Source organism: Sorex araneus, chromosome 2, assembly GCF_027595985.1.
Source record: "Sorex araneus isolate mSorAra2 chromosome 2, mSorAra2.pri, whole genome shotgun sequence".
NCBI classification, from domain to species: Eukaryota; Metazoa; Chordata; class Mammalia; order Eulipotyphla; family Soricidae; genus Sorex; species Sorex araneus.
In genome coordinates this window covers 56,917,021-57,061,199 of record NC_073303.1, presented here as the reverse complement: position 1 = coordinate 57,061,199, position 144,179 = coordinate 56,917,021, and the positions used below count along the sequence as shown (strand labels likewise).

The 144,179-nt window shown below is 43.9% G+C and overlaps 2 protein-coding genes and 1 pseudogene across 2 annotated transcripts; all 3 read right to left on the bottom strand.

Moving 5' to 3' along the window:
* Window positions 1-51,549: 51,549 nt before the first annotated feature.
* RAD54B (RAD54 homolog B) lies at window positions 51,550-142,131 on the bottom strand. Its single transcript, XM_055129535.1, has 14 exons — window positions 141,997-142,131; window positions 137,230-137,395; window positions 83,022-83,216; window positions 81,412-81,696; window positions 75,520-75,682; window positions 72,983-73,208; window positions 70,193-70,400; window positions 69,367-69,506; window positions 65,248-65,538; window positions 58,444-58,619; window positions 55,049-55,310; window positions 52,932-52,998; window positions 52,541-52,741; window positions 51,550-51,873 (listed from the first exon to the last, which is right to left on the bottom strand). Exons 1-14 carry the CDS (start codon window positions 142,129-142,131, stop codon window positions 51,653-51,655), a joined length of 2,736 nt encoding a protein of 911 aa, XP_054985510.1. The 3' UTR covers window positions 51,550-51,652.
* Window positions 53,498-54,190, bottom strand: LOC105943536 (ubiquitin-40S ribosomal protein S27a-like; annotated as a pseudogene).
* FSBP (fibrinogen silencer binding protein) lies at window positions 97,079-107,165 on the bottom strand. Its single transcript, XM_012935979.2, has 2 exons — window positions 106,740-107,165; window positions 97,079-99,930 (listed from the first exon to the last, which is right to left on the bottom strand). Exons 1-2 carry the CDS (start codon window positions 107,111-107,113, stop codon window positions 99,402-99,404), a joined length of 903 nt encoding a protein of 300 aa, XP_012791433.1. The 5' UTR covers window positions 107,114-107,165; the 3' UTR covers window positions 97,079-99,401.
* Window positions 142,132-144,179: the final 2,048 nt, after the last annotated feature.

The window sequence follows — 144,179 nt, the reverse complement described above, 5'->3', positions numbered from 1 at the left end:
GTGACAGAGACTGGGGGGGCGGGGGGCGCCAAGCCTGGGGATATCCCAGCTCGAGAAGGCCTGCGGGCAAGAGAGAGGAGCGTATCTCTCCCAGTGCCTCATGGGACGACCCCATCCAAGGCCCTGTCACTCCTTTATGAGTGAGATGAGAGAGTATAGATGTTGGCTGATATCCAGATTTCTAGAAATCCTTTCAGGAGCAAAAATGGTTTCAGCAGAGTCCATCACTATTAGTTAATGCAAAAAAAAAAAGGTTTTAATTAAAGTAAAATTTTAAAAATAGAAAAACTTCTTAAGTAGTCTTAGAGAAAGGGTGGGGGTCAGATCTTGAATGGATAATGCCAATGAAGACATAAAGCCTAAGATAATATGGATAGACAGTAAGAGCGGGAAAAACTGGATGAATACACAGCCTGTAGGAATTAGTTCCAGGGAAGAAGTTTGGGGGTGCTGGTCTCACTATCTTGGGGGGAAAACCGCAACCTCTATGATATGTCTGGGTCAAAGTAAAATGATACAACTCAATCATTTTAAAATCAGAGGATACCTGTAATAACAGATGCATCTTGGTGCATGTGGGCAGCTACTAAACAAATCATAACCAAGTGAAACCCTTAGGGTGCCACAAGTCCTCTGTGAGAGGCAGAGAAAGAGGTAGGAGACTGGGGTCACCTTCACTCAGCTCCTCTGAAAGTTCCTTATCAGGGACCAGAGAGCTGGCGTCAGACTTGGGGTTCAGTCCCAACTTTGCCACGTACTGGCTGAGTGAGTTGGGCCAGTTTGCTTTAAGTTTTCGTCCCTGTGAAACAGGGAAGGTAGATTCAGATAATGTCACGGCCTGTCGTGAGGATCAAGTAGAGGCCCAGAACATGGCATAAGGCATGACCAGGGTTCAATAAAAGACAATGGCTTTGAGAGATAGAGAAGCAAAGGCAGAGCCACGACAGGATCCTAAAGAAGCCAGAAGAAGCTAGGCCTAAGTTTCGGTTCCAGAATTCCTGGAATTGAGCACAGATACCTGGAATTGAGTCATGAGTTCCCCAAAATGAGATAGCCATGTGAGGTCATGGTGAGGTCAACTAAGAGTTACCAATCAGATGAAGGTAGGGAACTACCCCCATCCACCCACCATGCCACCCTATGTAACTCTTATGCAACCCTTATGTAACTCCAACTTATATATAACAAATCAGCTAAATACAAGTAGAGAAAAGCCCCTCAGACTGTGGCCAAAAGGGTGGTCCCTGGAAAGTCCCTGTTATATAATGTTATGGTATAAAGTATCCTCACTTTTGAGACTCGGAGCTGCTTGTTCCAAGAAGGCTAACGCTGTCTGTGAGCTGACGAGGGCCCTAGCTCGAGCAAGTCAATAAAGACCCTTCACTTATTGCATTGCAATTTGTCTTCATGTGACTCCTCTGGGGAGATCTTGGCCCAGTTTAACAGCTTTTATTATTATTATTTTGCTTTTGTTTGTTTACTTTTTCTTTGTTGTCTTATCCTTTATTTTGCTTGTATCTTTTGCTTTTTAACATACATTTCTTATTTATTCATTTTAACCTTTATTTAGAAGGTCCACATGGACCAACTGATAAATGCTCTAAGGTTACACCAAGCTCATCTTCTCTAGCCATCCATTTCACCAAACAGTATGAATGTCATCAACTGACAGCTACATAAATACAAGCTTGTCAGAGATGAGACAGAGGGGTAGAGGCGGAGTGCTGCTCTGAGCAGAGGAAGGCCAAGCTGCCACCTTGCCACCTTGATGCTGGTGAAGCCGCACACGCCAGGCTCCTACCTGAGGGCCACAGCCGAAGCTCCCAGATAGATAGGTAGATAATAGATAGATGATAGAAAGAGGCCAGAGAAAGAGAACACCAAGCAAAGGCTTCAGAGTAGAGGGAAGCTGTTTCCTTCCAACACCACTAGAGAATCAGTGGGTGCAATGAAGCGGCCTAGTGAAGTCCCTACTTCAAAGGCCTGGCAGGCTGAGCTGGTCCATTCACCATGGACAGCTGTGCTGTCTCTGCTCGTATCATCACCTGTGCCCAGAGATTCCAGAGGCCCCCGCCGTCACTCGAGTCTGCTGCTCTGTCTCTAGAACTGACTCCACATTTGCTCACCCACCCCCCAGAATGAACTCACACACACACACACACACACACACACACACACACACACACACACACCCCAAATGACTTCCCAGGACTGTGTTAAGTGGGTCTCTCTAGAGGCCTCTGCTGTGTTGGTCGGACCAGTGCATTCCCCGTCAATACAGGTAGGGCATTTGCATTGCACACAGCCAACCTGGGTTCGATTCCCAGCATCCCATTTGGTCCCCTGAGCACTGCCAGGAGTAATCCCTGAGTGTACAGCCAGGAGTAACCCCTGTGCATCGCTGGGTATGATCCAAAGAAAGCAAATAACAATAATAATAATAATAATAATAATAATAATAATAATAACAATAATAATAATAATCTCACTTTGCCCAAACTTTCTAGCTCAGGTCCCAGAAGTGCTGGGTTTGAGTACCTCCTTTCCCCTCAAGCACCACAACTAAAAGTATGTAGCCCCCGTGAGCGTATGCCATGTTTGTGAGCTCAACTCAGAGAATATGACCACCAAGGGGCACGTGTGTCAGAGTCTGGATCCAGACTGCAACTCCCAGTGAGCACTGCAGCTGGAGCACCCCATTCCCAAGAGTGCAGGGAGGGGCCAGAACAATACACATAAACTGGTAGGGTGTCGGCCTTGCACACAGCCGACCCAAGTTCAGTCCTCAGCAACCCAGAGGGTCTGTTGAGCCAGGAGTGGACCCTGGGTGTGGAGTCAGGAACAAATCCTGAGCACAGTCAGGTACGGTCCCAAAACAAGACCAAAACCAACCAACCCAGGGTGCAGAGGACCGAAGTCAATTCTGCCATCACAACCACAAACGAAAGAGAAAGCGAAAGTCATGGGTTTTTTTTTTAAGTTTTACTTCATAGAAACAGACAGTAGAATGGTATTAGTCAGTAGCTGGAAGGAGGAGAAATGGAGAGAAAAAAGTCAAAGGAAGCAAAATGTCTGTTTCTAGAATACATTATGGCGCTCTGTGACTATAGCCAATAAAGCTGCACACGGGGCTGGTCCGTGCTAGTCCATGGCTCCACCAATGGTGAACCTCCGCACGGAGCAAGGCTGAGCCCGGCACACAGCTGAATGTAAACCCCTGCTCCACCCCCCCCAATAAAGCCGCACTGATACTGGAAATTCAGTGGATTTTAAAATCTAGTAGAAAGTAGATGATTAGTATTCTCATGACCCATATGCACAATAAAAGAGCTGTGTGAGGTGGAATACTACCGTACATATGCACCTCCACTACTTGCAATCATGCTTCTACTACTCGTGAATAAAGCTCTCAAAATTAGAATTTGAACCAGGGAGAGAGGTATCATGCGACCAACCCAGATTGAATTCCCAGCACCACATATGGTCCCCCTGAGCACCACCAGAGTAATTCCTGATCACAGAGCCAGGAGTAAACTCTGAGCACCCAAAAAGCAAACAAAGCCAGACGAACACATTAAAACCTGTCTCCTAAAGAAACATCAGCTCCACCAAAGTGTTTAGCATTCAAGGCAACCCACGATGCCATCACGGCCTACGCCTCACTCATCCAGAGAAGGAAAACCAGGTCAAGGCCGATGTGCTCAAGTCACCGGGCCCTGAGGAACAGCCTGGGATGGAAACCAGAGCTGGGGTCAAGCCGCTGTGTGGTCTGAGTTTCCGCCTCTGAGTGCCCGCTTCTGGGTGGAGCCGCTTCTCGGGCTAAGCGAGAGAAGTGAGAAGAAGGACAAATGCCAGAAGGTCTCACTCACCCTTATGGCACCTAAGGGAACAAAGCGAGGGAACTGGACAAGGCCCGTGAGGGCAAGCCCTTGACCAGCTGCAGAGCTGATACTCCCAAGGTGGGGGGAGGGGTGGAGGGGACAAAGGGACAAGGTCAGGGCAGTGCTGGAGGGTGCTGGATAAGGGCGGCGGTGAGGTAGCACGATGAGATGACAGTGCCATTGTGCATGAACGCTACTGCAGACTGTGTGACCCCAACCATAAGTTTTTAAGCCTTTAATTAATATTAAAAATAGGCCTCCCTCTAGATGACAAAGGGAATAGGTCTAGTAGGGAATAGATCCTTAGTGAGTGACTCCTGCTGTGAGTGATGAGATTTTCCCGCCTGTCTCCAGAGCACACACTCCTCCCTCCGGGCTGCACTCTTGCTGCCATTTTATTTTGTTGTCTGCCTCCAAACAGACCCTTGTCAGCCCCTTTAAAAAAAAAATTTTTTTTAATGAATCATTGTAGATACAGTTTCAGATTTACAAGCTTTCGTGATTACATTTCAGTCATACAATGGTCTAGTATTCCTCCACCAGTGCCCATTCTCCACCACCAGTGCTCCCAGTATCCCTCCCATCCCCCATCCCACCTCTGTGGCAGGCACATTCCCTCTTACTCTCTTTCTCTCCTTTTGGATGTTGTGGTTTGCAATACAGGTACTAAATGGCCATCATGTATGGTCCATAGTCTAGTTTCAGCACGCATCTCCCATCCCGAGCGAGTCCTCCAAGCATCATTTACTTGGTGGTCCCTTGTCTATCCCAGCTGCCTTTTCCCCCAGCATGTGAGGCCGGCTTCCAAGCCGTGGAGCAATCCTCCTGGTTCCTATCGCTACTATTCTTGGGTGTTAGTTTCCCATTCTGTTGCTTTATATTCCACAAATGAGTGCAGTCATTCTCTGTCTGTCCCTCTCTCTCTGCCTTGTCAGTCCCTTTCAAAAAATTTTGGTCTTTACTTTTTATTATTGTACTCTAGGTGGGCCACAAGTATCCTTGCTTAGGGGAAGAAACAACTAAAATCTGTAAGTGGATGGATGGTCAGCACCTCCGAGATGCCCTTGAACATGAGCTAGGAAGAAGCAGCATCTTCCTCCTCAGAACCCCTGAGCTGAGCATCGTGGGCTCTGCGGGGGAAAGGAGCTGCCCACTTGGTGTGGTCTGATAAGGGGGAAACCAAGCAACCCCTCAAGAGATGCAGTTTGAAACAAGAAGCCTAGTGGGTGTATAAAACCCCAGAGCACCCATGGAAGGATAGTACACTGGCTAGGGTGTTCGCCTTGCTTGCAGCCAACCTGGGTTTGGTCCCTGTCATCCCCTATGGCCCGCCGAGCACTGCCAGGAATAATTCCTGGTGCAGATCCAGGAGTAAGCCCTGGGTATCACTGAGTGTGCTGGATACACCCCCCGCACCACCACCCCACTTAAAAAAAAAAAAGCACCTGACTTATATTAGAGATGCCAATAAAAGATGGAGGTGTACTTGAGACCCCCAAAAGACTCTCCCTCGCTCATGACGGCAGTGAGGGCTGCCAGTCCTGCCATCCCTGCGTCCTCAGTACCCGCAGGTGTCTCGTAGCTCAGAACTTTGCTGTCAGTGCCTGTATCCTCCATCACCAAACACAACGTCAAAGCAATTAATTTTCTCTCTGCCTGCAGGGAGCATGCCAAGAACTTCCTGTAGCTTATGAGTCACGATCTCGGCCCAGAACATCTCCCGGGGGAAGCTCTGCCCCAGGGTGTGCTGGCCGCTGAGCACCCAGCATGGCCCGGTTGGAAACGCTGGGCTGACCCACACAAGGCCACAGGGCCTCCCCGTGACGGGACCCAGGAGAACACAGAGCTTCGAGGACCCCGCAGCTGAGCCGGGGGTGAGCAGCTGCTGCTGTTTCCCAGATGCTGCTTTGCCAGTGAAGTGCGTCAAAGACAGTGCACAGGCCAGCAGACGGGAGGAAAGGGCCGACCTCACGACCAGGCTGGTACCCATACACACCTGCAAACAACAGGCAGACACCACAGCTGGTAAATTCTGCACATACTTCACCAGTTACTTTACCGTTTGAAGCAAACCTGCTCGAGTCGGTTTTGACAAATATTTACTTTTGGAGGCACATACATACACTGTGAGGCCAGACTGTGTTAGACAGGGTATACCAAAAGCTTTCTAGAATCCTCACCTCCCTTAAAACGGAAGTGACATATGGATGAGGGAAGGGTCAAAGACTCTTTGGCAGTGACGAAGTGCAGTATCTGTGTGCATTAGACCATAAACTTCAAACTATTGTAGCCCTATTACCTAAACTCTAATTTCTTTTAATTAACTCTAATTGTCCTTTGCCTAACACCAACACAGCCCCTTAATGTCCCCATCACACCTTCACCCAGAAAGGGAGGCAGAGACAGGGAATTTATTTGTTTCCAATGCTAATGTTGAGGTGGAGAGACGGTACAGCAGGTTAGGCTCTTGCCTTACGTGCAGCCAACCCGGATTTGATTCCCTGCACCATAGATGGTCCCCTGAGCCCCAACAGGAGTGATCCCTGAGCACCACGGGTTGAGGACAAAAACAAACAAAAAAAGGCTGTAGTTTTCTCAATTTCCCATGGACCGTTTTTTCTCTTTCTGTAGAATCTATTTTCTGTCACTTCTCTCGTTTCCTATTTCTCACACAAGGTACACATACACACAAACACACACACACACACACACACACTCACACGGCTCAAATGCTGACAATGATGACACACTTCACTCTGAGTTTTAGATTCCTTGAGTAATGGCTATTGAAGAATATGTGTTCTCAGGACCCTTCTCATATCTTTTCTGAAATCCTGAAGTTCAAGTAAAAGAAGCTCAGAACAGGGAGAAACACTCAGGTTATAGGCAAAGTAGAGAGCGGAGATGCTAAAATGATGGAAGTGCTGAGTTGTTCTGCTCCTGGTAAAAATTCTAAAAATTACAATAAATTCCATGTACAGTATAGACATGCCCATAACAAGAAAAAGACTATTTAGACTGGGGAGAGTAAAGAACTATTAAACCAGGAAAGGATGAGATTTCTCAGGTGGCTTAACAAGGCCTTAACAAGACGGCTGATTTTGATGGGAAATATCCAGTTTCCTGTACCCACAAGAGCTTGGGGTAGTAGAAAGCCAGGAGGGGTCATCAGACACAAAGGAAAAGGGTCATCATTAATACATCCTCTGAGTGGACGTCAATCAGCCCGGCAGCATTGATACTTAGCCTTTGATTTGCATTAAACGGCCAACTGATAGTACAGCGGGGAGGGCATTCGCCTTGCATTTGGCCAACCCAGGTTCCATCCCCTGCATCCCAGAGCATTACCAGGAGTAATTCCTGAGTGCAGAGCCAGGAGCAAACCCTGAGCATTGCTGATGTGACCCAAACAAAACAAAACTAACAAAAACCAAGAACTCTGGATCAAAGGACGTAAAAATTAACACCTTCCTGGAACAGAAGACAAGCGGGCCAAGAGGAAGCAGAGTCCGTGCATTTCCCTGTGGAGGTCAGAGCCGCCGCACTTGGCACGCCTGGAGATGTGACACAGGTGAGCAGTGAGACTTTGCTATGCATCTCTGGGTAATGTGATTCTTCTGGAAATGTCAGTAAAATTTCACTGAAAACGTAAACTTTAGAGGGTTTTCTTGATGTTTCTTTGAAGTCTATCATTTGCTTAACTCCTGGAAAACAGCGCTTGAACACCTTCTGGTGAACTTCAGGAAAACCAGAAGTGAACTCAGCTCTGCTATCAGCTGGGGTCATAGAATACTCAGGGAACCGGCCTTGGTTTCAAGGTCAAAAGATACTGTTTTCAACTACTAATTGCATGAAGGAGTTGTTTAGCCTCTCAGCATCTTCCTTGTAGAAAAGTCATAATTTCTAAACTGTTCTCATCTATAAATGGGGGTCCTCAACCAGTAGGTGACCGAATCCCCTGAGAATCTTTTTGAAATCACAGGTGCCCTTAAAAAGGAATCGAGTGTCACATGCTACCACCGTGATGAATCTCGACACGTTATGCTAAGTGAAAGAAGCCAGACAAGAGGAAACGGCCACGCATTGAATGTTTCCATTTAAATAAAAGGTCCAGAAAAGGCAAGTCTCTGAGACCGGAGATTAGTAGTTGGCTAGAGCTGGGAGTGAGGAATGAGGGAAACCCAGGGATAGGCTTCTTGAGGGGATTATGAAAATGATTTAAAAAAATAATTTAAAATAAAATTGTGGTGATGGTTGCATAACTAATCCTAATAAGCTTTGAGTTATACACTAAAATGGGTCATTTGGGGGACATGTGAATTATGTTTCAATAGTTTTTTAAAAATGAAGGTGCCTCTCCTTAACCCTAACTGGATGGTTCCTGAGGGTGGGGACAGGGGGGGAGAATGTGTATTCTGAAAGAATTATCTCCAGTGAGTCCTGCGTGCTCTTTCTCTGCCTCTGCAGAAGAATTGCTGGCACAGGCTTGGCTCCTCAAAGAGATGACCTTGGGGCAGCAGTACTGACCAGTCCCTGGAAGCCTGGTGGCTTAAGATTGAACCCCCACCCCAGAGCCACGACTGTGCTTTGGAAGCAAGCGGTGAGCATATCTGAGTTGAAGAAGCGCGTTCTAGTGCCTTCTAAGGTTTTGGTTCCTGGCCTGCCTTTATCCTTTAGGAACCAGCGTTTAATAGAAAAGTCGTATATATCTGAAACCACGCCTACCTTTCTAAGACCCGAGAATAGGGAAAACAAAACAAAAAACAGACCAGACACTTCTTATTTACTTACCCTATGTAGGCACTCTGATAGCAGTTGAGGCACAGTGTCCAGCTCCAATCTCACCAGCCCTCTGTCAGCATCTACCCATCCGTGTCCCCACTTTCCCCCACCCTCCACAGCCGCCTCCTCAGCAGACACGTCTTTGGGCTTCATCCTTCTAGTCCGAGCCCCCTGCTAACCTCATCTCCACACCACAGACATGTTAGTAGCCCTGCGTTGCTCCCAGTACACGCATACCTTCTTCTAAGACTGAGGTTTAAACAGGTGGGTTTTTTTGTTTGCTTTTTGTTTTTTTTTTCTTTTTGGTTTTTTTGGGTCACACCTGGTGATGCACAGGGGTTACTCCTGGCTCTGCACTCAGGAATTACTCCTGGAGGTGCTCAGGGGACCATATGGGATGCTGGGAATCAAACCCGGGTTGGCCACGTGCAAGGCAAACGCCCTACCCGCTGTGCTATGGCTCCAGCCCCTGAGGTTTAAACAGGTTTTTATATTACCCTATATTAATAAAGGGATTAAGAATTGAGGTTTATTGGCTATGAACAAACCTAGTCATACCATCTGCCATGTGCTGCCTTTCACGAGATGTTCCTATGAGGCTGCCCCCAGGAGCAAAATCCCCACGTCTGAAAAATGCAGCCCCGCACCTCTCTTTCCGGACAGACACTGGAGCATCTGCATGTCCCCTTACTGTCACCAGAGCCCGCCCTCCAGGCTGCCGTGTTGGTGAGCGGCCCACCTTGATGTTTCTCTCAGGAATGCCTCTGAACAGGGCCGTTAGCTGGCTGGCATGATGCAGCGGAGAGAAACCTAAGCTTGAGCAACACTTTAGTATTTGGATGCTGCTAAGCAGAGACCTGGTTTCAAATTTGTCTGCTCTTGGCCGGGACGCCACACAGAAACTGTGCTTTCAGAGAGCCAGCTGGAAGGGATCCAGACTGCTCTGGGGGCTGTTTGTGGCAGAATTTGAAGCCCGAACCCTCCCTGAAGAGGAACAGCCATTGCATATTCATTGAAGACATCTCCATAGTAGAAACCTTTCTTGTATTTTTGTCCTAAAGCCTGAGAGAATTTCTCTCAGAATATTGGGAATTTTTTTTTATCACCATGTCGAAAGTTACAAAGTTCTCAGGTTTATGTCTCAGTTATACCGTATTCAAACACCATCCCTTCACCAATGCCCATATTCCACCACCACCAAAATCCCCGGTATACCCCCCGACCCCATCCCAACTGTATAACTGATGAATTTCACTTCATTTTCTCTTCACCTTGACTACGTTCCATATTTCAACACAAAACTTACTATTGTTGTGGGAGTTATACTCCCAAACAAGATAGCCCTACTAAGGAAACATTTGATAATTAGTTTTCCATTAAAAGATTGTATGTTTTCAGGTTTTAGAAAAGGTCGCGCAGCTCAGATGTGTCCCAGTCCCGAATCCCGGAGCCGTGTTAGTTGCTGCTCAGTGTCGCCAGGGCTCCATCTGGAGAAGGTGTGCAGGCTGCACCTCCTCTGTCCGGCTCCCCGGTGTTGTTGGCCCCAATATTGGGAATTTTGACTATCACTGAGCAACAAGAGCTATTTAGAAAACACTTCCGTATTTGTTGTGATTCTTTTGATGGCCCACGCCCAGTGGTGTTCAGGCGTTAGTCCTGGCTCTGCACTCAAGAATCACTCCAGGTGATGCTCAGAGCACCAAAAGAGATGCCAGGGATCAAACCCAGGTCAGCTGCGTGCAAGGCAAGCACCCTGCCCTCTGTATTACCACCCTGGTCCCTTCGTGGTCTTCTTTAGGCCAGGTTGGCTGCGTCTCCTGCTGTTATTCATGGCACCCCCCAGCCCGCGCCTGCTCCGAAGAGCATCTTCCTCACAATCCTTTCCCTTCATCAATGCTGCTTCCAATTATCGAGAGAAAGAAAGGGTTGCTGAAATCAGACAGATCCTGGGCAACATTTCCACTCTTCACACAGTGCTCCTCACTCAGACATAGAAGCCAGAAGAGATGTAGATGATAAACTAACCTTCATTGTTTGGTTGTAAACACTGACACACGTGGGGACAGAGAGATGCAGCAGGGGAGGCACATGCCTGGCATGCAGCTGACTCTGCTTCATTCCCTGATGCCCCCGAGGGTCCCCCAGCCCTGACAGGAGTGATCCCTGAGCACAGTCAGGAGGGAGCCCTGAGCACCGTTGAGCACAACCCACAAACAAACAAAACAGCTGAGCACTTTAGATATTAATAGCAAAGAATATTAATTCACTCCTTCCAATAGTGAGAAGCATAAGTAAATTCCTAAATGCTTTACAACAACATTTAAAAGCTCTTTTTCATTCATTGCTTTATTTGTGGTTTATGTTGCGGAGAGAAAAAGAGTGGGTCATCACTTCAGAGACCCTTGTGTCAAAGACGTAAAGGAAAGTGGGAACGGGGAAGAACGGGAGGAGACGGTCTGGCCGTGTGAGGGCTGCCGGTGAGGCTGCTTCAGATACAGCATCACAGGGTCACACAGGGATTCAGGGCCCCTGTTACACCTTCCACACAGCACGAAAGCACACAGCATACTTCTCATGAACCCAATTTTTCCTTCAACTATTCGAAGAAATCACACTTGAGCTATATAGATGAATAGTGAACGAAGCCCAGATTACCTGGACTCGTTTCTAGCTAAAAATTCCGATACTACAGTCTTTATGGATAGCCACGCTGAACTATCAGAATCTTGTCCAGCTGCTACAGCAATGAACACTAACTTGGGGCTGGAGTGATAGCACAGCGGGTAGGGCGTTTTGCCTTGCATGGGGCCGACCCGGGTTCAAATCCCAGCATCCCATATGGTCCCCTGAGCACCGCCAGGAGTAATTCCTGAGTGCAGAACCAGGAGTAACTCCTGTGCATCGCCGGGTGTGACCCAAAAACAAAAACAAACAAAAAAAAAACACTAACTTTCCTATTTCTTAAAAAAAAAAATTGTTAATTGAGGAAACTCCCAATCAGTACTCAAAGGGTTGGGGGTCACTCCCAATGATACTTGGCCACTTGTGACTGGAGGGTCACTGCAAGGGCCCAAGGCTGCAGACACGCTCAGCCCTGTGGTCCTGGGGACCTCTAAGAGCATGCTGGCAGTGCTCCAGGGCTGTCAGGGCTGTGTCTAGTGATGCTCTGGGAGCCGTGAGGGGTCAGGCTTTAAACTCTGGTTCCCGTGTTTACCCCTGACCACTGCACTAGCTCCCCTTCCCTCAAATTTCTTTTTAAATTATTTTATTTTAGTCACTGTGATTTGCAATACTGCCAAAAATAGGGTTTCGTGCATACAATATTCCAACATCACACCTTGCACTAGAGTGTCAATTGCGCTGAGACACCTGTCTAAGGGGTTCCCCTCAAGCATCCTCCACCCCTCATCTGCCCAGCATGGGAAGCTTTGTTCTGGAAGTCAGCTCACAAATTCTGTTGCTTTGGGCCATCTGTTATTCCCTTACCATGCTTCTTTATAGCCCACATATGAGAAAGCTCATTCTGCACCCGTCCCTTCTCTTCTGACTGACTTCACTCAGTATGACCCTTCCAGGTCCACCATGTAGCAGCAAATTACATGACTTTACCTTTATTTTTTTGGGGGGGTGCTTGAGTGATAGCACAGTGGGTAGGGCATTTGCCTTGCACGTGGCCGACCCAGGTTCAATTCCTCCACCCCTCTCGAAGAGCCTGGCAAGCTACCAAGAGTATCCCGCCTGCACGGCAGAGCCTAGCAAGCTACCCATGGTGTATTCGATATGCCAAAAACAGTAACAACAAGTCTCACAATGGAGATGTTACTGGTGTCCGCTTGAGCAAATTGATGAACAACAGGACAACAATGCTACAGTGCTACCTTTTTTTAAAAAACATTTTTATTGAATCACTGTGAGATAGACTCTTACAAAGTCGTTCATGATTAGGTTTCAGTCATACAGTGTTACAACACCTATCCCCCCACCAGTATACATTTCATAGCACCAGTGTCCCCAGGTTCCCTCCCATCACCCCCCCACCTCCATTCCATGCCTGCCTCTATGGCCAGCCTCTCCCTCTCTCCTTCTCTCCCTCTTTCTCTCCCTCCCTCCCCCTCTCCAACCCTCCTTCCCTCCCTCCCTCTCTCTCTCTGTCTCTCCCTCCCTCTCGCTCCCTATCTATCTATCTATCTATCTATCTATCTATCTATCTATTTATCTCTCCATCCTTTTGGGCATTGTGTTTTGCAATATTGGACTTCATCTTCTTTTTAATACTCAGTAGCATTCCATTGTGCATATATGTCACAGTTTCCTTAGCCAGTCATCTGTTCTTGAACATTTAGGTTATTTCTAGATTTTGGCTATTATGAATAGCACTATAATGAACATAGGAGTGCAAGTGTATTTTCCAAATAGAGTCCCTGAATGCTTTGGGAAGATGCCAAGAAGTGAACTTTCTGGATCATATGGAAGCGCAATTCTTAGTTCCCTTAGAAGTGTCCATATTGTTTTCCAAATGGGTTAAACCAGTCAACATTCCCGTTGGCTGTACATGAAGCTTCCTTTCTCCACACCCATACCACTCCTGGTTGTTTTTGTTTTCTGACATGTGTGCCAGTCTCACGGGTCTGAGGTGATATCACATTATTTTTATTTGCATTTCCCTGATGATCAGTGATGCAGAGCATTTTTCATATATCTATTGACCATCTATATGTATTCTTTGAGGAAGTTTGTACTAAGATTTCTCCCCATTTTTGAATGGAGTTTATTGTTTTTTTCTGTTTGGTTGGTTGGTTGCCTTTGATTTGGGGGCCACATCCAGTGGTGCTCAGGACTTACTCCTGGCTCTGCGATCAGTCCTGGTGAGGACCCAGGGGATCATATGTGATACCATAAATCAAACGCAGGTGGGAGGTGTGCAAGACAAAAGTCTTAACCATCATGTTCTCTCTCTGGATCTAATTACTCTTAAGTTTATAAGGAGCTTCTATACCACAATAAAACAACAACCAGAATAAAAAGACTCTCCACCAACTGGGAGAAAATATTTGCCCACCACCCATCTGACAAGGGTTAATATTCAAGGCACATAGAGTTCTTATAAAATTAAATTGATTTTAATAATCAAAAAGAAAATAGTAACTGTCCTAAACTAGAATAACCTTGGGTGATTATTTTTTTAAAAAAGTTTAATCACGCAGCATCAAAATGTGCTTCTTTTGCAAATTTAGGTGATGCAGGACTCTTAATAAAAGATATTACAATCTGTGTCTGTCCAAAATCACACACCTAACAACAAAAACTCATGATCGTAAAGAAAAACAACAGCTTTAACTTTCACTGCCCACTATCGCTTCCCCAAGGTGAAGTGGATGTAGTCACATATCACAAGGCATAAAATGTTATGGGAAGACATTAGAATTCTCCAAACCAGGGGAAAGGAGGTGTTTATATCTGGTGCATTTAATTGGTGACTACACTGTTAATGTTATTCACTTTGTCATTGAAATCACCCTAGCAAGAAGGTAAAGGTCAGATTCTTCCAATTTGGCCCAGAAATTGTGTTTGGATTCCAGTTGGTGTGAAGCAGACACATCTGAAAGCCTTCGAACCAGACATAATGTAGGCAGGACTGCATCAGCCTCACTTGGCAATTATCGAGGCCTTTTTGGCAAGTCAAGAGTGTCTCCTCTAAGAATTCCATAAAAGAACTGAAGTCCTTTACACATTGTATTTAGTGGAGAGATAATAAATTAGATGTCAGATGATGGGATAAGAAACAAAAACCTTACAGAGGTAAATAGGTGCTGATTGTTGTTGGAGATCTGGGGAGAATGCATTGCATTTTGGCAGCAGAAAAAGAAGTGAGTGTATAAGTCAAGGTTAAAGAACAATCTCTTCTGTTTGAAGTGAGGAACATGCAATGGAAATGGAAGAAGAGATGGCATAATCTGGGAGGAGAGAGCAGGAGAACTTTATGAACAATATGAAATCCACTAGCAGGGAGCAAAATAAGTGATGTTTGATTCTGATTGAAGCAAGCTTAGCAAACATTGGAAATAATGATAAAGAGGCAAAATGAGATAGAACTAGGCTGATGCTGCGCACCCTGTCTCCCGAACCGGCTTATAACTGCGCACGCCCTTCAGGTACGAGGACCATCCCTCGGCCACGCCCTCCCGTCCCCCACATCAACAGGAAGACACTGGGGGAGTGGCCTGTGTCTTAGTGGGCGTTGTCTCAAAGTGGGCGTGGTCTACTTTCGGAGTGGCCAACGCTAACACGGCCGCAGTTATTCTTTGCTACCTCAGCTCAATCGGTACTGTGTATTCCTTTGAAAATTCACTTTTGCAATCTCAAACACTTACGCAAAATAGCCATTAGCTTAGGCTGACAGTATAAAAGCTATCAGTGAATAAGGGAAGTTTAGCACAATCGGAGCCCCTTCTTCCCACAAAAAGGAAGAGGAATAAATAACTACAAGGTTCCAACTCTATACTTCCGTGACAATATGAAGAAGCAGCGAAAATCCCTCCGCGAAGAGAGGGGGAAGAAAAGATACCAGAAACCTCAACAGGGGCTTCTCACATCTACGACCTCTCAGAACTAGGCTGATGCGGTTGTTTTTCATTACCTTCTTGTTATCGTGATGTAAAACTTTTTTATCTTCTAGATCAGCTTCGCAAAATGCAAAACAATTGCCTAGGACACTGTCTCAAGAATATTATTTTATTGGAATAAAGTCAGGTTCTCAGGGCACTGAAATAGAATTGAGAGACCAGAGATAAAACCTCATATTTATGGGCAGCTAATTATATGGCATTGGAGCTAGGTGCATGAAGTGGAGCAAGGAAAGTCTCTTCAACAGACGGCAGTGGAAAAACTGGATAGTCACATGCAAACAAAGAAAACATGATCCTTATTTTACACCATACTACACAAAAAGTTAATTCAAAGTGCACTCTGAAGATCCTGAAAATATACAAGAATCCATAGAATATTTTGAAGAAAACGTAGGCAGAACTCATAAAGATATGGGGTCTTCAATAATTTTACTCCAGTGACAGAAATAATGAAAGTAACTAAATGAAACTACATCAAATTAAAGACTTTTTCACAGCAAAAAAAAAATTTGTCTGAAATAAAAAGCATCCTACTCAATGAGCAAAAATATTCAAGATACATAAAGCGTTCACAATGCTCAAAGAAAAGGTAATTCTGTATCAAAAAGAATAGGAGGAGGATATAAACAGACACATTCCCCAAAGGAACACATAGTGGGTCAGTGGTCAGTTGAAAAGGTGTTCATGGTCACTTGTTATCAAGGAAATGCAGATCAAACGACAATGAGACATTATCTCACACCATTGAAAATGGTATACATTAAAAAGACTGAAAATGACCAGTTTTATTGAGAAATGTTGAAAAAGAACTGTCATTCACAGTAGGTGGGAATGTCATCTGGCTCAGCCTCTAGAGAAAATGCTGTAGAGATTTCTCAAAAATATTAAAAAACCAACTCCTATATAAACCAGTGGTTTCATTTCTACATTTTTATCCTAAGAACACAGACACATTAATGCAGAGAGATATATATATAGTTCACTGAAGCAGTAAGGATAGTAAACAGAATATGAATACAACCCAAACACCGAATGGCAGATGAATGGATAAAGAAGTCGTAGAATGAACATAATTGAGTATAATACAGCTATAATAATAGATAAAATCTTACAGTTTGCTGCAATTTGGGTCAAAATTGGAGTCACATTTTATACTAAAACATTAATATTATAAACCATGAGATCTCAACAAAATAGCTAATTAAAAAAATTAAGACTTTTTTTTCTCATTTACCATGTTTGTAAAATAAGCCAGAGGGTGAAGAACGAATACTGGATGACCTCATTCATCTGTTGTATACAGTGCGACAAAACAAGGGAATAAACAATACTGAATGAAGACAAATCCTTGGTCTCTGATTAAAGAACTGAGATGAACAAGTAGTGTATGTGAGGGGTGGGGATCAGGTGAGTGTTAGCAAGAGGAGGAGGTGGACTAGGCATGACCAAGGATAAAGAGGGTCTTAGACATTTGTAGTGATGAACTACACAGTAGTTTTAGCAAGTAACTTTATACATCAAAAACATAAGTAATAGAGGCCAAAGACGTGCAGTGGGTAGATTGCCGGCACCCCGCATGGTCCCCCTGTCTACCAGGAGTAATCCCTGAGTGCAAAGGCTGCAGTAAGCACCACATTCAGCTTCAGATGGCCCCCATCCCCCCAAACACCATTAAGCCATAATGCTACTATAACCACATTACTTAAATTACAATAAATTAAAAACAAATTTTAAACCCAAAGGGAAGGGGAAAAGGCAAAATTTTATGGGAGATAAAGAGACTTAATTTTTTTAATTAGCCACTTTTTTTGAGTTTACAATATTAACATTAATGTTTTTAGTATACAATGTGATTGAAAATTTGGGGTGTCTGAGTAAAGCACCATGCTTGGTTACTAATACCTGCCCTGGGAGTTGGGTCATGGTGTTGGGGTAGGGGGTGGGGCCTCTCTGGCAGCACGTTTTTCTTTTATTAGTACAACCAAGATGTGATTAAAGGAAGTTGACAGTCATCAACCCTGAAACAGCCCAGAGGCATGGAGACCACATCTCTTTGAGATCCAAATACTGAGCTCTTTGAAAATAAAGAAACTGAGGGATGACCAGAGAAGGGCCATCTCTCAAAAAAGAAGTTTCAAACTAAAGGTTATGACAAGATTAAGAAAAGAACAAGGATCTAAGCTTTTCTCTGTGACAAATGGACTCATACATTCTCCTCCCTCCCAGCTCCCCTGCCCTAACTTTAATCCTAGTGAAAAGAGCTCACCCATTCCACTAGGGGCCAAAGAGACAGTACAAAGGGTAAGGCGCTTGCCTTGCACATGGCTGACCTGGGTTCACTCCCCAGCGCCCCCTAATATCTTTTCTGACTTTAACCATTTTGTGTTTTCTCCTGCCCCCAGACACCAGAGTATGCTCCGTGTCTGCCTACTTAGCCCTCTGGTGAGAGGGGGACCCCGCAGAGGGGAAAGCCAAACGAAGTCTGTTCAACAAAGTTATGGTACTCAGATGGCACCCCTCTTACAGGAGATCATACCCACCTACGCTTAAAATTTTCAAATTTTAAACAGTGACCAAAATACAAAGACAATCTACAGAATGGGAAAGGATATTTACGCAGTACCCATCCGATAAAGGGTTGATAACAAGGATATACAATGCACTGGTTGAACTCCACAAGAAGAAAACTGCCAACCCGATCAAAAAATGGGGTGATGACATTCAAAATTGTGCCCCAGAAAATCAAATATCTTGGAATCAGCTTAACTAAAGAAGTAAAGGACCTCTACAAAGAAAACTATATAACTCTACTCCATGAAATAAAAGAGGACATGAGGAAATGGAAACATATCCCCTGCTCATGGATAGGGAGAATAAACATTGTCAAAATGGCAATACTCCCAAAAGCATTATACAGATTTAACGCGATCCCTATAGGGATACCCATGGCATTCTTCAAAGAAGCAGAGCAAGCAATCCTGAAATTTATATGGAACAATAAACGCCCACGGATAGCTAAAACAATTCTTGGGGAAAAGATGATGGGAGGCATCACCCTCCCCAACCTTAAACTCTACTACAAAGCGGTAACAATTAAAACAGCATGGTACTGGAACAAAGGCAGAGCTGCAGACAAATGGAACAGGGTGGAATATCCCCACACACAACCTCAAATGTATGATCATCTAATCTTTGATAAAGGAGCAAGAGATGTGAAGTGGAGCAAGGAAAGTCTCTTTAACAAATGGTGCTGGCACAACTGGACAATCACATGCAAAAAAATGGGCTTAGAACTCGACCTGACACCATGCACAAAAGTCAGATCAAAATGGATTAAAGACCTCAACATCAGACCACAAACCATAAGGTACATTGAAGACAAGGTCGGCAAAACCCTCCAGGATATTGAAGATAAAGGTATCTTCAAAGATGACACGGAACTAAGCAATCTAGTAAAAACAGAGATCAACAAATGGGACTACATTAAACTAAAAAGCTTCTGCACCGCAAAAGATACAGTGACCAGAATACAAAGACTACCTACAGAATGGGAAAGGATATTTACACAATACCCATCAGATAAGGGGTTGATATCAAGGGTATATAAAGCACTGGTTGAACTCTACAAGAAGAAAACATCCAACCCCATCAAAAAATGGGGCGAAGAAATGAACAGAAACTTTACCAAGGAAGAGATACGAATGGCCAAAAGGCACATGAAAAAGTGCTCTACATCACTAGTCGTCAGAGAGATGCAGATCAAAACAACCATGAGATACCACCTCACACCACAGAGACTAGCACACATCCAAAAGAACAAAGCAACCGCTGTTGGAGAGGATGTGGGGAGAAAGGGACCCTTCTACACTGCTGGTGGGAATGCCGGCTAGTTCAGCCCTTTTGGAAAACAGTATGGACGATTCTCAAAAAACTAGAGGTTGAGCTCCCATTTGACCCAGCAATACCACTGCTGGGAATATATCCCAGAAAAGCCAAAAAGTATAGTCGAAGTGACATATGCACTTATATGTTCACCGCTGCACTGTTTACAATAGCCAGAATCTGGAAAAAACCCGAGTGCCCTAGAACAGATGACTGGTTGAAGAAACTCTGGTACATCTATACAATGGAATACTATGCAGCTGTTAGAAAAAATGAGGTCATGACGTTTGCATATAAGTGGATCAACATGGAAAGTATCATGCTAAGTGAAATGAGTCAGAAAGAGAGAGACAGACATAGAAAGATTGCACTCATCTGTGGAATATAGAATAATAGACTATAAGACTAACGCCCAAGAATAGTAGAAATAAGTACCAGGAGAATGTTTCCATGGCTTGGAGGCTGGTCTCTCATTCTGGGTAACTCAGGGAAGGGACCACCAAGTAAAATGTGGTTGGAGGTCATGTGGGGGAAGGGTGAGGCGGATGGAATACAGACTAGAGACTGAACACAATGGACACTCAACACCTCTATTGCAAACCACAACACCTAATCAGAGAGAGAGAACAAAAGGGAATTCCCTGCCATAGTGGCAGGGTGGGGTGGGGGGAAACGGGTCTGGGGAGGGGGGGAGGGATGTTGGGTTTACGGGTGGTGGAGAATGGGCACTGGTGAAGGGATGGGTTATTGAACTTTGTATGGGGGAAGCATGAGCACAAAGATGTATGGATCTGTAACTGTACCCTCACGATGACTCTCTAATTAAAAATAAACTAATAAAAAAAAATGGGGTGATGAAATGAACAGAAACTTTTCCAAAGAAGAAATCCGAATGGCTGAGAGGCACATGAGAAAATGTTCAACATCACTAATCATCAGGGAGATGCAGATCAAAACAACAATGAGATATCATCTCACACCACAAAGACTGGCCCACATCCCAAATAACAAAAGCAACCGGTGTTGGCGTGGATGTGGGGAGAAAGGGACTCTCCTTCACTGCTGGTGGGAATGCCGACTCGTTCAGCCCTTTTGGAAAACAATATGGACGATTCTCAAAAAGTTAGAAATTGAGCTCCCATTTGACCCAGCAATACCACTCCTGGGAATACATCCCAGAGAGGCAAAAAGGTATAGTAGAGATGACATCTGCATTTCCATGTTCATTGCCACTCTGTTTACAATAGCCACAATATGGAAAAAACCATAGTGCCGGAAAACAGATGATTGGCTAAAGAAACTCTGGTATATTTACACAATGGAATACTACGTAGCTGTCAGAAAACATGAAGTCATGAAATTTGCATATAAGTAGATCAACATGGAAAGTATCATGCTGAGTGAAATGAGTCAGAAAGAAAGAGACAGACATAGAAAGATCGCACTCATATGTGGAATATAAAGCAGCTGAGAGATACAAGCTCACAATGTTGCGATTTCTGGCAGATATTTCTCTGGACTTAGTTACTAAAATACTAAAATACAGAAATCCAAAACTATGCTGCTGCTAGTGCGGCCTCCTGACCTCATATCTCTTCATTCTCAGCAATGGAAAACAAATTACCAAATGCTTTCTTTTCAGCAGGTCGACTTTAGTGGGGAGGAACTCCAAATCAATGATAGTGAATTTTTTGTTGAAATATTGAATGTAATCAAAGTAAAGTGAAAGTAAATTGAAATTTACCAGTTACACATGCGGGGTGGGGGGCTGGGGAGGTGGGGGGAAGGGGGGAGGTATACCGTGATTCTTGGTGGTGGAATATGTGCACTGGTGAAGGGATGGGTGTTTGAGCATTGTATAACTGAGACTTAAACCTGAAACTTTTGTAACTTTCCACAAGGTGATTCAATAAAAAAATAAAATAAATAAATAAAAAATAAAAAAAATAAAAGTAGGTTAAGGGATATACATGGTAAACTTACAGTACCTGTACTGTAAACCGTAATGACCACAATGGAGGAGAGAGAGAGACACAGAGAGAGATAGAGAAAGAGAGACAGAAAGATAGACAAAGAGAGAATAAGAGAGAGGAGAATGAGAAAGAGAAAGAGAAGAAGAAAAAGGAGAAAGAGAAGGAGAAGGAGAAAAAGAAGGAGAGGGAGAAGGACAAGGACAAGGAGAAGGAGAAGGAGAAAAAAAAATTTTCAAATCCTGTGGAATGTAAAGACAAATAGTATGGAAACAACAACCCCCCAAAGCAACAGGAATGGAGAACTGGACTTTAGTAGTGCTGCAGGCAGAGAGGGGAGGCGGATGCTGGGAGTGCACTTGGGGGAAATAGTAAAACTTAAGAAGGTGGGGCTGGAGCGATAGCACAGGGGGTAGGGTATTTGCCTTGCACGCAGCAGACCTGAGTTCGATTCCCAGCATCCCATATGGTCCCCTGAGCACCGCCAGGAGTAATTCATGAGTGCAGAGCCAGGAGTAACCCTTGTGCATCACCAGGTGTGATCAAAAAGCAAAAAAAAAAAAAAAAAAAAAAGCAAACTTAAGGAATCAAAGTAGCCCAAAGGAGGCTTGGAGACACGTACCTTTGAGATGAAAATCCAGAGGTCTTTAAAGATGGAATATCTGAGTCCCCATCCAGAGAAATATGGACCCCTCAGAAAAGAATTACAGAAGAATCAGCAGGTCTTGATGAGACTAAGAAGGGGCAACAACTGTGCAAAGGAGGAGATTATGGCAGACCATCAACAGTGCAAGGTTTTCCCTGTGTCCAAGTTCAGTTTAACTTTTATGTCTGCAGAAGCGAGGGAGATAGACACATCAACCGATCCCCAGAATTAAAGGGGAAACTAGAGTATAGAGAAGTAGGCTGAAAAAACATCCAAAAGCAATTTCTGGAATCTTTGAGCCTTGAATAGTCTTAGAGGAGTGGAGTGGGAAGGTCTTTGCATAAAGAGATTAATTGAAGAATCTTGGGAAAAAGAGATAGTCCTGGATTTTTCTGGATGGGCCTTAAGTGCACCACCTAATGAGCTAACCCCTTATAAAAGGAGGTGGGAGGAGTTGTGACACACAGAACAGAGACTGTGCCCGCCAGGCAGAGGAGAAGCAACACAAGTCAGGAACCAAGGAGCCATGCAGCCTGGAGAGAAGCTGGGCGTGGTGTGGAACGGGTCGGCTCTCGTGCAAACGGGTCGGCTCTCCTGCAAGCTCTTGCATTAGAGGTTCATTCAGGGTTCCTGCACTAAATTTGCAGAGTTGGGCAAAAACATTCCCTGGAAGGCCTTGGGGGGACCGGGGGACCTCTAATAGGAGACATAAGATCTAGCAGACAGCCCAGAAGATGGGAAGGACCCCAGAAGACTCCAAACACCAGCTGTGAGCATCAAGTCTCCTGGGAGCAACTGGCCTGCCACTGGAAATAAGAAATTCTTGTCATGTACCCCAAGCAGTGTTTGGGGTCCAGGAGACACTCCTGGAGATACTTGGGCAACCAAGCCAGTGTTCAGGGTAAGAGCCACGGTCCCTGTGTGGTGGGATTACCTCAGATCCCTGAGGAACCTGGGGGCCTCCAGCACCACACCCAAAGGAGCTCAGGAGATCACGTGTCTGGATCAAGCCCAAGTGGAGACAGGCCAGCTCTGCATCTTCACCCAGAGACTCTCTCCGGCCCTCTAATTATATCTTTTATCTTCGTGTTCATCACTCATGATCCCAAATTCCAGAAAACATGTTCTGAAAGTTTGTATTCTGTGGGGAAAAGAATGAAGGACACCACAAATACCACACATAAGGGGATTCTTCCCTTATTCACTGTGGGATTGGGGTGTTACCAACCACAAGCACCAACAGACACCCATGCCCGGAAACAATCTTTCTGAAGAAAAGCATGGTTCAAGCAGTAGGCAGCAGAAGTTAGACACACGCTCATAAATGCGAGACAAGTTGATATTTCAGCAAACTGACATATTCAGCGCTAAACTCATCAGCCACCTCTTCCATTTTTGTTTATCCTATCTCAATTATGCAAATCAAATGCAAATCATCATCCCGTTGATCATCAAATTTCTTGAGCGGGCTCAGCAACACCTCCATTCGTCCTATCCCTGAGATTTTATAAGCCTCTCTCCACTCGGCCTTTCCAACGATGCTACATTGGAGGCTCTTTCAGGGTCAGGGGAATGAGACCCAGCTTGTTACTGTCTTTGGCATATGAGTACACCACGGGAAGCTTTCTAAGCTCTCCATGAGGGCAGGAAACTCTCAGTAGCTTGCCAGTTTCTCCCAGTGGCAGAAGTAGGTTATAAGGTATCGCTTCTGGGAGCTTGCTTTTAAGTCTCTGGATGTTGGCCGTTGATGGGATACATCCAGTATCTCAATTATAAAGTGTGACCAAGTGCTTGGTTTCTTGAGAAAGAAACAAGAATACCAGGCTGAAACCAAAAGTTACTGCAGGGCGGGAGAGATAGTATAGTACAGTGGGTAGCATGCATGCCTTGCCTAGGGCCGGCCCTGCTTCTGTCCTCAACATCCCAGATAGCAACCTGAGCACCTTCAGGAGTGGTCCCCGAGGACTCCCCAGTGTGGCCAAAGAGCAAACAAAAAGAAGTTACCACATATAACCCTTATGGGCCGCACTGTCTGTGTCTACGAAGTGTCACCTTGGAATCCACCATATATCACAGGCATGAAGAGCAAACAGTGCCATCACAGCGACTAATGAAATGTGTACTGTGTTGCTTAGCAACCGGGCCTGTTTGTGTGACTAACTCCCTGCCTGGTCACATACGAGTATAACTTTGGTTCTCTGGAGAATGTAACTGAGTCACAATTCTACTTTTATGAGATCAGGGAAGAATAAAAACATTTACCTATTGATTGCCTGCAGCCTCTGAAATGCCAGGGAGCAGGCGGCTCAGACCTTCAGGTGAAATGAGTCAGAGGCTTCTGGGAGAACAATGAAGATGGGGGAGGGCAAGTTTCAGGAACAAGTTGGAAATAATTCTGAGACGAGCATTATCCTTCCAAAGAGGCAGAAGAGATCCAGCCTGGGGCTTCTGGCAGCTCAAGCTGCCCTGCTGGGCTGAGGGCATTGGTCGGGTCAGTAAAATGTATGCAAGACACAGCAGTCTCTTAATGTCCTCCTGACGTTGAATCTTGATACCCAGAAGCATCCAGGAGAAATGTACTTCACTGACTGTTTGATGAAGCACACTAGCTCTTTGCATATATTACATTGCTCTAAATAAGCCCATAGCCAAGCACTTCCTGTTCAGACTCAGAGTCTGAACTAAACCGTGTCCATCCATTTATAGGCAAATTTCATAACTTCATTTTTTCTCTTGCACCAGCTCTTTCTTCCATTATCAAGGGAAGCGCAGTAAAGGGAAGTGGTCAAATAACCATCCTTTCACTTGTTGGATGTACACCTACCATAGAACTTCTTAAGAATGCTAAAGAAAACACCATGGGCCGGGTGCAGAATGGCTAGCCAACTGATACTCAATTGTAGGGATAACTTTTCCACAACCACGCACCGTTCCTCCTTGCGGATGATGTGAATACTTGGATAGCTGAAACTAGTTGTTTCTTTCCTCTGAAAAGACACCTTTCTCTAAGCTAATAAGAGATTTTTCTTGTTGTCTGTTGTTATTGTTGTTTGGAAGCCCTGCTCAGTGGTGCTCAGGGCTTGCTCCTGGTTCTGCACACAGAGATCACTCCTGATAGGGCTCGGGGAACCATATGTGGTGTTATGAAGCAAACCTGCTGGCTGTATGCAAGGCAAGTGCCCTACCCACTGCGCTTTCGCCCTGCAGCCTCTGAAATGCCCCCATATTTTTAATAAAATATTTATATAAAAACTTAAGAATCCTTTATTTAATAGTTTGGAGTTTCCTGTGTTTAGTACATAATAGGTGTACAGTAAAATCAACAATTAAATTGAATTAAAACAAGAATTTTTCTATCACAGACTTTGTGCCCTGTATAACCTCCCAGTGACCAAACTCATCGAAGTTTAGCGAGAGTTCAAGATGCCGCTCTGTCTAACGTTCATCAACTTAAAGAAGGCCTTCAATTCTGTTGAGACTGAAGCGGTCATCGAAGCCTTAGCCAAACAGGGCGTTCAAACTCAGTATATCAAAATCCTCCGAGAGTTGTGGATTCACCACCAGGATCTCACCATTCTACAAGGAAGTGATCATTGATGTAAAGAGAGGGGTGCGGCAAGGTGATACCATTTCACCGAAACTCTTCAGTGCCACCCTCGAGAACATCATGAGACAACTGGAATGGGAAGGAATGGGAGTGAAGATAGACGGTTGGCAATTACACCACCTCCGCTTCGCTGATGACATTGTTCTCATAACGCCAAACATTAGCCAAGTGGCACAAATGCTGACCGACTTCGACCTCCAGTGTGTAAAGGTCGGATTGCAGCTGAATCTCAACAAGACGATGTTCATGAAAAATGAACTGGTCCCTGAAGCTCCATTTGCTCTCAATGAAACGAACATCTCCGAATGCAGCAGCTATGTGTACCTGGGTCGAGAAATCAACATGAGGAATGACTTGGTGCCAGAACTGCGCAGGAGGAAGAGAGCAGCGTGGAGTGCATTCAAGAGCATCGAAGAAGTGGTTAAGAGAACGAAGAACCTCGGACTCTGGGCACATCTTTTCGATTCCACCGTTCTTCCTGCACTAACATATGCCTCAGAGACCTGGGCCCTATGCACACAGGATGAGAATGCTATTCTATTAGGGTATCCCAAAGAGGAATCGAAAGAGCTATGCTGGGAATATCATGTCTCACTCAAGTGTGAGTGAGTGCTGACCTCCATTGACGGTCAAAAATCAGGGATGCTGTCTCGTTTGCCAAGGCATCAAAAATCAGATGGCCAGTCATGTAATGCGATTCAGGGACAACCGCTGGACTAGATCTGCTACTGACTGGATTCCACAGGACCTCAGAAGACCTCGTGGCCACCCACCAACTAGATGGTCAGATTTCTTCATCAAATCACTGAATGAATGATTTGAGGCTCTTCCTGTTCCTGGAGCAAGCAGATATCATTGGGCTGCACTAGCACGCAACAGGGACAAATGGAGATGTTACTAGCGCCCACTCAAATCGAAGATCAACGGGACCACAAGTGATACAAGTGATAACCTCCCAACAGGTCCCTACTCCACTTCACACTGTTTCTTGAGATCTTATTGATTTGATGAGAAGATGTGTTCAGAAATTTTAATAACAAAGATTAAGTTCTTAAAACTATAGATAGTTCTTTTCCTGTGGCTAGCATTGAGAATATTTTTGGTACCTCTTTCTTTAAGCCAATTAAGTGATTATTTAAACATTATTTGAAGCTGGTGGAGCTGGGAAGCAGAAGGAACAATTCATATGTCCCAAAAAGCACACAGAGATTTGGCAGGAAATACTAGAACTTAGTACATAGTAAGTGTATATGTATAAATGTGTACTGTATGTTGAGAGTGCCTATTAAAAAACCATTGTCGTCATACCTTACACAATCAAAAACATTTGAAGATCAACTATGTAGAATATAAACCAGATATTTACCATCCCTGCATTTTTAAATATCCAAACCTTTTAATGATATTTAATTGTATTGCCTTGGATATTATTCTTCTATTATACACATATCCTTATATACTACAAATGAATGCATCTGTCCCTCTCCCTCTACTTCATTTCACTCACCATGTCCATCCATTTATAGGCAAGTTTCATGACTTCATTTTTCCTGAGATCTGTGTAGTATTCCATTGTGTAGATGTGCCATAGCTTCTTTATCCATTCGTCTGTCCTCGTGCACTCAGGTTTTTTCCAGATTTTGGCTATGGTGAATAGTGCTGCAGTGAACATGGAAGTGCTGATGGCATTTCTGCTCTGTGCTTTTGTACTCCTCATCACTAATCATCAGGATTGACTCCTGAGCACAGAGTCAGGAGCAGTCCTGAGCACGACCAGGTGAGACGCTCCCAAATAAAATAAATATTGTGTTTGGATTTATTAATACTAAATCAATAAATCTAACAAATTCATTTGAATTCTTGTGCTATATTTTATCCCCTTGCTTTAAAATAACTTGTTTTTTATCAGCATATGAAAATTGGTTTCCAAATTTTCTCTATTGAAATCAAAGAAATGATAAAGATTCTTTGGTGATAGAGGAAGGTTGGGTTGTCCCCAGCTTTAATCAAAACTTACTCCTGGCTATGTGCTCAGGGATCATTCCTGATGGTGCTCGTGAATCAAAAATGGGTCAGTCACATGAAAGGCAAGCACCTTATCTTGTGTACTATTTCCCCAGCCCCCAATTGGACGTTCCTATGTAGGTCTCTTTGTGCTTATATGACGAATTACTCTAAGTATAAATAACCTAATGCAGTAGAAGATACTCCATGATCAAAGTAGTCAATAAGAAAAGCAAGTATTTTAGATACCCAGTATCATCCCCATTTTACAAATAAGAGCTCTGAGGTTCAGAGAACATAAATAACTGGTTTAAAATCACATAGCAAGTAAGTTACAGGACTAGGATTTAAATTGATCTTTACTAGAGTTCAATTTCTCACTATCTATACTATTTTGTATACTAGATCTTATGGATCTATATCAGTTGATTTAATTTCTCCAACAGGATTATAAATCCCTTGGGAGTTTATACTGCTAAAAATCACTCACGGTATTAGCTTCCACTATGCACAATCACATGTTGTGCATAAAATTTATAACACTGTAACTTTCACTTAATCCCCACACAACTGGATGATTGAACAATGCCGTTTCACAAATGAATAACTTGATACAAAGAACATAAGAGCTTATCCAGTGTCATAGAGATAGATAATGATCACAATAGAAATAGAAATACATACACAGTTCACAAGTTGGAAGCTCATGCAAGTTGAAAGACTTCTAAGGAAAACAGGTTCAAGTACACAAATACAAAATTAACTAGAAGGTGAAGAATCAGAGTAAAAATAAACCCCAGCAAGTGACTTGAGTCTTAGAGTCTTAGATATGCATGTCCCTTTCTTCAAAGGTGGCCTTTGGACTGCTTCCCTGAGGTGCACACGCTTCCTGATTGCTACCTGTATGCAGGCCAGGTGCTGATCCCAGGTGTGAAAAGGTTAAAGAATGCTTTTCCGGAACACTCTGGAACCCCCTTCACTCCTGGGATGGAGTATGCAAATAAGGGACAAGAAGGTCACTGCGGAAGGTGATTCCACTGCCGTCTAGGCTCTGTGCCTTGTCCGCTGCCCCCCTCAGGTGCTCTCTCTCTCTCTCTCTCTCTCTCTCTCTCTCTCTCTCTCTCTCTCTCTCTCTCTCTCTCTCATACACACACACACACACACAGTACAGTTTTCTTTATGTTGTCTATCAGTTTGACTATCATCTTATTTGTGTATTTATTATAATATATAATTATATGCAATTACCATGTGTGTGTGCTATTGTGTTTCTCCCACTAGAACATAAACTCCAGGAGATTCAAGACCTTGTTCCACGTGCTGTCGAATATCTGTGGAATAATTAAAGTCACAAATGTTGGTTGAATGAATGACAAATAATTTTGGAATAAGATATCCGAAGTTTAGAGAAATCGTATGGAAAATGTTTATAAAAGAGTTTGTAATCGTTGAGGGGCTGGAGAAATAGAAACAGTAAGTAAGGTCTTGCACCTAGCCTGCCAGAGTTCAGTCCCTGGTACCACCTGAGGGGTCAGTTCCCTGAGTCCCTTGATTAAGTCTTCCCTGAACTCAGAGCCAGGAGTGATCCCTGAGCATCCCTGAGCACAAAACAAAACAAAACAGAAAGAGTTTGCAGTGTTTGAAAACAATGAGTTCAAGTAACATTAAAAGCAACTTTATATTTTGTATAATCCATGCATTATATTAAGTTTATTTTACATCAAATTGTTCAACATTGCAAATATCAAGTTCATCCACAGATTTTGAACAAGAGTTATTCTTCCCCTATAGTTATATAATAAAGCTACAACATAAAATATCAAATTCCGATGTTTCCTTTATTACCTGATAATAAAAAAAGACTCACCACACAAAGTTTGAAAATCAACTGACAATAACTGTCCACTGTTGTCCCATTGTTCATCGATTTGCTCAAGCGGGCACCAGTAATGTCTCCATTTTGAGACTTTTTGTTACTGTTTTTGGCATATTGAATACACCACGGAGAGCTTGCCAGGCTCTGCTGTGCAGGCGAGATACTCTCGGTAGCTTGCCGGGCTCCTGCGAGAGGGACAGAGGAATCAAACCCGAGTCGTGCAAGGCAAAATGCTCTACCCACTGTGGCAATTTCTTTTTTCAGAAGAGAAATGTAAATTTTGTTCCTTCATGGATAATTTATCTTAACTTGACATCATTAAGAAATCAAAGAGGGGCCGGAGCGATAGCACAGCGGGTAGGGGGTAGGGAGGGCATTTGCCTTGCACGCGGCCGACCCGGGTTTGATCCCCGGCATCCCATATGGTCCCCCAAGCACTGCCAGGAGCAATTCCTGAGTGCAAAGCCAGGAGTAACCCCTGAGCATTGCTGGGTGTGACCCAAAAAGCAAAAAAAAAAAAAAAAGAAATCAATGAATGAAATGGTTTCTCCTAGGCTATAAACCATGTGAAATAATTCACTAACTCTTTATCTTTATCCTTATTTTATATTAAAGTAACATGACTAAAATTCAGAACTTCATTTTATCAGAATTATATATTTCCTATTGAGGGATAATATAAACAATATAAAGTTCTTGTCTAGGACAAATGGTTGAAGTTCAAATGGCTTTTCAATTCTTCCATTTAGTATGGCTAAAGAACAATCCACAAAATCGCCATCCTATTTGTCTTCTTTGGGAATGGTTTGCTCTCCATTGGCTTTGCGAGCTTCCCATAAGCCTCTGGCCTGTCTCTGTTTTTGATTAGTGGAGACTCCGACACACAGTACTCCTCCTGGGTCTGTGCTCAGAGGACTGCATGAACCTCTTTCTCCTTATTTTAGTTAGCAAGATTTCCAAATATTCATTCAACATGTTATGTCACTGTCACTGTCATCCTGTTGCTCATCGATTTGCTCGAGCGGGCACCAGTAATGTCTCCATTGTGAGACTTGTTGTTACTATTTTTGGCATATCGAATACGCCACAGGTAGCTTGCCAGGCTCTGCCGTGTGAGCGGGATACTCTCAGTAGCTTGCCAGGCTCAGGACGAGGGGGGAAAAAAATAGAAAAGTTATGCAACAAACAGCGGGACTTAATATCTCTACATTCTCAGCAATGGAGAGCCATCAAATGCTTCCTTGACAGTGGGACTGTCTTCTCTTTTTTGGGGGGAAACCCTAGCAACAATAGTGAATTATGTGTTGAAACATGGACTGTAACCAAGATAAAGCGTAAATGAAGTGAAACTTATCACAAGGGCGGGGACTGGGGGGGCGGGAGGGGGCGGGAGGTATAATGGGGTGGTTGGTGATGGAATATGGGCACGGGTGAAGGGAAGGGTGTTTGAGTACTGTATAACTGACATAATCCTGAGAACTTTGTAACCCTCCACATGGTGATTCAATAAAATTTAAATAAAAAAAAAACAGCAGAACTTAATATCTCTACATTCTCAGCAATGGAGAGCTATCAAATGCTTCCTTGACAGTAGGACTGTCTTTTCTTTTTGGGGGGAAAACCCTAGCAACAATAGTGAGTTATGTGTTGAAACATGGAATGTAACCAAGATAAAGCGTAAACGAAGTGAAATTTATCACTTTCAAGGGCGGGGACTGGGGAGGCGGGAGGGGGCGGGAGGTATAATGGGGTGGTTGGTGATGGAATATGGGCACTGGTGAAGGGAAGGGTGTTTGAGTGTTGTATAACTGACATAATCCTGAGAGAACTATGTAACCCTCCACATGGTGATTCAATAAAATTTATTAAAAAAAAAAGAAAAAGTTATCTACATCATTAATTATCAGAGAGACGCAAATCAAAACAGCACTGAAATATTATCTCATGCCAGAGAAATAAACCTTAAAAAATAAACTTACAACATATGGTGTTACAGCGATGGTATGGTAGGTAGATGATTTGCCCTGCATGCAATAGATACAGGTTCCATCCCTGGCATCCCATGTAGCGTCAGTTGGCAACGTTATTGGATATGCTCAATCCTTGAGCATATTGGGTATGGCCCCCCAAACAAACAAACAAACAATTAAAAAGAAAACAGAAAAGAACTCTAAAGCAAAACCAGCAAGGCATTATGATAATATATGATGAAGTAGTAATTGCGATATTATACCAAACACTTTTTATGTGTTTAAAGTATCTTATAATTTTCAAGAGATAAAAAAAAATCATACTCACAGCTGCTGAATACTGGTCTGATAATAGAGTAATGTTGGGGATGAAACCATTATGTGATTGTGTGAATGGACACGTGAAACAGGGAAGTGAGGGTGTTAGCCAGAGAGAGATAATGGTTCTTCCCCCAGCCCCCCAGTTTAGGGGTCATACCCATGATACTCAGGGATCACTCCAGCTCTGCACTCAGGGATTATTCCCGGTGGTGCTTGGCGTAAGAACACTGATTTTTTCTTTTGAATACAGGTTGATTTGTTTCAAGGGAGAAACCCCCATCTGAGGCACGCTCCTGAGCTAATCTGATGATCAGAGCACAGAGTTCTCAGTGGAATCAAGTGAAGTTCCCGAGTCCTGGCAGAGAATTCATCCCCAACAGTACATCCCCTCCAATTTTGAAGCCGGTGTCGTCTAGAAACATCTTGCCAGGACTTGTTGATGTTTCCAGTTTCCATGGATCTTATCCACATTATAAAGTGTTCTCCAAACATCAGTTGAAACTAAATTTTTACTTACTGTAGATAAACGATGCTAACCCAGACCTGTACTGAAAATCCCCGAACAATAAAAATAACCCCGTCAGCACTTTAACAAAGTAAGAAGTTTTAAGTATTTTTATCCTTTTTTTTTGTGAATTCAATTATGACTATCTAGTAAAGGGACAACAGAATTATTTATAGCATGTCAGAGTACAGAGACACTTAGCTGATGATCCAGAAATAACAAACTGCAAAGAATCTCAGACCACTGATATTACTTAACTCAGAATATGGAGAGGGGAAAAAACACAGGCCCAACATAGCAAAAGTAAGATCAAGTTGGCTCAGAGGAGCAAATACCAGACCATGGTTTCATCTACTAAGACTTGGGAGTAAAGATAATGTAGATCATTTTTAGAAAATCCATCTTTAGTTGCAAAGTGAAATTTTGGGGGTACAATTAAGAAGTCTCTTGCCCCTGTTCCTGGTTGTCTTCACCAAGATCCCTCAGAGAGGGTGGGTTGAGTTTCCCTCCCCACCCCGAGCAGAGCCCCAGTAGCCGAAGACCTCTGGAACCCAGCCACAGCCATGCTCAAGGCCCCTCTCCACACATTCAGACAAGCCTCACGCATGAAGGAACCGGCAGAGGAACCCAGGTGTGCGGGACCTGGGGCTGAGATCTCCAAGCCTGCTCGGATGGGGACTGGGCCTCTTCCAACCAGATTTCCCATTTTCCAGTGGCGAAGTGGTCACACCCAGGGACTGCCCCCGGCGCCACGTAATCCCACCAATGGCCAACATCCAGAGACTATAAAACCAAACTCCCAGAAGCGTGCAGCCACAAAGTGTCCGCATGACATCTCCCTCTTAGAGAACCTGGCAAGCTACCAAGAGTTTCCTGCCCACTTGGGAGAGCCTGGCAATCTCCTCGTGGCATATTTGATATGCCAAAACCAGTAACAATGATGGGTCTCATTCCCCTGACTCTGAAAGAGCCTCCAGTGTGGCACCATTGGGAAGGACGAGTAAAGAGAGGCTTCTAAAATCTCAGGGCTAGCACGAATGGAGAAGTTACTGAGACGGCTCGAGAAAATCAACAATCAACGGAATGATGATGATGATGATGATGATAATGATTATGATGATGATGATGATGATGATAAATTAAGAAGAACACTTGGTGAGACCAAGCCGTGATAAAATGCTCAGAGGTCGCGGGATGCAGGATGATGAAGAGGTAGGGGTCAGGGACAGAGTACAAGAAGGAGAGGGACACAGAGAAGAAGGTGTCCCAGCCAAAGGGAGATCGCCAAGCTTATAGCCAAAGAATTAAGATTTAGTGCAGGAAACAAAATCCAAGAAAACATACATTGGTTTTCTGAGATAAGAACTGCTCTACAGTTTGTTTTTTTTCTGAAAACATTTGTATTACTATTAAAGTGAACTGGAGGATGACTAACCCTCTAAGCAATGTAAATGGCTCTTTATAGCTTTAAAGGCTGGAACTAAAATTCATGGAAAAGAGCAAAAGATCAAGAACAAGTTAGTACAATTGTTAAGCCAAACGGGTAAAGCTTTCCATCCAAATGTCAAAACTTAGAAACAAAATTGTGTTAGGTAGGACAATGGGGAATTTCTTCAGGATTACACTAATAAACCTGCAGAAAACAAAAGGCAGAAATGATCCACTCAATTGTGAAAATTTGAACTATGACAGAGGTGACATTACATTCCAGCATGGAAAGGATGAAATTGTTGGACAAATGTTGTTAGGAGCATTAATTATGGAAGCAGAAAAGTCCCCACATAGATTCCTTTCTGAAGTCACTTGCAAAAATAACACTCATGTGAATTAAAGACCTAAACATAGAAGCATCAAACTTAAACCTTTTACTTTTTAAATTTTTAAATTTTTTTTTGCTTTTTGGGTCACACCCGGTGATGCACAGGGGTTATTCCTGGCTCTGCACTCAGGAATTACCCTGGTGGTGCTCAGGGGGTCATATGGGATGCTGGGAATCGAAGCCGGGTTGGCCGCATGCAAGGCAAATGCCCTACCTGCTGTGCCCTCACTCTAGAAAATTTTACCTACTAAAATATTAATACACTTTCTAAATCTATAATAATCAAAATGAACAGATGAATAGAAAACATAAAATGTCCAGACATAAAGCTACAGGATAGAGATGACAAATCACACCAATAGATAAAGAACGAATTAAGTGTTGTTAAAGTGAACAACTATTTTCTCAAATTCAGATCCTTCATGGGGGAGCAGGGCAAAGGGAAGCTTGAGCTGCCCCACTTCAAGCAGTGCTCGGGGGACACTGCAGAGGTGCGGTGCCCAGGGAGCGCCTACTACGCACGCAGCATGCACCCAGCCCAGTGAGCTGTCTCCCTGGCCCTGAAGTAGGCCTGTAACTCATACCTCACAACAAAATTACATAGGAGATAATACGCAAGATGAAATCAGCACCTCTGAACCTTGATATCTGACCTAGATAAAATCTGGAACAGTCTGATTCTCAAACAACGCGTGGCAACTGGATCAATAAGCAGTTGGATTCCTTACCTCCATCCCTCTCGGAGAGCCCGGCAAGCTACCGAGAGTATCCTGCCCGCACGGCGGAGCCTGGCAAGCTCCCCGTGGCGTATTCGATATGCCAAAAACAGTAACAACAAGTCTCACAAGGGAGACATTACTGGTGCCCTCTCGAGCAAATCCATGAACAACGGGACGACAGTGCTACAGTGCTACTACAAAAATGAAATCTTTATATTCTATGTTTTGCCGTACTCTCTCATTTCTTCAGTTGATTCATGTTTTGCACTAACGGTTAGTGCCATCAATATTTTAGCACATAGAAATGATTGAAGGCTCAACAGATAAATCCCATTTTTCTGGTAACTACTCCACCCAAGCCTGATTTGAAAGTGGGTCTCTGAGCAGGCCCAGGGCCGAGATGCCCTCTGAGTCCCATCCCTCGCCTGGACCAGGCCCTGGGCCAGGCCTGCAGGAGCAGACGGAGGAGCTGACCCTCGGCTTTGCTCTGTCTCTCCCTTTCCAGCCTCGAGCCTTCGCTTGCCCTCGCCTCCCTGACCTCCTTCTCCCAGCTGAGCTCCGGCGCCGGCCCCAGAAGGATGGGGAATCCTGGCCCAGCTCAGCGGCACCAGAAGCTTTGTGTGACCCGCAAACATCTCTTTATTAGTATTATTTTATTTTAATGAATCGCCATGAGATAGAATTACAGACTTGCAAACTTCATGATTGCGTTTCAGTCAAACAATGTTTGAGTACTCATCCCTCCACTAGTGCCCATTTTCCACCACCAGTGCTCCCAGTGTCCTCCCGCCACCCCTCCCACCTCACCCCCTGCCTCTGTGGCACGCACATTCTCTCTTTCTCTCTCCTTTTGGGTGTTATTTATGGGCAAATATCTCTTTAGATGTGCCCCCTACTCACACTCTCTAGATCTGTGAGTGGCTTCTGGGAAGGAAGGAAGGAAGGAAGGAAGGAAGGAAGGAAGGAAGGAAGGAAGGAAGGAAGGAAGGAAGGAAGGAAGGAAGGAAGGAAGGAAGGAAGGAAGGAAGGAAAGAAGAAGGGAGGGAGAGAGGGAGGGAGGGAGGGAGGGAGGGAGGGAGGGAGGGAGGGAGGAAAGAAGGGAGGGAAAGAAGGAAGAAAGGAAAAAAGGAAGAAAGGAAAGGAGGGAGAGAGGAAAGAAGGGAGGGAAGGAAGGAAGGAAGGAAGGAAGGAAGGAAGGAAGGAAGGAAGGAAGGAAGGAAGGAAGGAAGGAGGGAGGGAGGGAGGGAGGGAGGGAGGGAGGGAGGGAGGGAGGGAGGGAGGGAGGGAGGAAAGAAGGGAGGGAAAGAAGGAAGAAAGGAAGGAAGGAGGGAAGTAAAGAAGGAGGGAAGGAGGGAAGGAAGGAAAGAAAGAAGGAAGGAAGGGAGGGAGGAAGGAAGAAAGGAAGGAAGGGAGGGAGGAAGGAAGGAAGGAAGGAAGGAAGGAAGGAAGGAAGGAAGGAAGGAAGGAAGGAAGGAAGGAAGGAAGGAAGGAAGGAGTGAGGGAGGGAGGGAGGAAAGAAGGGAGGGAAAGAAGGAAGAAAGGAAGGAAGGAGGGAAGTAAAGAAGGAGGGAAGGAGGGAAGGAAGGAAAGAAAGAAGGAAGGAAGGGAGGGAGGAAGGAAGAAAGGAAGGAAGGAAGGAAGGAAGGAAGGAAGGAAGGAAGGAAGGAAGGAAGGAAGGAAGGAAGGAAGGAAGGAAGGAAGGAAGGAAGGAAGGAAGGAAGGAAGGAAGGGAGGGAGGGAGGGAGGAAGGAAGGGAGGGCAGGAGGGAGGGCGGGAGGGAGGGGAGTTACTTCCACCAGAGAAGCCTGGATGTGTTGTGCCGACGCATTCGAAAGGGACCTGTCTTCTGTCTCATCTTCCTTCAGCAGCACTTGAGAATCAGAAACCAGGTCCAGGGAAAGAGACGGCTCTCGAGCTCAGCGCACAGAGTCAAGTGTTGAGGAAAAGCCTGACAAGGCCCAAAGTCCTCACCAGGGAGTCCAGGTTCTTGACTTCGCCACAGGATGGAATTCAAGGGTGAGTCAGAAAAATAGAGCGAGCCCGTCTGCTGGGAGCCCAAGTGCAGACTCCAGGCCCGGATGTGGCTTGTTCCTGGCTCAGACAGTAAGAGCTGTTACACCCGGGCGCTGGGATTCCCGTTCGCAGGGAGACCAGTCCCACATGTGAGAACGCAAAAGCAAAGGACCTTTACTGCTAGCTCGAGCCAGGGTCCAAGCCTCACCCAACGCGGTGGGATCTTGACAAGGACCCCGATCCTAGCTCCAGGGACCGTTCTATGGCATATGGTTCCATAAGCAAAGTGGCACAGTTGTTGCTTATAGTTGGCAGTTTTCCCAAGAATTGCAACCATGCAGTCACAAGCCTGTGAGCTAATTGGTCATGCCCACGTGCTGTGCCCAGAGGTATCCGACTTGTCATAGGACTCGCTAGAGACCTCTAGGGGGGTTCCAGCTTTGGCCAAGGAAACAGTCTCAGGGAGTGTTTTGTGGGGAACCGGAAACAGACCTACTGCTTGTTTAGCTGACACGCAGCCTGTCATGGTGCGGATGAGATTCTCTCTTGGGCTCACAGTACGTTCCACTGAAGTAAATTCCTACCCAATTCGGAGCAGACTCTCGGAGCTAAAGGAGTGTAGCACCATCCCCACACGCATTTCTAGGTTATGGAGATGTGGAGAGGACAAGTTAGTGAGGGAAATATGTAGGAAATTTCAGAGCAGGTGGAGGGCTTTATTGTTTTGATTTTCACTAAGTCGATGATGGTTGGAGGAATCGTTTGGGATGGGAGATGTGTGCTGAAAGTAGATAAAGGACCAAACGTGATGGCCTCTCAGTATCTGTATTGCAAACCATACTGCCCAAATGTAGAGAGAGAGTTTGGGGGAAACTGTCTGCCATGGAGGCAGGGGGAGGGTTGGGAATGGGGGGATTCTGGGGACATTGGTGGCAGAGAATGTGCTCTGGTGGAGGGATGGGTGTTCAATCATTGTATGACTGAAACGCAAACATGAAAGCTTTGTAACTGAATCTCGTGGTGATTCAATTAAAAAAAAAAGTTGTGATTTTTTCAGAGTCCAAGTACCACAGATTCTAAACCTGTTTGGTTGCCATGGCAATTGAAAACTGTCACAGTGCACACGAATGTGATTTTTTACAATGCAAATGCTTTATAAATGTATGATGAAGTTTGGGGTCCTTTATCTCTCGGTTGGTCCTCTCAGCTGGGTCTGACTCATCTCAGGCCTGGCTGTTTTCACCTCTTGGTGCCCAGATTTGAAGCTCATCACCTCTGTCAGCTGGAACACACTGGGTTTCTGGGCCTTGTGTGATGGCTTGCAAAAACTTGTTCAAAGATGGGAACTGACCCAAAATGGGGTTGGAGTAGTGAGGGCCTGGCCTGTGATTGATGCTGATTAGTTTAAAACATAGAATACACGGGGCCAGAGCAATAATACATTGAGTGCTTGTCTTGCATGTGGCTAACCCTGGTTCCAGCCCACCACATATGAATCCAAACATCCCTGAGCATAGATCCAGGATGAAGCCCTGAGCACCACAAGGTGTGCCCCCAAACCAGGAAAATAAAAAAGATAGAATATAACAGTTACTGGGCCTTGTATTACCATGTACATTTTCCTTTAAAGGAATAACAGCAGGTTGTAGCTATTAAGCTTTGCTGTACCTGCACAAGGGAATATATTTTCCATGAAAGGCAAAATGATCTGGTTCCTATCCCACCTCAGTCAGTTCTATATCACATTTATCTTGGCTATTCTCCTGTCTCAAAAGCATCACTTTTGTGATGTGTCTAGCCACACAACATTCGGTGGTTGGGGAGAGAGAGTTTGTGCTGGGAGCCAAGGAAGCTATCCCTGACGTTCAGACACTGCAGATACGTTCCATTTTTTGAAATAAGCATTTCCTCGGGTATAAATAGACCATTCCCATATCCTCTACTACTTAAGGAATACACGCTGATATCTCCATGTTTCCGAAGCACCTGACAAAGAGTCCCTTCATCATGCTAATGGGAGAGAATTGATGCTCGAGCTCCCGGTAGCACCAGCCTTTTCATTCTGTGCGATGAAACCTATATTCACCTCCCGACAGTATTGGAATCAACTACCTGAGTTGCAGCTGGTTTCAACAGGCTACTTTATAGGTTTTTTTTAAAGGCTAGTTCATGTCTCATTTAATTAGTAATTTAATACCTGTGACTTTCTCCCCCAACAACTCTTGGGGGGAGTGGGGAAATGATTGTAAAACTCCAGTAATGTAAATGTGGTGGAAAAATAATCCTGTCAGTCATACTGATAGCTAGAGTGATTTGTCCATTTTTATAGCGATCATAACAGCCTGTGATTTAAAATCTTATAAAAACAGGAAGCTCTGTGCTTTACCACGTGCCTGGAATGGCTAATGCAGCAAGGGACAATTGTGATCTGTTACTGCCACCAGCAGGCCATCTTCATGAAATATTTCTCCTCTGCTTTTGTTTCCCATTCATCAAAATAATTTCTTGACCTCCAAATTCTTTACAAAGAACAAATAGCTAGATAAAATAAATATTTTAAAAAATGGGATATCATTTTTTTCTTTTAAAATAGGTCTTTTTTTTTCGTGTCTATTCCTACTTCAATATTTTCTTCTTAAGCCTAACAATTATTCTTGTTTTGAGGTGATTTTCCTGCTCCATGTGTCTTAATTTAGAACAAGTGATACTGGTATTAAAGGCACAGGCCCCTGGAGTTTCTGATGCTGAATAAGTACAAGATAATCCTTAAACTTCTGTGAAGTTTTAAACCTTAAGGCTGCTGCACATAAGCAAATTCTAAACCACCATCAATCTGGGGTTAAATCTAGCTTCTACCACCAACAGTGTGCACCCAGGAAATTCTCCAGGCCCGAGTTTCTTCCCCTGTGAAATGGGAACCAGAATCTGTACATCTTGGGTTTGGAGAGATGGTACAGTGGGTAGGGTACTTGCATTGCATACAGACGACCTGAGTTTGACATCCAGCACCGCATAGGGTCCCCCAAGCCTTCGAGGAGTGATGCCTGAGTGCAGAAACAAGAGTAAGCCCTGAGCACAGTTAGGTATGCCCCCGAAAACAATAATAATAACAATAATAATAATATATACACCTTAGGATTGGCAAGAGGAATAAATGAGATAATGAGTATAAAGATAATGAATATAATAAACAATAAGGTGGTTTCCTTATTGTTCCTTATTTCCTTCTCTTCTCTGGAGAAGCCTCTGTTTTCTCTTAAACATATATTCCTTCTCTTTCTCCCTACCTTACATATGCCTAAGTAAATTTCATTGAATAAAAACCATTGTCTTGCTCTTTCAGCCCATGTTCTCCCATGAACATGTAGCTTGCTTGCTGGTCTCATGTTTTTTAGGTTATTTCCACTCTGGAGAAGCCTGTGTTCTCTCCCGAACATGTATTTCTCCCTTTTCCCTCACATCTTTCTAAATAAGTTTCAATAAAAACTTTCTTGCTTTAAAACACATACACACACACACAAACACACACACACACACACACACGTGCGCGCATGCATGTTTCACTTTGAAAAAAAATGGCAATAAATTAGCCAGCATAGTTTATAACTAGAAAGTGAAAGAATTAAGTGACTTTGTTCTGAGCATCACTGGGTGTGTCCCCCTCTGCCCCCCAAAAAATCCACCAGAACTGAAAGACTTCTTATCTATCCATTCAGAAGCCACGTCAGGGGAGGGATCTAGAGCCCCCTGCCCGCTGGTGCTGAGTCCCCACAGACACGTGGCAATGCTGCCCACTTTGGACTTGTCCCATGAACACTCAGACACGGGCTCCCTCGGGGAGGCACATCAGGGCTGTGAAGACCAGTTTTCAAAAGTAAGTCCGGCTCAAAATTACAGGCCATCCATCTAATACTTGCTAGTGACCGTTTCCCTGGTGAATGAAAGAAGCATTTCATTACTTCGCCTTTGGTCTTTGAACGGGATTCTTATCCAACGGGGCGGGCAGCTCAAAGCAGGAGGATCAGGCCCAGTCCAGCACTGCCCTAGGCCCTTCCAGGGCTATATCGGCTGGTTCTGGAGGTGGGAGTGAGGACGGGCATAGGGTCCTGGGATTGGACCCCAGTGGGGTGCGAGCCCCCCACGTGCCCTGACCACTGTGCTGGCACAGCCCCGACATGTATGCTTTCTTTCTTTTTTTTTTTTTTGCTTTTTGGGTCACACCTGGTGATGCACAGGGGTTACTCCTGGCTCTGCACTCAGAAATTACTCCTGGCGGTGCTCAGGGGACCATATGGGATGCTGGGATTTGAACCCGGGTCGGCCGCGTGCAAGGCAAACGCCCTACCCGCTGTGCTATCGCTCCAGCCCCCATGTACGCTTTCTAAGCCCGCAGAGCTCCTTCCTTTGCAGACTTCAGACCAGTGCCCGTTATTCGCCAGGCGATACCACTGAGTCCATCCAGAGTGTCTACAGCCACGAGGGTTCTCCCAGCGCCATGAGTGGAGAAGATTCCTGGCCAAGACCAGGGTGTAACTCAAGCCACCAAGACCCCGTGCCTCCCTTTTTGTCTCACTGAGAAGGAGGTTCCAAGAAACCAGGAAGGACCAGAGGATTCTCGTCTGGTCATACAGAGCCACACGCTGAAGATGTGTGGCTTCAGGAATGAGGAAAGACCCCAATGCCCAGGTGGTCTGCTTTGCCACAGGGAGAGTGAGCGGAAATTTGCGTTTCCATGCCGCCTCCGAGAGGGATGCTGGCACCACCGTAGTCTCCCGTTCCCTGCTTCCTTCCCACCAGTCATCTTTCTGCACCTGCCTCGCATTAGATGCTGGACTACAGGTCAGTTGCTTGTTTCTCTGCAATACGTTCTAGCCAAGATCTCCCAAGGGTTCCTCGTGTTTTGGAGTTCAGCGCGGGAGCTAAGTGCCTGCGTGCGCCCAGGCGGGGAGAGCACTCACAGAGAGGGCTGTATCAGTGCGCTGCACTGCCCAGCCTCTCAGTCACCACTGGGCCGAGGAATTTTGTCTCCACAATTCCCTACCGCAGGCTGTGCTTCCTCTCCATCCGGCCCACGGAGATCCCAACTGACGGGACTCCTGGTCTTGATTTGCTCCTGTTTTCGCTGCAGCTGGAGGGAAGAGTGAGTGATCTGATGGGTGCAGCTGTCAGGAACAGCCCCAGCTGGTCCGTGAAGTTCAACTTATTACACACTGAGCAACTTAGCATGAAATCAAGGCTGAGGGGCTGGAGAGACGGTCCAGCGAGGGAGGTCCACAGGGCTCCATGCCCGGCACTGGTTACGGTCTCCCGACCACCCAAGGAGTGATCCTGGCAAGCAGGACCAGGATGAAGCCCTGAGCACGGCTGGGTAGAGCAAAATGAACAAACATAAGAAATCAAAGTTGGGTCAGAGAAATCTTCCAGGGAGTGGGGTGCTCGCCGTGCACACAGATAACTTGGGTTCAACCCCTGACGCCCCTTATGTTCCCCAAGCCCCACCATGAGTGATCCCTGAGACAGAGCCAGAAGTAAGCCCTGAACAACACCGGGTGCGACCAAAAAAACCCTACTAATACTGATAATAGTCATGTGACTACTTCCGGCCAAGCTGCACGTCATCACCCTGCACAGACAAGGGGCCTCCTCAGATACCCCCACCCCCCCACCCAGCGCTGTGGGATTGAGACAAAGGCAGAGAGGAACACAACCTCTGCTTGTCAATCAGCCTCCAGATTTCAGACGGGGCGTTGTCCCCACACCAAGCACCTCTCTCCTAATCCCTCTCCTCTCCAGGAGCCTCCCGCTCGAGAGGGGACACAATCGCGGTCCTTCTGGAAGGACCAGCTGAGTTACTTCTTGTGCAGCTGTGGTTCTGCCTCACAGGCAGGGTTGGCATCCCCTGAGCTGTCTTAGCTGAGCCTCTGAGAAAAGAACATAGGTCAGAACGCAAGAAAAGAATCTTGGGGGCCAGAGTGGTAGCACAGTGGTTAGGGCACCTGCCTTGCACACAGCTGACCCGAGTCTGATCCCCACATCCCATTGGTACCCCGAGCACTGCCAGGAGTAACCCCTGAGCATCACTGGGTGTGTGTGGCTAAGAAACGGAAAGAAAAGACCTAAGCCACAACAGTCTGGGCACACGCTTGCTTTTTTGCTGACAACTGATTTCCAAAGTCCGCTCTGGGGAGGAGTGTGACGACTCCATGAGGCCTTGGAAGGGACCAACGCTTCTCCCTCCTGGTTCCCTCCTCTGGCAGAAGGGAATGGAGAGAGGGAGAGACATGGGAGCAGCCGTTTGGTACACAGGCAGTGTCTGCTGCTGGTAGACGCGTTTTAAAATACAAACAGGATGCAGAGGATAAAGGTTAATGGGACACCCCACCGCGGACGGCAGAAAACAGTCATTACCCTGTTCACATTTCCCAGGGCTGTGAGAAGCCGCAGGCTATTAGCATTAACCGCTGCTCTCCTTATGACAGATTAAGTAGCAGTCATCTAAATAATCGTGGTTCAGAACGTGAAAATAAATTTACAATGCCGAAAAAAACAGCGTCTATGTCCACTGGCCTTTTTAATAAAGTCCTTTTCTGCAGCCCTTTCATGGGCTGCATTTTCAAAGCGCAGTGACGGCCGTGCTCCCACCAGCCCCACTGGTAGATGAAGCCCACCAGCCAGGCACATGCTTCCTCTCCTTTCTCCCGTGTCGAGAGCACAGCTGCAGACTCATGGTCTTGGTTGGCTACTTTTTATTTTTTTTTTTAATTTTAATGAATCACCGTGAGATTCAGTTACAGATTTGCAAACTTTTGTGATTACGTTTCAGTCATACAATGATCAAGTACCCACCCCTCCACCAGTGCCCATTCTCCACCACCAACATTCCCAGGATCCCTCCCTCCACCCCCACCCCCTCCCACCCGCTGCCTCCATGGCAGCACATTCCCTCTCACTCTCTCTCTCCGTTTGGGTGTTATGGTTTGCAACACAGGTCATAAGCGGCCATCATGTTTGGTCCATCGTCTGCTTGCAGCACGCATCTACCTTCCTGAGCAAGCCCTCCAGGCATCATTTACTTAGTGGTCCTTTCTCCATCCCAGCTGCCTTCTCCCCCAGCACATGAGATCTGCTTCCAAGCCGTGGAGCAATCCTCCTGACCCGTATCTCTACTGTCCCTAGGTGTCAGTCTCATATGATCTTATTTTATATGCGACAAATGAGTGCAATTATTCTATGTCTGTTCCTCTCTCTCTCTCTCTCTCTCTCTGACTCATTTCACTTAGCATGATACTCTCCATGCCCATCCGCTTATGAGCAAATTTCATGATTTCATCTTTTCTAACAGCTGCATAGTATTCCACTGTGTAGATATAATATACTACAGTTTCTTTAACTAGTCATCTGTTCTTGGGCACTCAGATTTTTTTCAGCTTCTGGCATATGCTTATCAAATAGTGGTGTTGATTGGCAACTTTTACCTCCAAAGCCCATGAAGTGATTGATCCGATTGGTACATCTTTCAGGCCCAACCTGGCCAGCAGCCTCTCTGCTTCTTGTCTGTCTGCTGACTTGCTGAATCCCCACGGGAAGCTGCGCAGTGAGGCAGAGGAGCAGCCTGGAGACCTGAAGGTTGATGACAGCACCGGTGTGGACCTCCAGCACTGACTTGTAGTTGGAAAGAGATCGCTGGCTCCTGGAAGCTCCATTATCTCAGAGGACCTGACATTACTCCTGCAGAAGGCAGCAAACAGTCTGAGAACAAAGGGGTGGCAGAGAAGCAGCCCAGACAAATATCATCATCATCATCATCATCATCATCATCATCATCATCATCATCATCATCATCATCATCATCATCATCATCATCCCGTTGATTGTAGAATTTCTCGAACAGTCTCAGTAATGTCTCCATTCGTCCTAGCCCTGAGATTTTAGAAGCCTCTCTTTACTAATCCTTCCCAATGGTGCCGCATTGGAGGCTCTCCCAGGGTCAGGGGAATAAGACCCATCATTGTTACTGGTTTGGGCATAAGAATACACCAAGGGGAGTTTTTGAGACTCTCCAATGTGGGCAGAAAACTCTCGGTAGCTTGCCAGGTTCTCCCAGAGGGAAAACTAGGCTTCCGGGAGCTTGGTTTTATAGTCTCTGGATGTTGGCTGTTTGTGGGATTACACAGCTTCAGGGGCAATCCCTGGGTGTGACCACCTAGCTACTAGAAAACGGGGAATCTGGGCAGAAGAGGCCCAATTCCGATCCAAGCAGGCTTGGAGGTCTCAGCCCTGGGTCCCACACACCTGGGTTCCTCTGCTGGTACCTTCATGCATGAGGCTCATCCGAACACGTAGAGAGGGGCCTTGAGCATGGTTGTGGCTAGGCTCCGGAGGTCTTTGGCCACGGGAGCTCTGCTCGGGGCGGAGAGGGAAGCTGGAGCCAATCCCCTCCGAGGGGCCCCGGGGAAGACAGCCAGGCTCAGGGCAAGAGACTCTCTGTGTCGCTCTCTTCTGGGAGCTTGGTTTTATAGTCTCTGGATGTTGGCCGTTGATGGGATTACAGGGTACCGGGTGCAGTCCCTGGATGTGACTGCCTAGCTACTGGAAAATGGGAAATCTGGGTAGAAGAGGCCCAGTCCTGATCCGACCCAGACAAATAAACCCAAATAAATGGTTCCTGGAGATAACTCAAAGGGCTGAGTGCAGGCATTGCACGAGGAAGCCCCAGCTCTGATCCCCAGCCTCCTAAGGGCCACCTAAGCACTCCCAATAGCTCCTAGGAGCACTGGTGAGGCCGACCCTGTATATCCAAGCGTACTAGTGGAGTAACAGATATTAAAAAGGAATAGGAAGACGATAAACTGGAGAAAACAAACATGAATTTGGGATTTGGGAAACCATGCTAAGAAGTCCTAATCTATATTCATACACTCAGATGTATACACACAGGCACACAGTGTGCACACAACATATTTGCATGTATCCAATGAAAGTGGTCATCAGCAAGCACAGGTACATTTAAGTTAGTATATCAAGCGCACATAGCAAAGTCCCTGGCTTGGAGTGAACATGATATAGGTGGTGTAGACAAATAAGTAAGAGCAGGTGGGATGATGCTCCATTTTAATTGACTTCGACCATGGTGCCCGGCTGTTCAGCCAGATACTAGTTCAGATTTGCCTTGCTGGATCGCCCTGTGGGTTTCAGGCTTGCAGTTGCCACCACCACATGGGTCAAATCCTGAAGGTAACTAAACCTCTTGCTGCCTGCTGCGTAGACCTACACAGACCTACAGGTCCCTGAGCTGTCCCGTTGTGGAGAGTCTTGACTGTCCGAGTGGAAAGCCAGTGGCCCAGAAGAACGAGGAGCAACTACCATCTGTTTGTTGGCGACTTGGCCGTGGGAGGAGGGATTTGAGTCAGGCTGCAAGCATCACCCAGCACCATTCCTCATGGCTACCCGCCTCCGAGTTCCCGAGGGCTCACAAACTCTTCGCAAACACAGTGCACAGGCATACTCCTTCCGTTACCTACTGAGGGTGAGCATGAAACAAGCCACGGGCTAGGGAGACATTACAAGGTGAGACATTTAGGTGCTCACCGTGTGCACAGTTGGCCATTTGGTCTCCGGCATCAGACACGGAGCCCCAAGCACTGCCAGGAATACTTGGTGAGCACAGAACCAGGAGTAAGCCCTGAGCACCACTGAGTGTGGCACAAAAGTCAAAGAAAGGTGTGGACAGCTGTCTTCCTCTAAATCGGGACATGGGCCTCTCTTAGAAGTAGTGAAAATGTTTTTGAATGAGATGGGGTGATAGCTAAGCCACAGTGAGAAGACAATTAAACACTGCTTCACTGTTTGATTTAAAATGACATATAATTTGAATTTTACTTCAGTTAAAAAAGAAAAGGCAAAAGCCCTAGCCAGAGGCATAGTACATCAGGGAGGGTATTTGACTTGCACGTGGCCTACCTGGATTCAAATGCTGGTATCCCATATGGAAGAAAGAAAGAAAGAAAGAAAGAAAGAAAGAAAGAAAGAAAGAAAGAAAGAAAGAAAGAAAGAAAGAAAGAAAGAAAGAAAGAAAGAAAGAAAGAAAGAAAGAAAGAAAGAAAGAAAGAAAGAAAGAAAGAAAGAAAGAAAGAAAGAAAGAAAGAAGAAGGAAGGAAGGAAGGAAGGAAGGAAGGAAGGAAGGAAGGAAGGAAGGAAGGAAGGAAGGAAGGAAGGAAGGAAGGAAGGAAGGAAGAAAGAGGAAGGAAGGAAGGAAGGAAGGAAGGAAGGAAGGAAGGAAGGAAGGAAGGAAGGAAGGAAGGAAGGAAGGAAGGAAGGAAGGAAGGAAGGAAGGAAGAAAGGAAGGAAGGAAGGAAGGAAGTTCTGGGGCTGGGGTTCTAGATCAGTGGGCAGGGCGTTTGCCTTGCACATGACCAATTCAGATTCCATCCCTGGCCACCCCCATGCTCCCCAGAGCCCCGCCAGGAGTGATCCCTGAGTGGAGAGTCAAGAGTACGCTCTGAGCACAGCTAGGTGTGGACCCAAAATAAAACAAAGAAACAACAAATTAAAAAAAAAATCCTAGGGGGCTGGAGCGATAGCACAGCGGGTAGGGCGTTTGCCTTGCACGCGGCCGACCCGGGTTCGATTCCCAGCATCCCATATGGTCCCCTGAGCACCGCCAGGGAGTGATTCCTGAGTGCAGAGCCAGGAGTAACCCCTGTGCACCGCCAGGTGTGACCCAAAAAGCAAAAAAAAAAAAAAAAAAAAAAAAAAATCCTATCCACCTGCTCCCCCTGGTAGGAAGGTGGCATTTGACTACAGGAAGCACAAGCTCTCTCGTGTCCACTCCATGAAGCTTATCCAGAGAACTGTCCCTCGTCGGCTGGAGAGTTGAGTATTGAGCCCACACGAACCTCAAAGGGATCCAGCAATGATAAGATTTGGGCTACTGTGGCTCCCATACTTATTTTCACAACCACACCAAGGTAGAAAGCTGAAGGAACCCAGGGCCAGTGACTCCCTTGAGCTGAGATGTCCACACCCACTCAGTTCTGGCTCATCACCAAATATATGTTTATATGTGTATTATTTATATTTCATTACATATTATATACTTATATATTACATACAAAATATTATATAGTTTACATAATATATATTATTTTATTTTTATAGATCCCAATATATTTTTATAGATTATATATTACATATATAATATCTCTCTATATAAAATATATATATGGCCCAAGAGCAGAGTAGCAGGAGTATTTGACCAATGCAGTGGAAGCTGCATATTAAGGACTCCTTCATGGGGCTCGAGAGATAGCATGGAGGTTAAAGCACTTGCCATGCATGTGGCTGACCCCAGTGTGATCCCGGGAACACTGAGATGGTCCCCTGACCCCACCAGCAGTCATCCCTGAACACAGAGCCAGGAGGAAGTCCTGAGTGGCCCCCAAATTTAAAAATTAAAAAGAAATTTTATATGGGGCTATGACACTTCTGCTTTCTCAGTACACGCTGTGTGTGTGTGTGGGGGGGGCAAGCGGGTGGGTACCAATCCTATGGTTTCCTTCTTCTTTGAAGGTCACAGCTAGTGGCACTTAGTACCCAAGGACCCCAGTACTGTGGCTCGTGGAGGTGCCCAGGGAACCCTGCGAGGCTAAAGATGGAACCTGGGACCCCACGGGCAAAGGATGCGACCCTGGGGCCAAGTTCTACATTTTCTTAAAGAAAAGCAAACTTAAGACTGAATATATCTGTGTCTCGGGAGTTGGTCATCTGAGCAACCTGACGGGAAAGGACGGTACAAGTGGGTAAAGTGCCTCCATCATAAACACCGTTTCTATTGCACGGTGACGGTCCAGACACTCTGCACCAAATGCTTTCATTCAAATAAGGACAAGGGGGAGGAGGTTGATATGGGCGTCCACACCTGCCTGTGAATGTCTCACATGATGCCTTCATTCTTTTGCTAGCATTTTCTAAACAAATTAAAATAATTGTTTCTGAGGGTTTGTTTGGTTTTTTTTCAGGGGGAGGGTGTTGCTTTGTCGTTCTCATTATCTTCCCACTCAGAGGAATTGTGTATTTGGATCTTGGCACCTCATAGGTCCCCGAGCCCACCGGGACTGATGCCTGAGCTCAGAGCCAGGAGAAAGCCCTGAGCATAGCTGAGTGTGGCCCCCAAGCAAACCAAAACAAACAGTCTTGTGTATTTTTAGACAGATATAAGAAATTCCACAAAGATTAAATGTAGTCTTCAGGTTTCCAAGTAAATATTAAAAAAAAAATACAAAAACGAACAAAGCTTCTGTCTGAATTAATAGTTCAGTTGCTTTCTTTATCATGAAAGCTGTACTCAGAATTACTATTGATTTGTTGAACAAGGGTTCTCAGGGATGGAAGCATAACGGCTTAAAGCAAAGAACACCAGCCAGATACAGTAAAGAGAATCTATATCATACAAGGGAAGGAAAAAAATAACATCCTTTTGTACCAAATCCTATCCAATCCTTCCTTCAAAAGCCAATATAGCATGTCCATAGCCCTCCCGGGAGCAAATACACTGACCTGGGGCCAGACCAGAGAAACACTGCCACCTGCTGACCCCACATCCTGTCTGGGGCAAGTCATCACCAGTTTTGCCTGGAAGTCACCATACAAAGTTGCCTAGGCAATTTGAAGGCAAACTTGTTTGCGTTACTCAAATACAATGAATTCTGAATTCCTGACTTTCTCGTTACTACATTCTGCTAGATGGATCAGTGGGCTGCTGGGAAGTAGAATTCCGCAGACCAGGGCAGCTCACGTTTGCATTCATCATTAGTGCTTTAGTCCTACTGAGAATGTGGTGATGATTTATTTACAAGGGCCAGAGGGATCGTACAGGTGTCACACTGCATGTGGCAGACCCCAGTTTGATCCCTGGCAGTGCATAGGGCCCCTCAAGCACCCACAGGAGTTAGCTCACAATATTTGATTATATTCAATATTCAAACACCAATCCCAATACCATTACACCTTCCCACTGCCAAAATTCGGGATGTTTCCATCCCAAACCCCAATCCCTGTCCCAAAGTGCAACTGTAATAATATATTTCATATTGTCTGTTATGAAGAACTGATGAACATGCTTACAAAAAATGTTGGCAGGAGCCCTTAAGACATTCTATAGGACATCACTAACATGTTGTTACATGTTTGGGTGATGTGAGCTTTGGTATTTATGTCTGAAAATATGTATACATGCATATGTATATTTATTTCCCTCCTCATTGGGCTAAACTAGCATACCACAGGGACAAATGGAGACATTACTGGCGCCCTCTTGAGCAAATCAAAGATCAACAGGATGACAAGTGATACGAGTGGTATATTTCCCTCCATGATTTGCTGCCTACTGTCTGAACCCATCAAGCGTGGTGTGGTAATTAATTATGGGAAATGGGTAGGGAGTGTTTTATGACGCGGCCACTCGGTCCAGGAGTATGTTTACTCATACGTGAGACTCGACCTGAACTCGTGGGGAGCGTCTTTGAGGTGGCGGCGGTTGGGTTGTGGAGGTTTTTGGCTGCGACAGTCCTAACGCAGGCGAGGTCTGCGATGGCAGTTAGTGCTCGGACACTTCCCACGGCCCTTCGTCTGTGGCCCCCTCACCTTCCCCTTCAGCGTGCCCTGCAGCAGCTTCACAGGCAAAGCCGGTTCCAACACTCGCCGTTCAAGCCTGGCTCTCTTTCTCAAATTAAGTTACATTTGTTTTTGTTTTTGTTTTTTTTGCTTTTTTTGGGGGGAGGGGGTCACATCCGGCAATGCACAGGGGTCACTCCTGGCTCTGCACTCAGGAATTACCCCTGGCAGTGCTCGGGAGACCATATGGGATGCTGGGAATCGAACCCAGGTCAGCCACGTACAAGGCAAACGTCCTACCCATTGTGCTATCGCTCCAGCCCCCTCACATTGAGCTACATTTTAAACATCCCCATTCCTCAGGGGTCTTTGTCATAATCTTCCTAATCAGATTAGAGTCCCATAGATGAAAAGATACATATTTTACCTTTTTATTGCTATTAAAATGCCTTGGCAGGTACTTAATAAAAGCACATCAGTTATGGAACTAGTAATAAACAATTATATGAGATGATTCAAAGGGCTGAAGCACAGGGCCAGAGCCAATAGTACAGCAGAGAGGGCGCTGGCCTTGCACAGGGTTGACGGGGTTCGAGCCCCAGCATCCCATATGGTCCATGGAGCACCGCCAGGAGTAATTCCTGAGTGCAGAACCAGGAGCAACCCCTGAGCATTGCTGGGTGTGACCCAAACAAAAGCAAAAACCAAATCAAGGAACACAAAAAAGGGCTGTAGTACATGCTTTGCAGGAGGGAGGCCAAGGGTCTCCTGAGCACCACTAGGACTGGCCCCCCTCCCCCATCCCCCATCACACCAGAAAAAGCCCCTAAGCACTTCTGGGTGTGGCCCCCAAACTCAAAAGAAACCCAACTATTATATGATGATAGAAGTATATCTTTATACTTTTAACATTCAAGAATTTATATAAAAAATTAAGCAACAGGGGCTGGAGCAATAGCACAGCAGGTAAGGCATTTGCTTTACATGCGGCCAACCCGGGTTCAATTCCCAGCATCCCATATGGTCCCCTCAGCACTGCCAGGAGTAATTCCTGAGTGTACATCCAGGACTAACCCCTGTGCATCACTGGGTGTGACACAAAAAGAAAAAAAAAATTAAGCAACAACTTTGACTAGCATGTCAAAACTGGATAACTTCTGCAAGAAATACAGTGATCAAATAATTCTAGCAGATTAAAAATTCCATTTAATTACTAGATTAACATATTTAAAGGCCAGAGAGAGGAGTACAGGGGGTAGGTAAGGTCTTGCACCCAACCCACCCGATTTTATCCCCAGTACCACATACGTAGCCCCATCAAGAATGACCCCAAAGTATTCTGAATGTAGCCCCCCAGCTAAACAAAACAAGCCCAGAATATATTTAAAGAGGTATAAGAGTACTATCATTTAATAATCTTTCATTCTATAGTGGTTGTTTGATTGGTTATATTCTGAAAAAAGAATGATACATTTTCTCTTATTTTTTCAAGAAAAGGATCTGCAAGATTTAAATGATCTCCAGAGAAGTGTTTCCACTGCTTCAACTCTGACATGGAAAGAGGCTTCAGGAAGCTGGATGTCTGACAGCGTGGGCCCGGCTGAGAAGTTCTGGGGAGAGGGGACTTTTCCAAAGAATCACCTGAAAGAAAGAAAACAATAGGAGAACCCTCGGGTCAGTCAGGACCTCACTCTGGCCAACACGTGATATCGAGATACCACTGAACAAGTCAGCTCATTCACTCTTCCCACATACATCACTGAGAGCTTCCTACAGCTTAGCAACAATGATGATTTAAGCATTAGAGACAAATATGGTGGCCTGGAGACCCTCTGGCCCAAGCCTGGAGCCCTTTAGGGAAAGCACAGCGCTGAGCAGCTGCCCTGCCAAGGGCCGATCAGATTCAGGCCCAAGAGGGGCCCCACCCTAAAGAGCAAGCCCATAGACCCCTGGGGTCAAAGGTGACTTCCTGCCGACAGACAGGGGCATGAAGACGCCAAGGAAACAAACAAAAAAGGGTTAAACACATTTTTCTAATGTCAGGGTATGAAAATTTTTCCTAAATAACTTAAGTTTTTCACAACTGACTGAGAAATAAGAAGCTAAACATTAAGGAACCAGTGAGATCATAATTAACATTTTCTCAAACATTCATCTGGCAGTTGCTCTATTGCCTGAGGAATAAAAGAAAGCTACTTACTCCACACAAACAGTAAATAATTTGAGTTATTCCGTATTTAAGTATATTTTACTATTAGAAGGAGATGCATGAATTTTTCTATAGTAACAGAATTAAAATATAACTAACCTGTATGATCCTTTTCTTCTATACAGTCACAGTCAAGCAGGTCATGAGTTACACAGTGTGAAGTTTCATGAAACGTGAACAAATTTTTAAGATCCTCTATTGAAAACTGAATATGTTCAGAAGTCTTGCTCAGGTCTACGACTGCCCCCGATAGACCCTGCTTGCTGATCTGCCTTTGGTAGATCTTCTCTTCTATTGTACCTTGAAGAGGAAACATTCATTACATTTCTTTCTGCTCTTTGTGCCTGTTATTTCCGTAGGCAAGAAATATGTTTTAATATACTAGCTAAAGAAAAAAAAACAGCTTTTTTTGACACAGAAGCACAGATTAACAACACTGTTTGGGTAGTTGCTCAAAAGCTACTCATTATTCATCATACTGAAGAGTTACCTGTGGTTAGGAGTCTGTAAATATGTACGGGATGTTTCTGCCCATCTCTCCAGACTCGAGACATTGCCTACAGAAAATAAATAACAATTCTGAGCACAGGAGGAACTGATAACAGCCCTCTTCACTTAAGTGATGTCATTTCTAGTTATATTAAAAATTCTAGATTTCAGAAACAGTAGGTAGGGTACTTGCTTTGCATGTGGTCGACCAGGGCCTGACCCCCGATATCCCAGAGAGTCCCCTGAGTCCCACCAGGAGTGATTCCTGAGCACAGTTGGGTGTGGTCAGGGAAAAATATTCTAGATTTCACTTAGAAACTAAGTCCAGTGAATCTTTTGGATACAGGAATCTCGTCCCACTCCGAGGAGCTAATGATTCACCTCTAAGGTGAATCATGTCTGGGCTCTGTAATCAGTTCATAAGAGATCCCTGAAGTCTCAGAATTCCATCAATAGTACTGGAAGGTAAAATGTTACGCTCGTAAGCTGAGCGCACCACAGGAAAGTCAGCTTTCTTTCTTTTTTTTTTTTTAGAGTTCATGCCTTTTATTAACCCATACAGGTAAATTATTTGTCTTCTGGTTTGTTGAAACAGTATGTCAGACAACATTTGCCACAATCATGCCTGTCAAAGTGGCTGGCCATAAAAACTCCAGCACCACATTCATCTCAGGGGCATTCCCGGCGAAGGCAGCTGATCTTGCCATTCTCATCCACCTTGTAGTATTTCAGGACAGCCAGTTTAACCTTCTTTCACTTATGCTTATTCTTCTTGGGAGTGGCGTAAGACTTCTTCTTCCTTTTCTTTACACCACCCTGAAGTCTCAAAACGAGATGAAGAGTGGGCTCCTTTTGGATGTTGTAGTCAGACAAAGTACGTCTTTGTTTACCAGCAGAGATCAATCTCTGTTGATTGGATGGAATTCCTTCCTTCCTTATCGTGGATCTTGGCCTTGACATTTTCTATCATATCCGAGGGTTTGACCTCAAGAGCTATAGTCTTCCCCATAAGGTTTTCACGAAAATCCGCATCTTGGCAGTGGACCCACCAAGATGGCGGATCGGAAAGCAGGAAAGTCAGCCTTCAATCCATTTCTGGAGACAACCTCTAAATCCTTGGAACAGCAAACCTAATTAGAACTGACCTGGGTCTTGGTCCCCACCAAACTGCTGTCCTGCACCAGGTGGTCTGTGCTGACCCTCGGGGAGGGGGCCTTGCTTCATGTCCTATTAATCTCCTCTGGGTGGGCTGGAGACAGGCACTGTCATTAGTCAGACTGGTCCTCCAGGTCTTCATGTCCATCGCTCCAAGTGCTGCCCGCTCAGCTGGGGGCTCCTGTGTGGCCCTCGTGGGAGATGACAGCGGCAGCATGGATCTGGTTTCTCCTGGAGACTGCCCTGGGCTGCTGTACTCCTGGCGGGTTCTAATGTGTTTCCTTTGACTGTAAGAACTGTAACCCTGAGGATTATGTTTTCTTGGTTGGGTGAGTGTTTCTAAGGGAATGTGAAAGTAAAGGTGGTCTGGACATAACCAATGTCCACTGAGGTGCAAATACACAGGCAAACACTTCAAGATACATGAAGGCCTATGTTCTAAAGAAAAAGAGAGATGACTCTTTGACTCTAATCATTTAGAAAAAAAAATTTAATCCAGTAATTGTTTCCTAAATAAGTTAATTTTTTAAAAAGAAAAACAATTTCCAGCGCGGTGCTGGGTGGAACTCAGAACTGCCCACACACCCAGCCTGTGCTCTGTCCCCTGAGTCACCTACTGGCCCCCATGGGTGAAACGACTATGCTACTGTACCCTGCACAAACACTGATCTTTAACACATGAGCACCCTAATTGTCCAATGGTACAAGGAATTAGACACAAACAGGTTTGGATTTGAATCCTGATTCATTCTTTCATATATGGCCTAGAATATGTCCCCATAGTTTTCATCTGTAAAACAGACTAACCGTGTCCACACTGGAGGGATTATTCTGAAAACCGCAGATGGACAGCTGTCAGCCGCGTGCCAGCAGCAGGTCTTACACATCGGTGCCACACCCTACTCCCAGGTGTTACAGCCCCGTGGGCGTCACTGTCTGCTTACTGCATAGAGACACTCTTACCTGAATATCAGTGGCTGGATTCCAGTCAATATCATAGAGAATTAAGTGAGATGCTCCGGTAAGGTTAAGTCCCACACCACCAGCTTTTGAACTTAATAAAAATATAAAGTCAGAAGAGTATTTACTATTGAAGCCATCGACAATTTGCTGCCTTTGAGAGACTGGTGTTTGCCCATCAAGTCTTGTGAAAGCATATTCATGGCGCTTGCATACTTCTTGCAAAATGTTCAAGGTTTGTACATAGTTGGATACCAAAACCACTCTGTCAAATGAAATGGAAGATTATGTAATACATACAGCTTCATAGTATATGCTATGTAGTACAGTAATACATAATATGCTTTTATATATAAAATTTGTAATATAGTTATATAAACACAATTGACGGGTATGATTTTTTTAACTTGAAGGGAAATTCCACAAAAATGTTATCATTGATATTGACAGAATATGTAACAATGGTCTCGTGTAATTAAAATACATGTTCTCCTTTAAATTCTACAGTAGTTTTGTGGGGGAGGGAACTACACGTGGATTCCGGAGGCCTGGGGAACCCTCCTGGTGATTCCTGGCCCAGTGGTGCCATGCCGAGGTCTGAGGGTCCGAGTGTGTGGTGCTGGTCAGTGCCACGCAGTGGTGTGTGGGATAGTGCTGGGCAGAGGGCTCCCAAGGCTGAACCCAGCAATGCACCCAGGGGGGCTGCGTAATGAAAGGCATCAAACCAGGGACGGCTGCATGCAAAATGTGCACCCTCACAACTATTCTCTCACCAGTCCTTCAAATTCAATTTTAAAGACAATATCTACGAGCTTTCCACTCCAAATAGTAAAGTTTTTTTTTTTTTAACCTTCTTTACCTCCCAAAGTAACCTTAAAAATAGCACTTTAGGGCTGGAGTGATAGCATAGCGGGTAGGGCGTTTGCCTTGCACACGGCCGACCTGGGTTCAAATCCCAGCATCCCATATGGTCCCCTGAGCACCGTCAGGAGTAATTCCTGAGTGCAGAGCCAGAAGTAACCCCTGTGCATCGCCAGGTGTGACCCAAAAACAAACAAAGAAAAAATAGCACTTTAGGGGCTACAGAGACAGTAACAGGGATTATAGCGATTGTACACGGCCCACTGGTCTGACCCCCCCAGCACCATAAATGGTCCCTGAGCACCGCCAGCAATCACTCCTGGGCAGAGCCAGGAGTGGCCCCTGAGTATGGTTGGGTATGGTCTATCCCCACCCCAAAATTAAAAATTCCCAGAATTTTATTAGCATGGAAATGATCAGCTAAGTAAGTGCTAGACAGAATAAAAACAGTTTTAGACAAACAAGAAGTAAAATGATTTACTTCCCATCCTTTCTTTCTTAGGATGATATCATAAGAAGGATTCTGGTGGGGCCGGAGTGATAGCACAGCGGGTAGGGCGTTTGCCTTGCACGCAGCCGACCCGGGTTCGATCCCCGGCATCCCATATGGTCCCCCAAGCACCGCCAGGAGTAATTCCTGAGTGCAGAGCCAGGAGTAACCCCTGAGCATCGCTGGGTGTGACCCAAAAAGCAAAAAAAAAAAAAAAAAAAAAAAAAGAAGGATTCTGGTGATACAAATCAAGACAACAATGAGATATCGTCTCACACCAGAGACTGGCACCCATCAAAAAGAACAAGAACAATCAGTGCTGGTGCAGATGCGAGCAGAAAGGGACTCGCATTCACTGTTGGTAGGAATGCTGACTGGCTCAGCCTTTTTGGAAAACAATATGAGCATTCCTCAAAACACTAGAAACTGGGCTTCCTTACAACCCAGCAATACCATTTCTGAGAACTTACCATGGGGGCACAAAAATACACAGCAGAAATGCCACCCACATTTCTATGTTCCTTGCAATACTATTCACACTATTCACACTACCCAGAATCTGGAAACAACCAAGCAGAAAACTGGGTCAAAGAAACTATGGTACATCTACACAATGGAATACCATGCAGCCACAAAGGAAAATGAGGTCATGAAATCTGCTCATAAATGGATGAACATGGAGGGTATCATGCTGGGTGAAGGGAGTCAGAAGGAGAGGAACAGACATAGAATGATGGAGTCAGCTGCGAGCAGGGCCAGCGCCTCATGAACGGCTGTCCCCAGCTCCTGTCCCAGGTTCCTGTCCTCTCCCGGCAGTTCATTCGGGGATGGAAAAATGCCAGAAAACGCAAAGGAGGACAAGTCGCGCTGCACAAGAACTTCCAGGCCTTTTGGTACCACATTTCCCAACGGCCAATTAAGTCGGGAGTCTGAACCCAGAGTGTGAGATCCTAAAAGTCACACAGAGAAGGAACACGGGCACAGGGAGAAGCATCTATGGCCATGTTTGCGATCTATCACAACCCCTATACTCATTATTTGGGTTCAGAATTGCTTACTTTTGTGGAGCAACAGTGGAGGTGAAGGGACCTGCTGTGCATGTGACAAGCCCCAGTCTGACCCCCAGCACCACACAGCATCCCCAGCCCTGCCTGGAGTGGGCCTAGAGCAGAATCTGGAGCACGTCCTGAGCAATGATGGCTGTGACCCCAAAACCCCATCAACAACAGCAAACTAAATCACTTCCTTTTTCTATCCTATTATGTGAATGAAGAATACTATCTCAAAGACAGTTTTTCTAACAAGAATTTACTAGATGGAGGGGCATTGCACCCTAACGGTTCTTACAAGGAAAGATATAAATTGATGAAACAGGCAAGTGCTCTGGTAAGATTCTTGTATAATTCTCTTTCAGAGGTCCAGGGGTGGGCTCACTCCATACTCCACTGTGGACACAAAAATACACACAGTACATACCACTTGAAAGAAAAGCTATTTGGGGGTGGGGGGCAGCAATGATTTGGGAGCCACACCTGGCAATGCTCTGGTTCACTCCTGGCTCTGTGCTGGAGATCACTCAGGTAACACCTGCCCGGAAGTCTAGAGTTCTAGTTCCCTGGTTGTGACTATAACAAGCAGGACACACAAACAACAGTGAAATGCAAGGATGTGAAACAGAAGAGGACTGAGCCACAAATACACACTTGGAACCAACACTACATGAGTACCAGGAGCATACATGACCAGCAAGGTGATGGGGGGTTCAAAGTGAGGAGGCTACGAGAAAACCCCAAGGAGGGGCAACATTTAAAGGGCAGGAAAAAAGCAAAGGTCCTGACAAATTAAGAAACAAGATAGGCCTCACATCTCAAAAGACATCTCCGCTATTTTTTTTATATCCATACATATTTCTGCCTAGTTGGCCTTAAGTGAAAACTCATTGTTGGGGCTGGAGTGATTGCACAGTGGGTAGGGCGTGCAGCCTCAATCAGTAAGAAAAACAAAAGAAATGTTTAATGTATCGAAATCAATAAAATGGAACTCTTACTTTTCGGCCGGGCGAAGTGTGCGGATGACCTCTAGGAGCCTGGCCAGCACCCGAAGCTTGCCCGCCTCCCCCTCAGCAACCCTGAGCGGGTCGTAGTCGGGCGGGAAGGCGCCCCGCACGCCCTCGTACAGGCTCCTCTCCCCGCTCTTGCCGCACGCTGGGTCGCACTCTCTCTCCTGTGCGGAAGAGGGGACGTCAGCACTGGTTCGGTTTTGCTGTCCGAGCTGGGAGGGGAACAATGCTAAGCGGGAAATCACTGCCTGCAAAGACAAGCTACTGCATCGGTAGTGAAAGGTTCAATAGGCCAGTTCTGAAACAGGTAACGTGCATCAGGCTGTGTGGACAGAGCAGGTCAGAGTGGCCCTAATGCAGCCCCCTCCAGCCTTCCCCCAAATACCCTAGCACTGCCCTCTGGGTGGGAATCAGGGGGGAGAAACCAAGTCAAAGAGGGCTACAGAATCTGTCACTCTAAAGACCCTGGGTTTGGGGCTGGAGCAATAGCACAGCAGGTAGGGCATTTGCCTTGCACGCAGCCAACCTGGGTTCGATTCCCAGCATCCCATATGGTCTCCCCTGAGCACCACCAGGGGTAATTCCTGAGTGTAGAGACAGGAGTGACCCCTGTGCAGTGCTGGGTGTGACCCAAAAAAGCAAAACAATAAAATAAAATAAAATAATAAATAAAATCCCTGGGTTTTTCATCATTGATTCTTCCTTTCCGCTCCCCTCCTTCCCTCCCTGCTTTTACATCTTGGGGTAGGGGGTCCATTCCAGGGGGCTGGGAGACTGCCCTTGTGCTGGCCACATGCAGGGAGAGTGTCCTCGGCTCTCAGCCATGCCCGGTCTTCCTTTTCCCCTCTCTTGAGCTGGGGACTGGACACAGTGTAGCTTGCTCGTGCCACTCAGGGCCAAGCAAAATGGTCTCTCCTGTCCTCACATCTGTTCTGCCATAATGTAGCAGAGGAATTTGTTCTTCCTGCAAACAATGGCTTTTGTTTCTTTTACCAATAGTTTTGGGAATAATTTTATCGCAAAAATCAGAGTCTCTGCAATGCCTCCTCCAAACCCGGGAGATGGCGCGAGAGGCAGCGCACGGTGTGATGGCCAGCACTGCCCAGATGAGTGTGGCACCAGCAGCTCTCAGCAGCAGCGGACCTGGACGTCCTGAAGCTCAAGCTCTGCCAGGTGTGACCCGTGTAAAATAAGCAAACAAGCAATCACAACTGCCTAAGTGACATCCTTGCCTGGAAGCCTTCCTTAGTTCCTCTGCTTAATTATCCGAATTCTAAAAACTCTAAAGACACAGCGCAATTTCTATCTCATTATACATGGGCACTGCTCCCACACCACACACACACACACACACACACACACACAAGCCTGGGCACTGCTCCCACATCACACCACCCACCCACCCACCCACACACACACACACACACACACACACACACCTGCCTTTTTTTCTGGTACCTTTTTTCTGGTACCGAGTGTTGACGGGCTGGATGGCACAGTGGGTAGGGCGTTTGCCTTCCACGTGGCTGACCCAAGTTCGATTCCTTCACCACTCTTGGAGAGCCTGGCAAGCTACCAAGAGTATTGGTAGAGCCTGGCAAGCTCCCTGTGGCGTATTCGGTATGCCAAAACCAGTAACAACAAGTCTCACAATAGAGACGTTACTGGTGCCCGCTTGAGCAAATCGATGAGCAACGGGATGACAGTGACAGTGATACCAGTGTTGACCTTTGTGCTTATACGAGCCTTTTTTTCTTTTCTTTTCCTTTCTTTTCTTTTTTCTTTTCTTTTCTTCCCCCATACACAAACCTAGAGCCTTATGCATATAAAACAAGTGTTTGAATGCTAAACTGCTCTCCTGTTCCTTCTATGGACCTTCGTGTGTGTGTGTGTGTGTGTGTGTGTGTGTGTGTGTGTGTGTGTGTGTGTCCGTGTCCATCCTGGTGGTGCTCAGGGGACCATCTGCAGAGCCAGGGATGTAGCCTGGGCCTTCAGCCTGCAACAATTGTGCTCAGTCCTTTGAGGTATCTTAATGACCCGCAACTCAGAATCCCTGGAGAAAGTTCTTTCACAATCTTCACACACGCATCACACTCCCAGAAATTCCTCACAGTGAGCCCACATGTGCTCCAGGAACAACAAAGATCGTCTTCAGCTTCCCAGAAACTGGCTAAGCAGGACTGAGAGTCACTCCCATCCATGCACTGGCAGAGCACACGCTTTACTTAATCCACCAGGACCACGCAAGCAAGAAACAAGCAACAATCAAGACCCACGCAACAGGAGACAGCCTGTGCGGGGAAAGCCTGATGAGGCTCTGACACCACCGGGAACCAGCCTCGTCACATCCGCCAGCTCAGACATTCTCTCCTCTGACCCTGTGTCACCAACACACTTCGATGGTGGCTTGTAACATTTTAATTGGTTGCTTTATAGTCACATTTTCTGAAGAAAAATCCATCATCTTGTCATCTTGAGTAAACTTGGGAAACAATCTAGCTTCAACAGGAACATATTTGTAAGTCATTGCTTCATAAATATTACTTTCTTCACTGAATCACTGTGAGATAGACCCTGACAAAGCTGTTCATGGTCGGGTTTCAGTCACACAGTGTTCCAACACCCATCCTTCACCAGGGCACATTTCCCAGCACGGGTGTCCCCAGGTCCCTCCCCTCACCCTCAACTCCCCACACCCAGCATAACATTATGGAAGGATGGAAGGCTCTCTCTCTCTCCCCCGCCCCATTTTGGCCATTGTGGTTTGCAATATTGATACAGAAAAGTTATCAAGAATATCCCTTTACCTACTTTCAACACTCAGTTCTTGTCTAGTGTGACCATTCCCAGCTATTACTGTCATACTGGTCTCTTATTTTGGCCATTTTCTATTGATCTTATTTGCTATAATATTAGAATAAAGGCTACATATAATTTGAATAAATCCAGACTATAAACTACATATCAGATCTGAAGTGAACATGCCTACTAGTAGTGGTTGGAACATTCTGGGTCATTATGAAGTCTTCCTTTTAAGGAATAATCCAGAGCGCCTATTTTTGTTGGACGTCATGCCCAAAGGGATTAATATGTTCTCACTATATATAGGATCTGTTTGTTTAAAACTCACTTTACAAATTGCTATAATCCTGCCTACTGTAATTACAGGAAGATGACTCCTATTATAAACTGTGTAAATATAACTCATTGTAGAATAAATTTGAAGAATTCTCACAGAACATTCTATTTTCTTAAGTGTATAATTAATGACTCTAAGGGTAGCATAGCACCCATAGATTTTCTCTTGTTCTGTCAGCAAAATATGATTTTGCTATTTAGAGAAAAAGCAAAAGAATAAAACTTGCTTTAAAAAATGAGAAAAGGGGTTGGAGCGGTACCACAGAGGGTAGGGCATTTGCCTTGCATGGGGCCAGCCTGGGTTCGATTCCCAGCATCCCATATGGTCCCCTGAGCACCGCCAGGAGTAATTCCTGAATGCAGAGCCAGGAGTAACCCTTGTGCATAGCCGGGTGTGACCCAAAAAAAATAAAAGAAAAAAAATAAAAATAAAACTTGAGAAGAGATTTGGAAGAAATAGTGCAGTAGGTAAGGCACTTGCCTGCATGCGGGCCAGACCAGGTTTGATTCCAGCCCCAGAGAAGGTTCCCCGAGCATTGCCAAATGGGATTCCTGAGCACAGAGCCAGGAGAAAACCCCAAGCACGGAGCCAGGAGTAAGCTTGTGTGCAGTTGGGTGTGGGCCAAAAAGTGAAAAAGGAGACTAAGGCCCACAAACTAAGGCAGAGAGTCTCTTGCCCGCACGCCTGGCTGTCTTCCCCAGGGCCCCTCAGAGGAGATGGGCTCCAGCTTCCCTCCCCGCCCTGAGCAAAGCTCCTGGCGGCCGAAGACCACCGGAACCTAGCTACAGCCATGCTCGAGAGCCCTCTCCACACGTTTGGACAGGCCTCACACATGAAGATACCGGCAGAGGAACCCAGGTGTGTGTAATCCCATCAACGGCAAACATCCAGAGACTTAAAAGCGAGCTCCCAGAAGCTTTGGGAGGGCCGAGTCGAGAGAGACTTCTCAGATCTCAAGGAAAGGACAAATTGAGAGGTTACTGAGCCCGCTCAAGAAGTCGATGATTAATGGGATTTCATGATTGTGATCATGAAGGCCCACATACGTCCCTGGACCACAGTTAAACGTGTTCTTAGTTACATACAGCAGAGACTTAACTGCATCACTGGGCGGGCCCGAGGCCTGAAATGTCAGCCAACAGCCCCAGGCCCAGCACCAGAAGTGACCCCTGAGCCTCCACCAGCACTGGGAAAGATCCTTAAAAATACCCGTGAACAACACTCCTGAAAAGCCCAGTGAAAAACTGCACAAGAACCAAGTAGACACTTCTCCAAAAAGTCATTACGGTGGCTCTGGGCATGTGAAAGGTGTTTATCATTGCATGACTAGGGAAACGCGTCAAAACCACAAGGAGATATCACCTCAGACCTGTGAGAAAGATTTTCATCAGAAGGACAGGGGCGATGCCAGAGAGCCCAGTGGACAGGGGTTGGTCCCTGCTACTACATGATCTCTTGAGCAACTCTCTCTCTTTCTCCGTCTCTCTCTGTCATCTGTCTGTCTGTCTCTCTTGCCTCCACCCAAAAAAAAAAAGTATGAAAAAAAATGGTTGTGTTGTGGATGCAGTGGAAAGGGGACCCTTTTATCCTCTGGGTGTGGCTGTCAAAAGGCACAGCCCCTACAGAGAACAGTATGGACATTCCCCAAATAATTCAAGATAGAGGTGACAAAGCACCCAGCAATCCCACTTCTGGGAATTCTCAGAAGACTATTCAAACACAAATTCAAAGAGACAAAGCCCCTTTGAGTCAGCAGGAGACCATTGTCTACAGGAGCCCACAGTTAGAAGCAATGGGGCCATCAAGAGAAGATGGACTATAAACAAAATGGAATACTACACAGCTCTTGAAAACAGTCCTGCCACTTGCAACAACACGAATGGAACTAAAATACAATATGCTTAGTAAAAACAACAACAACAAAAGTCCGATGGAGAAAGGCAAATCTCACATAATTTCACTCAGATATGGTACATTAAAAAATAATTGAATGAACTAAATAAAACAAAAGTTTATCAGCTATAAGAACAAAATGGTGGTGACATATGAAAAGGGAATAGCAAGTTGTGTAAAGTGAGTCACAGGAGTAAGTTGTATGGTGATGAATTCAAACTAGAATGATGGTGGAAGAGCATCTTGCATTACATAAAGATGCTGACATAAAAGGCTACACAGGGGCTGGAGAGGTAGTACAGCAGGTAGGACACTTGCCTTTCATGTGGTCAACCGGGGTTCAATTCCCTGCATTCGATATGGTCCCCTGAGAGCCGCCAGGAGGAATTCCTGAGGGCAGAGCCAGGAGTAACCCCTGAGCATCACCAAGTGTGACCCAAACACATAGATAACTAACTGATCAAATAAATAAAGAGGCGCATATGCTGCCTGAGCCCATGTGCTGCTTGCATCCACATGGCCGAGCACATGTGGTGCCTGAGCACATGTGTCGCCCACATCTACCCTCTTGAGATGTGGACTCTCATACTTTCGTGTCTAATGCTAGGATGTGTGTAGGGGCTCTCTCCACCCTTGGAGAAACCCGTGTTCTCTTGTTTTCTTGAGTGCATTCTCTCTCTCTCTCTCTCTCTCTCTCTCTCTCTCTCTCTCTCTCTCTCTCTCCACACACACATACACACACACCTTAAAAAACCAAATAAAATCTATTTACTGGGGCTGGAGCAATAGCACAGAGGGTAGGGCATTTTCCTTGCAGGCGGCAGACCCGGGTTCGATTCCCAGCATCCTATATGGTCCCCTGAGGACTGCCAGGAGTAATTCCTGAGTGCATGAGCCAGGAGTAACCCCTATGCATTGCCAGGTGTGATGAAGAAAGAAAAGAAAGAAAGAAAGAAAGAAAGAAAGAAAGAAAGAAAGAAAGAAAGAAAGAAAGAAAGAAAGAAAGAAAGAAAGAAAGAAAGAAAGAAAGAAAGAAAGGAAAGAGAGAGAGAAAGAAAGAAAGAAAGAAAGAAAGAAAGAAAGAAAGAAAGAAAGAAAGAAAGAAAGAAAGAAAGAAAGAAAGAAAAGAAAGAAAGAAAGAAAGAAAGAAAGAAAGAAAGAAAGGAAAGAAAGAAAGAAAGAAAGAAAGAAAGAAAGAAAGAAAGAAAGAAAGAAAGAAAGAAAGAAAGAAAGAAAGAAAGAAAGAAAGAAAGAAAGAAAGAAAGAAGGGGCTGGAGCAATAGCACAGCGGGTAGGGCGTTTGCCTTGCACGCGGCCAACCCGGGTTCTAATCCCAGCATCCCATATGGTCCCCTGAGCACTGCCAGGGGTAATTCCTGAGTGAAGAGCCAGGAGTAACCCCTGTGTATCGCCGGGTATGACCCAAAAACCAAAAAAAAAAAAAAAGAAACAAAGAGGGAGGGAGGGAGGGAGGGAGGGAGGAAGGGAGGGAGGGAGGGAGAGGGAAAGAAAGAAAGAAAGAAAGAAAGAAAGAAAGAAAGAAAGAAAGAAAGAAAGAAAGAAAGAAAGAAAGAAAGAAAGAAAGAAAGAAAGAAAGAAAGAAAGAAAGAAAGAAAGAAAGAAAGAAAGAAAGAAAGTAGAAGTCTAAAAATCTTTATGGATGGACCTTAAAGTTTTTAGAAAACCCCAAATGGCAATCCCAGGAATCCATGCAATTGGCATAATTCGCCTGAAGGCATGGGACTCTAAAGTCTACTTACCTTTATAGAGTTGAACAAAAGGCAGGGGTGATTGCACAGCTTTTTAAGAGCACCTATACATAGTAGATGCGAACTATTTTCCATCAACCCTTGAAGACAGAATCGAACAGCCTGGGAATTCAATAGCTTCTGATAAAGCTCAATCTGTAGTGCTCCTGGTCGGCAAAAGATGACATTTTCTATTTTAGGTGGAAGATATTTATTTATGACTTCCTGAGTTCTTCTAAGGACAAAGAGTCTGGTGAGGCGAGTAAGTTCAGTTGCTCTTTCCTCTCCTAACTTCTTTTCTTCCTAAGGAAAAAAAAGAGCATTTTAAAGTGTAAGCCTGAAACTCAACTATCAATCATGGTACCTTAATTTTAAAAATTTAAGTAAATGTTTTTTAAAAAAAGATGTTCAGGCCAGAGTGGCAGTACAATGCATAGGGCATTTGCCTTTCATGCTGCTGACCCAGCCCAATCCCTGGCATCCCATATGGGCCCCCAGCACCGCCAGGAGTGATTCCTGAGTGCAGAGCCAGGAGTTACCCCTGAGCATCGCTGGGTGTGACCCAAAAAGGGAAAAAAAGCAGATGTCTGCCTTGTATGCAGCCAACTCAGGTCTGATCCCTCAGCACTGCCAGGGACGACCCCCAAGCACAGAACTATGAGACCACTCCCAGCACCACTCGGTGTGGATCAGACACTCCCACCCCCCCAAGACAGAGAAGTAAGAAAGGGTCAGGATGTTAAACTATAAGATCTCAAACTATAATGCTTCACAGGAACAGGAAGCCAATCTGGCCTACCATTAGATCACAGTTAATATATGGCCCACTCTAGGTGTTTAAATATTATGTTAGGAAAGAAATGATTTCATATTTATTATTTTTCAAACTTACTCGAAACCTATTTCTTTTAGTAATTTTAAAAATATTATTTACAATGCCGTTAATGATGCATATGCCATTCCAACAGCACCCCCACCACCAGTGTACCCACGTTCCTCTACCAGGGCCTCAAGAGCCCGCCCTATTCAGATCCCCTCAACACTGCCCACCCCCCCCCACCATGCAAACTCAGTTCTGTGAACTGTGGCTCAGTTTTCCATTGTGTTGCCTTTGGCCCCTTCCTGCTACCTTGCTGCGTATCTTCCCACATATGAGTGAGAACATCCTCCGACTATCCCCTTCCTTCTGTCGCTCTGCATTGTACCCACTAGTTACATCCATGGAGCAGCACCATGATTTTGTTCTTTCTTAGGGCTGCATATTGTTCCATTGTTACATACACACTTTCTTGATCCATTCAAGAATGGAGCAATGCAGTTGGACATTTGGGTTGTTTCTATACCTTGGTTACTGGACTAAGCACTATGATAAACATAGGTGTGCAAATATCTTTTCAAATGAAGGGTCTTGTGTTTTGGGGGTAGATGCCAAGAAATTATGTCACTGGGTCATGTGGGAGTTATATTTTTAAGAAATCACCATGTGACTTTCCACAGAGGCTGAACCAGATGACAGTAAATTAGGGTTCCTTTCCAACCACAATCCTGCCACCATAGGCTCTTCAAGGTGTTTTGATACGTGCCATTCTCACTAGCATGAAATGATAGTTCATTGTTGTTTTTATTTGTGTTTCCATAGTCATAAGCAACAATGAGCACTTTTTTATATGGCTATCTTGGCCATCTCTATGTGTTCTTTGCGGAAGTGTCTGTTATCAACCCTTGCGATGATCAGATGGTGTTGTTGGACTTTGTGTTGTTCAGCTTTGTGAGTGCTGTATAGACCTTGGATATTAGCCTAATCTACCAGTGACGCAAATATTTTCTCCCATTCAATAGGGTGCTTTTTAATTTTGCTTGAGTTGCTTTTCCTGTGCAGAAGCATTTTAATTGAATGTAGTTTCACTTATTTTTATTTTGTTGTCTTTGCCTCTGTGGTCAAGGATTTTATTTTTAAATAAAATATCATGGAAATTTTCCTTAGCACTACATATTTGCATAAACCATGCAAAAGCATGGTATAGTTCTTCATCCTTGGGAAATGTTCAGTAAATAATTGTTGACAGATTATCCTATTAATTCTAAGACATTCCCTTTTTACACTTTACTTCTCTCAAACAGAATGCTTTTTTAAAAATAATGACTTCTTTGGTGGTAGGTATGGTGCTGTTGGAATGAGGTATGCATGAAACTATCATTAACAGTATTATAAATCATAGTGCCTCAATAAATACTTTAAAAATACACTGAGAAGAGTGAAAATAAAAAAAATATTGAAAAAATATTTCTTACAATCATAATAATTGGTAGTATGCTTTGCATAGTGTATATAATAATGCACTTAGAATTGTCCTTGAATCAATTAAATATATTTCCTATGCAAAATAACTCTAATTAAACCAATATTCTACCCTTAGAAATGTTTGTTTGCAGCTAATTAATTTGTTTCCTTCAGTTTGTTTCCAATTTTTCATCCTTAACAGCTAAATCTGTAAATAAACCTATGGCTATTTACAAAAACGTCAAGATTTTCAGGGCCGGGAGTTACAGTTCAGAGGCTAAGGTTGCAGACAGTCAAACCCAGTTCAATCCCCACCCCTGGAGGGACCCCCACCCCCCCCAGGGCCACTGGGGTGGCGAATGGTTGGGAATCTCCGGGACTTCCCAGTATAGTCTGGATTAAAAAAAATTTCTTTTAGAAAACAAAGGGCAGTGGGGTGGTTTGGGCCACAGCTCGTGGCACTCGAGGCTTCCTCCTGGCTCTGGACTCAGGAATCACTCAGGAGTGCTCAGGGGACAGTATAAGGTGGCAGAGGTAGGAGGCGGAGGTGGGGACTGAACCCAGTCGGCCATATGCAAGGCAAGCACCCTCCCTGCAGCATTACCTCTCTCCGCCCTGGGAGAGAGACTTCCCAAGCGCCAGACTATCTTCCCACTGTACCAGGTCATCACTCCACCCCACCTACACTTGCTACCACTCACGTGAATCTAAAACATCAATGGAAAGTTTAAGTGACTTCACTGTGATTCTGACTTTCCCTTTTTGTTTCAGAGGCAGGTCACAGCCACCTGTGCTTGAGTCACTCCTAGACATGCTCTCAGTAATGTGGGCCTGCGGCTGCAGTGCTCAGAAGCACCAGGGCCAACAGTGGGGTGACATCTAGCAGTGCTCAGGAGACCCTGCAGTGCCGGGTCTCACCATTGCTCTACCACCTTTGTGGAGGTGGGGTCACTCCTGGCCCTGCACTCAGGAATCAGAAATGCTGGGATCACACCGGGGTCAGCCACGTGCAAGGCAAACACCCTACTGTCGCTCCAGCCCCTCCAGGTCAAATCTTGAACTCTGGTTGATGCTTTCAATACCGGTAAGGTTAAACATTTTTGTGTTTAGGGAGCTGTGCCTTGCCCCCCCAAAACTCTACCAGGAAAGATCCCTCAGCATAAAGCCAGGAGTAAGCCCCGAGCACTGCTGAGTGTGGCTTCCAAAACAACAAAAATATTCTGGGCCTTAATACTTGCAGAACTTTTTGTGGGTTGCATGTTTGGGTGAAGGGCTTCTCAGTTGGTACTGAGGGGCGAAGCGGACCCCAGTTCAGTGCAGGGGCTGCATGAGTGGTCCCCATCAGGAACATATGTGCCTTACACCCTATACTATCCCTAAACTTTGTTGTGTGTTTTTTTTTCTTTTGGCTTGGTTTTGGCGCCATATCCAGAGGTGCTCAGAACTCACTCCCAGGAGTCCTCCGAGACCTTCTGTGGTGACCATTATGTGGTGACCAGGGTGAGCCACCTTCAACACAGCACCTTAACCCCTGGAACTCTGTCTCCAGACTCTAACTTTTTAACTTACGATATCATTCTTTCTTTCTTTTTTTTAAATGTTCTTCAGCCCTGGGGATGAAGCCCAGAATTTCATACAGGTGCACAAGTGCTCTACCACTGAGTAATATTCCCAGCCCCTATGATGCCATTTTCTAAAATAAAGAATGCAGGAAAAGTTGAAGGATTATGAGAAAAATAAAGAATTCGTTATAATAATTCAATTTTTCTTAAATTAAAATAATACCCCAGTTATAAAAGATTTTCCTAGACATAATGCTCTTTCAACCTATTTATTAAAGTAAATCATACCTCGGAAGCAGAAGGCTGTCTGGATATAATAATGGGTTCCTCGTATATTTTTCTGTAAGATGACAAAGAACCTAATATTCCTGGATTTACAAAATCAATTAATGTAAAAAACTCCTGGAGATCATTCTGAACTGGAGTACCTAGAGAGAGAGAAAAGTGATGAGAAAGTGAGGTTTGTTTTATAATCACAGCTCTAGCTAAGAATTTGCACTGTCTTTCCTAAGAGGGCTAATTCTAATCCAACTTCCTAAAACTGAGAAAGAACAACCAAATCACACTGGAAAAATAAGTATATTAATCACTGTATCACTGTCATCCCATTGCTCATAAATTTGCTCGAGCGAGCACTACTAATGTCTCCACTGTGAGACTTGTTGTTACTGTTTTTGGCATATCGGATACGCCATGGGTAGCTTGCCAGGCTCCACCATGAGGGCGGGATACTCTCGGTAGCTTGCTGGGCTCTCCGAGAGGGGTGGAAGAATTGAACCCGGGTCGGTCGCATGTAAGGCAAATGTCCTACCTACTGTGCTATATTAATAATGAAATAAATTTTTAATTCCAGTTTTGACTATGAATACTTTTGGGGGGAGCTGGTTGCATACTCGGCAGTGCTCAGGGGTTACTCCTGGCTCTGGTGGTGTTCAGAGGACATAGCAGTGCTAGCAATTGAATCCGGGTCGTCTGCAAGCCAGACAAGAGCACTGCCCTCTGTACTGTGGCTCCGGTCCCTGAGCTTGATTCTGATTTAGCATATCATTAAGTGTGAGCATTACTAGAGTCTGACTGTTTTGGTATGAATATCACTGGAAATGTTAATACTGACCTGTTAGAATGATTCTTTTATCACAAGAAAGGTTAAGGAGAGCAGCAGTTGTCTTGATGGCACTGTTCTTCAAACGGTGACCTTCATCACAGATGAGAAGATCAAATTTTATATTCTTAATCTGATCCAGGCAACGAAGTAACATTTCATAACTGATGATAAGAACAGAATACAACGGAGACTTGATGAATTCTTCTACTTTGTGGTCCTAAAACAACAACAGCAACAAAGATTCTTTAGCAAATCCTGGGAAGAAGCGCTGACATGAAATTTAAGAGCATGATCCTGATAGACGCTGGTCAACTACCGGAGTACATTAACTCAAAGCCAAGTTCTAAGCAAAGATCCCATTTTCTTTCTACAAAAGACTTGGAGAGTTACAGACACTTGGAAAAAGGCTAAATAGAAAGAAATGCAGTATTGAATTTTTTAATAAAACAGATTTAGAAAATGTCCAAGATTATTATAAATTATATATGTGTATATGTATATACACACACACATATATATATAAAGACTAATATCCATGGCCAGAGAAAACAGGGTTTAGGAGGACTCGTCAATGGTTGGAACTAACCACAAGTGTGTGTGGGGTGGAGGGTAGGTAAGATAGAGAAGAGACCAGTAGGACAATAATAGCTGCAAATGATCACGCTGGGCAAGATCTGAGGGTTAAAAGTAGGCAAGGGATATTCTTGATAACTTTTAAGTAACAATATTGCAAACTACAATGCCCAAAAGAAGAGAGAGACAGAGAGACAGACAGACAAAAACAGACAGAGAGAGAGGAGAGAGAGAGAATGAGAGAGAAAGAGAGAGAGAGAGAAGGAAAGCACCTGCCATAGAGGCAGGCAGGGGTGGGGGGTGATGGGAGGGACCCCGGGGAGACGGGTGCTGGGAAATGTGCACTGGTGGAGGGATGGGTGTTGGAACACTGTATGACTGAAACCCAATCATGAACAGCTTTGTAAGGGTCTATCTCACTGTGACTCAATAAAAAAGTTTAAAAAAAAAAAGAAGGAAGGAAGGAATGAAGGAAGGAAAGCTAGAAGAAGGAATATAAGCACATGGCACAGGGGGGCGACACAGCAGGGCGCTGCCCCGCATGAGCTCCCACTGGGCCACAGGCCGCCCGGGCAGGTCAGGCCCAGCAGATGGAGGCACAGACTCTGTCCCAGGAGCTGGGGGCTAGACACTGAGGAAATCATTGCCATCTGAGTGCTCTGCCCTTCCTGCTTGGGTTTGTAAATGGTCAAACTGGCATATTTCACTCTCTCCTGCTTTGGTGTAGAGATCCAATTTGAGAGCAGTGTGTGTTTACAACAAGCGGGGGTGGGGGGGTGGAGGGAGGCTGGAGCAGTAGCACAGCGGGGAGGGTGTTTGCCTTGCACGGTTGTCTTACATGCAGCCGACCCCGGTTCGATTCCCAGCATTCCATATGGTCCCCCATCACCACCAGGAGTGATTCCTGACTGCAGAGCCAGTAGTAATCCCTGAGCATCGCCAGGTGTGGCCCAATGTAAAAAACTAAGGCACATCGAGGGGCGCGCGCACTCGAGGGCTCTCCGGGCGGCTCTGTCTCACCGCCCGCGTTCGGTGCCCTGGAACCGCTGTGTGTGCTGTCGGTCAAGGGCAGGCGATGGAAGGAAGAAGGCCAGACTGGTTGCTCGATCAGTTTATTTCATTCTCTCTCTCCGCTTCTCTCCCGGCTCTCAATCTCTCTCTGGATCTCTCGATCTGGCCCCCCAACCCACTCTTAGAGCCTAGTTAAATCTCCACAGCATGAGGGGGTTGGGGCATACACATAGGTGTGGTCACCATCAATAGGGTAAGGTTCCTTTCCCTTAGGGGATGCTTCTCCTAGGACTTAATTCTCTTTCAGCAGGAGGATCCACCCAAGGGCGGAGTCCCATGAGTATGTTTCTCTTCTCCTCAGCCAGCAAATATATAAGAATTCATAATATTAATCATTTTGTATGGACACAATAAGAGATGCATTAAAGCTTATGGAATTGCTCTCCTGGGGCCATCTCAATCTCAGACTACAGTGCTCAGGCCAGATCAGTCTTTCCTATCCCTAGCAGGGTCCTAGTCTCATCATTACTTTTGGATCATGACAGCATTTGTCTATGATCAAGCTCTTAACTTATAGTTAAGAATTAGGCACTTTGGCCAGGCCCATCTCGATGCCAGGGTAGCACATAACTCACCGCTTGCCCTAGATCCTTCCCATCCCTCGTCGGGACCCTGCTTTTGGGGTGCTAGGAACTGAGGGTAACTGAGGCTTAAGAGAAAGCAGATGCCTGGGAGGGAATAATATTCGAGGCCAATTAATTCCCAAGTTATAGAAACATAATATTGTCTTCTTGTGTCTATACAAAAAGGACATTGCTTTAAAGCAAATTATTCAAAAGGCACAAGAAGAGGAGAAAGGCAATATTAACTTATATAGTATAAATTCAGTATCCTAGGAAGGTCTGACCTTACAAATTAGCAGAGTCAGATTAAGGGAAAGCTGTGGATTAATTGTTTTGGGGAAGAGAGCATAGAGAAGTGATTATAGCTAAACAAAGGGATGGGAGAGAATCGGGAACACCTTGATGGGTGAGACTGGGGTAAGCCTAAACTTACCCCAGGAAAACCTGGACAAGCTACTTGTGGCAAGGGGGGAGAGGACATAATTTAAAGTAATGTCATCCTACAGCCCAAAAAGAAAAAAAATTAATAAATAAATAAATAAATAAATAAATAAATAAATAAATAAATAAAAGGAATGATAATGTATTCTACCTGATCCACAGTAAATATCTTGATCCTTTCGCTTCCAAGCCATTTTTGAAATTCTTTCTTCCAGTTCATCACCAGGCTTCCCGGCGTGACAATAAGTGTTTTCCTTATGACTGGTTTGCCCCCGTAGGGCCCCTGGCACTGCAGAGTCCAGATGAGGGACACACACTGCAGAGTTTTCCCTAAGCCCATTTCATCGGCAAGAATAGCTCCACATCTGCCTTTCACTCTGTTGGAAACAAGTGCTCTTTCGTTAATGACAGCAGGAAGAAAAGAACACTTTCTGTCCCTCGCATAATTTAATAGTCATAATTTAAAGAATCAGCAACCGATATTTTGTAATTATTCTACGCCCCCATTAAATTTCTCCCCCCCCAACTAAACACTTTTTTCCAGTTTTTCATTTAGCTGATTTACAATAGCTCTCTTCTAGAACTCTGAAAACTATATTCATTAGGTACTTACGGTCAACTAACTCACTAAAACCAATCTGAAATGGTGAGAATTGAATCTTAATAATTGTTACTATCCTAGGTTTATATTTAGGGACAAGAAATAAATTCCAGGGGCTGGGGCAATAGTACAGCAGGTAGGGCGTTTGCCTTGCACTTGGCCAACCTGGGCTCAATTCCCAGGATCCCATGTGGTCCCCCGAACACCGCCAGGAATAATTCCTGAGTGCAGAACCAGGAGTAACCCCTGTACATCGTGGGGTGTGACCCAAAGAGCAAAATGGAAAAAAAAAAAAAGAAAAAGAAAGAAATTCCAATTTTATATGTACATGTGAATAATTTAACTGAAACTATATTCATCTCATCACTAACACGTGCTATTCTGATCAGTTTTAGTATGAGATATAAAAACAGCTTAAAATCTATCGCAGAAGCAGCAGCGATAGGGGGAGGGCGTTTGCCTGTACCCAGCTGACCCAGTTTGAGCCCAGTGTCCCACACGGTCGCCTGAGCCTCCAGGAGGGATCCTTGCGTGCAGAGCTACGAGTAAGCCAAGAGCACAGCCAAGATGTGGTCCAAATACCAATAAAATAAAGTAAAATAAAATAATTTTTTAAAAAATCTATCGGAATTTTGCGCTCAGGCAGTGTATCAAAGGGAAGAGCACATGCCTGCCAGCAGGAGGCCTGGGCTCACGTGGCTCCCGAGCATGCGCAGGAGGAAGCTGCACATTCAGCTTCTAAATAAGAAACCAAATAAAATATAACGAAAAAATATCAATCAGATCTATGGATCTATATTCATGATTCCCTAAGAGTAAACGAAATAAATCCTCAACCAAAAAGCTCAAAAAAAATTTAGACACTCAATACTTAATCTCGTTCATGCAACTTAGTGAATCTATTTAGTTAGTTTGAGTCAAAATAAATATCACAAGGAATAGTAATAAGTGGCATTTCTAAGACCACCTTCTAGTTTTTTAAGTTGACATATTTTTTTAGTTACGAAGTCCGAAGGGTTAGAGAATATTGTCAAAAATAAAGGTACAATTTACCTATTCTATTTCTTTTAAGTGGGAAAAAAAAAAAGACAATTTCGTTGTTTCCTGTTTCAAAGTACAGACAAAAAACTGCAAACAGGAATTATAGCCATGATCATTACTTTGGACCAACAATTTGTGAATGCAAGGCAAAATGAGGTCAAATAAGTTCTTTACTTCCTCTGTGTGTTTATATGTGTCTTCTGAAATGTCTTTCAGAGAATACTAAATTCTTTAACCAAAAAACTTGAAAGAGGAGCATGGGAATTTTTTTTAATAAAAATGAAAGTGAGACAAAAATAAAAACTTTTTTCCTGAAATCCCCATAAGCAGAATTAACTTCTTCCATTTTACCATACAACCATTTATCATTCTGGTAGGAAGCTCTGAGTATAAATCAAGATTGCTTACATTCACCTGTTTCCTTAAATACTGGTATGTCACTTAGGACTGAGGCCAGGGTCCTGACTCCTCTGTGTTCAGCTCCTAGCAGGGTATCTGGCAGAGGCATCCAATCCGCAAGAAACACTTTTTTTTTTCTTTACTGGGTCACACCCAGCGATGCACCGGGGTTACTCCTGGCTCATGCACTCAGGAATTACTCCTGGGGGACGATAAGGGATGTTGGGAATCTAACCCGGGTTGGCCATGTGCAAGGCAAATGCCCTACCCGCTGTGCTATTGCTCCAGCCCCAAGAAACACTTTTGAAATGAGCGCACACATTACCCTTTGTCATTCCTATCAACTAATGTTCAAGATGTACCCTTTAGGGGCTGAAGCAATAGCACAGCGGGTAGGGCATTTGCCTTGAACTCACCAAACCCGGGTTCGATTCCCAGCATTCCATATGGTCCCCTGAGCACCTCCAGGGGTAATTCGAAAGTGCAGAGCCAGGAGTAACCCCTGTACATTGCCGGGTGTGACCCCCCCCCAAAAAAAAGTGCTCATTATGACTTATTCTATCAGGCTCTTTCTAGAAAAGCATTATGGCACATACAGGTTTAAATCAAAACTCTGGTTGGACTGAAGATATGATTTATTCTCCTACCTCATTCCCATCACACATTCATAAAGGAATCTGATTCCTTCTTTCTGGTGGGGCCGGAGATGATGCACAAGGTGAGGGTCTATGACTACATCCACAACAGGGAGGCGGTTCTTATTGAACAGCCACTGGTGATTACTCTCTGGCTGGAGCATAACAAGAGAATCTTGAGGAAAAGACAAAAGTATAATCATAAATGTACCATAATTTCACTTTGTCTGCTTTAGTTATTCATAAGATAAAACTGTCTTGCCATTATTTGTACCCCCAAAAGAAATTTATTAACACTAGTTCTAAGCAAGAGTACAAAATTACAAAATAAAGTCTCATACTTCACTGATGCATGTAAAAAATTACAAGGAGCTTTCAAACTTCATATGCCCAAAGGGCTTTGAATACAGTTAAATTCACAACTGCTCAGTAGGATATTCAGTTAGCTATGACACTTAATAAATGGTTCAGTATTCAGAGCAAAGAGAATTATTTCCAACTGAAAGCACAGATTGGAATTCTGCCCAAATGCACTTGCTAATGATCAGCTTCTTATTCTAGAATGGATCTCCAAATTTAACATACAGCTTCTTTCTACCTTTAGTCCTGTACACATGAACAATGATCATTCTCCTAGCAATCAGAAGTACTAAGAAAGAATAAGTTTTCCATCAAATTGCTATCATTAATTAGCTTAAGTTACTACATTCATGAAGACCAAATTAATGAATCTTGGGCCAGAGCAATAGTACAGTGGGTAGGGCATTTTCCTTGCATGCGGCCAACCCGGATTTGATCCCCAGCATCCCAAATGGTCCCCCACGCACTGCCAGGAGTAATTCCTGAGTGCAGAGCCAGGAGTAACCCCTGTGCATTGCTGGGTGTGACCCAAAAAGGGAAAAAAAAAATTCATGAATCTCTTTTGCAAGGCAGCATGAAGTAGTCATGACATAATTCTTTAGAGATAATCAAATACAACTAAGAAATTTATGAAAATATCAACAAAAATACACAATACCAGGAAGACAGTACAGGGATTAAGAGTAATGTCTGGCATGCGAGGCGACCCAGCCACACATGGTCCCCAGCCTCTGCCAGGTGCAGCCCTGAGGTCTCCTTAGCACCCCGGGGGGCCGGGGAGATCCCCAGCAGCTCAGGGCCAGAGCAGCACCACAGTCGTGGGCCTCACACGAACTACCAGCTTGTTGACTGAGAAAAATAAGAGGCTGAGAATCACTGGGAGGGGTCCCAGATCTCCTGACCACTGATCAGAGCCTCCCCGCCCCCATAAAACAAACCAATACGTATACATAGCCAAACACACACAGAGACAATAGCAAACACAACCCGCACGCTGAACACGGTTGGTAAATCTGAAGTTAGGCAATAAACCAAAAGCATTTAGGAGGCACATCTATTATCTACATCATGGTTGAAAAAGAGAATATTTAAAACCAAAAGGGAAGAAGTGACTGGAGAGACAGTGCACGGGCTCAGGTGCTGACCCCGCCTGTGGGTGCCCCCGGCCCAACCCCACAACTGCGTATCCCAGAGCTCAGAGTCAGGAGTCAGCGCCCAGGGTTGCTGATGTGGACTGAAGCCCTCCAAGAAACAAAAACCTACACACGGACAGAGTCCCTGGACTCTCTAGTAGAGGGAAAAGACACCGTGATGGGAACGAGAACTGGGACATGTTGACCCACAGCAATTTCTCTCAGAAGACAATTTTCTATGGTTCTTCCCAGTTTCCTGAGTAACTTGAACAGAACTCTCTCTTTTTTTAGACCAATTCCTGGGAGGAAAGGCATTAGAGAATAAAATTAAAAAAAAATAAATGGGTTGGGGTGGCGGGCCCATACCTGGTGGTGCTCAGGGCTTTCTCCCGGCGCTATGCTCAGGGATCACTCCTGGTAGGGATCAGGAGAACATATGGGGTGTCGGGGATCAAACCCAGGTTGGCTGCAAATGGAAATTTTAGTTCTTGGTTTTCCTGAATATCCTAGCAGCAAAGCAAGAGTTGTTGATTGTTTTATAGATTTCCAGGTGAAAGGAGTCAGAAAGAGAGGGACAGACATAGATTGCACTCATTTGTGGAATATAAAGTAACATAATGGGAGACTAACACCCAAGTAGAGTAGAGATAAGGACCAGGAGGATTGCTCCACAGCTTAGAAGCCGGCCTCACATGCTGGGGGAAAAGACAGCTCAGAGAGAGAAGGGACCACCAAGTAAAGGGTGCTAGGAGGGCCCGTTTGGGATGGGAGATGCGGGCTGAAAGTAGACTATAGACCGAACATTATCCCCACTTAATACCTCTACTGCAAACCACAACACCCAAAAGAAGAGAGAGCAAAAGCAAATGCCTGCCACAGAGGCGGGGTGGCATTGGGGGAGGGTGGGGTGGGGGTGGTGGGAGGGATGCTAGGACCATTGGTGGTGGAAAATGGGCACTGGTGGAGGGATGGGCACTCGACCACTCTATGACTGAATGCAAGCACAAAAGTTTGTAAGTCTGTAACTGTACCTCACAGTGATTCACTAATAAATTTTTTTTTTAAAAAATGCATGGTTGGGGCATGGGAGATAGCTCAAATGTTAGAGCACATATCTGGCAAGTGTGATGCTCCCAGGTCAACAACCCCTGTAACTGTGTCACCCCTACAGAAAGGCTGCATGTGGCCTGGTAGACCCACATATTCTGAGCACAAGCTTAACCTTGAAGTCCTCAAGTAGGGTCAAGCACCCCAGGGAATGGTCCCAGGCCCCAAATCACCACTAAAAAATGTTTTATTATTATTTAACATTGCATGAGGGCCAGAGACAAGTGGGTAGGACAAGTGGCCAATGTGGGTTTAATCCTCAGCACTACATATGGTTCCCTGACACCGCCAGGAATGATCCTTGGGCAGAGCCAGGAGTAAGTCCTGAGCACAACCAGGTATGGCCCCCAAACCAAAAATAATGAATAAGTGATAAGGTGCATTCTCTGCCTCTCTTACCACAACCTGAGAAGCATGTTCTCTCTCTTTCTCTCTCCTCTCATTTTTCTGAATAAAAGTGTTACTTTGCTAAAAATAATAAAAATTTAAAGTAAATTTTCAAAGCTCAAAGAGAAAAAAAAAAAGAAAATACAGCGAAGGTTGTATCTGCAGCCAAGCAAGGAGGACCACAGAATTAAAAGCCAACTAGCAACATGCCCGTCTTCAAGAAAACACCACAATAATGGGACAGCCACCCCAAGCTTAAAGGGTCTCCACCATTACAGTCCCAGGTTTCAATGTTTTAAATCCTCGACCTAATTTTGTTCTTCTAAGTTGGGCAGGGTGGGAGGTGGCTACCTAATTCCACCCAAGGTTAGATCAAATAAATAAATGAGGATAATCCACCATTTACACAAAGGACCTTCTTTGTACATAGTATCTACGAGGGGGAGGGGTCCTCTTAAATCTCTCTAGCAGTTATTAGAACCCACATTTCATTCCTGAGATGACAAAACCTTAGCAAAATCAGCCCAAGAACCAGTTGGTTCAGTGGCAAAACCCGGACTCTAATCCAGTGTTTGAATAAGCACAGAATTCTTTCCAGTCCCCAAAGCTCTCTTTTACATAATAAGAAAGCAACAGAGAATGGAGAATTAAGGAGAAAGAAGCATTATTTTAAAAGCTGGTGGAACAAACAAAATATCTGGATAAGAAGAGACAAAGTCAGAAGTATAAACTCCCATGCATTTCAACCAAGTCTCTGATAAATTTATGTGACGCTAGGAATTTTAATGGGGCTTTTACCTCAATGATGCCAATAATCATCTGAGTTTTATCAAGTCAGTCCATCTTTCAGGATTTCCATTTCTTCCATTGCAAAGCGAAGGCATTGATAGAAATGATCTCAAATGCTCACTTACTGGCCTCTTCCAACCTGTTCTCCTGTATCTCTCTGCTTACCTGTCTCTTCGTTTGCTTATTTCCACTCTGGAGAAGCTGGTGTTCCCTTCTGGACGTGCACTTCTCTCCTTCTCCCCCCTCACATCTTTCTAAAGAAGTTTCAATAGACACTATCTTGCTTCACCTCTCCCCACCCCCCACAAATGACAATAAAGCCCCTTCATTTAAAAGAACAAGAGAGGGAGCTCAAGGGTGGAGTTGGGGCTCTCTCTGCAGGAGGCCTGGGCTTGTTCCCCACAGCCACATGGACCCCCAAGCACCCCTGGGCACGCCTTTGAGCACAGAGCCAGGAGTGGTCCTTGGACGCTGCCCAAAAGCCAGAGAGAAAAAAAAATGATTCTGTTTTTGTAATACTTCCAAGAGGGGAAAATAGTTAACTACATCAGTCTATACTTAATTTTGCTACTATTATCAAATTCTATTCCCCAACTGACACATTTACAACATAATTCATATTGACTCATATTAAATTGAAAAAAAGAGGCTCGGCTTGAATTTATTTTATTTTTGAGTGAAGCCAAACAGTTTTTATTGAAAGAAACTTACTCAGATGTGAGGAGAGGGGAATATGTGTTCAAGAGAGGACATGGGCTTCTCCAGAGAGGAAAACCCAAAGCTTAATTTTTTTTTTTCAAATGCGAGTTTAAAATTGAACTAATCAGGACCAGCGACACTGTAACACAGGGGTTAAGGTTCTTGTCGTATAGTGGTCAACCCCAGTTTGATCCAACATAAGGGGCCCTCAGAAATGCAGTAAGTGCTTCCTGAGCACAGAACCAGGAGTAAGCCCTAAGCTGTGCCAGAAGTAGCCTCGAAATAAAACCACCACCACAAAACATAAAATTAAACTCATCAATGCAAAAATTAATCTTTAAATTCTCACATATAAAGTTTTTTTTAATTTATTTATTTTTAATTAGAGAATCACCGTGAGGGTACAGTTACAGATTTATACACTTTTGTGCTTATACTTCCCTCATACAAAGTTCGGGAACCCATCCCTTCACCAGTGCCCATTCTCCACCACCCGTAAACCCAGCATCCCTCCCACCCTCCCCAATCCCATCTCCCCCTCACCCCACCCTGCCACTGTGGCAGGGCATTCCCTTCTGTTCTCGCTCTCTATTTAGCTTCTATGGCCCCCCCGCAATAAAGGTGTTGAGTGGCCACTGTGCTCAGTCTCTAGCCCTCATTCAGCCCGCAACTCCCTTCCCCCGCATGGCCTTCGACAACATTATAGTTGGTGATCGCTTCTGTGAGTTGCCCTTTCCCCAGAACGTGAGGCCAGCCTCGAAGCCATGGAGTCAACCTCCTGGTACTTATTTCTACAGTTCTTGGGTGTTAGTCTCCCACTCTCACATATAAAATTTTAACTCTTTGCATATTTCACCATTATCTTTACCATTCAATATTTTAACTAGGGCTGGAGCAATAGCGCAGCAGATAGGGTGTTCGCCTAGCACAAGGCCAACCAGGTTCCATTCCTTTGCCCCTCTCGGAGAGCCTGGCAAGCTACCAAGACTATCTCACCCGCATGGCAGAGCTTGGCAAGCTACCTGTGGCATATTCGATATGTCAAAAACAGTAAGATGTCTCACAATGGAGAGGTTACTGGTGCCCACTCAAGCATTTGAGCAATGGGATGACAGTGATGACAGTATTTTAACACACTAGTGGATATGGTCAAAGTATATGGTCTTGAAAACAGAAATTAAAAACATTCCTGATTTATGATTTTACTGACTTTTGTCCTAACCAAAGATGTTCCTTTTGAAAAACAGACACATGCATTTTTATGTATATGTTAATCTACAATTTGTGCATATTTCCCTTTGACATATGCATAATAGCATCTTATGAGATTGTAAAAATACATATATAAACATCCCCTTTAAACTTCAAAACAAAATTTAAACTTACTAAAGACTTTTAGGAAGGAAGAAGATTATATTTTAAATCTTACTTGGTGCATATGGATCATGGCGTGGCTTGCAATTCTGGAAATCAGCTTGTCTATTTTCCTTTGAACTTGGTTTGCAGGCATGTTTGAAAGGATTGGAGAAAGGCTTTTTGGCAGCTTGAGAAGAATTTGAGATAACAGTACTTCCTCCTCCTCCAAGTTGGAAACATCTGCCACTGCTGAAATCATCTGCCGAGATTACACCCAGGACTTCTATTTCTTTTCCACCAATCATCATTGTTTGCCCCTCTTCAATCTTTTCAAGCTCTTTGAATTTATATCCAATGCCTTTAAATTGAGAAGAATATTTCATAATTTATTTTATTGACAACCTAAGATAACTTGCTTAGTAATACTATTAGTCACTTCCCAGAACTAATGGAATAAAAACATTGCTTTAAGTGCAAATAATAGTGAATTTACCCATTAGCCAGAATGAAAATATAATTTATCATTTTGGTTAGGGAAAAAAAAAACAAACCACTAAATCAGGAGCTGAAGAGACAGGCAGGAGTACGATACTTTGCATTTTAGGCAGCCTCGTTCAAACCCCTGGTACAACGGCCAGGGAGTCAGTCCAGAGGGTAGGTTGCTTCTCTTGCACATGGCCAGCATCCCATATGGCCCCCGCAGCCCAGCCAGGAGTGATCCCTGAGTACCACCAGGTGTGGCCCCCAAACAAATATAAACAAAAAAAAAATCCCTGGTACTACATATGCTCCCCGAAGTACCACCAACACTGAGCGAGCTCTCAGCCTTGCCCTTGCAAGAAAAGAGATTTCGGGCCGTCTTCTAGACCCCAAACTCATGGTATTTTGATTTTATTCATTATATATATATATACTTTCATGAAGTAAGAGAAGAAATGTGTTGGAGAGAGAACAGAGTTCTCTAGCGTGGAAACCAGTAAGGAAAGCAGCAGGTGACGGGTATGGATGAGAGTTCTAGATGGAGCAGGGATCATGTGTGGGACAGACTCCATGAGCTCCGTAATAAATAGTAACAGACAATGCAAAGAAAAGCATGCCTGCTGTTAGGTATTTTGAACTTGTGGACTCACTTTTATAAGCACAAATCATGCTGGCAATATTTTATAAAATAAATAATGGTAACCTCCACTTTATATGCATCAATCTGAGTCATACCCAACTATTAGCTCCTTGTTTTTTTTTCAAAACAAAAAAAAATCTGTTTTTTTCATAGAATTTATTCTATTCCTGATATATATTTTATTCTTGATATATTTTGTCTTTTTAACTTTAACACTTAGCATTTTCCTTTTCTTGAGAAAAAAAAGGAAAAGAGAAGAGCGCAATAAGACAAATTATGCAAAACTAACTAAATACCTGGATGACCATTTGATTATTGGAGAAAAATAAAACCATAATTTAAGACATACCTCATTGGACATATAAAACTATCATACTGAATAATTACTATAAGGCAAGTTTATGTGTAACAAGACAATTTAGATACAGAACGAAATCAGATCCTAATCTACTCCTTTATAAAATCCACTAAAACTAATTTTAGTGGATTAGCCAGAATAAAAATGTATGTTTAGATCTAAAATATGTTTAGATCAAATCATAAACATTAATATGTCACAATACCTTTTCCAATGTCTTTGCCTTCCAAATCCTTTAGTATAAACGACTTTCCTTTTATAATTAGAACTGCATCACCTTCCCACTTTTTGTGCTTTTTCTTTGAAGCCTTACACCAAACAACACTGAAATATTTCACTAAGTTCTCAGGATTCTCCTCCTGTCCTGGAGACTCTGCCATTTCTTTAGGAGCTGAATGAACTAGAATGTTTTTAAAAAAGAGAGAAAGAAATAAAAAAAATCCTGCATTACAAAGATAGCCTATGTTCAAATAAAAATAAAAATACAAAATAAGATTGGTATTAAGAGATATAAAAGAATATTTTTTCATACTCATGCTAGCATTTGATCTTCATGCTTGATGCAGGCACTGTAATTTATAAAACAGTTCATCACAGCTTCAGTCAAGCAATGAACCAACACCACACCTCCAGCCAGTGTCAACCTCCCAAGGTCATCTCCCATGGCCCTCAGCAAAGCCAGTTCTGTAGACCTGTTCACAAAGTCTGTCGCCACTGACCCCTTATTCTCCCATGTTTCTTGGCTTTCCCCACATGAGAGGGATCGTTCTGTACTGCCTATCCCTCTGACTGCCTTCATTTGCCATATTAGCATTTTATAACTGAGAATCTCAAAATATTAAGTGCCAGAATTACCATCAGTACAATGAACGAGAATTTCTAATCACCCCAAAGTCATATAAATTCAGCTGAAGCAGAATAACCACTGCAGACATTTTAAGACTCTAAGAGTGAAAGACATTTCAGTAGCCACAGGATTGGAAATATATCTAAAATTACATACCGGGAGCAACAGATTTAATTAACACTGTGAACAACTAATTTAATTAAGATGAAAATTTTAGTAAAATCTGAGAGCTTCTTAAAGAAAACCCTGTATTTGTTTTGTTTGGGGGCCACACCTGGTGATGCTTAGGGGTTACTCTTGGCTCTGCACTTAGAATTACTCCTGGCGGTGCTCTGAGGACCACGTGGGACGCTGGAGATTAAAATCTGTCGGCCAACTGCAAGCATGCACTCCTGCTCTACCAACCGGCCCCTCCCCACACCGTTATATTTTAATAATAAAAACAAAGGGGCTGGAGAGAATGTAACAGGTAAGGCACTTTTCTTGCTCAAGGTCAACCTGGGTTCCATACCACATATGGTCCCCAGGGCACTGCCAGGAGTGGTCCCTGCGCCAGAGCCAGGAGTAGCCCTGAGCAGAGTCAAGTATGACCACCCCCTACCTCTGTCCCGCAAGAGAAAAGAACCAGCAGAACAGAAATGACCCAGGGGTTCACAGGTCCTGCAGTGATCTACTAGCGTGGGGCTTCTGCACAGGAAGAGCACTTAGAGGGTGAGCTACCAGAATGCCCGGCTCCAGGCTGGGCTGAGGGAGGAGAGTCAGTGAGTGCTGACCAGAGGAGGCCCCGTGCCTGCAGAGAAAGATGCAGTTACAAAAGCTTCCATGGCCTTTTAATGGCACCTGCAGAAACCCTCCCTGGAGCGTGAGCCCTGTGCCCATCAGACTCCCAGATAAGAGAAAGGGGGTGTGGGGCCAGAAAGAGAGTACAGTGGGTAGTGCACTTGCCTGCACACTGTCCACCCAGGCTTGGTCCCCAGCACCACACATCCCCAGCACTGAGCACGAAGGGTGTTGCCGAACGATAAAAAAAAATAAAAGGCAAGATTGCTTCACATAAAAGAAAATTCTTAACGTCATCCATAAAAATGATATCAAAATGAATTAAAGATGATTTAATTCAAGATTAAAAATTAATTAATTCAACCCCAAGTCACAAAACCCAAAACCTACAGATGAAACACTTCAGGACTGCAACATCACAGATGAATCTGGAGACAACACTACTGGTGAGAAAAGCAGTAGACTTGTCTCCAAATCCACTCTGGAGAAGCCTGTCCCTCTTGAACAGGCATTTCCTCTCTTTCTCTCCCTCAAGTCATTTTTTCCCCTTTATTATTTTTGGGCTATACCAGCTGTGCTCGGGACTTACTACTTGATGGCTCTGTGCTCAGGGATCATTCTTGGCTGTGCTTGGGAGATTATATGAGATGCTAGGGATTATTCTCTCTCTCAGTCCTCTCTCTTTCTGGGATTTTCTCTCTCTCTCTCTCTCTCTCTCTCTCTCTCTCTCTCTCTCTCTCTCTCTCTCTCCTTTCTCTCTCATTGGCTTTATATGGGCCACACCCAGAGATGCTCAGGGGTTACTCTTGGCTCTGTATTCAGGAATTCCAGTGGTTGATACTCAGGGGATCATGTGGGATGCTGAGGATCAAACCCAGGTCAGTCACATGCAAGGCAAACACCCTACCTGCTGTGTTAGCTCTGACCCAGCTGGTGTTAATTTTGACTGCTTGAGGTCAAGAACCTGAGAGCCTGGAATGGCTGTTACACGTAATCTTTTTCACTAGTATGTACAGATGTTGATTTATAATGATCATTTATAGTGATGTGTACATGAAACTCACGCAATGTTTTGTTACGTAAGTTGTTTCAATAAAAATATTTCTTATGTGATTCTCAGTCATTTTTTTATCTTTGACTACAACTTCTGCTAACATGGATTTTTTTTATAACCATAATCTCTACTAAATAGTTTGGCTGAATCGTATTTTACATATTTAAGTAGCAAAATGGTAATTTCTGGGCCAGAGCAATAGCACAGCGGGTAGGGCCTTCACCTTGCACGTGCCAACCTGGGCTTGATCCCAGCATCCCATATGGTCCCCCAAGCACCACCAAGAATAATTCCTGAGTGCAAAGCCAGGAGTAAGCCCTGAGCATTGCCAGGTGTGACCCCAAAAAATGCCCCCCCAAAAATTGCAATTTCCAACAGTTTGTGGGAGCAGGGAGTTGTTAGTGGGTTTGTTTTGTTTAGGAGTGAACCCTTTGGTGCTCAAGGACCACTTCTGGTGGGGCTCAGGAATCCATACATGGTATTGGGTACTGAATCCGGACTGGCTGTGCGCAAGGCAAATGCCCTAAACCTATCAAGACTATTTCGCAGGTTTGAGATAACTGGGAGGTTTTTATTTTTTGTCTATCCCCACTGCCAGTTGTGGGGTGACTCCCTATGGGAGAGGCGGGGCCAAGGGGTAGGGGGGTGTCAATGCAGCGACTATGTACTACCACAGACCTGTCCCAGGAGTTGATTCGTTTTTGTTGTAGAACAGTCTTGATCTTCTTGGATAGTTTTGAGACTTTTTTTTTTTAATTGAATCACCATGAAAAAAGTTACAAAGCTTTCAGGCTTAAGTCTCAATCACACAATGTTCAAACCCCCATCCCTTCACCAGTGCACATGTTCCACCACCAAGAACCCCAGTATACCCACCCATCCCACGCGCCCCCCACTTGAGTGGCTAATGATAGTAACTTTACTCTCTTTATACTTTGAATACATTCAATATTTCAACAGAAAACTATTATTTGGAATTTCCTCCCAACAATCAAACATGCTGAAAAGGCGTCATTTGATAATTTGCTTTCCTTTGCTGAGAATGAAGAACATATGAGGTTCTGGATTTCTGGTATTTTAGTAATTAAGTCCAGAGAAATCTCTGCCAGAAGTTGCATCACTGCAAGCTCGTACCTCCGGTTAGTGGGCTCTATAAGATGGTGGTCATCACGCCGCCACCACTGCCGCCACCTCAGAAAGGAAAGACCAAGAGAGAAAAACCTTTCTCCTCCCGGGGCGACATGGGGTCGTAGCTCAGTTCACAGTCTAGAGGCATTTCTGTAAGAGGCCGCTGGATACCCAAAGTAGTTAGTAGGCCTCAGGGATCATGGTCTTTTAGGAGCCAGTTTTGAGATTTTTAACAGTCTCAAAACTTTGATTCATTTTTAACTTATCCTTCAAAAATGTGTGGTGTGCAATTTTAGCCAATATCCTTGTTTTGTTTTGTTTGTTTTACCATACTTGGGGGATTTTGTTTGATGGGGGGGGGGTTGGTTTGGTTTGGTTTTCTGGGGCCAGACCCAGTGGTGCTCAGGGCTTACTCTTGGCTCTGTGCTCAGAAGACACTTCTGATGAGACTCAGGAGACCCTGTGGGGTGGGTGCAAACCCAGGCTAGATGCGTGCCCAAATGTGTCCATTTCTTCTAGGTGCACCAGCTTAAGCAGATAAAGTTATTCATAGAAACCTAGCATGACATTTTGAATTTCTGAAAGATCTGTTGTAATTTCTTCCTTTTGGTCTTTGACTTGACTTATTGGGGCATTTTCTCTTTTTTTTCTCATGAGTCTATCCAAAGGTTTGTCTATGTTATTTTATTTTTGAAGAATCAGCTCCTGGTTTTGTTCAGTCTTTGTATTGCTTTCTTGATTTCTACATCCTGCATTTCTGCTCTATATCACGGATTTCTGCACCTGGCTTTGTGCTCAGTGGTCACTCCTGGCAAGGCTCAGGGGACCAAACTTAAGGTCGGCTGCACGCAAGACAAGTGCCCTACCCACTATACTATCGCTCCAGTCATTTGTTGCTGTTGTTTTAAAAACATCACATTTAGCAGTAGCCGTCATATCATGCAAGTAATAAAGGACAGGATATATGTTCTGCATTTCTAATACTTCATTAAGTTATGTAAGAGAAAAATGTGATTTCTCAGGAATCCTAAAGTGGGGTTAGGAAAATGGGGTACCTGCACAAGATGACTGGGGAAACTATTGTAGAGTCAAATGTCTGTTGTATTCCTAGAGTACAGGGAAGACCTACCTTTTCTTTGCGCCCCAACTATCACCACCACCACCACCACCACCACCACCACCACACACACACACACACACACACACACACACACACACACACACACAGAGTCTGAATAGGGGTTGGAGATACAGCAAGTAGGGCATTTGCCCTAAACTCTGCTCACATGTATTTGGTCCCGGGCATCCCATATGGTTCCCCAAGCACCACCAGGAGTAGTTCCTGAGCACAGATCCAGGAGTAACCCCTGAGCATCACTGGGTGTGACCCCAAAAAAACCAAAAAAGAATCTAAATAAGGACAGTATTTCTGAGAATACAAAAATGACTTTGAATTAACTCTGAAACAGCTTCAAATTCTCAGACTTTGGTGTACCCTTTCCTTTGTGGAACAGGAACAATTAAAAAGCATGGCTGAGCATGAACTATTGAATCATGGAGTTAGGTTGCTGGGGTTCCTGAACCAACTTCCTTTTGGTGAGTCTGGAAAAGCTTTTACCCCTCTGTGCCAGTTTATAATCTGCAAATGAGTGAAATACTAATTACCACTCAGAGATTTGTACCTCACACGTGAAAAACTTAGAACAGTCTTGCTGTACAGTAAACACTACCTCAATATGTTTTATAATGTAGGAGTACTGCTGTTTATTCAGTCGCTGACTGAGCTGACTGAAGCAGGCATGAACTCCACATTACATTTTTTTTAATTTTTTTATTGAATATCCATGATAGACCATCACAAAGCTGTTCATGATTGGATTTCAGTCATACAATGATCCAACACCCATCACTCCATCAGTGTACATTTCCCAGCACCAGTGTCCCTGTTTCCCTCCCACCACCCCCCAAAAGCCCACCCCCACCTCCAGTCTCCCTCTCTTTTTGTGCATTATGGTTTGCAATATAGGTCCTCAAAGCTCATCGTGTTTGTTCAGGCGTTCAGTATTTTTATTGAGACGGTAGTAAGGCTGGAGCACGCTACCTCATATGAACCACCATGATGTACCACCATCATCATGCCCTTTCACACTTAGTTCTATTTTAACATTTCCCTTTTTTTTTTTTTTTTTGTGCTGGTCATCAAATCCCTGCTTTCATACACGGCAAAGCACTTACTACAAAGTTACATTTAGAGACTAATCCCACTTCAAATGTAGTCTCTGGGTTGAGAAAGAGTGTGTAATTCCAAACAGAAGAATAAAGACAATTGGCTGGGCCAGAGCGATAGTACAGCAGAGAGGGCATTTTCCTTGCACTCGGCCGACCTGGGTTCAATCTCCAGCACCCCATATGGTCTCCCAAGCACTGCCAGGAGCAATACCTGAGTGCAGAGCCAGGAGTAACCCCTAAGTGTCGCTGGGTGTGACCCCAAAAGCAAAAAATAATAATAAAAATGAAATAAAATAAGTTAAAAATTAAAAAGAATAAAGACAATTGGGAATTGAACATATACGGACACAAAGTCCTACATCGAGAACTTAAAGTATATAAATAATTGACAAATTTGCTCTATCTCTGACTAGCCACCTCTAGTAACTACACCCAAATTGTTATTTCCTTTCTATTTTGGGGGTGGGCTGGAGTGGAGATCGGGGGAGTTTCTGGGTCACAAGTGGCTGCACTTAGGGCTGACTCGTGGCTCTGCGTCCAGTGATCATTCCTACAGGGCTTACAGGACCATAAGGAGTGCCATGGATAGAACCTGGGTCAGCCACATACAAGGCAAAAACCTCTATTTCTACTCCTTAGTCACTGTAATTTTTATTTCTGATCTTGATACTGATCCATTCCCACACCTCTCTAACTCAGGAATGTACTTTTTAAGTGAAAAGAAAAAAAAAACACACCCAAAACCATGTCTGCATAAACAAGAGTCAGAAAGCCTCTGTGCAACATTCACAACTGAAGGATGCTTCAAAACATGCTTTGATAGAAGAGGAAGTAGAACAGAATGTGATTCTCCTATTAGAGGACATTATCATCTTAATGCGTGATTCCTAACTGCAGTCATTCTAGGACTGGAGGCTTAATTATGCATTCCCTACACTCAAGTCTTTTAAGATTTTTTATTTTATAAATTTTAAATATATACTGCTTCTAATGGTGAAAGATGCTTAATGTTTCATATAATTAAATTTAACACACAATGCAAATATGATTGAAGATAGTATATCACCCCTACCCCAGTATATACTTTTTACATTTAAACTTAATAAAGCCTAGAGCACATAATAGGCTTTAATATATAACCAATATACATTTAAGAGTTGAAGAAGTCTAAATTACACTAAAAAATATATTAATAGACAAATTCTTCCAAATTGGAAATCATTTATTGTTTATTTTTAATCTAATAAGAAAATGAGTAACAACTAAGCACAAGACTCATTAAGTATAAATGAACCTTCTTTGCTTTAAAGATCATTTTCAGAATACCTTAGGAGCACTTCAGGGGCAATATATTTTATAATTCTCAGTTAAAATTGAAAATCAAAATACAATACACTTAGATAGTAAAACTACCTGCAGAGAATTTTAATTAATTTATCATTTCTAAGTCTAACATTCCACCGAACAATGCAGTTTTATTTTTTAAAAAAATACTTGTAAAGGTAAAATGGCTGGGCCACTTTGAGCTAATATTTAGAATATTTCTTAACAAGCCAAACATCTATCTTCTCTAATTCAGTATTATGTTCATAGCAAACTTATACATGAATATTCACAAAATCTTTATAGACAATAGACCCAAGTTTGGAAAGTTCATCTTTTGACATTTGAAGTACATCAAAAGATAATGGATAAACTATAGTAAGTTTTCAAGAGAGAACTGAGGTAATGACAATATCTGAAGCCTTTATAGCATGATTTAAATCACAAAATCGCTGGAGGGCTTTAAACTACACATAGGTGTGGCTGTTTGTCAAAGTCATCACCTGAGATCAAACATTTTCATTTCTTATAAATCTTACCTTTAAAATGTCACATCCACAGATAATGAACTGCAGTTGATACTACTCATGCACACGTGCTCAAGAGAAAAGCATTCTAACAAATCCTGTAACTTATTTAAAAACTTGTTTTCTTTAAAAAAAAAAAATGAATGATGAGGGGGTTTGAGGGATTGCACAGCGGGTAGGGCATTTGCCTTGCACGCCGCCAACCCGGGTTTGATTCCCAGCATCCCATATGGTCCCCCAAGCACCACCAGGAGTAATTCCTCAGTGAATGAGCCAGTAGTAACCCTTGTGCATTGGAGGGTGTGACCCCCCACAAAAAAAAAAAAGAATGATGGGGCTAGAGATATAATAGAGCTGGTCCATTGCCTTGCAGTCAGCTGACTCCAGCTCTATCCTTGGCAGGGAAGACCATCGGTCAAGCTTCTTGGGGTATCTCCTGAGCACAGAGCTAGGGGTCTCTGAGTACCAGCGAAGCCAAAACCCAAACCCAAACCAAAAGAAAAAGAATTCAAACATTCAATGGGACCAGATGTCTTTGCAAGGAAGAGACCGATGCTTGATCCCTAGCCCTGCAGGACCGCCTGGACATCCCTAGGCACACAGCAGGGAGTGCTCCCCAGCACTGCCAGGGTGGCCTGAACCCAACAACAACAAAGATGGATGTATAAATAAGTAAATGTATAGTGAATCAAACTTAGCAGAACATCAACTATGGAGTTTTTTTTCTTCTTTTGTTTTGTTTTTTGTTTTGTTTGGTTTGGGGGACCACACACGCCTAGCCAAACTTGGGGGACATTACTGGGGGCCAGGGATGGAACCCTGGTTGACCACAATCAAGGCAAATTCTCCAACCCCCAACTGTGAAGTTTAGGGGGCAGACATGAGAGCACACTATAAATTACTTCTGACTGAAGATTTTCCTAAACTTTGGAACAAAGTCACAAAGCTGAAACATGATTTACTGACCAGTACCATAAGTCTAATAACAAATCTGTTTGAGTTCCTTGGGTTTGACTTGCTATGGTATTTTTATTTGTCTCGCTTTCCACTATTTAAAAAGCAATTAAGCACTAAACAAGTGATATAAATTCAAATTAGTCACTCATTTGATTCAAATAATTCGAAGAGTCAAATATATTGAACCGATTTCTCAATTCACATAAAAAGATTCAGTGTGAATGTCAATATTAAGGGTGCACTCGGTGGTGGAGGGGTCCCCTTCTAGCAATATTTGGCCAACCAAACCAGAAGCTTTGATGCAAGGGCTCCTGCAGTGCTCGCAGCTCCGGAACTGGCCCCGTGTGCTCGAGGGCCACCAGGGACACCTTGCTTGCTGGCCTTGAGAAGCTCTAAGGCTACATCTGGGGCCGTCCACTGCAGAGCACATAATACCCCGCACTGCTCGTGGCACCATCTCCCTGACTCCGAGGCTGCACATTTTAAAATTCTACTCTTATTTATTTATTTTTCTAATTTATATTAAGGCTTGAAACCATTATTTTGTTTTCATTTGGGGGCTACACCCAAAGCAAAGTGCTCAGGGCTTACTCCTGGAAGTACTCGGGAGACATTGTGGGGTGCTGGGGATTGAACCGGGGTTGGCCATGTGCAAGGCAAGCGCCTGACCCACTGGCCCTGAAACCATATTTTATTCAATTATTTTTACGTATTTACAATCAACTCACCATGAAATATATTAAATATATTTAATTTTGAGAATTTGTGGACTTGGTGGTGGGGTGTGGGGAGGGGGTTTCTGGGTCACACATTTGTCAATGCTCAGGTGTAGGATATCATTGGTTTGTCCTTTCTCCCTTGCCACAGAGTTTGGGCTTATCTAGTAACAATCTCTAAACAATTCTAGACTACATTGGTATATCCTGCTCCCTTGCCACTAGGAGCTTAGGTATATCAGTCACACCCATCAAAGTGCTCCCGAGTCACTCCCATTCCTTTGTTTATCTGTAACCACTTCTACCAGTTTATCAGCTCTTCCCCTAATCAGACTCTGTTAATTTGGAAGGTCAAACCTTGCTAGGACAGTGAACTTGTGTTGTAAGTTAATATTATTACCTTTCTCCTCTCCTTATATCTTTTGAATAGTTTACTTTAGAGTAATGTCCTTTTTGTATGGACAAAGAAAGACAGTTGTTAATATGCTTTGTAACATGGGATTTAATTGGCTTCGAATATTATTCACTCCCGGGCATCTGCTTTCTCGACTTAAGCCTCAGCTGCCCTTACTTCCTAGCACCCCCAAAAGCAGGGTCCTGACAAGGGACAGGACAGACCCAGGGCAAGCGGTGAGTTATGTGCTACCCTAGCATCGAGATGGGCCTGGCCAAAGTGCCTAATGCTTAACTATATGTTAAGAGCTTGGTCATGGACATGCCATGTCATGATCCAAAAGCAATGACGAGACTAGGACCCTGCTAGGGATAGGAAAGACTAATCTGGCCTGAGCACTGTCATTTGAGATCGAGATGACCCCAGGAGAGCAATTCTATAAGCTTAATTCATCTTTTGCTATGTCCATGCAAAATGATTAATAATATGAATATTTATGTGTTAGTTGGACAAGGAGAGGAGAAACACACCCATGGGACTCCGCTCTTGGGTGGGTGTCCTGCTGAAAGAGATTCTGTCCTAGAAGAAGCATCCCCTGAGGGAAAGAACTTTACCCCATTGATTGTGACCACACCTATGTGTAGGCCCCAACCCCTCATGCTGGGGGATTTAACTAGGCTGAAAGAGGGGGCTGGGGCCCGGCGAGTCCTAGAGCCAGATCTGGAGAAGCCAGATTGAGATCCAGATCCAGAGGAGAAGGAGAATGAAGTAGGATGGGGAAGGAAGAAGCAGGAGGAGAATCAGAGGAGAATGGAGATGGGAATGGAATAAACTGCAACTGAGACCAACCAGCCTGGCTCCATTCCTTCCTTCGCCTGCTTCATCATCACCATCAACCTCCCCGGGGTGGCGGAAGTGGCTGGAGACTACGGAACGAGGGCGGTGGGAGAGACAGCGCTGCTGCCCTGTGCCCAGTGCCTGAGTGGGTGCCCCGCGTGGGCCTCTCCTCCCCTCCTTTTTTCATTTTTGTGTTTTTACACACTCAGGAGTTACTCTGGCTCAGCAGTCAGGAATCACTCCTGGTGGTGCTCAGGGATCCATATGAGATGCCCAGAATAGAACCCAGGTTGCCAAGACAACTGCCCTACCCACTATACTGTTGCTCCGGTCCTGGCCCTGAGATCTTGTGGATTTAACATTTGAAAAAATATTTAGGTATAGTATGTTTGTTACCATTATACAATCATCTAAAAGGTATTATTTCAATTACAATTCACCAAATATTTTATCCAAATGTCTGATGGTGCCCAAAGGACATTCAAATCAGTACAATGCATTACCTCATATTTAAAATAATAGGTAGTAACAAAACATCATTTTTGTTACTGTAGTAATCACCATCATTTACAGTATATTAAACACAGATCATCACCCTCAAAATTACTGAAATGTCTGTTTCAATCCATATTTTTAAAATAAAATTACTCTCAGGGGGCTGGAGAGATAGCACAGCGGGTAGGGTGTTTATCTTGCATGCAACTGACCCGGGTTCGATTCCCAGGAGTAAGTCCTGAGTGCATGAGCCAAGAGAAATCCCTGTGCATTGCCAGGTGTGACCCAAAAAGAAAAAAAAATTACTCTCAGGGGCTGGAATGATAACGAAGCAGGTAAGGCATTTGCCTTGCACATAGCCAACCTGGGTTCGATTCCCAGTATCCCATATGGTCACCAAGCACTGCCAGGAGTAATTCATTCCTGAGTGCAGAGCCAGGAGTAACCCCTGAGTATAGCTGAATGTGACCCAAAAAGCAAAAAAAAAAAAAAAACCTGTCCCATAGGTTTCCTACTATTTTGCAATGTCCCAAAGAATTCTCTTTGCTATGCAGTACATCTGGAGACTTCACTTGGATTCCATTAGTAAAGGCTGAATTTACTTCTATATGATCTCCTTAATAAAAATCTATCCTCTGCAAAAACTGCTAATTTGGGTCCATATATACCAAATGGACTGGAGCAATAGCACAGCAGGTAGGGCGTTTGCCTTGCACGTGGCCGACCCAGGTTCTATTCCTCCATCCCTCTTGGAGAGCCCAGCAAGCTACCAAGAATATCCCGCCCGCGTGGCTGAGCCTGGCAAGCTACCCATGGCATATCTGATATGCCAAAAACAGTAACAAGTCTCACAATGGAGACATTACTGGTGTCCACTCGAGCAAATCGATAAACAATGGGACGACAGTGCTACAAAGCCAAAATAATAAAAAGCTGCAGGAGTGGACGAGTTAGCTCAAAGGGCTGGAGTGTACTTTTGCCTAAGCACTGGGTTTCATACCACAGGATCCCCCAGCACCTCTGGAAGTTTATCTTGCCACCACCACCCAAAGCCAATGTTAAGCCCAACAGCAGGGCTGGGGAGACAGTTTAAGTGGCAGAGCACATGGCCAGCGGGTGTGATGCCCAGAATTCAAATCCTGCCATCAGATGCCTCCACCCACCAAAGCACTAATGCACTCAGCTTCAGACCTTCATGGATTATCAAGCTCCACTGGGGTAGCTGGACTATAAGCAAAAAGCTTCAGCCCAGAGTTTCCCTAAAATACTCTGCAAGATGATAATAGACAGTCTCTAAAAGGAGCTCAGTGGTCAAATAAATTTTCTTTATATAGAAATTCTCATAAACTGTACCATGCTAATTATAGTTGCATGACTGAGGAAGTAATTATACAATGGAACGAATTAAAATTATACATGACTGTCTCAGAAAAATAGCTGCAGTAAATTCACTGCAGAAAAGTGCTTGCTCATTGCTACTCCCCGTACTGAAATGTGTTCAAATAAATGCAAAAACAGTCTCTAAATGCTAATGAATCTGTTCACTTGGTAAAAATCAAGAAACAACAATCTAGAACAATGCTGGGGAAAAACATGACAGTAAGGGACTATGTTTATATTATTTAATGGACAGCAAGATAATTTAAGGGCAATTCTGTACATGCTGTTTACCTTCAACACTAATTTTAGAAGCTGACCATCCGAAAAAGATATGCATGGCACTTGTTTTAAACCTATCTCCTAAAAAAACCTCAGAATATTTTGAAAAACTGACTTAGCATAGTATTTAGCTGCACAAATGTTCACACTGAACATTTATCATGTTCACACTGAACATTTATCACCAATCAGCAGCATGCTGAGATTACAATCTAGATTACACTTTATATAGCAGTTTGCTATCAATAATTTGAATCAATAATTCGAAGAACTTAAAGCTTAAACTGTAGAGTTTACTAGAATTATATCATAAATCTTTACCACACATTAGACTTATAAGTCACAATAGATTTAAAAAAACCATAGCTGATTAAATATGAAGTAGCCAAAAGAATATACCATATTAACCCCATATTCCCAAGGCACTTTGATAATAGAACATCAAACTCAAACAGCAGATATAAAATGCCTTCATTTCGATCAATAAAATTAAGCATCAACAAGCAAAAATATTATTAGTCCATTTCATTTTTATTCCATTTCTACAGCAGCTATAAACAAGTTTAATTTTATTTCCTCACTACAATATCTACCACTCAAAGTTACTTATAATAAATCAAAACTAAGCAACACTACAAAAAAAGCCTTCAATAGTTCCTCACTACATAAGTTCATAAAAATAGCATTTAATGTAATCTATGATCTGCTACCACCCAGCTTCCAAATTTATATGAATTTACCTTCACCACTTTTAGCCAAGTGTTTGAGACTCCAGCCTGATTTGGGGTACCAAGCTAGATTCCAAAACACTCTGTGTCTACTGATTCCCAAATACTAGCTTTCCTCAGAATTGCTCAGGGGAAGTCTGCGACTGCTGGACACCCATTTCAGAGTCTGATCCTCAGGGAATAGGTTTACAGTTCTCTTAGGTTCTCAAACCATGCTTAACGATGCTAGTCAAGGTCTAATTTTGATAAATCATAGCTCTAATCTAGGGGCACCAAATTGGAAACCCACTGGATAAATGAGGGCCACCCATACGTTTTGTGTACATAGTGTTTAAAAGACATTCTTGACTTCTTTGCAACCATAAAACACAGATTTCCGGTTTATTCCTGCATGTGTTTTATTTTTTTGAAGGAAGATTCGGAGAGAGACAGTACGGTGGGCAGGACACTTGCATTGCACTCGGCCTACCATGTTCAATCCCCAGCACCCCATATGGTCTCCCAAACACTGCCAGGAATAATTCCTGAGAGCAGAGCAAGGGGTAACCCCTGAGCATCACTGAGTGTGACCCTCCTCAAAAAAAAGGAAGGAAGGAAGGAAGGAAGGAGGGAAGAAAGGAGGGAAGGAGGGAAGGAAGGAGGAAAGGAAGGAAGTTCTTTTTCTTAGAGCTAAACAGTATTCCACTTAGTCAAGACATATCCTAATACGAATTATGTAGCCCTAACTAGTTATCTGGTGTTCACTTATATCACCTGATTTAGCACTGTGTTTATGTCTGTATACTTTTCCCTATTCTCTATGTTCATTTTCGTTATATTCACTTTTATTTCATTTTTAGCTTTTGGGTCACACCCACCGATCATTAGGGGTTACTCCTGGGTTGTCACTCAGGAATTACTCCTGCCAGTGCTCAGGGAACCATGTGTGGTGCTGGGGATCAAATCTGGGTTGGCCACATGCTCTGGCCCCATTGTATTCATTCTTACATACTGTCTTCCCACACTGCTAAAATTCTACCTATCCCATTCTAAAGTCTGATTTTTAATTTTTATCCCATTAAAATCCTTCTTTGGGCAGGTGAGATAATTCAATGGGCTGAGTGCATGCAGGAGGTCCTGGCTGAATCACATGACCCCCGAGCACTAAGTTGAGAGCAGCCTGTGAGCACCAGCAGATGGCCTCCCTCCACCACTCACACACTAACCAATCCCTCCTGGAGCATGGGAGATAGCACAAAGAGCTGGAATGAACGCTTGCATGTAGGAGTCCCACTCTGGATTCCCGGTACCACATGATCTCCCAGCAATGGCCCCTTCTCCCCAAATATTTCTTCCTCAGCACATCTCAGAGAAAGAGGAATTCTTTTCATTTGCTTATTTTATTATCACAGTTTAGGTAACACGTAACAACAGTGTTAGCATTTATGGTTTGGATAACCACAGTAACTGCATCCCACCACCACCTCTAGCCCACATATCCTTCTCCCGCACCCCCACTACTTGGTAATCCCAGTTTCACAATCCAAGGCCAAGGGTTGGTCATTAAATACTGTCAAAAATAGATTTTTGTAAGTAATATACATGTTAAAGGGTTAACATAAATTCAATATATGTACCTTAAGAATCAAGGGGTTTTTTTTCACCAAACTAAAATAGCAATATTTACAAAAAACAAAACCACATTATACACTATCATACACTATCAACAAGTTCTTTTTGCTTTTTCAGTCTAAGATTCTGATTTTGTCTGCTATAATTTTTTAGTGATCTTTACTGCAAAACAGTTTTCAGAATAGTTGAAATGAATTAAGAGACAGTAACTCTTAGGGAGTAAGTATATAATCATTCCAACAGACTTTTTCTGCAAGACAAAAAAAAAAGGAAGGAAAATGGCAGTAATTGATACAATCTCTAATGCATAAACTACCCATCTTGAAAAGCAATCTTAAGTAAATATTTTTAAATAATTTTGAATATGCAATACATTCTTACCCATATTCAAATTGTATAGGCCACAATTACACTTCCTAGGGGAAAAAAAATTGAGGACACATAATATATCATCACATCTATGAAACACTGAAGGGAAGTTCCAGAGGCATACATAGAAAGTGAGTGTAGGTCCTTGTTCTACCATGAATAGCTTTAACAGACTGGGTAAGTCTGAGCATTCCCTTGATCTGTTTCCTATTTCCTGGCCTGGAAACTGCAGACATGGGAAAAGTGTTCTATAAATATCTTCTATGTCCAAATACTTTCTATCTCTAAAATCCTAGGGTTTACTTCTTCAAATACTGAAGGTATAAAAATCAGCGTCAGGGGCTGGGGCAATAGCACAGAAGGTAGGGCGTTTGCCTTGCACCCAGCCGACACAGGTTCGATTCCCAGCATCCCATATGGTCCCCCGAGCACTGCCAGGAATAATTCCTGAGTGCAGAGCCAGAAGTAACCATTGAGCATTGCTGGGTGTGACCCAAAAAGCAAAAATAAAAAAATATTAGTGTCAGAGGTAAGCATCTATTATTAGGTTTGTATTGTTTCTAAATTGGAATGAGTTGAAACCTCAAACTACAGCTTTCAAAGCTCTAATGTAAAATGTTGGAATAAGAACTCTGAAAGAGTTCTTTGTTTGCATATGTACTTTTGCATGCTCATTCTAATGATCAAAATGAAACATCTTTTTATGAGGCCATAATTATACTTCCTAGGGGGGAAAAATTTGAGAATTCATAATATATAACCATATCAACCAATGTTGTAATATTTCAAAAGAAAATAATTAGAAAATCATGTCCAAAACTTTCTTTATAATAGAGAGTTAACAACATTCTTAAAGAACTGTAAATAACCTGGTAAAAATGAGAATTATCAATTGCAAGATTTTTTTAAAAATCAAAAAACCAAAAAACTCTTAGAGAATGTTATACTCGGGCAGGTCATGCCGTAAGCGTATTGCTTTCAGCTTTTCCACTTCAATTTTTGCTCTCAGCAGCTCTTCTTCAAGTTCTTGCCTCCTTTTCAATCCATCCCTCTTCTCCTGAACATACAGTCCAAAATTTTTTTGATTTTCTAAAATTATCTGATGTTCCTCCTTCAACATTTGTAGAACCTGCGGATTTGTAGCACCTAACTGAGACCTAAAGTGGTTTCCGTTCTCAGGCCGAAGAACATCATCTCTCCTTCGGACAGAAGATGGAGACAATGTCATTCTCATATCAACAGAGGAAAGCGACGGTGACAAAGATCTCTCCATGACATGGACTAAGTCATGTTCTTCTCTTTGCTCTAAAGTATCGCTCCCTTGAGAATTGAGAAGCAGTGGGAGAGGGGGCTTAGTGTCTTCTTCTTGCTTCACTTCCACAGTTATCGCAACTGGATGACGATCCAACATCACCTGGAGTGAGCTGGTGCCAGCCTGTACTTCCTCATCCAAGCTTGCACTATAGCACACAAAAAAGCATTATAGAATATAAATCAAATCAGGAATGAGAATGTATGTATAGCATAATTCTGTATCTAATATACACGGGCTTCTCCAGCTTTAACACCTCGAGGGGAATTATGGAAAGAAAAATTTAATCCAAAGAACATCAAAATGGAGTAAGATTTAGGACTTGAGAAATAGGTACATGGAGGTCTGTCCCATCCTACTTTTCAAACGGGACTACACAAGATCAAAGAAGCAGCTCATCAAAGTCCCTTTCAGGGCTCCCCCGGCACTGACGGCCTCAACGTTCCCATAAACCCAAAGTCTGAAATGGGCCGTTGAGTGCGTTGGGGGCACATGCGTAGACCGCCTGCTCCTTCTCTCTGCACTCGGCACCATCCCTGCTCAGGACCTGCAGTGAACAGTGAAAACAGACTCTGAGAGTTCTAAATACTGATTTCAGTTTTTGTGAGAGAAAAGCAGAATAGCCTCACTTTTCTAGAGCCTAGTCCTGCCTGCACAATTAATGTAGTTGCTGCCCTAACTATCCAGTTTCAGATGCAATGGCACATTACCTAACCGTGTGTGTGTGTGTGCGCGCGCGCACGCACGCACGTGTGCAAAGAAAACTTTCACTTGTAATGAGTCAAAGAAATGCATTTCAAAACAAAAATTTTTTAAATGTAAGTGAATTCAGAGTCCCGAGTGCTAACCATTACACCATGGAACCGCCCTTAAATGTAAGTGAATTCGAAGTGAGTTGCTAACTGCTGGTCTTTCACCTGATCACTGATCAGATAAGTTCACAAAGGCAAGGCTTTGCACCCCTCCGATCCCTTGTGGTTCACTGAATGCTATATAAACACCTACCAGATGCTCAACTATGTCGAATAACTGAAAAAAGAAAACACTGCGGTCTAGGGTCGTTTTGGTTCTTTGAGCTGCTCTGAATGTGGTGCTCTGGAGTCGCTCCCAGCAGTGAGGAGGGAGCCAGCCCACCTACTGGCCACGCCTGTGTCCTGCCCACTGAGCTCTTTCTGCAGTCCTGAGACGTCCTTCAGAATGCAATGTCTTTAAACGGCTATTTACAGTGTACTGAAACTTCATTAATTTGGGTCCAGAGCCACAGCACAGAGGAGAGGGGGCTTGCCATGAGTTCTCAGCCCCAAACACGGTGCCTGAGTCCCGCCAGGAGAGATCCCTAAGTGCAAGGACAGGACTAAGTCCTGAGCACCGCAGGGTAAGGCAGCCAGACAAAAAAGTATTTCATTAATTTTCTGTAGAATTTTCATAAAAGGGGATGTGCTGGGGATCGAAGCCTGGTCAGATCAGGCACGTGCAAGACAAGAGCTTTTGCCACTGTACTACAACTCTGGCCCTCTTGAGCCCTTTTAAGAATATAATAATAATAATTTAAAAAAAGAATATAATAATAATAAATAAATTCTTGCTCCTGTCTAGCAAGAACTAGTTTCTAGCAGGAACTACTGGAAGATTAATTTAAAATGTAGTATTTAGGAATATTTTATAAATGATAAGTAACAGCACCATCAGGTGTGGGATTCCCTACTCTAACCCCTACACAGAAAAACACAATCCATGCTACCAGGATGTTCAAAATGCTGAAAATTTTGAAGTAGAAAGTCAGCGTAAACTTAAAACTTCCCAAAAGAACACATCCTAAAATATTCAATTGCCAGAGTACCAGATATCTATGAAAGGGCTATATATGTACATATATATTAAATACAAAATATGTGTGATCTATTGAATATCATGAAAAACCTATTTGTAGATTACATAAATTCCTTCACTTTATTTCTCACCCCTTTTTTGTAAAGAGTATTCAAAAGAGAAAGAATGGAACATAAATTTGATTTAAATTAGTACAGTTTGCTTTTATTAACAGTGAATACACTAGATAGGACAAAAAAAAAAAAGCTAGAATAGGAAAAGGTTAAAGAAAGCAGCAGCAGCCGGGGCCTGATGCAGTGTAGGATATGGCGCTTGTCTTGCAGCAGCCGACCCGGGCTGGACATTAGCACCCCAGACCAGCCGGAATGATCCCTGAGTGCAGAGACAGGAGTAACCCCCAAAACCTCAAGAACCAGAACAAACAAAACCAAAAGAAAATTAGATCTTTTTCATCTAGCTAATAACTATTTCAAATTAGCATGTGTAATAGACTCTAAAATTCATAGAGATCATACTTCCATGTAAATATAAAATAAGCTTATATCTGGAATAACCCCTTTCTTTTTAAAATATCACTAGTAAAGCATAACAAAGTGGTTTTTTAATGAACACACTATTTATAAAGAAAGTGGTTTTTTTTTTCAATTGAAGCACTGTAATAGACCATTGCAAACCTTTTTAAGATTGGGTTTCAGTCATACAGTGTTCCAACACCCATCCCTCCACCAGTGTACACTTCCCAGCACCAATGTCCCCAGTTTCCCTCCCATCACCCCACTACCACCACCACCCACCACCACTTGCCTCTATGGCAAGCATCTTTCTCCCTTTCCTCTCCCTCCTTCTGTTTATTATGGTTTGCAATATGGGTACTAAGAGGTCAATGTGTTTATTCAGGGCGATGTGTTTTTATTGGGAAGGTACAGCTGGAGTAGCTTATTTTAACTGGGTGTTGACTTTGGGTGAGGACGTGACTGCCTAGGTTTCTAGAAGTACAGGGAGGTAGGGGGAGGTAGCCCATCCTGACACTGAGAAAGCCTGGAGATTTCAGTCACAAAACCTGCATACCGAATTTTCAGCAGATTAATATCTTGGTGAGGTTTGTCCCGAGACAGTGGAGTCTGACCGGGTCATGGTGGCGATTTTGGATTATGGGAGCAAGCGGCTGCCAAGGGGCTGTTTGGCAGGCAGTGGGCTAACCCGTTCCCCCTCCCCCATGTATCCCGGTCTTTCCAAAATTAACTGCAGTTTTTAATCTATTAAAAGATTAAGCAGGGCTGATAAATGAGCTTGTATGGCTGTGCCGAAGTGGTTTGTGGGCGTGGCTTCCACATACCTAACTTTTGGTGGTTTCTCGGGAAAATTGGTTGTTGGAGTCTGGCCAGAGGCACAGAAGCGATTCTGGGGTATCAGGAAGCCCGAAGGCACCATCCAGTGGCTGATGCCCTCACCCTCTGGGCCCCAGAGGTGATGGCAGCAGAGGTCCAGGCAGGGACTAGGATCAAGACCAGAGTTGTTCCTTTTTGCCACTCGGTGCTTGGTGGGCTGTAGCCACCATCCCAGCAGAGCCTGACCAGGGGGCACACGCCCCCTCCTGGGTCTCCAGGCAGTTGGCCCTCAGGGAGGTTTTCCTCCATAATAAACTGTGGGCAGTGTGGGCTGGTCCAGGGAATAAATGATGCGAATCACCGAGGGGGGGAGGGAAGGGAAGAGGGTCCCGAGGCACCCCCTCACCTTGGGACCCGAACTCCTGGGTAGTGTTGGACCTGAAGAGCCCTATTCACACACTCTGCTGCCACCCATAGCTCCACCAGGCTGGTTTTATTTCATGGGGCTCTCCCTGAGACAGAATATCCAAGGGGCACCCACAATCACTCAAGCAGAAATTTTATGACCCCCATCGCTGTTCAGAGCGCTGAAAGCTGCTGTCCCTCCACCAGCTCTGGTGTTTTATACCGCCTCCATCTTGACCAGAACTCGAATCATAAAAAGTGTTCTCATAAAGGACATAAGACTAACAAAGAAGGACTTCTAAACTTAAGAATATAAAATGAGAATCAAGTCTGTTATAAGACACAAAACATAATCTGATATTAAAGAAACAAAAAGATATCAATACCTTAGAGTCATATAAAAAAGGTATATGATTTAACCAAGTTAAATAATAAACAGTGATATTTTCCTCATTAAGAGTGAAGAATATCCACAAATAAATCTCGAAAGATAGCAATAAGCAGCAGAAAATGACCCCCGGACTCTGTGCCAGGCTGAGTCTCATCCAGGGCAACCCGGAGCAGGGACAATGAGTCCCCGTACCCACAGCAGAGACCAGGCAGCCGAAAACCTCCACAACTCAGTTGCCGCCATGTGCACGGCCAGTCACCACAGGTTCGGACGAGCCTCATCCATAAGTGAATCTGCTGAAAAACTCAGGTGTGTGGGATTTGTGACTGAAATCTCCAGGCTCGCTCAAAGCCAGATATGGGCAACCTCCCCCACTCCCTGTTCTTCTGGGAGCCTGGCAGTCACGCCAGGGAATTGCCTTTGGTGCCATGATCCAGAGACTCACAAATAAAAGCTGCAGAGATGCCTCCGAACCCCAAAGTCACCATCTAGTTAAAAAACTTAACTCCAGCTCTGGCGCCCTATTTAAAATTTTAAAATTCCTGGAGCATGTGGACATCTCATACTCCATACGACTGATGTACCAAGAGCAGCACACCACATTCGATGGGGTGTAAAGTAGCAGGCAACTGATCTCAATCAAGAAGAAAAAAAGAAATATTAGGACACAGGCTCAACCTGCAACAATATGTTAGTAATCTCTTGCATAGGGTTTAATGGCTCCAGGGTGAGATACAACAATCTTCACACATTTTCCTCTAAGGAAACTTTTTTGGATCATTTTAGTGGATTATTCATAACAAGTAATACAAAACAAATTATTTAGAACCTGCTATTGGGGCAGGCTTTGGGGGTAGTGGGAATATTTGAAATAATGATTGTAGGAAGGTGTAATGGTGATGGAATTGGTGTCGGAATATTTTTTAACCCCTCCCCCGAGGTGTTGAAATATTGAATGTAATAAATTATTGTGAGCAATTTTATAACAATACAATTTTTTTTAGAAAAGTGAAGAGTGTTGAGATTAACAGGCATGTTTACATAGCAGCATTATTAATATTACAGAATTATAAATTCCTGAGATAATTATTAGAATTCAAGATGATACAAACCAAGTCTAAACCAATAAATTAAATAATATTAATAGCACTGTAGCACTGTTGTCCCCTTGCTCATGGATTTGTTTGAGGGGGCACCAGTAACGTCTCCATTGTGAGACTTGTTACTGTTTTTGGCATATCAAATATGCCATGGGTAACTTGCCGGACTCTCCGAGAGGGACAGAGGAATCGAACCCGGGTCAGCCATGTGCAAGGCAAAATGCCCTACCTGCTATGCTATCGCTCCAGTCCAAATAATATTAATATAGAATAAAAAACACTTAAATGGTTTTAAATATTTTTCATATTCCTTTAAAATCTGAAAATTTGTTACATAAACATTAGCTATAGGATTATAGCTAATAAGTTCATTTTATTAATGTTGTTTTCCCAAAAGTGACTATGTTTATATAAGTGGTCAACATGTAAACCTGTATTACATGAACCATATGTCTTCTATACTTACTATATTTTTAATATGTATAACTAAAACTAGGATTTTAAATGTAGTTTTCAAACCTAAAATTGCCTTTTAATACCCCCCACAATAATTTTATGCCAGGAACGAAGTTTATTTTTCTTTATGGTTTAAAGGGAAAAAATTATTTTTGGATGAAAAGGAGTAACAGTATCCAAAAGTGTAACTGTGGTATTTTCTGGACATTAAGAATACAAAACTTGAATCATCTGTCACCACAGTAACCACATTAGGTCGTGGTCCCATGGAATTAATATACATATATCCATGACCCAGATTCCACTAGGCACTTTTTCACTACACACACACACATATTTTTAAAAAACTATTAAAAAAGCAGTCTATGGTAAGGAATTGAGCTCAAATAATATACAAGTAAACTATGTGTTAAACTAAAAAGCTTCCCACACACCCTTTCTCTCCTCACTTCACAGGTAATTGATAATTTTGCTGATAGGGACCCTCTGCCAAAGAAAGAATCTTACAAAAAAATTTATTAGGTTCCTTAACAAGGAGTTTACAGTTTTTCAAATCACATTCAATAATTCAAAAAAAGCGTCTAGTTGCCATCTTTCTTCTTTTGGTATGGGTTAAAATTTGAGTTAATGACAAAATAATAATTTTAAAGCTTCTCTTCTCAGGCATATAGTTATGTAAGACACAAATCAAGCCAAACTACTTTTGTCTAACACTGTAGTAACTCATTTCTCATAGGTTTTTAAAAAAATGATAGTTTAATATCCTTGCAAAACAGTATGAGAAAGTTTACCCTTTACTGTATCAATCAAGATCAAAGTGAAATTAAACTATCAATAAATGAAAAGAAAAACTTTTAAGTTTTGGAAATAATATAAATTTCTGATTAAGGATAAACTCCTTTCCTTGTGTCTATCTTTTTTATTTTGGACATGTTAGAAAAATAATTTAAATAGTCTTAGCACAAACTCCTTAATAAGTTTACTTAATTATTTTTTAGCTCAGAAACTAGTCAGAGGATGCAGGTGGTGACAACTCACTAAATAGCAAAAGGCTGCACTGCTCCTGTATTGCTAAATTTATACCAAATGGAAAAGTTCAATGAAATGTAATCGTAAAACGAGAAGCGATCTCTCAGAGGCTACTTAAATACAGTTAAAGCTTAAAAAGTTTACGAGCTGCTATCATAAATTTCATCCCATTTATTCCTAACCTTTACTTTTCAGCCACTACAGAAGGAGGAAAGGGAGAGAAGACAAGTAAGTGGTTGAAACCCAAAGCAGCAGAAAAATTCCTTTTAGCCTCACTTTCCTTTTTTAAGAATGCAAACAAAGGCACTATTCATTGCTCCCCCTGTGGGGAGGCTTACCAAGCATATCTCCAGCACAACTAAGCCAAAGCCCAAAAGGAGGCGCCATAATTGTCCACAACAAATAAAATAAAGCTTACCTTTGTATGTGGTTCCTGTCTCTTACCGGGCAAAAACTGGAAATCTGGGGAATCATCTCCATAACTTTCCTGGTTGGCTCAGAAACATTGCTTTGAAAATCTGATTGGGTCTCTTTTTGCTGCAATAGCTCTTGCTTAGCATATTCTTTCAGCCTTTTGTAAAGGGTGCGTAGGCCCTGGGCTGTTCGAGGAGGGCGGTCTACCCCGATTGCATTGTAGTTAACTGCTATGATATCCCAACATCTATTCTTTTCTACTATCACTGAATGTTTATTAGTGTGTTCTTCGAGAATCTTAACATATGGCTTCACAAGCTTCAGCAAATCTAGCTTCTCAGATAAGGTGAAATTGGAAGATCTCGCCTTTCCTACCATTGTTCTTTTCAAGTGAGGGAGGCAGTTTCTGAAACCACCATGCAGCCTTCAGCTCTGCTCAGCTCCTTCCACAAACAGAAAAAGATCAGGCTTAACTAGGCTAGCCTCATTTAGGCCCACGCCTACAGGGGAGGGCTTATTAAAATTCCTCCAGCTTAGGCTGACGCAGGTTCAGGAAATCTGCTTAAGCCAAGCCTGACCTACATAAAGCTCCTCACTGAGGAAGACAGGAAGGCACAAGCAAAACACACTTGTGTCAAAAGAAAACAGCTCCAGATAGGATTTAACACACAAAGGTCTAGAGATAAGCATGGAACATGGCTAAAAATTAGCTGATTTGGTGAGAATATCAAATTTCCACACGTGTGTGCCTGGCTGAAGACCGTGAAACTGCATTGCAGTATCACTTTAATCAAAACAAAAGAGAAACTGTATTGTGCTATTTTGTTTACAAATCTAGCCGGGTGAAAAATGAAAAACCAAAGACATGAATGGTGGACTGAGGGATTCCGAACAATCCCAAATCCTGTTTCAGAGCTTCTGTTCTCTCTCCTGGATCTGCATAAAGCTGGTCCTGCTGTCAATCAGGAACTGCATATCCTCTAGCTAGTTAGGTTACACCCAGACTCAGACTCCATGGTAAAGCTAAGCTTCCCTTCAGAAACCGTCTACTGGAGTCACTGCGGAGGTTTTCTTTCTTTTTTTCTTCCTGCTTATTGACTGTCTGAGATGTTTTGATTCCTGAATTGTTGTTGTTGTTGAGCACTATATCTAAGGAGTAGGTTAAAAAAAAAATTCTGCTTTTAAAGCAATGGAGTATTCTAGCTTTAAGTAAAGCATGTTAATATGCCAGCCTGCTTTGTTGTATGGAAAATCCACCCTTCATAATAGAAACAGCAAAATTATGCCTCAAGAACAAAAACAAAATCCCGCTTGCTGTTAAAAAAAATAGAGTATTTATGTCTATATAACGACGATTTGAGCTGTGAAGGAAAACAGCTAGTCTAGCCTTTTGCAAAGCCAATGGTTTGCATGCTTAGAAAATATTTTCTAATCCCTGTCTGAAAACATGATAACTAAGAAAGTCAGCAAAATAAGCCACAATTTCCTCCCATGAGAGAGAGACATCTCTCGAGACAGGGGGAATGAGCGAGCACTAGAACAGTCCCCTTCATCAGTGGCCTTCCAAGAGAAGTGCTCCCGAGTACTGTACAGAGTCCAAGGGAAACAAAGGCAAATCTACATAAAGCCTCATTCCAGCCACTGCAGTGCTTTCAAAATGCCGTACGTTTTCAGTAACCTTGTTCTTCATTCCTTCAACGGAAGAACAGAAAATTAAATTTACTGAGTTCTCCTTAGGAGACGGACAGTGTGTTTAAAAGCTTTGTAGGTGTTATCTGGTGGGGGGTGGGGGTGGGGTTGAAGGACTGCTGGGCAATCAACAGAATGCTAGCCAGGTGTTGAGTGGCCTGTCCTACTAGTACAAGGAGCGGATTCTTAATTATCATCAAGCAGTTTTACTGCTCAGTGAATGGCAGAAAACAGTGAGGCAAGTACAGCAGACAGGGTGCTTGCCTTGTGCCCACCTGACTTGATCGTTGGCATCCCATATGGTCCCCCAGGCACCACCAGGAGTAATTCCTGAGTATAAAGCCAGGAAGAAACCCTGAGCATCGCTGGGTGTAACCAAAAAAAAACTTTTTTAAAGCAAATAGTAATGCAAATAAGTTTTGTCACTAGTAAGGAACTTTATATATCAATACTAAACTTAGACATTACTGTAACCCTATTACATAAACTAAAATGTCAGCAGAAAAATAGGAGTTTCCTGGTAATGAGATTTTTGGGAAACAATAAAATTAAGAAATTGCTTAGCCTCCCAAAAACAAGGACAACACTCCCTTAAGATGCAAAATCTGAATAGGTAAAGAAACTATGGCACATCTACACAATATCTACACAATGAATACTATGCAGCTGTTAGGAAAAATGAAGTCATGAAATATGCCTATACATGGATAGACATGGAAAGTATCATGCTGAGTGAAATAAAGTCAGAAGGAGAGGGACAAATATAGAATGACTGCATTCAGTTGTGGTATATAAAAGTATACATGTAGTAGAAGGCTAATATCCATGGCCAGGGAAAACAGGGGTCAGGAGAACTGGTCAACAGATGGAACTAACCACAAGTGTGTGAGGGGCGGAGGGTAGGTAAGATAGAGAAGAGACCAGTATGACAGTAATAGCTCGAAATGATCATGCTGGCTAGACAAGATCTGAGGGTTAAAAGTAGATAAACGGATGGTCTTGTTAACCTTTTAACCTTTCAGTATCAATATTACAAACCACAACGCCCAAAAGGGAAAAGAGAGAGAGGGATAGAGGGATGAGGGGGGAGAGGTGAAAGAGGGGAGGGGAGAGAAAGAGAGAGAGAGAGAGAGAGAGAGAGAGAGAGAGAGAGAGAGAGAGAGAGAGAGAGAGAGAGAGAGAGAGAGAGAGAGAGAGAGAGAGAGAGAGAGAGAGAGAGAGAGAGAGAGAGAGAGAGAGAGAGAAGGAAGAGTGCCTTCCATAATGCTGTGCCGGGTGTGGGGAGTTGAGGATGGCGGGAGGGACCCTGGGGACGCTGGTGGAGGGCTGGGTGTTGGAACACTGTAGGATAATGCTGGTTTGTGCTTTCTCCTCTGCCACAAGGAGCTTAGGCATACTGAGTAAGACCCATCACAATGCTCCCAAAGCACTCCCATTTCTAAGATATTTATCTTTAAGTTCTCTGTGCTCTGCTTTCTCTACCTGTTAATCACTCATTTCCCCTAAGCAGTACCTGTGACCTGTAAAGTCAAATTCCTCAGAAATCTCTGATTTCCTATTTGTAAGTGAAACATTGCTTTTCTCCTTCTCTTATTTCCATTTGCATGGTTTACTTCAGAAAAATGTCCTTTTTGTATATAAAGACACAGGAAGACATTTAATGCTATGCTTTTGTAACTTGTAACAGTTAAATGACTCCAAATAATATTCACTCCTGGGCATCAGCTTAAGCCTCAGTTGCCCTTAGTTCCTAGTAGCCCAAAAGCAGGGTCCTGACAAAGGGCTGGGTGAATACAATGTAGGCAGGTAGCAGGCAAGGCCCCCTCCCAAGGCAAAGGCAAAAGCCAACCTTGCAGAAAACAGGAAAAACAGGAACTAAGGCCTGATAAGACCCTCACCTGGAGCCACCAACAGACCCAAAGCAGCTCCTGAAGGAAGGAAAGGCACAAGGCCAGGGAAGGAATTTCAAAGAAGACCATCACCATTCCAGACCTCCCTGGTAACCTCCTTAGCAACGGACTTTGACCTAGGTAGAAGCCCACCTGGGGGCAGGTTGCAGAAACCCTATAAAGGCCACCTTGAACATAGGGAGAGCGGCCGAGCCCATGTGCTGCTTGTGCCCATGTGGCATCCGAGCACATGTGGCGCCCACATCTCCCCTCTTGAGATGCGTACTTTCATGCTTTCCTGTCCAAAGCTGGGATGTGTCTAGGGGCTCTTTCTCCGGCTTTGAAGAAGCCTGTGTTCTCTCTTGAGCGCATTACTCTTTCTTTCTCTCACTCTCTCCCCCTCCGCGCCTTCAAAAACCCTCCAAATAAAATCTATTTACTTTGCTGCTTGTCTATTCCTGAAATTCTTTTCTGCAAGGCGAGACAAGAACCTAGTAACCCTGGATCCTGGGTGACAGAGGCAGATGGGGAGAAAGTGACCCTCTTTCTCCTCCCCGCTTCACATAAGTCACCCATGGGGCCCACCGACATCAGAACCAGAGCAAGCTGTGAACTACCCTGGCATTGAAATGGGCCAGGTCTAGGGCCATAATACTTAACTGTAAGTTAAGCGCATGGTCATAGACAAATTCTGTCATGATCCAAGACTAACAACTGGATTAGGACCCTGCTAGGGCTAGGAAAAACTAATCTGGCCTGAGCACTGTAGTCTGGGATCTATAGCAAGATGCCCCCAGAAGAGTCACCCTACAAGCTGAATGACTCTCTTACCCCGGCCATACAAAAGGACTAATACTAAGAAGTAGAATTAAGATGAATGTTTAAATGGTTATTGGACTAAGGAAAGAAGAAACACACCCCTAGGTGGTATTTGTCTCCTGAGCAGATCTGGAAGAAGGGTTTTCATATGTTGATTGTGCTACCCCCAATGCTTGGACCAGGGGGGGCATGAGAACAAGGCTTCCAACAGAGCTCCAGAGACTAGCAGAGGAGATGGGAATGAGGTGCTTAGTGAGACTGGAACAGGCACATGGGGGAAATGGAATAAATGGCAGTTGGCCACCAACCAGCCTGCTGGCCCTGTTCCCTCATTCATGCGTCTGTTAGTGGAGGCTGCAGTGGTGGAAGAGAGACCACCACTGCCACCACCACCGCCAACGCGTACATTCATTTATTTTGTGATTACACAGAACACTCTGAGTTAAATCCAATCATGAGCTGTGTAAAAACACAAAAAAGAAAAAGAATAAGAGGGGAGAGAGCCACGCGGGGCACACCACACCACGGGCACTGGTTGTGTGAAAACACAAAAAAGAAAAGGAAAGGGGCGAGAGGTGAGCACCTCACTGTACCGGGCACTGGGCGCAGGGCACCAGTGCTCTATCTCTCCCGCCACCCGAGTTCGGTAGTCTCCAGCTGCTTCCCCACCCCTGGGAGATTGATGGCAATGATGAGGCAGGAGAAGGAAGGAACGGAGCCAAGCTGATTGGTCTCAATTGCAGTTTATTCCATTCCCATCTCCATTCTCCTCTGATTCTCCTCCTGCTTCTTCCTCCCCCATGTTACTTCATTCTCCTCCTCTGGATCTGGATGTGGATCTAGCTTCTCCAGATCTGGCACTAGAACTGGCCCCGGGACTGGCCTTGGGGCTGACCCTGGGACTGACCCCCAGCCCACTCTTCCAGCCTAGTTAAATCCCTAAGAATGAGGAGTTGGGGCTTACACATAGGTGTGGTTACAATCAATAGGGGGTAAAGTTCTATCCCTTAGGGGATGCTTCTTCTAGGACAGATTCTCTTTCAGCAGGACACCTGCCCAAGAGCGGAGTCCCATGGGTGTGTTTCTCTTCTCCTTGTCCAACTAACACATAAGTATTCATATTATTAATCATTTTGCATGAACATAGCAAGAGATGCATTAAGCTTATAGAATTGCTCTCCTGGGGTCATCTTGATCTCAGACAACAGTGTTCAGGCCAGATTAGTCTTTCCTATCCCTAGCAGGGTCCTAGTCTCGTCATTGCTTTTGGATCATGACATGGCATGTCCATGACCAAACTCTTAGCGTATAGTTAAGCATTAGGTGCTTTGGCCAGGCCCATCTCGATGCCAGAGTAGCACATAACTCACTGCTTGCCCTGGATCCGTCCTGCCTAGTCGGAACCCTGCTTTTGGGGGTGCTAGGAAGTAAGGACAGATGAGGCTTAAGTGGAGAAAGCAGATGCCCGGGAGTGAATAATATTCTAAGCCAATTAAATTCCATGTTACCAAAGCATATTAACAACTGTCTTTCTTTGTCCATACAAAAAGGATATTGTTTTAAAGTAAACTATTCAAAAGACATAAGAGAGGAGAAAGACAATATTAACTTACAATACAAGTTCACTGTCCTAGCAAGGTCTGACCTTACAGATTAACAGAGTCTGATTAGGAGAAGAGCTAATTAACTGGTTGGGGAGGGAGCATAGAAGTGATTAAGGATAAACAAAGGAATGGGAGTGACTTGGGAACACTTTGATGGGTGTGACTGATATACCTAAGCTCCTAGTGGCAAGGGGAGCAGGACATACCAATGTAGTCTAGAATTGTTTAGAGATTATTACTAGATAAACCCAAACTCTGTGGCAAGGGAGAAAGGACAAACCAATGATATCCTACAATGAACAGCTTTGTAAGGGTCTATCTCACAGTGATTCAATAAAAATGTTTTTTAAAAAGAAGATGCAAAATATGAGCTCTTTGAAGATGGAAAACTGAGGCCCCCACCCAGAGAAGGGAGGCCCCCTCAGAAAAGGAGAATCTAAGATCATTATAGCACTGTAGCACTGTAGCACTATGTTGTTCATCGATTTGCTCGAGCGGGCACCAGTCACGTCTCCATTGTGAGACTTGTTACTGTTTTTGGCATATCAAATACAACACAGGTAGCTTGCCAGGCTCTGCCATGCGGGAGGGATACTCTCGGTAGCTTGCCGAGCTCTCCAAGAGGGATGGAGGAATCGAACCCAGGTCGGCTGTGTGCAAGGCAAATGCCCTACCTGCTGTGCTATCGCTCTAGCCCAAGGTCATTATAAGAAAGAGTCCTGGACTCTTGATAGTCCTTTCATATTCTTACAATAATAAAAAGGTCATTATAAGAATATGAAAGGACTGTCAAGAGTCCAGGGCTCTTTCCCTATGACAACACCCGTATTAACTGTGCTAGAAGGAACGCCTTGATGCCCCTTTGAAAATCTTACTCCTTGCACTGTGAATAGTCCCTTTCTAATCTCACCACAACCTTTAGATTCTCCAGTAGCTTTTCCTTTTCTAAAGGGTCCACATTTCTCTGGATTTTTGTGTCTGGGTGTCTGGGTGGTGCCTCATTTTTTCCTGTCCAAAAAGCTCATATGTCAAAAGTTTCATATGTCAAAGAGCTGTGGGCTTGCTTTTACTTCTAAATATAAACCGTTTATTTAAAAATTCATAATTGATATTATGCAATTTTTGAACAAATGATTTATATTAAAATAAATGTATTTTCTAAATTTTTTTTATTGAATCACCGTGAGATAGTTACAAGCTTTCATGTTTGAGTAACAACCATACAACGATCAAACACCTATCCCTCCACCAGTGCACGGTCCCCACCACCAATGTCTCAGTATACTCCTCCTTTCCAACCCTCCCCCTGCCTCCATGGCAATTTCCCCCATATTCTCTCTCTCCTTTTGGGCTTTATAGTTTGCAATACAGATACAGAGAGGCCATCATGTTCGGTCCTTCATCTACTTTCAGCACACATCTCCCATCCCGAGAGATCCCTCCAACCATCATTGACTTAGTGATCCTTTCCCTATCCCAGCTGCCTTCTCCCCCAGCTCATGAGAAAGGCTTCCCAACTATGAAGCAATATTCCTGGCCCTTGTGTCTACTGTCCTTGGGTGTCAGCCTCATGTGATGTTATTCTATACTCCACAAATGAGTGCAGTCCTTTTATGTCCATCCCTCTCTTTCTGACTCATTTCACTTAGCATGATACTAAGTGAAATGTCTATGTCTATCCACTTACAAGAAATTGCATGACTTCATCTCTACTAATAGCTGTATAGTATTCCATTGTGTAGATGTACCAAAGTTTCTTTAATCAGTTGTGTAAAATGATGTGGTGTTCATGCTTTTAAGTAACTTCAGGGCTGAGCAAACTCTTTATAAGTTTATTTCCCAAATGTACATTATCAGGGCCCCTTAGCTATCTTCCTGCAACCCCATGTAGCACATGACATCTTGGTATGAAGAACTAAGGCTAACTGGGCCCCTCTGATATTTGGGGAGAAAATGTTAATATAAAAGAATGCGCCTTTCCAGCCCTGCGCGAGATCGACCCCGGAGGCAACTGAACCACTTTGGACACGAGCGGCGCCCCCAAAATGCCTCCAAACTGTGTGCCCGGAGCTTCTGGCCCAGGCGCTGCCAGCGAGTGATGCAATTACCAAAAGAATTTTCCCTGGACTTCATATAGAAACCCAAAACCGCACGGCCGCGGCAGCCTAATGTCATCTAATCATTGGCAATATGAAATGGTTCCTTTGTAATGGGTTGGACTTTGGGGGGACCATAATAGGGTTAAAGTTTGTAGCGACGTGTAATTTCTGGCTGTACTTTCCCTGGACTTTATACAGACATTCAAAGCCGCGAGGCCACTGCCATGGCCGCGCAACCTATTGTCATTTAATCATCACCAATATGAAATGGTTCCTTCTTAGCGGGTCGGACTTTGGTGGGAAATCCTAACAAGAATAGTAAGTCTTTTGCTGAAATATTGAAGGCTACCAAAGTGGTAGCCATCTCTATAGACTGAACTAAGCCATATCCCCACGCCGGCTGAGAAGAAATATCCTTCTTTCTCGGGAAGAAACGCGGCGTGGCGTTAACCATAGTATGATGTCCATTAAGCTGACACAGACCTGGTGGCGTGGGAATGGGATACAAGGGAATAAATTATTATGTACTTGGAAAAAAAAAAATGCGTTCTACAACACACCTGGCGACAGTATGTTCATTACTGCTTTCCAGCTGCTCAGGCTCAGCTTGTCCTACTGAACAGGTACATCCAAAGAGGGAAATAGGGGGGCTGGAATGATAGCACAGCGGGTAGGGCGTTTGCCTTGCACGCGGCCAACCCGGGTTCAAATCCCAGCATCCCATATGGTCCCCTGAGCACCGCCAGGAGTAATTCCTGAGTGCAGAGCCAGGAATAACCCCTGTGCATCGCCGGGTGTGACCCAAAAAGCTAAAAAAAAAAAAAAAAAGAGGGAAATAGGATTCTACCCTCATCTCTACCAAATTGGAACTGCCAAGGGCTGTTAGCCAGCTACAGGGTGAAACCACACAAAGCACATGGGTGTCCTTGAGCCAGTCTTACCCTCCCTTCACAACAGCAGGAGAGACTCAGAATGACCTTGAGATGGTCTTGACCTTGAGATGGTCTTGACCTTGCTCTGCAAATAAAAGGCTTGAGAGCATTCTTCTATATTCTCCCACCAGCTGTCTGCAAACGCCACGTCCCCATTAGAGCACCTATAAAACAAGATCCCCCACATCATGTGCAGGACCCAGCCTTTGGTGCCTGTGCTCTGCTGGGTCCGCCGGTGTGATCTGAGTTCTCCCAACTCCTGGAGCCCATCACTTGGCTCTTCCCCTGGCAGCTCTAATCAGTGGGAATTCCCTATTATAACGACTGAAAAAGCCCCAGAGTGCCTGGCGGCTGTGACATCCCTCTTGCAGGCAGACTCCACCTGCTCCCGGAAGCTCTGTCTCTCATCCTTCCCAATTTACCTCTGTTTTATGCCAATAAAGTCTCTTTCTTATTTAATTGTTCCTGTGTCTTGAGTGAAAAGTAAACTGTAGTATAGTTAAAATGACAATACAAATACAAATGCGTGGACAATGAATGTTGGTTAGACATACCTGTGTATAAAAAGACAGTCCAAAAAGGTCTACTACTCCACACAGCCAACACCCCAAGTTAGCCACATAAGCATTTCTTTTTATTTATTTATTTATTTATTTATTTTGCTTTTTGGGTCGCACCCAGTGATACTCAGGGGTTACTCCTGGCTCTGCACTGAGGCATTACTACTGGCAGTGCTTGGGGGACATATGGGATGCTGGGGATCAAACCTGGGTCGGCCGCATGCAAGACAAATGCCCTACCCACTGAACTATAGCTCTGACCCCATAGGTATTTTTTTTTTAATGTGGTTAATGGGACTAAGGAACTGAGTTGTAAATCTTACTGAATTTTAACTAAGGGTTTTTTTTTTCCTTCAACTTAATTGTTTTGGTAGAATGGTATTTTATTTGACTCTTTCTTGCTGTAGGAACTGCTGTTTCTAACATCACTGAGTGGAATTCCCTCCATGACTGAACTCTGTCAGGCTCCTCAGAGTCCTCTTCTCATTAGACCCTGGAGGGTTGCCAAACACAGATTTGGCAAGAATCTGGCTAAGCCAGTTTATCAGGATTCCCCCCAACTCCATACCTTTCTTTCGGTTTACTTTCATCCACTAATTCCCGAATCTTACCCACTGACTATAATTTCCTGTTGCTTTGGGAGCTGACTCCAATCTCTCCCCACTACTGCAATAATCTTGAGTAAGGTCTCTGTGACTGTTAACTTGACCTGAGCTATTTTCCTGACATTATAAAAAAAAAATCACATTACCAATGAGATCAATATTAACAAATTTATTCCAGTTGAATTTTTCCTATATATACTGATACAGCTTGTAATGAAACTTTTAAATATTTTACACAGTCAGCACAACTTATAATGACATTTTGTGTGAGCTATAACTGATACAGCTATAATTTTATCATTATTTTCTAGCAAAAAATTTTTTAAAAACATTTAACATTAAATATTAGTGTTGGAGAACCAAGCTAGTACTCATATTTGGGACAATAAAAAGGGGTGCTGAAATAAAGCTTATCATAAATTTCTTGATGAGCTCCAAAAGCAATAGACTATAGGGGAACCACAGGAATAAACTATTTACTAAATTAAAATAGCTTTAATATAACAAACTAGACAGCATTAAGAGAATATGTCAGCAAATGCACAGAAAATCTGGTAGATTTTTCTTGCACCAAACAAGAAATGATGTTTGGTCAATTCAAAGCAGAATGAAATGTCCAGAAGTATTGACCAAATTATGAGCAAAAGATTTGAGCTTATAGCTCTGGCCAGCCACAAAATAAATGAGTATTGGAGGGGGAACCTCCATTTTGCAGCTAAGAGGTTATGGTTATAAAACAAACACCAGAGTTCAATGGGCTCCGAGTTCCCAGGCACAAACCAGGATGCAGGAAGCCAGCAGGGGACCCATTAGGAGATACAAGCCCTAAATCTCTCAGGCAACCACAGTTCGAGATAAGCCCCTCACCACACCCTCATTCTTGCTCCCCCAGGAAGTCTCCTCTGGCTTCTGTTCCCATGAAACAAGACCCAGATGCCACGCAGCAAAAGACTTATCAGTAGGTGCAGGGAAATACTTATCTGTAACTAGAAACCACCCCAGAGCTGACTCTCAGGCCTCCATCACACAGGGCCTCTCAAGGGCGGGGCCCTACATCAGAGACGTGTGAGCCCAGACAAAGGGCAGTAGTCAAGGCCGCTTGCCAGTTCTTTGCAAGAGTCCTATTTCCCTAAGGAAAAGTTCCTTATGACTTTATTTTATTTATTTATTTATTTATTTATTTTTTGCTTTTTGGGTCACACCCAGCAATGCTCTGGGGTTCCTCCTGGCTCTGCACTCAGGAATTTCTCCTGGTGGTGCTTGGGGGACCATATAGGATGCCAGGATCGAACCCAGGTTGTCTGCGTGCAAGGCAAATGCCCTCCCCACTGTACTATCACTCCATTCCTCCTTATGACTTTAATTCTCAGTGCATTTCACAAACCCACATACATACTTCCAGCCCTAGCATTCAAGTTGCTTGGTTTCTTGTGGGGAAAAAAAAAAATCATTTTTAGGTGAAGAGATGGTAAAAAAGAAAGATGATTGTTCAATGAAAGAAATTGCTCGAAAAAAATTTTTATATGTTTAAGATATTTTAAATGAAAGCTCTTCAATTAAGCAAATAATTGCCTATAACATGGCCTAAACATAGTAAGAGATCAATTGGTTCCAAATAAATCACAAGTAATTTTCTTCTAATACTTGGATCACATTTTATCATAAATGAACAAATAAATGCTATCAATTCACAAGAAATATGGATGTGAACTCACAGTATACTTTTATGCTTTTATATTTGTCAAAGAAGAATTTCAGGGGTTAGATCGATAGCACAGCGGGTAGGGCATTTGCCTTGCACTCGGCTGACCCAGGTTTGATTCCCATCATCCCAGATGGTCCCCCGAGCACGGCCAGGAGTAATTCCTGAGTGCATGAGCCAGGAGTAACCCCTGTGCATCGCCGAGTGTGACCCAAAAAGCAAAAAAAAAAAAAAAAAAAAGAACTTTAGTTAGATATAGATAAAACTGTCCTAGTACAAGAGATATTACTGGTATCATGTAAAAATCTGGGGGTCAAAGGTCATCAAAAAAATCTGCATTAATCGAAAAGTGAAGACTTAGCCCCGCAGTGCTCAGGCACTGTTTAGAGCTTGGCCAAGCGGGGCCCCCAGGCCTGCAGAAGGAGCGAGCTGGGCCCAGGCTGGCCCTCCGTGTATCACTGAGCCGCACCGGGCATTTTTCTGGCTGCTGGTCAGGGGGTCTTGAAGCCACTCCTCAAGCTCTCGGTCAGCCTGACGAGCAGTTCAACATGAGGGTCCAGATGAGTGCCGCTCGGGCCGCATGGGGCCAGCCCACCAGGCCCACAGCAGGGCCTCGTGGGGGGCTACCCCGCTCCAGCCAGCCATGCTCTGGAGCTGAGAGGTGCTGGGAGCATCTGCCCTAACGCCAATATTATCTCCCCAGAACAATAAGCTGCTCTTTAAGCTAAATGTCATTAAAGTTAAATACTGATGAAGATTTTCCAATAAAAATTCAGCATCCAAACTTAGTATTCTATGAGGTGTTTTTTTAGAGTAACTACATGCTAAAATGTTGAAGAAAAATACCTGCCTTCAAGCCGGTGTTCTACCGTGAACAAGTAAGTCACTTTCTTGTCTCTATCTTCCTTTGCTTGCTTATTTCCTCTCTGGAAAGGCCTGTGTTCTGTGAAAACACTTCTTTCTCCCCTCACGTCTCTCTAAATAAGTTTCAATAAAAACTACCTTACTTTAGTTAGAAAAAAAAAGAAGAAAATATATTGTAAAGGCCACTTCATCTATGTCTTTTTATTTTCTTTTAATGTGGTTACTAGATCATTTTATAACCTACCATTGTGACGTGTACTATATTTTCATTAGACATTTCGAATCTAGAAGGATACAAACCAAATACTAGTATCAGATTCTCTGCCTCTTCTGGAAGGAAACTGAGGTTGAGGGGAATGTGATGAACTTTAATTTAACTGTACTAGAAATTATTTTTAAATATTTACATGTTTTATATAATCAAAATTAAATTACAAATAACACACTAAAAAAAGTGGAAGTAAAAATTAATATAGAATACGAACAGAATGTAAAACACTGTAGTATTGTCGTCCTGTTGTTCATCGATTTGCTTGAGCAGGCACCAGTAATGTCTCCATTGTGAGACTTGTTACTGTTTTTGGCATATCGAATATGCCATGGGTAGCTTGCCAGGCTCTGCCATGCAGGCGGGATACTCTCAGTAGCTTGCCAGGCTCTCCGAAAGGGACAGAGGAAAATGCAAAGAATATAATATAAACATATAAAGACTACTATATAAACATATAAAAAAACATATAAAGGAAATGGAAGTTAAAAGACCACAGCACAGGCAGAGAGACAGTACGACTGGTAAGGCACTTGCCTTTCATACAAGCCAACCCAAGTTCAATCCATGGCAACCCATTTGGTTCACAGAAACCTGTCAGGAATTATTCCTAAGTGCAGAACAAGGAGAAAGCTGAGCAAGACCAGGTATGACCCCCAAACAAACACACACACACACAAAATCACAGTAGTTTTTGGCTAACTCAATGAGCAATAGTTAAACAGCTTAATGAAATGTAGAGAGATAATGAAATGTACAGATATTCTTTCCTACACAGGTAATGATATAACCATTTTAAAAGACAATTCAACAGACAATGTTAAAGTGTGATGTATTATGATATCTGAGAATATCTGCATATATTCAAGAGATCATGTGCATAAGGATTGCAGGTAGATTGTTTCTTTTATAACTCTCACTCCAACAAGTTTTAAGTTATTTTTGGATATATAAAGTAACAAATAATGAAAGTGAACACATGTGTAAGTGAAGAGCTAGTGTAAGAATATATCAGGCAGAAAAAAAAATGAGCACATAGGTCTTAAAGGAGAACTGGTTTGGAGTAAAAGCAACAGTGTCTGATTAAGGTAGGAGCAAATGGAGAACGGGGCAGAATGTGATGTGGGGGCTGGAGCAACAGTACAATGGGTAGGAAACTTGATTGAACCCTGCAGAGAGCCCCAGCACCCATATGGTTCCCCAAGTATGCAAGGAGTCACACATGAGCACAGAGCCAGGAGTGAGCCCTGAGCCCTAGGCACTGCCAGGTATGCCCCCCCCCCCACACACACACAACACACACACACACACACACACACACACACACACACACACACACACACAAATGATAGATAGAAAGCCGGTAGATGGAAAACATACTCTGAGAGTTCCTATACATTATTATAAAGGGTTTGCATTTTAATTGTGTGTCATTTGCGTGATGGAAAAACTTCATACTGCAATAACAGTATGGTATGTTAGCACTGTACTAACTGTATGTTAGTACTCTTGCAGAACTGCAAACTTGCAAAGTATAAACACACAGGAAAACAGACTATCTGAGGTCACAGGAATACACAAAGATACAGGCATATTTTGCAAAGATGTTAAGACTCAAGAGAAAGTGGTGCATGTAGACATGTTGCTTTACAGTTCCTGCCTGAAGGTAAGGCATATTCAGCACAGAAAGAGGCTGAAACTCCAATAGAAAACTTGACAAACCTGACAACCGTGAGTTTGAGACAACCAGAACAACCAAAAATTATAGGCAGTAATTCAGTAATTAGAGAGCTAGAAGTAAGAGTGGTCAAAAGGTTATGCCAAATTTTCCATATAAACTATACCTAAATATCATAATGACCCTTAATTGCATATGCACAGGTCAGAGCATAGCATCCCAGTAAGAGATCAAAGAACTAAGCAAAAATATGAGCTACTTGCTGCTACTAAGAGAAAAAACCTTTTTGTGTTAGTTCAATGGAATACAAATTTGAAAAACATAAAACAGAAAGTAATATTGTTCCCAAGACTAAAACAGAATCCAGAGACTCATGATAAATATACAAAAAGTATCTAGGGTACAAAACTATTATTCAGCAAAAGAACTAAGACAACATGACTCATTCTCAAAAGAAAATCAATACATACTAAACATGGTTAGAGCCAAAAGCTGAATTGAGCAAGATAGTATCAAACATGGAACACAACTACATTCAAGGATAGAAATCTCATAATAAATAGACTCTCAATAGAGAAAATCTATTTATTTGGGGGCCACACCAGCAGTGCTCAGGGCTTACTCCTGGCTCTGTGCTCAGGGATCACTCCTGGTGGGCTCAGAGGAGCATCTGGGGTGCTGGGCATGGAACCCAGAACAGCCGAGTGCATAGCAAACACCCGGTCCGCAGCACTCTCTCGAGGCCCACGCTGTGATTTTCAGGCATCTTACTACTTCTAAGTAGGATGGGTCTCCTTCCACAGAAGTCCCTGGGTCTTCTTGGAGGGTCAGTTTTTATTGCTTCTCCTGCTGTGGTTTGTTTTTCTGGCTTGGGAGCCACACCAGGCAATGCTCAGGGGCTACTTGCCACTTTGTGCTCAAGAGTTGCTAGTGGGGTCCTTGTGGAGCTGTGGCCCCTGCATGCAGCAGCCCTGTGAGGCATCTCTTTGACCAAGAGGACCAGCTGACTGTGGTCACCTAAAAAGCTCTTGATCCCAGGTGGAAATTCCTTCATGGGGCATCTGAAGAGCTCTCTATCTCAGTAACCCCTTCAGGTCTGAGTGATGAGCCAGCTGGATAATGACAGAAACCTCTAGGATAGACCTGGATAGGACAGAGACCATTTCGCACTGTGTGTGTATCATGAGGATACCGTATATACTTCATGATCATCTTATACTCCCCCTTCAATCTTTTCTTGATGTTCTTAAGATTATACCTTTGAAAGCCAAATAAAGAGTACACTGCTTGCCTTGCACACAGCCGATTCAGGTTGGATCACTGGCACCCTATATATTCCCCTAGGCCCCACCAGGAGTGATCCCTAAGCACAGAACCAGGAGTAAGCTCTGAGCACTGCCAGATGTAGGTAGCCCTCCACCCACCCCCCCAAAAAAAATTTATGCAGAATATATCTTTTGAGCTCAGCTCACACCCTCACTGCCATCTCTGGGACTGCCAGAAAGGTTAGGAATAACTCCCTCCCCCTCTTGAAGGCGTTCCACGCAGCTCTCTTCCTCCTGTGCAGCTCAGGTGCCAGGTTGTTCATCATGTTGAGTTCTCAACCTAGGTACACATAACTGCTGCATTCGGAGATGTTCGTCCCATTGAGAGCAAATGATTTAACACATGAAATTCAATTAAAATAATGTCTGACACCAAAAAAGATAAAAATCATATTATAACAATCAATGCAGAGAAAGCTTTTGACAAGATCCAATATGCATTTATGTTTTTAAAATCTTGAAAGGAACCTTTCCCAAGATAGGAGTGGTTGGGGTCAGATTGATAGTACAGTGGGGAGGGTTGCCTTGCACTCAACCAACCCAGGTTCGATCCCTAGCATCACATATGGTCCCCAGAGAACCGCCAAACTGAGTACAGGGCCAGGATTAATTTCTGAGCATTACTAGGTGTGGTCCCCGAAATAAAAAAATAATAATGGTCACCTATTCCAAACTCAGGACCAGTATCATTCTCAGTGGTATAAAGAACTGAAAGCATTGCCTCTGAGATCAGGTACAAGAATGGCCACTGTCTCCACTTTTATTCATTACTGTATTAGAAGTCCCAGCCACAGTAGTCAGGCAAGAAAAAGAAATTTTAAAAATCCAAATTAGAAAAACAGTCAAATTATCACTATTGGCAAGTGACATATTACCCACAGAAGATCCTAAATCCCACCCCCTCCAAAAAAAACTCCTAGAAATAATAATCCAATACAACCAAGCACCTGGTTACTGACTCAACATACAAAACTCTGTCACATTCCTACATGCCAATGAACCATGTAGGAAAAAGAAAAAGATCAGAGAGAAAGGAAAGAGAAATAGTGTTCATATTCAAAATAGTGTTCAAAAACATTAAGTAACTAAGAATCAACTCAACAAAAGATGTGAAATAATTATACCATGAAAACTTTAAGTCCCTTAAGAAAAAGATAGACCTTAGAAAATGGAAAACTAGCCCAGGTTCTTGGATTGGAACAATCAGTAGTGTCAAAGGAACCAACCAACCTAAATTACCATGTAGATCCAGTGCAACCCCCATCCAAATTTCAATGTAATTCTTCCAAGTATTAAAAAAGATCTATAATAAAGTTTGTAGGGAATCATAAAATACCAAAACAGGGCATGGAGCCATAGCACAGTGGGTAGGGCACTTGCTTTGCACAGGGTCAACCCAGATTCAATCCCCAGCATCCCATGTGGTTCTCTGAGCCCCACAAGGAGTGATCCCTAAGCACACACCCAGCAGTAGCACCTGCCTGAGCATTGCTGGGCGCAGTCCAAAGACTAACTAAATAACCACCCCAAAGAGCCAAAGCCATACTGAAAAATAAGAAACTGGAGGGCATCTCATAACCGAACACAAAATTTCAAACTACTATGAAGCTACACTCATCCAGACAAAATCACTGGGGTCAAGCAGCTCTACTGCCCCACTGACCTTCCAACCTGGAACTGCCACACCCAGTAACAAGTAGGTCCCTGAGCACCATCGGGTGACCCCCTCCGCCCGGCTGCTCCCTGCCCCGGCCCCCTGCACTGCAAAATTTAAAAAAAGAAATGGAAAAGGAAGGAGGAAGGAAAGGAGGAAGGAAGGAGGGAAGGAAGGAAGGAAGGAAGGAAGGAAGGAAGGAAGGAAGGAAGGAAGGAAGGAAGGAAGGAAGGAAGGAAGGAAGGAAGGAAGGAAGGAAGGAAGGAAGGAAGGAAGAAAATATTTTGTAGTCAAAAAAGTAGCATGCACAAAAATAGCAACCTCTGAACTGGAATACACGCACACCGTTCAGCTGGCAAGGCACACACCTACATCCAAAATATATGAAGACAAGGCCTGTATGCTCCGCCCAGTCCGTGTGGAGGCTGGGCTTAGACTTCCTCTCCCACCAGAAAGCTTGATGCACAGTTCCCAGTGGCACCTGGAAGCACAGGGGCTTTGCTGAGCTGGAAGGTGGTCCTGCTGGAGAAAGAATATCCCCTTGATGTCAGTGGGCCCCACGGGTGGCTCAGGTGAAGTGGGGAGGAGAAAGACTTTCTCCCGATCCGCCTCTGCTACTCAGGACCCAGGGTTACTGGGTTCTTGTCTTGCCTTGCAGAAAGGAATTTAGGTAGATGAGCAGTGAAATTACAGTTTTTTATTTGAAGGTTTTGAAGGGAAGGAGGGAGAGAAAGTGAGAGAGAGTGGAGAGTAACGCGCTCGAGAGATAACGCAGGCTTCTCCAATGACAGAAAAAGCCCTACACACAACCCAGTAGTAGATACGAAAGCATGAAAGTACACATCTCAAGAGGAGAGATGTGGGTGACACATATGCTCGGGCACCACATGTAGTCGGCTATGTGAGCACAAGCAGCACATGGGCTTGGGCAGCATATGTGCGCTTCCTCTGTTAAAGGTGGCTTTTGTAGAGTATCTTCTCAGGATGTCTTGGTCTGGAGCGTTCTGAAGTCTTCTCTGGGCTGAATCACTAAAGTTAATCAGATTAAGGGAGAGGTTTGAGGGTATTTTTCCTACATGGGTAGGGGTCCAGTCTCCTCAGGGGCAGATGCTGGTGCCAGAAGAGGGTCTTATCAAGCTTTAGTTCCTGTTTTTTGAAAGTTTTTTGCAACTTCAGAGCTATTACTTCCCAGGAAATGTACTGCCATCGCCTGGGGAGGAGCCTTCCCTATCTGCCTGCCTGCCTACATCATCCTCAGTCAGTAGATTCCTGCCTGAGATGTGGAACTCAGTGATGCCACACAGAGACTTTAGACATAAAGATGTCAGTGGAAATTTCCTAGAGAATCCAGATAAGTACATCAGCCACTGGGCTGTGTCTGGCCCTACGTTTTCAGTGTGAAGGAAGTGTGGCTGAAGGGCTACGGAGATAGTACAGTGGATAGGGTGCTTGTCTAGCATGCAGCTGACCTGGGCTTGGTCCCGGCATCCTATGTGGTCCCCCGAGCACTGCCAGGAGTGCTTTCCAGAGTGCAGAGCCAGGAGTAAACTTTGAGTACTGCCAGGTGTGACCCCAAAACAAACAAAAGTTTGACTGAAGGCATAAGAACCTGTGTTTCTCAGTCTTTTCCTGACCAGTTTCCTTTCTCTGGTCCCACTGTCCTACTGTTTGGTTCCCTGGTCTCATGCTGTGACCCCCCTCGACCCCAGTTATGTGATTTTCACCTGTGGCCCCTCGGAGCATCCTGAGAGCATACACAGGTCCAAAGGCCCACTGTTGAGAAAAAAGGATTGAAAGGATGCACACCAACTGTATTAGAGGATGCCCGGCTGTCCGCAAGCAGCCCAGCAGGCCACCTGCAGCTGTTTTCCCCACACAGGGCCGGTGAGTGGGAGGCCCCCAAAGTGCTGCGGACGTGGGTCCAGATGGAGTGAAATGACGAACACCAACTGTCGCTAGAGGGGCGCCCTCAGCTGTGGGCGTCCAGCCCAGTAAGGATGCAACCCGGATGGGAGGTGTGGAAGGCAAAAGCCCTCCTCTCTGCACTCTCCCTGGTCCCAGCAGCAACGAATGAATGTTGCTCCACGTCCTCATTAAACGTTGGCGTTGTTTTGTTGTTGCTGTTCTAGTTTAGTGGTACTGGTGATCAAATCCACATCTCCTGCTGAAGGGTGTGGTTTTGGAATCATGTGCATAGAAACTATCAGTGATATAAAGCACAGAACTCAATTTAAAAAAATGAAATCTTTAAAATAACAACAACAACAAAAACATATGAAGAATTCACACAAGTAAACAACAAAAACAAAACAAACAATCTAATCAAAAAAGAGAGCAAAAGATCTAAACAAGCACTTCTCCAAAAATGAGTCCAAACAGATGGTCCACAACAGGACAAAATTGTTTAATATCACATCATTAAAGAAACACTTATCACAGTGGGGGCGCAGGGGAGTTTTGGGGGACAGAGCAATGGTACAGCAGGCAGGGTGCTTGCTTTGCATGCAGCTTACTCAGATTCAGTCCCAGGCAATGCATACGTTACCCCAAGCACCTCCAGGGGTAATTCCTGAAGTACAGAGACAGGAGTTAGCCCTGAGCACAGCTGAATGCCCTCCTCCAAACAACAACAACAACAACACACACACACACACACAATTAGATGTCACTTCACAACTACGAGAATGGCCTGTGTCAAATTAAGATTGAAAATAACAAATGATGGTGAGTGTATGGAGAAAAAGAAATCCTGGCATGCTGTTGTGATTCTGGACAGGGGAGCAGTCTCCACAGAAAATGGTATGGGGTCCCTAAAAAAATACAAATGGGGGAAATGGAGAGATCGTACAATGGGTAGGGCACTTGCCTTGCACATGACCAACCCAAGTTCGATCCCCAGCACGGCATAAGGTCCCCTGAGCCCTGCCAGAAAGGATTTCTGAGCACAGAGCCCAGAGAGATAGCTCATGGGCTTTACCTTAGCCAGATTTTTCTCTCTGGCAGAGTCTAAGGAAATAATAAAAATGCTGGTCCTTTACTTGAGAATGCAAATATAGGACACTAAGGTGAAAAGGAAATACATTGATGTGTCCTGATAGAGCAGAACTTCCATTCTGAAGCTAAGGGGTGACGCATTTCCAAAACAAAAACTGTTGAACAAATTCCTTGTTCCCAGGCACAAACCAGGCAGCAGGAAGCCAGGAGGGGACCCGCCAGAAGAGTCAGGCCATAAACTGCAGGCAACCAGCGAGATAAGACCCAGCTGCCCTCCTGGGAGTCTCGGCAGGCTTCTGTTTCCAAACCCAGAGAGTACCTTGGATCCCAGAAGTTAGTTTACAGCAAGTCAGCAAACTACTTATCAGCAGGATGCAGGCAGCTTCTGAACAAAAAGAAGACACCATCCTCAGCCTGGCCACCAGGCCTAAGTCACATAAACGGCCTGCCTCGGGCTGGGGTTCACGTCCCCAAGAAAGGGAGCATCAGCCCTGACAAAGGACAACACTGGCTCTTTTTACTGACCAGAGTAAAGGTCACTTGCATGTACTTTGCCAGTCAATAAAGTTTCCCTCTGCCTAGCATCTTCTTGGTGAGTTATTTCAGAAACCCACATGGCTGCTCAAGGGTGCCAACATTTGTTACCAAAGGATGTGTAAAAGGAAGGAGATGAATATGTACATGGAGAAGATAAGAGCAGAGGACACAGCTTCTCTGCCCCTTACCGCACTTCCCAGGAAGCACTGCAAACCTCCCACAGAGCAGGCGGTCATGGGGGAGCCGTCAGATAAAGCACCTCTGGCCCCAAAATCCATTACCAACCTTTTTCCCCTCTGGATAAAAGGGAGTGGGGCTGAAAACACCACACTTCAACACTAAGCCAAATGCATATTAACTAATGTAAATATTTAATTTTCAGGTCAGGAAGAGGATTCAAAGCGCTGAGGTGTGTGGTCTGCCTGGAGCTCCCCCCACCCAGCACTGCCCCAGGAGCTGCCCCTAGCACTTCTTCCTGTCCAGGCTGCCTCCTTTACCCTGATAAAATCACCACTTCTCCATAGTTTGTTTTTAAATAAGGATTCAGATAAAAAGGCAAAATAGGAACACAGTTCAATCCCCTCAAAGTAGAGGCTCAATCCCTTATTTGAATTATTCTCTAAATACGTTCTTCCAAGAATTCTCAGGTAAAATCTTTACTCAGACAGGAATACACCCTTTGACGCCCCATCTAGGTAACTGAGGAAGACTGATTCCAGAGTTATATGCTAAGGAACCAAAAAATCCTAAAAGATGGTTTAGGAAATATATCTCACGGCTTATGACGCAGTATAAGCTTTTAAGTTTTATGGGAGGGCTGGCAAAAATTTACAAGACTATTTAAAATACTCTTTAAAATTCCTTAGAGGGCCTGGTGCGGAGAGTTCAGGGGTTAGAGTGCTTATCTTGTATGTCCCAAGGTCAACTTGATCCCGGGCACCAGATATGGTCCCCCAAGCACGGCCAAGAATGATCCAAAAGAGCCAAAACAAGACAAGATTCCCAAGAAAAGTGTGTGTGCCCATGTTCCCTTCTACGTGACTTCCCCGCTGTCAACGCAGCTGGTGAGGAAGGGGTGAGGCAGGTGAACAACTGCACAGTCCCCGGTCCTGGGCAAGAGGGATCAGTGGCGGCTGCTGATTCGCACTGCCCAGGGGAAGGAGCAGAGCCCAGTCCCATGGGAAGACACTCAGAGCAAACCACCCACGGAGGCAAGCTTGCAAAGCAAGGGTTGGTGCCCACTGGTTCCTGTCGCAGGATCAACAACTGTGCTGCTGGCAGGAAACTGAAACCTGCCACTTAGGGACACACCGAATCTGCACCAAAGTCATGTCCTGAGAACAATTTGGCACCATCTCTCAGGTTCACCTTGCTGGCAAGACTGGGCTCTTATTATTGTCTGAGAATTCCAACTGCAGAACAATTCTGCACATCCTCCAAATTACAACATTGCTCACTCTCTGACCTGATTCTTCATAAGAATCTTAACATGTGCAGGCTAGCATGTTGAATTGGTTTTTTTTGGGGGGTGCAGGGGAGGGTATCAGACCAGGTGATGTTCCTGGGGTTACTCTGGAGGGGTTACTCCTGGTTCTGTACTCAGGACTTACTCCTGGCAGTACTCAGGGGACTATAAAGGATACCGGGAATCAAACCTGGGTTGGCCATGTACAAAGCAACATGCCCTCCCCGCTGGACTATTGCTCTGGCCCCAGGGTGTTGAATTCTTAACATACTTTTTATATAGAAGTAAAGATAGTGGCCATGGATGGACATGGAGAGTATCATGCCGAGTGGAATGAGTCAGGGGAAGAGGCCGGGGTGTGGGGGAGAGGGAGGGCAGAAGGGGCAGAGGGCAGTTAAGATAGAGAAAGGACCACTATAACAAGAGAGTTGGAAACGATCACTCTAGACAAGAACTGAGTGCTGAAATTAGGTCAAAGAATATACATGGTGACCTTTCAGTATCTGTATTGCAAACCATAATGTCAAAAAGGAAAGAGAGGGAGAGGGAGAGAGGGAAGGTTGTGGGGGCAGGGGGGGAGAGGGAGAGAAAGAGAAAAAGTGTCTGTCATAAAGGGGTGGTGGGTTGGAAACTAGGGACAATGGTGGTGGGAAGTGTGCACTGGTGAAGGGACAGGTCTTAGAACATTATATGACTGAAACCCAATCATGAACAACTTTGTAACTGTGTATCTCACTGTCATTCAATTAAAAACTAATAATAAAACATGGACAACAACTAAGTTGCTCAACAAAATGATAATAATAAAAGAAAAGATAGTGGCTTGAGTATTCAGTTATCTTATTCTCTGTAATATGCTTTATGTTGTTATCAGGAATTAAGTGTCACTATAAGAGTAAAAGAGTTTAGTCAGCTAATCACAAAGTATCAATGTATCACTGTCATCCCATTGCTCATAGATTTGCTCCAGCAGGTACCAGTAACATCTCCATTGTGAGACTTGTTGTTACTGTTTTTGGCATATCAAATATGCCATGGTTAGCTAGCCAGGCTCTGCGTGTGGGCGGGATACTCTCGGTAGCTTGCCGGGCTCTCCAAGAGGGACAGAGGAATCGAACCTGGGTCAGCCGCATGCAAGGCAAATGCCCTACCCGCCCTACACTCCAGCCCCTTAAAAGATAATAATAATAATAATAATAATAATAATAATAATAACAATGGAATGGCGAGTGAAGATAGACGGTCGACAACCATACCACCTCCGCTTTGCTGATGACATTGTTCTCATAACACCAAACATTAGCCAAGCAGCACAAGTGCTGGTCGACTTCGACCGCAAGTGTGGAAATGTCGGACTGCAGCTGAATCTCAGCAAAATGATGTTCATGAAAAACAAACTAGTCCCTGATGTTCCATTTGCTCTCAATGGAACGAACATCTCTGAATGCAGCAGCTATGTGTACCTGGGTCGAGAACTCAACATGAGGAACGACTTGGTGCCAGAACTGCACAGGAGGAAGAGAGCAGCATGGAACGCCTTCAAGAGTGTCGAAGAAGTGGTTAAGAGGATGAAGAACCTCCAGCTTTGGGCACATCTTTTCAACTCCACCATTCTTCCTGCACTAACATACACCTCAGAGACCTGGGCCCTACACAAACAGGATGAGAACACTATTCGGGTATCCCGAACGCTATTCGGGTATCACTCAAGTGAGAGAAGGAATCCGAAGTTCCGACCTCCATCGATGGTCAAGAATCAGGGATGCTGTCTCATTTGCCAAGGCATCAAAAATCAGATGGGCCAGGGGCTGGAGCAATAGCACAGTGGGTAGGGCGTTTGCCTTGCACGCCGCCAACCCAGGTTCGATTCCCAGCATCCCATATATGGTCCTCTGAGCACCGCCAGGGGTAATTCCTGAGTGCAGAGCCAGGAGTGACCCCTGTGTGTTGCCGGGTGTGACCCAAAAAGCAAAAAAAAATCAGATGGGACAGACACATAATGTGATTCACAGACGACCGCTGGACTAGAGCTGTTACCGACTGGATTTCATGGGACGTCGAAAGACCACGTGGCCGCCCACCAACGGGATGGTCAGACTTCTTTGTCAAAACCCTGAATGAACGATTTGAGGCTCTTCCTGTTCCTGGAGCGAGCAGATATCATTGAGCTACACTAGCACGCAACAGGGACAAATGGAGACGGTGTTGGCGCCTGCTCGAGCAAATCGAAGATCAACGGGATGACAAGTAATACAAGTAGTAATAATAATAATAATAATTAATAATAATAATGTGTCCACTATCACATAGCAATTAGTGCAAAAATAAAATTTTGCTATCATTTTATTATTTTTCTAAGAAAAATTTGAAGTGACTTGTTTAAGAAAGGATATCAGCTTATAATATAGTACAGTATAAAATTTAGCAAGTTAGCTCACCCAGTTAATATAAATAAAAAATTTTTTATGGGAGCTGGAGTGATAGTACAGAGACTAGGGTTGTATGTAGCTGATCCAGTTTTGATCCCTAGCACCAAACATGGTCCCCTGAAGCCCTGCAGGAGTGCAAACATCAGTAGTAAGCCCTGTGCACAGACAGCTGTGACCCCAACACAAAATTTTACTGAGTAATCTATATACCAATTTACTAAAGTCATACTCTCTTCTTTGCTCTAATTTCTATCTTACCCCTTCCACATCTCCAAGTTATCTTTCTCTAGAATAGAGACTCCCAAACTTGTTTGGTCTACCACCTCCTTTTCAGAAAAAAATAATTCAATGCCCCTCTAGAAGTCTCCCTCTTTCATGAAAACACCCAAGAAGCAATTAGAGCCTTGGCTGGTCGCTTGCACCCTCCTAAATTCTTTCAGTGCCCCCTAGGGGGTGGCATCACCCACCTGGAGAAATACAGCTCCAGATAAAAGGACAGTGATCAGAGATTCTCAGCTAAACAAATGTTGGGTCAGGGAGACAGCTGGAGTGGTGAGCACATGCCTTTGATGTGTGAGGCCCTGGGTTGGAGCCTGTCCGAGAATGCTCTGCACCTAGAGCAGTGCCATGTATGGCACACAGTAACCTCTGTACCATGCTCTGCTGAGAATGATCGCCCAAAATAAAATAAAACAAACAACTCTAACCTCAAATTCACAGTCCTCTTAATTTAATTAGCATAAATGTATTCTTCATCAAAACCAACATGAATACCACAAAAGAACAGTAAAATTAAGCAGTAGCATTGTTAATTTTAAAGTTTTATTTATTTTTATTTTTTTTTCAATTTTTTTTTCTTTTCGGGTCACACCTGGCAATGCACAAGGGTTACTCCTGGTTCTACACTCAGGAATTATCCCTGGCGGTGCTCAGGGGACCATATGGGATGCTGGGAATCGAACCCAGATCGGCCGCGTGCAAGGCAAACGCCCCACCTGCTATGCTATTGCTCCAGCCCCAATTTTAAAATTTTAAATTAAGCTGAATTTTAATTAATTTTAAAATAAAATTAAAATTAATTTTGTTTAAAGTAAGCATTTGGTCACTGCAGCCAGGTGGATAGATAAGATAATTTCAAATTTCTGCTAATAAATCACAAAGTAAAAAAAAAAAATTAAAAACCGGGGCAGAAAAGATAGAGCAGGTGGTAAGGCACCTGCCTTGCATGCAGCCAACCCCAGTTCTATCCAACACCACCCTGCTCCCTCAAGCACCACCAGGGGTCACCCCGAGCACAGAGCCCCTAAGCAACAAGCTGTGTGGCCCAGCCCCACTTCAAATATCCTTTAAAAAATAACCGTAGGGGGCTGGAGCACAGCGGGTAGGGGGTTCAATTCCCAGCATCCCATATGGTTCCCCGAGCACTGCCAGAAGTAATTCCTGAGTGCATGAGCCAAGAGTAATCCCTGTGCAACACCAGGTGTGACCCAAAAAGCTAAAAAAAAAAAAAAGCAACAAAAAACTAACTGCAATATCAAAGTTTCTTTGAAGACATGAAAATATGAATTAAAATTCAATGTAAATTAAAATTACAAATCTTGCAAAACTCTAATATAAAAAGTGACTTGAAAGAGACCGAATTGGTGTTTCAGCACCAACAGGTACTCTTGGGTTGAGTGCACGCTATGAATGCAGGAGTCCATAACACAGTTCCCCGAGCATTGCCAGGAGTGACCACCACCAAAACTCCTCCATAAAGCTCCTGTGAGGTCATCCTTGAGCACCACTGGGGGTAGTGCAATACGAAAACTAAACTAAAAAGATTGACCTCAACTTCAAAGACTTTTAGATCCTTGGGGAAAATAAAGAAATACACAAATATTTCAATGCGAGAAAATATAGCACAACCCACATTAAGTCCAAAATCAGTAACATAAGAAAATATTAAATTCTAGAGTCTAATATTCTCTGGTAAAAAGATCAGCTACCATGAAAAACAAAGGTGCATGCTGGTGGGTCAGGGAGCAAACAATGATCATTTTCTGTCCCAGTTTTGACAGTTGTGAGGGAAACCAGGCAAACAGCAGATCCACCTAAAACAAGGAACGCAAGGGGGAGGGAGGGAAGCAGGAAGCAAGAAAGAGAAAGCCTATCATCAGAGAGGGTAACAATTAAACTGCCACACAGAAATAACCCCAAGCATCTGCTCAGGACTCCACAAGATCCTCTGAACTTTGTCCTGACACCAGTTACAACTTTGGAAAGTTATTAGGACATATAACTATGGGGCTGGCCAGTGGGGAAAGTACAAAATTTTGTCAATAAGAAAGGAACCTATTGAGAGGTTAAAATATATTGATCATCACAAAGCATAAAAACTTCCTTCAAGGGCTAAAATGAGAGTGAGCTCCAAGGGTTGAGTGCAAACTCTGCATGCGAAAGGTCCAGGTTCCACCCACCATGTGGTCCTCCAAACATCAGCAGGAGGGACCCCTAAGCGCTAGGCTGGCAGCAGTGTACCACCAGGTATGGCCCAAACACACACACACACACACACACACACACACACAAACACACGAATAAAGGAAAAGGTGGTGGCTAGCACAAATCACTGAATCCATTCTGAATAGTATCATGAAGAAGGCATTTACTATTCTATAGAACAGACAGGCTCTTTACTGTGTGCGTCCATGTGTGTGTGTGCGAGCGCGCACGTGCATGCGTGCTGACAGGCTCTTTACTCTATTGTGTATGTGCGCGCGCACGTGTGCATGCATGTGTATGTGCACATGTATGCATGTGCAGACAGGCTCTTTACTCTGTGTGTGAGCACATGCGTCTATTTGTATGTGTGTGATATATAGACCAAACAGGCTCTTTACTGTTTTATTCTGTGTGTGTTTGTGTGAGTGTATATGTATGTATGTGTGTGTGTGTGTGTGAGAGAGAGAGAGAGAGAGAGAGAGAGAAAGAGAGAGAGAAATGGGGAGAGAGACACAAAGAGACAAAGAGAGAAGCTTGATAAACTGAGCATATGCTTAGCATGCAGAGGCTCAAACACACCAAGTGAGCTCTGAACACTGAGCTGGGAGTAGCCACTAAGCACCACTGGGTGTGGTGCAAAAAAACAAACGCAAGTTGTAATTTGGTAAATTATAGCCTGAATGTTGCCTTTAACATACTGATCTCTTACAGGAGGAAAAAAAATTATGATCAGTAACTGACTCAACAGTGGAGGAGGAAAGTTTGTTAAATGATTTTACTGAAATGTTACATCTTCCTAATTCCACCTTAACAGATTTGAAGCTGTTCAATGAAGATAGTAAAGGATTTTACTCATTTCAACTTTGCGATAAAACAATTCCACTCATTTCAACTTTGCCTTTCCAGCTTTACTGTATTTATTACCACTGCTTATTTTTTAACCCAAGGGTGCTGGGGGTCCATGTGGGTGGTGAGGGATGAGCCTGGGGCTTTTATAGCAAAACTTGCTCTCAGCCCTTTGAGCTATTTCCCAAAACCCTATTTACTGAGGGAGGGGCCTTCCCCAGCAGTGCTCTATGGCCTGAGGTCACTCCCCTTGAAGGTAATGACTCAATCCCACACACTGCTACTCAGATCCAGGGACATCAGCCCCACTGAATCCCCAAGGTTCAGGAGCAACAGGGTTCCCCAGCACTGTTCAGGAGTCATGTGGTACCAGGACTGACTTGAGGATCAGTCCTGCAATGCAAGGCATGCGCTCCAGCCCACAGAGCTACCTCCCCAGGCTTCATAGATCTTAGATTTCAAAAATGTTTAATCAGGGGCCAGAACTGCAGTATATAACAGGTAGGGTACTTGCGTTGCATGTTATCTATTAGGGTTAGATCCTTAGCATCCCATCTGGAATAATTCCTAAGTGCAGAGCCAGGAGTAACTAATCCCTGAGCATCACCGAATGTAGCCCAGAAACTCAAAAAAAGGAAAAACAAACAAACAAACAAAAATTTTTAATTAAAGTCTGGAAAGCTGATGCAATGTGCTAGAGCACATGACTTACAAGCCAAAGGCCTGAGTTTGATATTCTGCATGGTCCCCTGCGCAACTCCAGGAGTAAGGGTTTCCAAACAGCCAGGAACAACCCGAGTACTGCCAGATGCAACCTCAAAACAAAACAGACAATCCCCACAACCCTACCGCAACCACATGTAAGCTCATGTACCGGCCTAGTTCCAGAGGATCATAAGAAATCTCCAAAGAGATGAAGTAGCAGCAAAATTTCTGGGACACCCATTCCCAGCTGAGATCTCTGAGTCGCTCTCGGAGCAGGGACGGGCCAAATTCCCACCATAACAAAGCCTGGCGGTCGCTCCCACACTCCAAATCCGCCACTACGCCTCTGACCAGATTACCCAGTTAAATATTCTGGATTTTCTGGAGCATGCGACCACGAATACCCAAACTCTACAACACTGACCACCCAGTAGCAGCACACCAGATTGGATGGGATGTAACGCAGAAGCCAACCAATGTCAGCTAACACAAACATTAACACACAGGTTTGCAACATCTTAGAAAACACTCAGACATGGTGGGATATCCTCATGGTGAGATACAATTTTCACAAATTTTCCTCTACTGAAGTATTTTTTGATCATCCTGTTAGCCATTCAGTGGTAACAAGCAATAAAAAGTAAATTAGTGCGGGCCTTCTAGGGGGGGCAGACTTTAAGTGTGTTTGGGAAAATGGAGATAACGGTGGTGGGATTGGTGTTGGAATATTGAATGCCTGTAACAAATATCATAAACAACTTTGTAAACCATGGTGTTTAAATTAAGGGGAAAAAAACCCAGACATATTTTTGACCACACCTTCACCCCCATTTCCCTTCCCTCTGTTGTATTGTTGCAGTGGCAGGGATCACACACAGGGGTGACACGCAGCCCTCACACACAGCCGGTAGTGTGGTGCCAAAGCGTTCATTTCTGTTGTGTCACTGTAATTCCAGCCAGTATTCAGGAGTACAAGGGGACTTATTCTCTGCTTCCTGCAAGGCGTGACCCGGGCACCACTGACCTGGCCCCAGGTAATCAAATCGGCAAATAAAATGTATTTTCTTACAGAGGAAAATACCACATATCGAACCGAATCTATAAGTTTACAGTGACAAATCTTCTATACACATCTATTAAAAAATTAAAGATTTTAATTACATAGTTATTAATTTGGTCTTTAAGAACAAATTTTGAGCAAAAAATCTAAACTGCCAACAATCTAGTGCTATCACATCAGTAACTTTCAAATGTAACATATTTATTTCTGAAAAATAATCCATTTGAATAATACTATAATACAACCAGTCAAGCATAAACCTGATAAAAACTAAAGCAAACCTTACTTGTCCGAGGTACGTCTGCTATTACCATTGAAGAGGCCTCTAAACAGGACTGTCCACCGTACCGCTCCCCATGATCCATTTTCCTAGCATGTTCTCCAGCAGGGAGTTTTAAACTGCTTTCTCTGGAATTATTTTGTGACTGAAGGAAGGTATTGTTCATAGCATCCTGAAAGAGTGAAATACATATTTTATGCCAAAATTAAATCCAGTTTCCAATGCCCAAACATAAGTGTCCTAGCTTAAAGTAAAGCTACCAGTAGATCCAAACAGCAAAGAAACATGAAGCAAATTGAAAAGCAAATATGGACAAATTCCAGGGCTGCCTGCGTGTGCCAAGCTCTGGGGCGCAAGCACCAAAAGGATGCCCAGCATCTGGTGCCGAGCCAGGTGCGAGCACTGCAACCAAAAGGGCAACCCCAGGAGGCCCCACAAGCAGGAGCACCACCTCGGAGCACTCAGACCAGAATGTGCATGAGCACAGCAGCTACTGTACGTGGTCCCAGAACACACATGTGCAAAGACTCAAAATGAAGTGTGTGCCTCCTGGTGAGTACCACAGCTACATGTGCAAACACCACACCCAACTCTGTTTTTTTTTTTCATGTTGTTATGGATGCTGTTTGGTTTGGGAGCCACACCAGCAGTGCTCAGGACTTACTCCTGGTTCTGCGTTCAGGGTTCACTTCTGGTGGGCTTGGGTGACCACATGGGATGCTGGGGATCCAATTCAGGTTGGCCGTGTGCAATGTAAGTGCACTATCCACTATACTATCCCCCCCGGCTCCTGCAACCAAGCATTTGTGTGACCCTGGGTCATCACAACAAAAACCTCAATAGAGAGAAGATGGAAGTGGAAAAAAAAAATCAGGGGATGAAGCGATAGTACAGTGGGCAGAGTGCTTGCCTTAAACATGGACAATGGTGTTTGATTCCCAAAACATCATATGGTCTACTGAGCACCACCAGGAGTGATCTGAGCACAGAGCTAGGAGTGTCCCCAAAACAAAAACAAAATTTTGAAAAAAAGAAAGACTAGGAGAAAATATTTGCAAATTGTTTATCTCATAGGAATATGTATCTGGAATACATAAATGCTGAGAATTCAATAATAAAAAGCAAATAATCTGACATCAAGAAGAACATAAATAGATGGCCCTCTGAAATGGATACACAAACAGTTAATAAGCACATGCAAAAAACAATCATGTAGGGGTTAAGGCCCACATTGTTCCCCAGCACCGATGAGGACGACTCCCAACAGGAAGTAACCCTCAAACACTGGCAAAACTTCACCACCCTTACCAAATAAAATAGGAGGGGGCGGAGCAATAGCACAGCAAGTAGGGCGTTTGCCTTGCTGACCCAGACTCAATCACTGACATCCTGGATAAATGGTCCCCTGAGCACCACCAGGAGTAATTCCTGAGTGCAAAGCCAGGAATAAACCCTGAGCATTGCCAGGTGTTCCCAAAACCCATCCCTCCAAAGAAATAATCATCAAGTATATCGGCTATTAGGGAAATGCAAATCAAAACCAGATAAGAGAGACTTCTTCACCCATCGGTATAGCTAAGCCAAAAAAGAATGTGAGTGTAGAAAAACATGGAGAAATCAAGTTTTCAACTAGTAGAGGTGAGCATGAGTATGGTGCAGGCATTTTGGATTAAGAGTCATTAAAGAGTTCATTTAAAAAAAAAACAAACAAGGGGCTGGAGCGATAGCACAGCGGGTAGGGCGTTTGCCTTGCTCTCGGCCAACCCGGGTTCGATTCCCAGCATCCCATATGGTCCCCTGAGCACCGCCAGGAGTGGTTCCTGAGTGCAGAGCCAGGAATAACCCCTGTGCATCGCCAGGTGTGACCCAAAAAGCAAAAAAAAAAAAAAAAACACAAATTTTATATGAGTCAACAATTCTGTTTCTAGGGATACACACAAGAGAATTGAAATATAACACAAAAACATACACCCAAATATTTAGGAACACTGGGGCTGGAGTGATAGCACAGCGGGTAGGGCGTTTGCCTTGCACGTGGCCAACCCGGGTTCTAATCCCAGCATCCCATATGGTCCCCTGAGCACTGCCAGGGGTAATTCTTGAGTGAAGAGCCAGGAGTAACCCCTGTGCATCGCCGGGTGTGACCCAAAAACAAAAACAAAAAAAAATATTTAGGAACACTATTCAAATAGCTCAAATTTCAAAAGTGAACATCAAGGGGGCTGGAGGGAAGGGCGGGGAGGGCATTTGCCTTGCATGCAGCCGACCTGGGTTCAATTCCCAGCATCCCATATGATCCCCCGAGCATCGATGGGAGTAATTCCTGAATAAATGAGCAAGGAGTAACAGCAAAAAAAAAATTTTTTATAAAAAAAAAATAAATTAAAAAAAAAAAAAGAAAAACCATAAATTAAACTAAAAAAAAAATAATAAAAAAAATAAAATTAAAAGTGAACATCAGGGTCTAACTGTCGCCAGCTGACCCTGGCTCTCTCCCAGGCATGGCCCTGGAGGACCAGGAGCACCACCAGGGGGTGTCCAGGCATCCTTAGAATCTGTAAATATGTAACAGCACAAAGTAAAAGAAGACTTACAGGTGTAATTAGGTTAAAGACCCAGAGTCAGAGATAGCATCCTGATTATCCAGAGGGGCCCAATGTAATCCAAGGAGTCCAGTTACAATAAACCAGAGAGTCAGCAACATGAGGGTTCAAATTACTGTTGCTGGCTTTGGTTTCGGGGCCACACTCAGCAACGCTCAGGCCTTACTTACTCCTGACTGCGCGCAGGGATCACTCCTGGTGAGCTTGGAGGAACACATGCGGTTCCGGAGATCAAACCTGGGTTAGCCAGAGGCAAGGCAAGCACCTTATCCATGGTACCGTCTCTCTGCGCCCCATGGCTGGCGCTGAACATGAAAGCAGGCAGTCGTAAGCAAAAAAATAGATACATAAGTAGCCTAGAAATGCAAGTGGCTATTGCACCTAGAAAACTGAAAGCTAACAGCTAAAATCTCACATATGAATACACTCTTCCAGGTTACTGCTCTTACTTAGCCCTGTGTGGCTAAGTAAGAAACCTGTGTGGCATTTCGGGTATTAGAACCGGAAGGTGGGTGAAGACATAGCTCAACACGCTAGTGTGTGCTCTCCAAGGCCCAGGTTCAAACCACCCAGAACCTGAATTTTTAAATGGCAATAAATCTCTTTATTTCAATTACTCTGCTTAATGTCAATCATCTGAACTCACTAATCAAGAGTAACTAAGAAAAAAAGTAATGAAATGGAAATTATATAATGAGGAATCTCTACATAGAGAAAACTAATCATCCATTAGCATATATACACCAAATGAAGGAGCTTCAAAATACATTAGACAACCACTAACAGGTCTAAAGAAATACATCAGGGGCTACAGAGATAGCACAGGAAATAAGATGCTTGTCTTGCATGCAGCCAACGCTGATTCGATCCCAGGCACCATGTTTCAGGAGTGATCCCTGAGTACAGAACCAGGAGCTGACAGCCCCAGGGAGGTGGGCAAGCTGGCAGGACGGCAGGAAGCAACTAGAACAGCAGGAAAATTAAAAACCCCTCCCCAGAAACTGAAAAGATTAACCAGATTTTTAAAAAATCAATAAGGAAATATTGACCTTAAAGAAAGGTATATAATGGGGCTGGAGCGATAGCACAGCGGGTAGGGCATTTGCCTTGCATGCGGCCGACTCGGGTTCGATTCCCAGCATCCCATATGGTCCCCTGAGCAGCGCCAGGGGTAATTCCTGAGTGCAGAGCCAGGAGTGACCCCTGTGCATCGCCGGGTTTGACCCAAAAAGGAAAAAAAAAAAAAGAAAGAAAGGTATATAAGAATGGGGGATGGGGATTCATAGACATCTATACAGTTCTCCGCCCCCAAAAAGCCAAGATCAAATTCTTCTCCAGAGCACACTGGAAATGTCCTGCATGCTGGGACACAAAACAAGTGCCCACAAGATCATGCAGACACAGGTAATATCCAACATTTTTTCAAACCACAATGCTCTGAAGGTACAATAAATTACATACATAAAGGACAGCCCACAGAATAGGAAAAATTATTTACCCAGTACCCATCAGAAAAGGGGATCTTTATCTGATATATGAGGCATTGGTAGAACTTTACAAAATAAAAAAAAAATCCAACCTTATCAAAATGGGGAGAAAAAAATGAACAGAAACTTCCTCAAAGGAGAAATACAAATGGCCAAAGGGCAAGTGAAAAAAAATGCTCTACATCACTAATCATCAGGGAGGTGCAAAGCAAATTGAGATTATCACCTCACTGGCACATATCAAAAAGAACAAAAACAATAAGTGCTGCCTAGAAGTAGGGGGTGGGAAGAAGAAACTCTCATCCATTGTTGATGGGAATGCAAGGCAAGCACCTTAATCTTTGTACTTTATCTCTCCAGCCACGTAAGTTTTGCTAGCCTCACCAAAAAAGATTGTGTTATGGACCAAATTGGTCCATTTCTTAAAAAATGTTATTAAAATCTTGAAAGGCTTTGCCAGACACAAAATTTCTATCATCTATTAAGTAGTTAATTCTTTAATTATTTCCTTTAAAAAAAAAAAAAGATTCAGATGTTACTCCCAGCTCTTTGTGCAGGGTTACTCCTGGCAGTGCTCAGGGGATCATGTGTTATATAGGCTGGAACTCAGGCTACATGCATGTAAACCATGTACATACTCTCTCTGGCCCATGCTCCCATCATTATTATTATTACTATTTTACCTCAGATAGTCTTGTATCTGAATTCAGCTTCATAATCTCTTCATTCTGGTTTGGATTACTTCTTCCTGGTGGTATAAATTTGGGTTTTTTGAAGGAATTTCCCTGCAACTGACTGGGTGCTGCAGAACGTCTCATATTTTGGCAAAGTCAACCTGAAAAATATCCAATAAAAAAATCATTCTTGAGTCTGACTACTCACTACTATCACATCTTTAAAAATATGAGAATAATCCTCTGGGAAAAAAAAAAGTAGAAAGTGAACTTAATACAGGACTAGAGAGATAGTACAGAGGGTACCCTTGCCTTGCACAAGATCAGGGTACTATCTCCGGCATCCCATATAGTCCCCCAAGGCCAGTGCAAGAGGGCAAGGGCCTGCCTTGCGTGGGGCAGACACAGGTCCAATCCCTATGGCCCCGGATCCCTGCCAGGAATGACCCCTAAGTGCAGAACCAGAAGTAAACCCTGAGCACCTCTGGGTGTGCCCACACACACACAAAAAAGAAAGAAAATAGGAAAAATATTGTGCTTTCTATCATAAAGGCTACTGAAACAATTGAAGATTTAAATTGAATGACATAAACTTGATCATACTTTAATTATCATTAAGATTACAGATTAAATTACAGATTTAGTGGAAGTTTGCAAAAATCAAAGAAAATATTCACACGGAAGCTTTTGTTTTATTCAATGAATACATAAATTACATAAATTACCATGCTTATTTCTTCATCATTCTGTAAGTTGCACCAATCACTGTAACACTTTTTCATGAAACTGTAACATTTTTTTAAAAGTTCTTATAATTCAAATCACGAGTTTAAAATTCAATTTATTTTTATTATCTTGCACAGTGGTTGGGCGTTCGCCTTTCACACGGCCGACCTGAGTTCAATTCCTCCGCCCCTCTCGGAGAGCCCGGCAAGCTACCGAGAATATCGAGCCTGAGCAGCAGAGCCTGGCAAGCTACCCATGCATATTGGATATGCCAAAAACAATAACAATAAGTCTCTCAACGAGAGACGTGACTGGTGCCCGCTCGAACAAATCGATGAGCAATGGGATGACCATGACAGTGATATCCTTTCTGAATAGTGAGATTTGGGCTGGAGAGACAGTATAGCAGGTAAGGTGGTTGTTCTGCCCGTGGTCATCCTATAAGGCTCCAGGAGCCCAACCAGGAGTGATCCCTGAGCCCAGAGCCAGGAGTAAGCACTGAGCACCATCTGGTATGGTTAAAAAGGGAAAAAAAGAAAAGTAAAATCTTAGACCAGAAGGAATAGTGCCGGAACCTGAGCCCTATAAGTATATGGTGATGAACTGAAATCCCCAGTGTGCCACATGTGCCAAGAGTGATCTGACAGCTCGTCCATTTGACAGCACCTAGGATTCCCACAGAGCTGAAAGCAATTTCTGGCCTCATCACAGCCATGTGTGCGCACCATAGGAAGGAATGCAGTAACTTGTGAGCACAACTGAAATAAAGATGTACACATGCCATGGCCAGCACAGTGAGCCTTGTCTTGTGAGCATGTCTGTCAGCTCTGGACAACCCCAACAAGTACAACCACCACTCAGTGCCTTGACTGCAAGTGTGCACACACTAGAACGGAAGGAATGCAAACCTCAGTGAGCACTGGAGCCAAGCGACTGGCCTGAGGAATGAGCACCATGAACTACACAATTCAGCTGTGCAAGCACCGCAGCTGGGCAAGTGTGCAAACCCTCACATCAAAGGAACAGGCGGAGTGAGGAAGGAAATCAAAGTTAATTTGAAAAGCAGAATTTGAAGCCCTGAACTGGAGCAATAGTACAGTGGGTAAGGCATTTATCTCCCCCGCAGCCAACCTGCGTTGGATCCCCAGCATCTCATATGGTCCCCCAAGCACTGCCAGGAGTAATTCCTGAGTGCTGAGCTGTAGGATGACATTACTTTGCCCTTTCCCTCCTTGCCACAAGTAGCTTGTCCCAGTTTTCCCCGGAGTTTAGGCTTACCCCAGTCTCACCCATCAAGGTGTTCCCGACTCTCTCCCATCCCTTTGTTTAGCTATAATCACTTCTACATGCTCTCTTCCCCAAAAGAGTTAATCTGCAGCTTTCCCTTAATCTGACTCTGCTAATTTGCAAGGTCAGACCTTCCTAGGATACTGAATTTATATTATATAAGTTAATATTGCCTTTCT

Coding starts and splice junctions, on each gene's coding strand:
- RAD54B (XM_055129535.1), bottom strand. CDS start 142,131: ATGAGACGTTCTGCAGCACCCAGTCAGTTGCAGGGAAATTCCTTCAAA. Junction 83,217..137,229: donor AGCAGACGTACCTCGGACAA/GTAAGGTTTGCT, acceptor AAAACATTCTAG/TTCATTCAGCTCCTAAAGAA. Junction 52,999..55,048: donor ATCCAGCCACTGATATTCAG/GTAAGAGTGTCT, acceptor TATTTTCTGTAG/GCAATGTCTCGAGTCTGGAG.
- FSBP (XM_012935979.2), bottom strand. CDS start 107,113: ATGGTAGGAAAGGCGAGATCTTCCAATTTCACCTTATCTGAGAAGCTA. Junction 99,931..106,739: donor GACAGGAACCACATACAAAG/GTAAGCTTTATT, acceptor TGTGTGCTATAG/TGCAAGCTTGGATGAGGAAG.